This window comes from Athene noctua, chromosome 8 (genome assembly GCF_965140245.1).
Source record: "Athene noctua chromosome 8, bAthNoc1.hap1.1, whole genome shotgun sequence".
Taxonomy (NCBI): Eukaryota; Metazoa; Chordata; class Aves; order Strigiformes; family Strigidae; genus Athene; species Athene noctua.
In genome coordinates, this window is record NC_134044.1 from 11,297,995 (window position 1) to 11,411,332 (window position 113,338).

Here is a 113,338-nt window from a genome sequence, read left to right on the forward strand (position 1 = left end):
TTACAGGAGTACTTGACAATATCAATACAATAAATGGATGAAGCAACAGGAAGGAAAATCACTCTTTAATATCATATTACTTCCTACATCTACAGGGCAGAATGTGTGAAAGAGAATAAAATAAATCAGATGATCTATTTCCATGTGCAGTGACTGGATATTTAATATCTGCTATCTTTTGGGGGTTTTTATTGTAGATGTTTTAAACACTGAAAACAAAATGCATAGAGAATATTTTTACTACACAGAGGAATGACTGCAGATCAGGAATACCAGAGTGCTGAATGATTTCTCAAGTTCTACCTCTTTTTGCACTCTTATCACGTACTGAAATTGCTTGTGCTACTTACTATTTGTATTGCTGCAGATGAGATCAGAATGCAGTCCAGCACAGTTGCAGCGAGCATGAAATAAATACACAACAAGGACTATTAGTTACTGAATCCAGTTTTACTTTTCATAAACCACCTGTCTCATATGCTGTAAATAACCCCATGACTCCTGAAGAACATGAATAATAGTGGAAGGATCATGCCCTCTGAACAGAAGATCCCAGATTTTGCTGCAGTTGTTCCAAGAGAAGATGTAGAAAGAAATTCTGACTAGCAAAACGCTGTTGGAGGAATATTGACACTGGGTTAACTTGGTAACAGCGCTCAGAGCTGATAAAGAGATTTAAATGGTGCATTCTGGTGAAGGGTTCAAAAGTCAGAAGTTGTAACCCAAAATAATTGTGTATACTGGAAATTCAAACTATTTCACTCAGGGTCAGAATAATGAACTCATGGAATTAGTTGCCAAGTAAGAACATGGAAAAAAGTACTGCAGTCTAAGTGGCTTGGAGACATCTTGGCACTTTTATGGAGAGAGAAGGGATTAAAAGATACAGTGACAAAACAGAAAACTGGGGTTAAGAGAAACTTAAGGGGCGACAAGCCTGTGAGGTCAAGTGGCGTCTTCCTCTCCAGACATTTCTTTTATGTCATTCTTCCCAGAGACATTATGTCAGATTGAATAAACAATCACTAAAGCTTAGATGAGGAATGGACTTCTACTGGATTGGAACAGGGATGAAGCTGCACTATCTTTTCCTCTGCTCCATAATAAAAATAACTGCTAACAAACAAGAATAGGCTTCTTTATCTATATACAATGCCATGTATTTGAACCACTCAATCTAATATAGCACATAAAGTTTTCTCATATCACCTTCTTCCTGTAGCCTTATCTTCTCCAGTCCCATCAGAATACCACAACTGACCAGATAAAAAAATTAAACTGAAATAGCTTAATGTCAGAACACAACACAGTTGTCTAATGTACACTTCATTGGTGACACACTTCTTAAAAACCAGTAGTATTTCTATACTACCCAAAACATTTGCAGTATTAGCATGGGCACATCATATACAAATGCAGGAAGCACATGGAACTACTGTATCATTGTTTTAAGTGACAAAGCACTAATAAAGGCACTATTTTAGACATTTTTACCCTGCTGTCTTTTTAGAAGAAAATCTGTTCCCATTAATAGGTTGCATCAGATATAAAACCATTTCAGTTGGAAGCCACACATCTAGATGTGTAAAGCAAGGCACATTTTTAACTTGTCAGGTATTAAAGCATGACTGTAGTAAAAGTTCTTACTATTTGACTTCCAGAAACTGTTCCTCCAAGTAAATGAATTCTTTTACATTTCAGCTGCTTTCCTTTGCCTCTTGCATGAGTAGACACAAACTGCAACAGTTGAGGTGCATAAAGATTTCTCTAACCAGTTTTGTAGTGATCTGTCCCCAGGACATGTGGGATACTGAAATATTCTGTGACACGAGCTCACTGCATTGTGCTGTGTCCCAGTTTGTTGAGTTGGGATCTAATTTCTTGTTTGGGATCAGTGAGTACACTGATGAAACTATCTTGGAACCTGACTTTTCTCAACAGCATAAACAAAATCACATTTTCCATAGACAGGTCCACCTAGATACATACCATCATATAACCACCCAGCCATTTATTTTCCAAAAGGTGGAGGGGAATCCTTTTGATGATATGCTGTGACACACAGTTGTATCTCAACGGACTCAATAATGCTTAACTGGGTTGTTTCCAAATCTTACTTGCTGACAGACTTCCTCACAGGCAGAGGCACTGAATAGATTTTGTACCTTTCTAATGCTGAGAAAAGTCCCTGAGCATTCCTGATACATGGCAGCAGCCTGTCATGCCAGATGGACAGAGGTTCTTCAAGCAATACAGAAGCTTGAGTGGGAGCTGATTCAGATCAGGAATTAATCAAAGCAAGAGAGCATGGGGCAGGCTTGCATTCAGGCAAGGTGATTTGTCCCAAGATAAGGAAGAAAAATTTCAGTAGTTTTCTGACTTGAAGCACATCTAACTGGAGCAAGTCTTTGAACTTTTGGAGCATCACAATCACTTTACCAGAGGTTTAGTCATATTTTACAAAAGCCGTAAAAAAGATTGTGTCTTATGAACTTTGCATAGAAACCAGCTCTGTCAGCTCAGATCCTGGGATGTGGCATTAAAGAACATTCCTCTGACTCTACCCACAGAGACAGCTCTGTAACAGCAATTTCCCAAAACTCTTCAGCTTTCAGTTACCACTAAAAACTGATGTCAGAATCTTTGCAGACTGTCTTATTAAAGCAGGCAAACGTTTGTTTGGTTTTCCTCTCTCATCTTCTTAATAACATTATAGAATCGCACTTTCTTAAAACATCTCTGAGATGCCCTAGAATTTCAGCTAACCTACATTTGTTTCTATCCAGTGTCAGTCTGACACCCCCTACCTATCTCCTCTGAACCCCACAGTACTACATAAAATGCCTTCAAACTTATCTAGGTTTCATGTAATAGAGAAACTTGATATAATATTTTGGAACTGATAAAAAGATAATTTAAATTATAACTATAACCATTTACCCCATGTAAATCTTACCCCTTACAGCATAAAACCATTTTCTCAATTTTGAATTTTGTTTTGTTAAGCCTAATTTAACTTCTAATTTAATCTACAATTAATTACTTTCAACATTCTGAAATCTTAGGGCATCGAATCTCCCCCTTAACTGAAAAGAACAATTTATTATAGCTTAATATTCAATTAGAAGCTATGTATTAGTAGTATTTTGTATTCTGAGAGACAACGGTTATAAAGACAGAAACACATTTGTCAATGGATACTTCTTAAAAGAAGATGCAAGACAGAGTTCACCTGTCTAGAACTCTACAGTCCTGGATTCTAAACAAAACTGTGCAAGCTGAAGGAAACAAAGTAAGATTTTAATCTCCTCCCTCTCCTTCCACTAGTATGATTAGGTGTAGCACATGGGACACAAACCCCGCACATCCCACAGGTCATCTATCGGACAGCCGTAAGTGCAAGACGCAGGAGGCACAGCACATCGCTCCAGACTCACCTTCCACGCAGACACCTGCCCGGCACCCGGGGTGCCTGGGATCCCCTGTGCCTGGGTAACCACACGGGCAGCGTCTGCACAGGGCTCACTGCAGTGCCAGCAAACAGAAACATGGGATTTTAAAGTATTTGTTCTGATTTCACATGACGTGTTTGGTGTCTCACTGTTGCACAGGCTTGCTCCTACCCATTTTGGTCCAATATTTTGTTTTCACTGTAGAGATACGTCTTTAATGGAACAACCCTCATGAGCATTCGCCTACGTACAAGACTCAAGTGCTCAAGCAAAACAAGTTACTACCCTCTCTGAATCCTCCCATACCATTGCTATGTTAAAGTGATTTGTAACAAAGGATTTGAAACTCATTATTCAATAATGGGTGCCATTCAGATTTCAAATTCTATCTAGTTCCGTTAATTACATGTCAACGATTTTTTTTTCTTCTTTTCCAATAGAAAAATAAGGTGCTGCCACTGGCAGTCTGCCTGAAAGGTTCAAATGTCAGGGCAGTAATTTTGAATGGAATAGATTTGACTCAACCGATGCCAGAATAAAAATAGCTATTAGAGATTCCCTGACAAGTTGCTGTGACAGGGAAAAGCTTAGAACTGCTTTCACCCACCTGCCTGTATGACTTTGGCTCTGTTCTGTATGGTACAGCACAAAATGCAACACCAGAAGAATAAAAAACCTGATCTAAAATCTCTGTGGCTTCTCCTATGGCCAGGACTAGTGGTTCCTCCTTTACTTTCTCAGGTGAGGGATTGACAAGGGAGTGCCCCAGCCTTGCCTTGGCCAAGCACTGAACACAGTGCACAAAGGGACAAAGTGCGGTGAGCCACAGCCAGCAGGACATGATACTCCTGTTTCGGAAGGAAGCCCAGAAAGGGCAGTTCTGCAAGTACGAGGGAAGAACAGCAGTGTAGATACAGTCACTGCAGCAAAGCATGGGGGCTGGGACAGGGCTCAGCTCAAGCTTCCACTGAACAAGCTGTCCACTGTAAGAGCACACAACAGAGATTCAAGCTACTGACAACCTGGCCATATGTTCAATACAGAATCACAGAATCATCTAGGTTGGAAAAGACCTTGAAAATCATCTAGTCCAACCATTAACCTAACACTGACCGTTCTCAACTACACCATATCCTCAGCGCTATGTCAGCATGACTCTTAGACACCTCCACCACTGCTCTGGACAGCTCATTTCAATGCCTAACAACCCCATACTGATGATTTAATGCACCTTTTATATTTATCCTCTCTATGGCTTTTATCAGATTTTTCTTGTCCAGGTTATATAAAAATAAATTTCAAACACAAGAATGATTCTACACTGGATAGTTAACACTAATTCTGGTATGCTACTTCTGGCATGCTACTTCTGGCTATCGATAAAGGTCTGAAGATGCCACTGCTTTTATCCCTCCTGAAGGCTCAGGGACATACCAGGAAAGCAATATAACCACAAAAATAATAGACAAAAAAAAAAGAAATAAACTTTAAATGCTGAAAATACAGAGTCTAAAGAGAAGACTAAAAGTCACTGGATGTTATTTAGCCCAGAAAACTCAATATCATACAGCTTCAAGTCATATAACTTCTCCCATACACAGAAATAAGTGTCCTATGCCATTTCACTAGAACAGCATTTAAGGAGAGTACACCAGAGGAAGTATCCCCTGGGGACCAATTCCCCTCTTAAACATGTTCACCTTTTTCAGCATCTCTTTTACCTGAAAATTTATGAGGACAACATGTAATATGATCTGCCTCCAAAGAGACTACAATTTGCAACATGTTAGGTGGCTACTTCTGATGAGCAGGAGAGAAGGGGTGAGGGACCTTTCTCCCCAACTCCTCTGGTATGGTGGGCAAACAACCTCTGAAGACTTCCTAGCGTAAACCTCCGTTCAGGTACAGCAGAGAGGCTAGAATGAATAGGACCAGAGGGCCAAGGCTCTTTTGCCTCTTTGGACCTCACCTTCCCTACTGTAAAATAAGAATAGCCATCCTGACCTTCACTGTAAAGCACTTGAAGAGCTACAAATTAGAAATGGTAAACAAGAACTGGCCATCATTACTCAATGAGGATTCAAGGAAAAGGTGAAACCAGGGTTATAAAGATAAATGAGATAACTTTAAAATTCTTGGAAAAGACTTCCCCAGGAGAGAGGTATTTGAAATAAGGGGCTCTGTATTCTCTCCCTCCTCCCTCAGGGACAGCGGCATCAGGAGGTAGGAAAGATGCTGATTCCTCCTCAGACCTGCATGTCTTCACTATAGCAACTGGTAACTAAATGTTCTTGAATTAAAAACAAACCAGGACAGGTATGTCTCAATAAACACAATACAGTAATGCTGTTTGGCCATTTTATCAGCTACTTCATATTTCTTTAATACCATCAGTTATAGGCTGCCTGAGATCTTTAAATAAGCAGCTGTGAAAAGCACCACAAAAGTAAAAATAGGACATTTAAATAGTTTAAAGGTTTCCTGGGAAAAGTATCTAGCTGCATGAAATCAGCTCACATGTCCAGAACTGTCACATGTATAAAGAAGGTCCTTTAAACATTGAAAGACTGTCTTCTGCCATGTGTTTTACTGACCTTTTATGGCTGCTTTCCTCTATTTATATGTATCTGTTTTCCATCTACTATTATCGAAAATTCTTCCCCCATCAATGTTTTCAGTTCTTCTGCCATCTTTCAAGACTTTTGCTCTAGCCAAGTTGTCATGCTGACCTGGCTTCTCTGAAGGCACTGCCTGCAGCTAATTCTGTGCAGAAAAGTCACCAGCCTGGAAAAGCAGCAGGGAGGGTTCAATTAAAGGCAGTACAGAAGACATGCTTCATGTGCAACCTCCCTCCTGCTCTCCAATGACATGTCGGCCTCCTTGATCATTCCTACAGATAACAGCAAAAACAACAAATGACACAAGAGAAAACGACTTGTCAAAATAGATGATGACCTGTGCCACCAATTTCCCTGTTAAAGGGATGTTTTTGTTTCTTACTGGCACTTATTTTCCACTAGGGACATATCAAGGCTCAAAATTCTCAACCTGTTTCTGTTCTCAGGCAAGAGACTGTTCTTTCAACTTTTATTTCTATGGTGGGATACAAGATTAAACACAAAATTAATGACCAAAATCACTTTGCCACCTGAAAGGACAAAATCTGATGTTGATTATTTCCAAGATCTTTGATTTACACCTTAACCTCCAAAATATGTTTTCACTTATCTCATTTGGGTATCTTCAGGCTTTTTCAGGTTCTTTCTTTCTCTGCTTATTTTTTTCTCAGATATAACCATAACTACACAAGGAAAGCAGCATAACACTGTTCCCCTAAAGATGAAAGCCCTAGAAAAGTGGTGTGTTTAACACCTTTCAACCAATCTAAAGAGCTTGAGAAGGTGAGGAGAGAGAATTCTCTGTCAGTGCATACTGTTGCGGTATATGGAAAATCACTTAATGACTGTTGACCTTTAGACTTACTTGCTTTGGTTACAGGCTTATGCCACTGCTAACCCAACATGGCTGAATTAAATTCCAGGTAAAACAGCCAGAATCTTTCCGTATCCTTACTTGTCCCAAAGTGGACAGCCTCTACTACTTACTTGTCAATACACAGATTCCCTGTACTTGGCTCTGTACATGGAGTCTTAAGAAAGTCATTTCAGGAACAGTGTTCTAGATTTCTTAAACAAACAGTATACATTAGAATAGTTACTGCCAGGGATTAAAATAATGCCTAAGTGATTTTTTCCAGGCACTAAACAATACAGTATTTTTTTCATCCTACAGCCTTTCATGTGACACTTTTCTATAAAAATGTTTACAGGAAATAGCAAACTTTCCTTTTGTTCTTCAGGTTACATGTACCCCCATAAAATGCAAATGCTGAGTGAAGTCACTGAACTACCTGACACTTAAAAATGAACACATCTAAGTATCCTGCTCAAGATCAAATGGTGGCTCCCAAGCAGCTAAACGAGTATTTCAAACACTGGATAACTGATTTTCTTCCTGGCCTCCAACTGCCACATTGAATGGGGAGTTACACAGTTAATCTTTACAAGCAAAGACCATGGGCATTAGGGGGTCAAACAAAGGTGGTTTCCATTTGCACTTGCGCAGTGTGATGCTCAGACCTTCATCTTTGTGCAGACTTTTAAAACCTGAAATGAGCACTGGGGACTGTCACGGAGACAAAACACATCAAGGAACACACAGCCCTGCAGCACACCAGAGTCCTGTAAGACACACCAGACCTGTAAGAAAGCTGGCAACAGCTGCTGGGGAGTGCCAGCCAAAAATCCAGAATCCACTCTTGTAAGGGCTTTTCCAAAGAAATGAAAATGTTTCAGATCATCAGAGAACTTTCAGGATTCTCTCTCTCATCCCAACAATTCAATAATGATGTAAAAATGTCTACTGCATTCAGTTTTCCCTTCCTCTCATCCTCTCTCCAAAGTTATAGGAGGGGTGTTTTTCCACAAAAGTAATAACCAAAAAGCCAGAAAGTCTCAAAACCAATTTGTGAGTAATGTCTTTACCGGCAGCATGTACATAGGGACACTGAACCTCTGGCATAACAAATGTGAAGTTCCCAAAGCTGAATTCAGTAGGCACTGGCTGGTGAGGCCTACAATTTCTATGGTAGATGCTTCAATTTCCTCCTGTGCTGGGCAAAAGACAACACAAGGCCCTCCAGCTGAGTGGGAGCGACTCTTCTAAGAAAGCAGCAAAGCTTTCCTAAAAAGTAGCCTTCCTAAAAAGGAGCTATCATTTTCCTCTTTCATTCTTGGTAGAGGTGTCAGGTCTGTGCTTCTCCTCTCTCTGTCCTTCCTTGCACATGGTGCTTCTTTAAATTGAGTGATTCTATCACAGTCTTCTTTCATTAAACATCCAACCCTTCAGAATACTGACTGATTACCTGCAAGAGTAATGAACAAGAGCAACACAGCATGTGCAGTGATACTTGGCCAATGGATGGGAAGGCCACGTGTCCTCAGGCTATGTTGGCTGCCCAAGGTATGCTCTGAGAGTGCATTTTCACTCTTGGCTACACCACCAGGAGCCACAGCGCTGCAGCTCACCACTCCAGACACAGGGATACTTAAAGGGATACAACTGCTTGTGGGGAAGTGTGCATACTGGCTCTGTGACCATGATGCCAGCTAAAAACTTTGGGACAGGAACAATCTGTTGGGTCAGGAATTTCTTTGCTATCAGAAGAAATCAATCACAAAGCTACATGTTGGGTACAAAGAAGCTTCAGGCTCTCTTCACGTCTGCTCCCTCACTGCCAACTGTGGGAAGAAAAGGGGCTTCATATTTTGCCATGTTTCTTGTCATGTTTTTTTCCCCCTAAGGCCTTATCCCATTTACTATGGAAGTAAATTGGCAGTTAAGAAATGCTGGCAGTTAGAAGTCCCATTGCTGTAGGGCTGCTTTGTTTCTCAGTGTAAATAGTCAGTATATTTTACGTTTACCAGCAGAGCTGCAGTCAGCCACAAAAGCTACACTTTCAGCCTTGCAGCTGCAAGGGGAGATACCGCAGCCTGTGCAGAGATGACTTACCGGAGGGGATGCTGAGGTGCCTGCTCATGTGTCTCCCTGAGCACACCCGGGGAAAATACAGGGTTTCTCAGCAGCTAGGGCAAAGTACGGTTCTTTTGCACAACAAATCCAACTGACCAGCAGTATGAAGTATTAGACATTTCAAATTGTCAGAATTTATCCAAAGAAAATGCTGTTAATCTGAAATACCTTGTTCCAAACCTTCCTCAGGTCAAAAGCCAGTTGAGCCAAGACCTAGCCTGGATTCCTTCTTCAAAGCTGATGATCCTAAAAATTGAGATCCAAACCCAAATTTAAAAAATAACCAAAAGTAACATTTTCTGCAAACCAGAAACTCTTTTCTACCACCTTGGAATGTGTTTCACTGAATGCAGAAATGAGAATCTTGGCAAAGATATCAGAATTTTATCAGTTACTTTTTCCAGAGGAGTCCTGCAATATTTATTACCTGTATAGGATGAGCACAATGGAATTAATTCTAATGTTTTATCCAGAAGAGAGTTCACGAGAAAGTAAGAGCATGTTTTTAATGAGTAGAACCAAGAGAAATGTGATTGAGACTTGGCCAATTCAACTTTTTAAAAAGCTTATCCATTTGCATTCATTGTAAATTTCATTTCCTGACACTCAGGACATGCACCTGAGAGTCTGACCACACAATCATATTGTACTTTGAAGTAAGGGTGAGCCTGCAGTCAGACAAACAAATTGCTTCAGCTCACATCTCTCTTTCTGGCATTTTTGTCTTTCTTCAAGAAACAAGTTGGATAAAAGCAAATCTCTTGAGGGGAAAAATATGTTTCCATTTAGTGAGGGACCATCACTATAGCCATCCTCAGTCTGAGAAACGAGTAGCACTGAGGTTTAGGACAAGAAAAGGAATGCACAAACGTTAAACTAGCTGATGAGCCACATTTCTATGGGAAGGCAGGAAGAGTACCAAAAAACAACAAAAAAAATTACCTCTGTACTCCACATGAGGTATAGTGCATGGGGTTTTCAAAGAAAGCACATCTTGGGTGTACAATAGGAAAACTGTAATTCCTTTTGAAATAATTCCCAAGGAAACTGACAGCACTTGTAGAGTCGAAAGTTCCACTGGCACAAGAAGCAGCTCCATGGGTTACAGGAGAGGTTCAGAGAAGCCAGGCAGTAGAGGAAGAGACCCAGCAGAGCTGTCTGGATTCAAGAAGGCACTGTCATATACAGTCACCTGCCCTTTCAAAATCAGCCCCCATTCCCAGCTAGAAATAGGCCTCTGGGATGTGAGAGGGGAAGGTGCAGGCATAAGAGGAGGAATTACCCTCCCTGTAGCCTTTGCTAGCTTTGTGTGCAGGCACAAGCAGGCCACAGGGTCTGTGAAGCAATAAGATACATGACTAGCTGATGACATGGCAGAGCTTAAAAATAACACTGCTGATTGGAAAATGTCAGTGTCCACTATGCAGGACACACTCCTGGGGCTAAGTGCAAAAAACTTCAGAAGTTCTCAAGGGTGGGGGGTGAGGGGTGGCAGTCTAGATGTTGAAAGGTGGATAGCAACAGCTTGGGAAAACACTTTGGGAAAAAAGCAATTCCCAGGTTTATTCAGTCATCCTGAGGGTACCCTGAACCTGCCTGCTACATCAGAGCTGCAAAGGGAGAAAACAGTGAGGTCTCCAACATGTGCATTTCTACAGATAATTAGACTTATTAAAGTGTTTAACTGTACAACAAAGGAGCTCAGGAGAGCCAGAATGTTCAGGATTAAAATTGTTCCAGAACTTGCGCATGGATATGTCTGAAGGAAACGCCACTTCTACACAATCCAAATCCAAAATAAGTTGTAATAAAATAGTTTAGGAAATATCTTGTTACTTTGCATGCAGTGAATAATGGATAATTTCACAACTTCCAATGCCCATACTTAAAAGAAGCTTTTACAAACCAAATTCAATGAGTTCTACTCAAGGGACTCTCTTGCAACACTGTGGAATATGCAATATCCACAGGTATTGCAACATCTAATTGCAAAATAAAGGCTGTTTTCCTCCAAACCTCCTCATGCTCTCCTCTCAGTCAACGGTGACGATGTTACATGGGGATAGTTTTCTTTTGGGTTAGTGAGTTGAATCAGCTCAATAGTCACCTGACAGGCACCCAACACATCCAACTCAAGGGAGGTAGCAGAATTGCAAGGCCAGGAGCTAAGAAGGGGAATAAGATCTCTCCTGCCTGTACCTATTAGCACAGCTACTTCTGACACTGCAGTGCTACGCACAAACTGCTCAGCTGTCCCCTTGGTTAGAGAGAGTTCTGCAAGTCACTACTGTGCCCAGGAGCTCCAGCACGGGCAGGAAAGCAATGTTGCACTTACCAGATGCATTGTGGCCACAGTTATAAAGATCAGGGAGATGCAAAGTTGTCATGAACATACATTGGCCCAGAAAAAAACAATTGTCTGTGAGTGACAAGCTAACAAAGGGAGCTTTTAAATACACAAGCTTGGAGATTAAGCACAACAGTTCATGACCACGGACCAAATAATAGTGGATATCTTGAAACAAATGACACAATGCAAGGTTTGCTGGTACCTCTTCCCTTTCCTCCATGTTCTTAGCCAGTCTCTGTGCTCTGATGAGCTTTTCAACACACACTTCCTCTTTTTCCTCTATATACTCTAGCCAACTTCTACCAGTTCCTCCAACTTCCATGTCAGAATCACTGGGAATGAAGCATCACTATGCCTTGTTATAGAGACAAAATGCAGCACTGAAACAGTTTATGTGATAAAATGAACTTAGCCACTGGTGATCACAGGAGAAAACAGTATCATCCAGAAGAGTTCAGAGTGGGACCCAGCTGAAGGTCAAAGGGGCCTGGAGGACTCCCCCAGTCCACTGGTCAGTGATGCAGTCAGGCTGACCTGCTGGCTGACACGTGCAGATGGAGGACTCCTGTTCCCCCATGCTGTGATTCCCCTCTCCCCTGTGCCCCCTGCTCTTCGGGCCACCTGTGCAGCCCAGCCCCTTCCAGGGCAGCAGCCCTGTGAATGATCTAGTTCAGCTCACTGGCATGGCAGAAAACTTAAGTTCAGTTGTTAAGTCGCACAAACTAAGCAGACTGAGCAAGACATGGTGGTGCACCACGAGCTGATATAGGGAAAGCAGTGGGAGAACACTGTGGGGGACAGGAAGGTGGAAGGAGTAGGATTGCTCCCTCTCACCTGATAAACTGAGCAATGTCATCAAACCGTACGCGAATTCTGCTGGTGAAGCATGTACCAAGTCTCTCTTTATATCTCTGCATAATTCTGTGATTGGGCACTCAGGCACTCTCAAATAAGAGTGAGAAGAAGAGGTTACCTGATCAATCAAGTATTTCCTTCAGCTGCAGTTCTTTTTCCTACAGGAAGCCCTGACTTGTATAAGCCGCTCAAGAAGCAAACATCAAAGGACTCCTCTATCACTTAGTCAGGGTAATAGACTGTACTTGAACTCTACCCAGTGAAGTGAAACTTCTTGAGCTGAAGTTAAATTTGTTATTCCTGGCAAACTGCCCAAGAGGAAATGGATCCAGGGTAGAAGTTTGTTTGTTAGATAGCAGTGAGAGATTGACACTTTTATAATAAGCCATAAAAGCAGGGAGAATAGAAAGAGTTGCTGAAACTACTGATTGTTCTAAGATCTAATGGTCCATTGGTTACGAGACCTCCTTTTTGTAACTGGCAAATAATGGAAAGCAGAAAGTGTGAAATATCAGTAAGAAGAAGTCTGAGCAAAGATTCTACATGAGGCTCATTCAGAAGAACAGGAGGAAGAAGCACATAATCAGCCACATTAGGTCCTCTGCATACAGTAGCTGTTACTTCACAAACAGACTGGGATCAAAGATACTCCTTCACTAAAGACACAAAGTACTGACTGCCAGTTCTGTCCACACTTAGCATTTCAGATCATTCTGTGCCCATACTCTGCCCACCAGTGTAAAAAACGTGGTGTGAGGAGCTCTCAGTTATTTGATAACACACACTGCATCATACAGCTAGGATCCCACTCCAGTGTGCTGTCCTGAGGATCTTCTCGCCAATGTGCCAAGAGGTACATAAGCTTATGGACCCTCTGCCATGCTGTGGCAGACAGCTTCAGTCAAGCCAAGCTCTAGAAAGCCAACAAAAAAATATGGCTTTGAAAAACAGGCAGCAAAAATGGTTTCATCGCACCAAAATTCTTTGCTATGTTTCTCAAAACAACCAACTGCACTTAACTGACAGCCACACCTTATGCAAAAACGTCACATGAACTTTACCCAGTCATGTCCCAGGTGGAGCTCAATTAAGTTATCATCTTCTAAATAAGAAATCTGAAATTGCATTTTGACTTTTGGATTAATGAGGGTTACCTCTTTATTATATATTAATGGTAAAAATATTCCATGGTAACATGCCATTTTGGAATCTCCTTTACTGTCAATAACTTAAAAGCTGCATTAAGACAGACAGTTCAAACTAATAAACCCCCCCAACAAGAGCAAAAACTGCATTTACCAAAAATACCAAGAGACTTGATCTCTGCAGGCATTTTTTTTTAATATTTCTTTCCACTTCACTATGCCTGGAGCATAGTTTGAAGAGCTGATTTGGTATATAGATTCGAGAACAACTCCAAATATGAAGTGCTACTATGCACATTTGGTAATGACTCATCCAAAGTTTATTGCACAGATTTTGTAATGTGGAGGAATTCTAAGTATTATTATACACCATTCCTTGGTATTTTGTTCCTTTGGTGAAACATTTTATTTGTAAAGGCTTTCTCTAAAGGTTAAACAGTCCCCATGTAATCTATGAAAGAAACAGAAAAACACGCTTAGATGTGTCCCAGACCTGCCACAACTCCCAGGCTGCACGGACACTGGTAGCTCCCAGAGTACATTTGCCACCTAGTCCTTTCCTGCCACATGGACAAGGCAGACTGGGATCCAACCGTCAGACCCTCCACAGCCACAGGAAGGAGTTGTCAGCTGTTTGGGCCATGCATGCTGACTACAGACATTCCTCATCTTTCAAAAAAAGAGTAAAACACATAGAAGCATCGTATGGATCAGTCTGAGGCCATGAGCTGCCAAACTGACCCATAATGGCTCTGCCATACACCACCAGAAGAGATGTAACTTGAACACTGTCCAAATACATTTCCTGTAGTTTCTGCCTGGGCCTTGGAGAGATTGTGTATTGGGAAGGAAACATTCATCAGTAAGCATTTATTCATAATTAAGTAAATAGGCTACTGGACAAATTTAATAGCAAATAGCTAAGTAATGATTTTTATACCATAAGAAGACAAAAAAAGAAGAAAAAGGAAAGAAAAAAAAAAGAGGAAAAAGAAAAATCACCCTAAAGAGGAACAGGATAGGATGAAATAATATTTTGGCTTTCTGCACAAGAACTACAGAATAAATCATATACTGTTGATACATTGCTTTCAGATTCTCACCCAATAGCTATTATGATCAAATCTACAGCAACTCGGTATGTAAACCCAGAGGAATAGGGCTGGTGGAAACTTGTTCTTCAAAGCCAAGATAGCTGTAAACAGGTAACATCTCTACCTTTAAATTAACAGTTTTTAGCTAATTGGGCTGTCATTTTCCTAGCTGCAAATCACTAAAGCATTTGCCTTCTAAGCTCAGGGAAAAAGCCTCCAGAGACCGTGAGTCAGTGAATAAAAACTGTTTTGGGTCCCATGGCAAAGAAAGTACTTTGCACTCAAAAATAGATACATTTCTTGTGGGAAAAAACAGCTCAGCTCCTTCCTCTCCCATAGATAATAATGTAAAATGTCAGACACCTCCCAGGCTCCGTTCCCAGGAGATCAATAGCATTGCAATGACTACTGTGGTGTTTTTTTCCTTAAAGGTTAACTTGTATCTCATCACAAATTGTGACCCAACAGCCACCAAGTACAGCTCTCTGCTTATGGGAGGATGAGGTGTGGAGTGTAAGGCTGCCACTAGCGTTGAACAGATACAGCTGCAAAAAGCAGCAGGATTTGGGCACTTGGAAGACACAGAGTTGGGGCAGGAAGACAAGGCCGGGAGATGGGGAAAGGCTGGGTGCAGGGGACTGGGCAGGGCCGGCGTTCGGTGCCCAGCAGCGAGGGGCTCCAAAGCACGGGGAAGGAGCTCGCCTGCGGGGAAAACCTACCTGCATGCTTGCGTTTGCATTTACACAGCACAAAGCCCATGGGATTCATTTACTGTGTTGACAGCATGCCCCATAGGCTGTACAGAGTGACAGTGGGTTAGTGTGCTGCTGAATTTGGTTGTCTGAATCTCGGCTGAAACAGTAGAGCAGTGTGGAATGAAGCCCCTTTACTCAAAGATAATATTCAAGAGTAAAAACTATGCCACGTGTACCCTTTTAATTCAAAGGGTTTCAAGCAGTGGGCTCAGTGACTCTAGTGTAAGAGCACTTGCAACCCTTGTGCTGTCAGAGCTCTGGCAGTGCCGCTGAGCCAGAGGACCTGCGGTGCTTCTCCCTCCCTGCCTGCTGCTGCCCTCCCCGCCTGCTGCTGCCCTCCCCGCCTGCTGCTGCCCACAGCTGCCCAGGCCGGGCCAGCCCCAGCTCCACCGCAAAGCTGCGGTCCTGGCGTGGCCAAGCCGAGGGGCCGACATCATCGCAGGGCATCCTTGCAACACCACCGTGTTGTGCCACACTGTGTAAGGCCACAGCTAGTCAGGAGTCGCCACTCATCCTCAACCCTTCTCGACCCCCCTGGCACAGCATGTTACACCTGTATTAACTTTGTGCTGTGTTTGCAGACAGTGATCTCTGGGCCAGGGACAGAAGCATGGACAGATGTGAGGACACTCCCCAGAAGTTATTCTGGTCCATTGTTCTCATTTCACTGGGTAATTTCTACATCAAATACCCCCCAAAAAAAGAAAAAAATCCCAGACAGGCAGTTAAACTGAACTCTGGGCTGTGTGCTAACATGGCAGGCTCTGCAAAGCTCTTGTAGTCCCAGGGGAGTTAGGAAAAAGGGGAGGAAATATCAGAAGAGATGGCTTTGCTTACATCATTGGCACAGACACGCTTGTTTACATTTGATTGGCCTCATCTAAACTTTGCTGGAGGTTGACCATAATATTTACAAGCTAAAAGAACAATTATGTAGCAGAGAGCAGCTAAATGGAACAAAACAAAACCAGAGAGGCAGAAATCATGTCATTTGCCAAAGTCAAAAAAACCAAACTGAGCCATCAGACCACACATCTTCCCTACGCTATATAAATTTACACCGCGGCACTATTTGTGCTGCTTTACTGCAGTATAGATGTTCTTTGAGTTTATAAACACTTATGGTGCTTAGTGCTCCATGTACTGATTTGTACCATAAAAATTTATATGAAGGGATATTTCCTATGCCTCATCTGTTTGTTTACAGAGACCACCTTTAAAAGACCAATATTCTTCCCTCTGGGGCTTGTTTACACTCTGCACCTGTGTCGGTTTCTTCAGTTTGAATCTCATGGGCTGTATTTATTACATAACTGTTTTCCTTCTTTTAGACACCATTAATCATCCCTCTGCCAAGATCTTCTTCCCACACTAGGCTTTACTGTACATTCCTTGCATTTTCGTACTGTGATGTCAGTCCAGAAGTGGAACAAAGATAAGAATGGCTCAACATTTTCCTTCAAATGATCCTTTTCTACAAAGGTGTATATATAAATAAAAACCTAATACTCACCACGGAATTTGGAAAGGATCAGGTTTAGGGATTTGTGACCCTCTCATATTCCATGTCTTTACTTCCTGAAAACTAAAAAAACATATGCAAAATTATTTTGGAAAAATTACTGCAGAAATACAGAGACCAAAGCAAGTAAAATGTGGCTTTCTAATGGGTGGTAAAGCAACTAGGCAAGTATATAAATTACATCTGGAAATGTTTTGAAAATAGTTTGTCAACTATGCTTGAAAAATTACAAATTTTTTTCACACTTTTCAATGTTTGGAAAAGTGAGACTGTTGCATATATTTAACACTTTTTTGCCACTGTAAATTATTTTTTTCTGTTTTAGAATAGCAAGAAGAAAAGAACACTCGGACAATTTCCATTCATTTATGTTTCAGAGATAGGATGGACTCCAAATTTTTAATTATGATCTTTAGTTTATGAAAGAAAGAAAAACCTAATAATCTGGCAAATCACTATTCTTGGGCAAACACTCATCCTACTGTAGTTTTATCTGACTCAAGTACTCAAAGTAGGTAGATTCCAACTAAGTAAAGATCTCTGCTTTATTTTGTTCTAACATTAACATTGTAAAGAGTAAAGACTCCACATCATAGCAACGTATCAGAAGAGCAGTGCTGTAACATGTCTGGCTGTCAAATATCAGCCTATAAAAATACCTAGGCAGCTCTGGTCTTCTCTAGGAGTAAAGAGGAGAGCTGTTCAGGCAGAACAATATTTGTTTTATTGACAGATTTTACTGTTATCTGTTACCCACCAGTGGGCTCCATTTGCAGCTTTCATCATAGAGTAATTGCTTATTAGAGACATTAGCAGGTTGTTTATTTGAAAACTATTATGCTAATAAGGAGCAATCATATTAGCAAGGTGTGCACTTTACAACTTTATTTGTTTATCCTCAGGGACTAAACTTCTGAAACCCCAAACCTTTTGTTACATACTGAAAGATTTGAAAGTAGAATGTCTGAAGTTTTTTTTTACATCTGAGAAATTTGTCCAATAATAATCAGTAGTTTTATTGCTGTCATAAATAACAGGAGCTGTCTCTGACAGAAAGATATTCGTAGGATTGAAGGCCATTCTGTACAAAACCATTTACTTGCTAAGTAGCCTAGAAAAATTATGTTGCTGCCGTATTTGCATATTTTCTTATTATAAGTGTTACCATAGCTATAGTATACCAACTTTAGTATATTATTAAGCCCAAAGGAAAGGAAGAAACTAATTGTAGCATAACTTCTAAGGGTCTGGGAAAGCACCTGTTTCCCTTATCCTTTAAGCCTTAGGGAGCTTCTGACCTCGGACTCACCAATAAACTCCCTTTATCATAACCTAGATGGGATTAGTTATATTTACACATCCCAAGACGACTAACAAACCAAGAAGTGCTTACAGACATTTGCACTCTTGCAAGAAAATACATTCACCATTGGCACAGCTGAAAGTTTTGCTATGCTGTTGCTGTTTATTATTTTGCTGTGCTGGGGGTTATTTGTACTGTACACAGCATACCTGTCAGGCAAAAATTAAGAAAACAGTCTTGCAATGGGTAGTGCCCACAAGCACAGTAGAGCTGCAGTGATTCTAACCTGACTACAGGCCAAAGCAGCAACACATTATTATTATTCATACAGCAGTAGCATACAGACCCAAATTTGAGATCAGAGCCCAATATTACTAGGTGCAATGTAAATGTCTAGGTGAAGAACCTCCTGATCCAAGAAGCTTATAATCTAAAATGATGACAAAATGCCCCCAATTTATCAGAAGAAAAAGAAAGCAAGCAACAAAGAAAGAAGAGCAAGCAAACAGCAGAGCAGGGGAAGAAAAGGAAAGAACAACGTGCATGGGGAGTAACCAAACACAATTCAGCTCACCTCCTGCCTGCTGGCTCACCTCAGCAGTGACTGAGCGTAGGATGAGGCTCTGGAGTAAGCAATCACACAAGACTGTGTAAAAATGGAAACAATAGGCTGGATTTCGTTATGCAAATATATATATATTAAACACTCTAAGCATCACGGTGTATTTCCTATCTGCCTGTTTCTATGTACATGCAAACCCGCATGTGTGCTAATATATGACTCATGGTTAAGCTTAATTCAATCTTATTGCAGTATAAGTAAATCACTGAAAAAGAGGTAATAGTGCAGAGAATCAGACGTGTTGTATCAGAATGTGTCTGTGGGCTGGAGTCCAAAGCTAGCAGTCCTGGTGTATTTTGGAAACTCTTAGTCCTGAAGTTGGGTAAGAACACCTGGATAACTACCTGAACTTTCACTTCACCGACTTCACATGAAGAATGAGGGCCAGAAGCAGATGAATTCTTACAGCAGAACTAAAACTCTTCTTGCAGTAGTCTTTATAACAGTAACAGCAAAGGAAAGAGAAATATGGAAAAGGCACAATGCTTTATTCTGAAGCCTCAGCCCCTCTTCAGGAAAGAGACCTATCACTTTATATAATACTTTACAAATCAATTCTTGCTTCACAACATGTCTATTAACAGTAAAACTTGCAGATCTGGCAGTCTCCTGGTCCCAGTGCTGCTTTTGTGCCAGAGAAATCTCTCCGAGTAAAGGCTGCTTTACTTCATAGTAAGTCCAGAGAGTTCCCAGGGCTGAAAGCTCAGCGAAGTACCTGTGCGCTGGGTGTCCTTTCAGCCAGTCCCCGGCTCTCCCAGGTACTCAGAGCCCACCTTGGTTATGCTGGGGGATCCCCTTCTGTGCCAGAGGACTACCCTGCATCTGGAGTGTCAGGACAAAAGCCAGTTTTAGACAGCTGAGAGCACACAAGAGCATGCAAATGTAGTCTCATATTTTAAGAGAGAATTTCAGAAACCTCTTAAAACAGGTCTGTGCCCATTAAGGTTATCTTTAAGTCTTTACGGTAAATTGTGCGCCTGTGCATACGCTTCCTGCATGTACTTTAGTCGGACATGTGGCTCACAACACACGATCCAGCAGAACCGGGTGCAGGGCAGTCCCCTCAGTTTATCCTCCTCTGCCCCAGATTTTGCAGGCTGCTGTGTTTCCCCCTGCCAACACACAAGGGTGGCAGTCTAGGGGCGACAGCTTTCCAAACTCTTCCTCAGATACTTACATCAGCTGGCAGAAATTCTTCAGAGATGGCAAGAGGGCTAGATATTTACAAGTGGTGTTTATTCTTCTGGAATAGCATATGCAGTCAGCTGCATGTTCTCTTCATCAAAAAAGTCTTGTTATCTGAATACCCTTAAGACAGTCTGCTGTGTCTCTTGTCCCTCTTGATCATCTTGGGAAAAAAAACCAAAAACAAACCCAACACTCTGCCACTTTGTGGTGTGCTCTTACAAGCACAGTCTTGTTTGTTAGCACATAGTGGGAGTATGGGATGGCTTTGTGAAGATCTATCCGTTCCAGCAGGTTTATATTTGAAGGTGACAGTAATGAATGGGATCAGCCTGTTCCACGCTAGCAAGAGATGAGTCTCAGGCTGAGACAGGCAGTGCAGTGAGGCAGATTGTGTGCAGTTGTGCTCCAACACCACAGCTTTAAAGCCTTCTCTTGGACTCACCCTCACTCCAGGTTGTTGCTAAGGGAACTAGTATGGGGGGGGGCGGTTTTGTTTTTCCATCTATAGCCTACTGACTCTAGCTCTGGTCATAGCTTAACTTAGGAGAAGAGCTCTACTGGCTTCATGCACAAATAACTACAACGGAAAAAATATCAGTGATGCCACAGTAGACAAGAACAGATAAGCTGAGACTTTATAACATGCTCAGAAAAACCTATGCGAGGGAAGCAAAGCCAAGTTCTGGCAGCTCCAAAGACCTCACTTCGCACATCCGCCACCATCTCTTGCGACTGGGGTGCCCAGGCCCTGCTGCTTTTGCACGGGGCATGACGGGGTGGGAACACCTTCCCACCTCACGCAACAGGGCTGGGCACACTCCGCCATCACCCACAAAGGCAGCTACTCACTCCTCTGCTTCACCTCGGTGCAGCTGTTGGAAGGAAAGGCAATGTCCCACCAGAGACAGTGTTAGTCTGACTGGGAAGTTCAAGGTGTGGAAGAAGATGGGAGCATGATATATCTGAACAACTGCAACAAGCCATTGTGGCATACCTCAGAAGTTCAAAATCACCGTTTTAATTTTTGCCCAGTAAAGTAAAACTTCCACAGAATACATTGTTGAAACACCCTCTTTTTCCTCCATGGTTTCCAATTTCTTTTTTTTTCCCATTTTTGCTTGTGGGGTTTTTTTTAGGTCAGTTTTAGCGTCCATCAAGGACACTAGAAGAACGAAGAAGGTGGGGATCTTTCTAGCCATCAAACTGAACCAAGCTCTGTAGGGCAGCCCCCAACCTCTCAGCTCTGGCTTTGTGTTACTGTCCTGCCTTCCTCTAGAGCACTGACTCAGCAGCAGTGTTTGGGTTATGCTCTGGATATAGAATTCGTTCTACTCCATTTTTCTGTTCCTGCAACTCCATTAAATTTCCACTGAGTATTTGAAAATAACATAATATATGCAAATACATACATACGCACACACACACATAAAACAGAGTTCTTAAAAGAGTTCACATCCTGGGAGGAAGCCAACACTGATTTCTTTAAACTCAGAATGACTCCTGACTTATGAAGGAGTTCATGTGTTTGAGAAGCAGCAGTAGAAATTTGTCTTTCAGTGTTTCCTCTTATCACTCATCAAGGTTCTGGAGTACATTCACATCTCTGAAAGGGCCCTAAAGAAGCTTCACTGAAAAGCCTTGTTCCCATTAGCAAATCTGTGAAATTGTCTGAGAGACTGACATATGGGAATACAGATAGATGTATCGCGTTCATTGATCCTTGCTACCCAGCTTCCTGGCTGCAGTGTTTAGCTCCCATACAGCATCACTAGGTGTTAAAGCCTTGGTATTTTATCCTCTCTTTCACTTGTCACAACGCAAAATGAGTCTGTGAAGTATTAATGTTTTTAAGCAAACACATGAGCTCCCAGGACTGAAGAGGAATCTGACAAAGTTGAGACATGACAGTTTGGGTGATGGCCTGATCTACCAACTTGGTGAGCTCAGGTAGCACACACACTGCGAACTCACAGATGTGCTGCTAATTCCAAGAAAAAAAGGCTGCTGTCATAAATCACCTTGTCATAAATTCAGAAAATATTCTGAAATGACATCATCATTATATTTGGGAGATAAACTATTCAGTTTCTTCTTTATCAGAGACACAAAGAAAAAGGAAAGATAACAAAAAGAAATCTGAGAAGCCACTTATTTTTATCTGGCTGGACCTTCAGGACACCATTCATGCAATTTTTCCACAGCACCATTCCCCTTTGTGGAGACATTACACTTAGGCAGTAAAGTATCTAATTTAAGTGAGTGTCAAAAAATTGGCCACTTCCATATCTCTGAAAGACTTGAATATGGTGGAGCTAAGCCACAAACTGGCACACAGGTCAAGGATTTTTTTTTTCCAAGGTCAGAATTGCTTAGAAGGGGGCCCTGGAGACGGAACACAGATACTTAAGCTAACTAGGATTCAAGGAAATATATTCAAAATATACCTGGATGAGGCTTGGTTGATAAACTGCCAGGATAGAAATGTCCTTTGCTCTTTTCATTGAGAACAAAAGGGCAGGAATAGGGAACAAGGACATTTATATTCAGTGGGTGATAGGACACAAAAGCAGTTAGAAATGTTGGCTTCCCCTTTACTTGCTTCGACTATGGCCTTTAAATGTCAAAGGTTCAGAGAAGATAGATCCTTGTCCTGTTGTCCCAAACATCTGGGGCTCATGAGTAAGAACTCTGCATTTTGTCCTGGGCAGCAGAGTGGTTTTCAGTGATGAACACCAGATGCTCCCTGGGGCAACCTCTGGTCACCACTTCTGCTGGTACCTGCCAGAAAAGTACTGGCCCCTGCAGAAACTTCTGCGAAAAAACCCCTCTCAAAACAGTAACAGCCACAAGTGAGCATATTATAAACAGTAAAGAAACACCGAAAGGTTCTTTTCTAACCAGAAAAAGGGTGTTGTCAAGTGATTTAATTTCCCTGCTAAATTGTATAGCAAAAAATAAATGGCATGTAAAGACCACGTGACAGGGAATGACAAGAAGCGTCTCATTGAAAGCTTTCATTTGCCCTTTATCACACTGTTTTGCTTCATATTCTATAAATAGTTTGTGTGCACTGTTTTTCCTTTTGGCCTCATAACTATGAACTGGTTCCTCACTGGCTTTGCAGAGTCTGAAGAAAATCTCCAGAGAATGCTGTAAGTGTATTTGACAGAAGCTCACAAGTGGATTAATTTCAAAACAGGGCTCAGTTGGCACATTTTAAAATATGTAATAATCAGAGCTGTTTGTAATAGATTCATCTCCTTCTGCAGTAGAAATCAGGAATCAGAGTAGCTTGGTTTCTGCAATCTGATTTTACTTACAGTTAGGCTGCAATTTATTTTTAGTAACGAACTGTTTCCCTGAGACAGATTCGGCTGCTCATTAGCATTGGGAGTCTTCTCTAAAAAAAAAAATATATAGTGAAATTTCCTTTCAGCTCTGACTAGACCTATCCATTAAAACACAAACTCAGTTCTGCAGAGAGAGATACTTTACTATCCATCTTGTTACTGATGGAAAATAAAGACACTGGAAATAAACTGCCCCTCTTCCTAAATTTTTTGCTCAGTATCAACACACGGTTTCCTTTTAAAAAGGCAGGAAAATCTGTTAATCTGAGACATGTATTAAGTGCTTAAGGAAAAGAAGTGTAATTGAAAAATGAAAAACAGTAAAACACCACCTGTGTTGAATTTGTGATTTTATACCACTTAACTGCTTCATCAAAACAGCGGCTGGGGGAATCCTCTGTAGTGACTCCTCTAGGTGGGTTAATAGGCAGGTTGGGATCCAAATCATTGCCTTTACCAACTGATCTTTCCAGAGGGAGTTTAATCTGCTTTGCTTCCCATTTCACCACTAGCGCCAGCCCCCGCTGCTGCAATCGCAGCCTGTTTTTACATATTAATCAGTATATTCCAGGCCATTTTTTCTGCAACACCTGTTCAGGTAACCTCCAGGCACCCAGACTTCTAACGCTCTGATTTCCAGCATCAGAAGTGCTCTTGGGTCAGGCCAAAGGTCCCTCTAGCCTCCCTCCAGCAGGAGGAGAGCTTATAACCAGACAAGACCACGGTGCTTAATAGCTATGAATGCTTATTCTCCAGATGTGCTTAGTTGTGCTTATTAGCTCTTAAAAGTTACTCACAGCAAGCAGAAGAGATTTACTTTAGCTCACCCCTATGGGTGATGAAAAATACCTCCCCTACAGCACACTGACAAACATCAGCAGATGGTGATCCTAACATGGCTCCTAACCTCTTGAGTCATGATCCTGCAAAACACAGCTCCTTATTGTGCCTGAATTCTGGGGTAAAAGATAAACTTGCTTCTGCAGAATACTTCCTTTACTGAAGATGAACTCTACCAGCTGCTGAAAGGAGCTAATTCCAAAACTGCCAAGTGTCAGAGTTCGGATGTGCCATTTGGCAGATTTGGTGTTCTGTGGGTTTGGATTTTTTTTAATTCTTTATCTACTTTAGCTACTATTAATGAAGTGTCATGTTATAAATTTTGCTCATTTAAATTATTTTCAGGGTAGTCAACCTACTGGAGTGGATTCCAATCTATGCTTGCTTCAAGCAATAAAATGTCCTGACAGTTCAAGTGTTATACAGAATTGAAAAATTTAAAGAAAGTTATTCTTAACTTCTTCAAACTCTCGAAGGAATGAATACATTTCCATACAATTTTCCAGAGAGATAGACTTTTTCCCTAAAAACAGTGTTCATTTTGGTTATGTTCAACCACTATTTTCATACCTAACAACAAGAAATAAACCACACTTTAAAATATGAATGAAATCTTAACTGTTAATTGTCACAGTGTTACAAAAATACCACTGAAACAGGTATGAAAATTGCTTGGAGCAATTGGTAGAGCCTTTTCACGAGCCAGTGCAACAACTCCTCCCATTCATACATATTTACACATATATGACTATGTTTGATTCTGGAAATTATGTGAACTGGAAAAAGATAATTTCCTGATGTAAGAGTTGCAGCCTTCACAGATTCTTCACTGAAATCACACTAGCTGATTCAAAAATACTTAACCCCCTTCTTGTAACTAACCTTAACCCTTCAACCCTGAAAGGTTTCACAGCTAATTGCCTGAGCCAATGCACTGGCTTGAGGGAGAGGTCTGCAAATTCTAGATTTTAAAAAAACCCAGAGATTGTATCAAACATTAGTGTACTTGCCGGCAATGGCATCCTGCTTTGGATTTGCCTTATTTTGGTTGCCTTCATCTTAACTGCAATGTTATTTCAACAGGAATTTGGGTGCTTAGCTTTCCGGTGATGGTATCTGTAGTAGCACCACAAACGGCTCTGCATTCTTTGCATATTTGGTGGCATGCATCAGCCCAGTTTGGAACAAAAGCTCTTGTTTTGGACACATCACTGCAGACCGTTGCCTGATCCAAACTGTCTGCTTCCTTCTGAACTTCTAAACAGAAATGACAAGATAATTTTGTAGTTTTTAACAGATCTAGGCTCAGAAAACTTATCTGAAATTGCCTAAATATGAGCTATATTTTGCATCCAGGTTTGTTTTTTTGTTTGTTTTTTTTTTATTATTTTACATCATATTCTCCAAAAGCTTGGTACTCAAAAGACAAAGGAAATTTAGACATAAATTCTAGCTATGGGAGGATTTTACTTGCAGCAAAATCTAAGTATGTGCAGTTAATACAAGTTTAGATGTTATTTGAAGAACCACTGCAAATGCTAATTAGGAATCCACATACACAACTACTGCATACAACACTTTCATTTGCACTATCTGGATATTCAGCATGGCCTACCTGTTCACAGCTCTAGTATCTCATGCAGAGAAACAGGATCTCTTTCTTGCCATACACAAGCTGCAATGCTGGCTGCAATGGGGTAGAAGACAGGTTATCTTTCACATACTCCTTGTCAGAGACAAACGGGGAACAGAGAGGTGAAACCCATAGATGTGGTCCTGGCTATTTTCCCCAGTTGCTAGGCAGACAACTTTGGTAGGAAGACAGAGTAACAATTCTATTTTGAAAAGTAAATCAACAAATTAAATCCCTAAGTACCTCAAGTATCAAGGTAAAGCATTCCTCCTCAAGAGAAAAAAAAAAATTGAAAGAGGAATCAGATAGGGACATTGAAAGGACATCCAGTCCATCCTAGGACCCAAAGTAGGAACAATTAGCTTCATGTCCTTTCTGAGAGGTATTTCTCTACCCTGCTCTTATAAGATCATCACAGATTTCATAATCACCTGAGCAGTCTTTTCCAGTGCATTACTATACCTGCTTTGGATAGTTGGGTTTTGTTGGGTTTTTCCCCCCTCTTTGGTTTTTTTTAATGCCTTCTTTGAATTTTTGCTGTAATTTAGTTCTATTAATTCTTGTTCCATCTACTGCAGAGCTTTTACTTTCTGCAGACAACATACTGCTCTTCTTTACAGCAGCCTTTTCTGTATTTGAAAACTCTTGTAATGTTTCCTCTGGTCTTTTATTCTCTACACAATCCAAATTGTTTCAGTCCACCTTCCAGGTTTGTTTCCTAGCCATTTGATCATTCACGCTTTGGAGCCTCTCCAATCAGTCCACATCATTCTTGAATCTACCACTCATCTTGGGGTGTCCCCTTGGGACATTATTACCACATATGAAACCATGTTTTTCCAGCCAGGTTTTAAAATGATGTCTATTAAGATGAGGGTTGTGTCTTCAGTGCACAGTTAACTTGAGTTATTTGCACTTGAGTTAATATCTCCCCAGTTAGCCTCACGTCACACAGTCACAGGAACAGAAAAGTGGAAGGAATCTCAGGAAATCATCTAGCCCATATCCCACCTCTGAGGCACAATCAAGTGCCATATATCTACACTGTTTTTAAAAGACTCCAGCAGCAAAGTCATCATAGCCTCCCTGGGCAGTCTTCAGATTAGAAATTCTAAATCCCTATTTGCCTGTTCATCCTGGGATGTCTCAGGCAGTTGTGTGCCCACCTTGACACATTTTCATGATAGATAAAAGCAGCCTAATTTGCTTACAAGAATGTCATGTGGGACTGTGTCCTAGTTTGTCTTCGAAAAAAAGGTTCCACTAAATCTACTAGATGAGTAGCAACAGTACACAGTGGCACCATGATAGCTATTTATCATATTGGTAAGGACAAGAAAGACTTTTAAATTATCATCTCATGATTTATGCCATTATTCATTTTCAATACTGAATAAGCACTAGCTTTCTCTAAATTCTCCATGGCTTCCTTCCCCTCAGCTGCCCTTACATTTTCAAACATAGGTAATGCATTTGCCTTCTTGACATCATCAGAAGATTCCACCTTTCTTAAAGAGAATGGCAGATAGCTTAGCATTTGCAAATTTTTCACACTACAGGACATCATATCAAGTCTTGCTGACTTGCATATCTCTCTTATCTATCCAGTGCACCTAACCTGTTCTTTTTCAGTCCTATTTTTATTTAAATTAACTGTTTTAAGCATCTAGTCATAATTCACCTTTTCTGTGATGGTTGAAAGGAGAAAGACATCAAATAGATCATATATTCTTTGCTGATTGCTACATTAAGTAATAAACTTCTACTTTCCTCCACCTTGATTACTCAAGTATTTCCTTGCTATTCTTCCTTCCTTGGCAGCTGCAATTCAGTTTTAGCCTGAGCTTTCTGACCTTTCCCTACATGTCTGTGAAATCTGTCATATCAGTCCCCAGCAAGTAAAAATACACCTTTTCCATTTCCCCCCCCCCCAGTGTAGTAAGCCATCCTCACTGCCTGCCCTCTCTTTGGGATCATCAGCCAAGAGCAGCCACAGTGCAAAATAACCCTTGCACTGCACAGAGGGATTGGATTACTGCACAGAATAACTGCGTTAGCAGCTGACAAACTGCATTAACTCGAGCTGTAGCCTATGTGATCAGACAAGCCAGTCAGTTCAAGTAAAAAAAACATCATCCTCATCTTAAAGATTTCTGCATTTGAACAAGACTTGAGCTGGGGCAAAACTGGAGTTATGACTCAAATGTACCACATAGTCAAGACAAGCCCAGAGAGCACTACGAAGAGACAGAAATGGATACTTTCCTTCAACTCGGCTGAAAAAAAAACAAAAGCAACAGGCTGCACAGTGGAGACTAAGGCCTCACTGCCCACTCACATTTGAGCTCTAATGAGAATGAAAAGGATAAGAAAGTTCGACTCTCTGAAGATTCAGTTGCTCCCAGGGCTGCTGCTTCTCTGTGTTTACACAAGATCCTCTATCACAGAAGGTGCTTTGGAATGCTCGAGCCCACAGAAAATCTTCAACTCACCTGTTAATGAGACAAAAGGTTTCATGAAAACCTAGATGAAACACAACAAAGCATGGTAATGCGGACAGAGGGATCCCATTTATCTGTTTTACAAATGGAAAATATTGAGAAACTAATGTAAAGAGGAACAAGCTGCAAGAATCGTTCTGCAACCTTAAATAAACTATCTAACAGCATAGCAGGCGTCTTGCCGGTAGTTCTGCACTTCGCTTAGCTCCTACAAGCATACAATCCTAAAAGCTTCAGTGGAAAAGAAAATAAAATCCTGCAATCCTAAGGGAAAAGTCACAGTTTATCCCTAGAAAGCATGAAGCCGCAAATCTGAAAAGATGCCAAAGTTGACAGTTAACTGCCACATACTACTGAAGTATTTTTTTCCCCCTTTTTCTTAAACTCTTTCTTCCCATTCCCAGGCCAGACTCAAGTTTGGAAGTCAGTGAATGAATTCCAAAGTACTACAGTTTGTAGTTTCACAAACAGCTTAAAAGCAGAGGTATCAGATTTCACAGCTCTGTGAGGAGGCTGGCACGACTTCAAAGCACTTCTGAAATATCTATTACTTTATTCTGAAGAAACAATAGCCTCTAGTAGTGAAGGCTGAAACAGTCCTTCCCTTCGAAAGCTGATTTTGACACAAACAGCCTCAGCTTCAGCAAAGTAACACCAACATGTCTGAAATTTCAAGACCTTATGTCAAGCGAGAACTCACCTGTAAAATCTGAAGCAAATCAGAACGCATTTGAGATCTCAAAATTTTTAAAGAGATCTCAGGCCTGTCACAACACAAAAATGGATTGGATTCAAATTCCACATTGGCTTCAATGTGCTAGTCCTGGTGGAAAACAGGTGTTTTTTACAAGCTTTTTTAGTTACTAAAAATAGCTCTGTATTACATTATCAGAAGTATATGATCTTTAAAATTTAACTACAGTCAGGACAAAAATTAAAGAGACAAATACATCAATCCCAGAATTTATAAAGACAGGTCTCATAAAACCTTCCTATCCTGAATTATTTCAGATACAACCATCTTTAAAAGACGTAATTTTCTCCTTTCTCCTTTGATATTAAAGAAGTCAACTTTCATAGCTTCCTGCATAGATAAAACATGCAGGATTTTGTATATTTTTTGCCAATCAGTTTACAATCAAAACCTTTCACCCAATCTCAAGAATGGTTGCAAATGTCAACTCCTATAAAAGCAAGGGCATGCCAAAGAAATGGATTTTTACTAGGAATAGCAAAGTGAAATAAGAAATAGGAATATTAAAAAAGCAGATATAAATATCTCAAGAGCAGCAAAACTGACTAAGCAAATACTGTACTGAGAATACCCTTCTAAGTTCCAGGTCAATGGAAAATTTTAATTTACAACTGTATCATGTGCAACAGAGCTGCTACAATTCCAAACATGACAACTGGGTGATATATGTCATTTCCCATGTTCTTATATGTCCTAGTATTTCAGTTATTAAATGACAAGCTGAGAAACGGTAATACAGAGACAAGTGACAATAAAGCTGGTGAAAGGATAGCAAAATTTGTCAAAGTGTGATGGAAACTATGGGAAGAACAAAACATGAGCTGCATAGATGCTTGGAAAAAAAAAAAAAAAGCAAACCACAAACCACTTGAGAATTTGAACCAAGGACAAAATGAAACACTAGACACATTCATGAGGCGAGATGGCATATATTTGGATGATCCTTGATAGAAAAGCTTAAGGGAAAGGGAAAGGAAAGGGCCAGCTGAAAGCACAGCAGTCTAATGCTTCAGCATGCCCTCTCCCTCTTCCAAACTGACTGGAAAAACTCCATACAGGGGAGAAACAATCTCAGCATTGATGTTTAATTACAGCTCTCCTTGCTAAAAAACAAGGGGAAACAACCATACAGTTTCCGCAGAGTTTATCAGGAAAAAAAAACTTACCCCGATTACTTAATCCCCTTTTATCCTGTTCATCTGGTGCTTTGCATCTGCACCACTGCAGCCGAGTCCCTGGGTGACAAACCGTTCACATGGCTTTCCTGCTGACACTGTCCTCCTTGCAGCACTTGTCTCACCTGAGTGTTTCATTCACAAAAATGAAGGGAAAAAACTTTTCAACTAAATGAGCAACTGGTTTTATCAACTTGTGCTGGGTTTCTCTTGGGGTGTTGGGCAAGGTTTGGATGCTGAGGAATTGACCCTGCTCTGTCATTCCCATCCGTGACCAACACACCTCTATTAACAAACTTCAGGTAGGTTACGAAAAGTATGGAAACTGCCTCTCAGAGCCTCAGCCTTTAAGCCACTTAAAAGGTATGAGCTGTTCTTAGATGATGCTACTAAATTTGGGAATCTGACTCCAGTACTGAATGCAAAGCTGATAAGCCCAACATCCAGCCCATCTCTTCCCCCTTCCTTTCCAATAATCTTGTCATGTAACCTTTATTTTTTCCTAGCTTCAGATGCTGCAATGATGCTTCAAGCTAAACCACCCAAACACTGTAAGGTCAGAAATCAGCTGTATGTTCTGTGAGGCATCCTACAGTCACAAAATTCAAAGGCAAAATGGAAAAAGAATCTTTGATGGAAATATAGTTTGCTTTTTCTAATGAGTGCTCAAAAACAGCAATGAAGGAAACAAGTTCAAAGAAAAAAAAAAAAGGAATTATCTTAGATAACATTTAAAAAATAAGAAAAGTAGAATCTGAAAAGATAGCAGGTAATAAAGATCAGCCACAAACCACAGTACTGGCTGTAGTTTGAACTTATTTAAATTAGGTATGCTGTCTCTTCTCCAAATGTAGCGTCTATGAGCCTGTATATTGTTGAGCAAACTTTTTCCCATGAAACCATTCCCACTCCAGTTCAGAGATGGGCATTATGGTCGAGCCATGTTTCTAACAATAATGTTTGGTTTGGCAAGTTTTAGTGTGGTTATCTTGGCAAACAGATACTTTAGCCTATGCCATTTATTTGGTCCCAGTACATTCCAAATTATTTTGATGAAACTTCAAGTGTGATATGAAGGGAAAGTCATAGCTAGTAAATCACCTGGAAAGTCCCATAAAGGATAGGTCTTGATGGCCTCCCACTGCCAAAGAAACAACACTGGGTTGCTGATCTGTTACAAATTGGAAATGCTTACAATAAAAGCAGGGGTTCTTTTTATTGCAAGAAGGCAAGGAAATATATACAGCACAAAGAATAGTAATATGACCCTACAGCAATGCTCACCATAGAACAGAAGGATCATAACTCTTAAGAGCAGTCAGCACTTAAGTTCATAAAGCTATTGAGGCGGTTCTCACAGCCATTCCCCTCTCTCTCTTTTTAAAAATTGTTATTTATGTGCATGTACATGTATGTGCACAGATGCACACTTTTAAACATGTGGATTATTAACTTAAAGGCAAGAGTTCACACCAAGCAGGAGAGAGCTGTTTCTTTATCAGCACTATCTCCTTTCAACAGAACAAAACAGAAAAAGCACTGCAAATCAAAATAAAAAGAAGACAGATTTAAATCTCCAAATGATGTATGATAGCTCACGCAAACATCTTTTGTTTGCCTGGTTTGGTTTTTTTTTGGTCTGTTGCTCTTTAATGGTGCTGTAAGAATTGCAAGATTTTTCCTGAAAATACAAGGTTTTTTGCAAATAATTCACAATTTCTGGGAATGATATAAATCTCTTTTTATAGTTCTGAATACCTTAAGAAGTTAGCTTCAGAAATGCAAAAGCAGCAGCAAATGGCAATGGCTTGGTTCTCAGAAATGCGCCATAACCTCAGAGCCCAATGTAAAAGACAGCATCTGTCACTGCCTTGCACTTGCGGAAATCAGGCCAATTCTAAAAGCTGGAAATAAAAAATAAAGATAGTTTCTATGTCTGTCACATTAAAGTAATTCCTAATTACTTTATAAAAATCTCATGTTTTAAAAGCATTAAGTAGAAAATTCATAGTGCTTAGTTCTGATTTGTATTCACATAGTTCTTCCCACAAATGTTCAGATGCACCTCTCCAGCTTTTAAGCTGTCCTCAATAAGAACCACAGACATGAAATAGCTACTTTTCATCTTCCTCCAACCCAAACGCTGACTGCTCAGGAGTTAAGAATAGCAGTAGCAGCAGGCTGACAGAAAACTAGGAAAAGGAGAGCATTTGAAAATTAATGCTCAGATTCACAGTATTATCAGAATAGGCTGACTGACAGCTATAATAATCTTACATACATCTATAGGAAATTTCATTTTTTAATTTCTTTCATTGCACATAGTATTATAAATAGGAACAGGAATTAATATGCAATGACTACAGTTAAAAGTAAATATTTGGCCTCTCAATTTCACAGACATTCTTCAGATATCATCTAAATGAATAGGCAGATTTATCTGTATTCGTCTTTTACAGAATAGATATCCCTCAAATCAAACAGCAATAGAAGAGGATTATCTAATTTACTAAGCAGCCTGCTATACAAGCAAGAATCATATACTGACCTCTTTTACACTGACGGAGATCCAGGATGGCTGTCACCTACAGGAAAAGAACTCCAAACTTACCCTGGTTCAGCAGAAACTGTTGAACTGTACCCCACCTCCTAGAAACAGGTCTATTACTGAAACTGAGTTCTGGGTGAGTATTTAACACACTCTGAAACACAAATAATTCAACATTTGCTCCAACAGATATTCGTCTTTAAATACATCCCATAGAACACATGCATCACAGCTACAACATAAAGCAAACCATAACTCGAACCCCATACCAAAAACATCACTTCATGTAATTGACTAATGATTAAATGTCTACTAAATACAGATGTTAAGGCTGTTGTGGTATAAAAATAGAACTGAGGTTTCAAGGGTGATTTGTGACTTGTTACCCTGCAGTCAGTGCTGTTGGGTCTTACTACATTCATACACGCAGAGACTTTGTTAGACACAGTCACTCTCTAATGCTTTTCCCATTTCCTTATCTTCTACAGTTGCATCTATTTCCATTTTTCCTTCTTTTTATTTTCTTTTGAATAACCTTCGTGTATTTTAGGTTCTTAGAAAAACAAGAAAATAAATACAAATAATTTGCACTAACCTCTGCATAGAGAAACAACACTGCTACGGATGCTGTCTTTTCCTTCTAGCAAGTCAGTTTCTTTAAACAAGATACGCTCCACTAAAGGACTGACAAAAACCACATCTTAAAAGTAAATTAATTAGCTTCCAACAAATTAAATTTTTCCCTTCTGCATTCTTCAAGCTTTTATCTATATTTTTCTCTTTAACAATAAAATTGATTAAAGTCAAATTACATTTCTGTAGGCATTGATTTGTTAAAGCTTTTGATACAGCCATTCCGGATGCATTAGCTGATATGATAGATCCTGCCTGGGAAGCTGCCACGGACTCCAGACAGTGTTTGAAGTACGGTTATGCAATGGATCCCACAATGCCCGGGTAGTCAAATTATCCGGTCTTTACAACTGAGCTTTTTGGTAGACGGGTAATTCACATGGATCTGTGCTGGTGTCTGTATATAGAAACTGCATAACTCTTTGGACAAGGCATAGCTGAATATGTGCTCTGAAGTTACTATATACCGACCACAGAAGTGGTCACTGGGAGTAGTTCAAAATGTTTTACAAGAATGCTTTGATGCTATCCAGAGCAGTACTACTGGCCAGTAGCTAAACTATAATTATGCTAGCTGGATCTGAAAGTCAGGGTTGAGTTGCAAGAATTCCCTTCTTGGCTCACCCGTTCCGGACCTTGATCAAGGCCAATGTACTTTTGGGAAAGTTCAGTTCCAGTGAAAATGTAAGCCTACAGCTGAAAACCCCTTGGGTTCAGTTTTTGGTTTAATATCTAGGTCACGTCACTCTAGGAGCAGTGAGAGACTGTCCACGCAGGTGCAGAGGACGTGGGTATACTCTATACACGAGAAGGTACAAAGAAATGTTTACAAAAATCTAACTGTCTGCGTGTTAAAAATTAACATCAATTCATTATAAGCTTTGTCTCTGGCCTGGCTACCATCTGTGATGGGGATTTTGTTATGCAGTGAAACAAGAGCAAGATAGAGCTTTAAACACTGCCAGGAGCACACAAGCCCTATGTTTATTCCCAGCAACATATTCATAAATTATAAGACCGAAAGAAGACCACTTTGACTGTGTGGGCTGCAGGAATTTACTTAGTCATGACATGCTCCGCCTGCTCCTGCAACCACTGCAGACATTCAGAAGCTTGCAGCCGAATTCCTGTTTGCTTTAATCAGGTACGTTACCACCGTACACCTGAAGAGCAGCCCCCAACTCCACGCACCAGGGATGGGTGATTAGCAGCCCTCAGATGATTTCCCAGTGGAGCAGGGCTGGGTGCAGGCACTGCCGGGGCCAGGGCCGCAGCCCTGTTGGATCACCCTTGCAAGCATGCCGGGGAGGGCCGAGGGCAGGGCGAGAGGCAGCAGTGACCGCCAGCCGAGCCCCCAGACGACGCGACGTGGTGCACCTTGCTCCTGACGTCACTTCTGCTGAGGGGACATCAGATAAGGCCAGTCAGAGAGGATCATCTGTCCGGTGTGAGCGGGGTTAAGTTCAGCATCCAAGCTCCACTTTGATCATGCCATTTCCATGGGCAAAGATCACAATTGTGGATTTTGTTAGGCTTTTTCCAATCTTTGCTGACTGTGCTTTTTAACCCAGTGCTTCTCTGCGCAAACACGTGTCCAGGCTTGAGCCTATCAGCTAGCTTTCAGCTCCTTCAGCTTTTGCTGGTGTGAGGAGGGGTTACCTCTATTCTCTGCTCTCCAAACTGCCTCTAAAACAGGGCATCAGCTAAACAGTAATTACAATCTGGAATGTCTTTATTTGCCATGTGCCTTATGACGCTGGTTTATGGAAGCCTGTGCAGAGCATACTCCTACACCAACCTGTGTAAGGTTCCCATTATCATATAAAAAAAAAAAAAAAGCAGGGAACCACAGTTTTTTCCTCTTGCCCCCAAACAAAGAATCCTTGACATTAAACTCCCTCTTTCTTTAAGCAGCCTCATTTTAAACCTAAGTATTGAAACAAAACACAACAAAACAACACACTAATATCTTATGGTTTACTTTGTATGGTAGAGAATTATCTCTAATAATTCAGCGCCCTCTCAAAAAAACCCACGCTTTTTTTTCCTGTTTTAGGAAGTCAGGATACCTTACTGCATTTGTGTATTTCAGCTAATTCTGCCATACGTTACTGTGATTAATTTTGGCAGTGACAAAGTTGGAGAAGTAACTCAAAATCATGATCATCCAGAAGCATTGTATTTTACTGCAGCAAAATCAGCACTGCACTCCTGTTTTAACTCTCCCAAACTTCTACTTCCTGTGAAGAAGCACAGGAGGTAAAACCTGTTTCTGAAGGCACTACCTTAAGAGTTCGCACAATTTTGCTTTTGAATTATTTTTCTTCACAATAAATGAAAATGCATACAGTGTTATACTTAGAGAGATCACAGCACTGCAATAGCACCAAGTAGGCATACTAAAGGTGGAACTAGATTAGAACACTAAGGCTGTTAAATCAAAGAAAGTCAATCTAAATTTATCTTTGTCGACCTTAGGAAAAAAAAATAGAGAGACCAAGGAATGCAAATGATAGGTATGAGGAACCTGACTCTTGTTTGCTGGGCAAAGTTTGCTTCAGAAAAGAATATGCAGAAATACTGAAAACAACAAAATATGCAAAGATGACAAAAGGAGAATTTGAGCACACTGGACTTACAATTTATTTCCTCTGAGTTTCATTTCTTGTTTCCTTCTCATTACAGCTATTGAAATATTTTAGGGAAGTATTATAATATAATGACAGTTATCTATGTGAATTGTAAGCCATTCATGGCTTAACTCCGCTTTTTAAGAATTGGCCTTAACTATTTTCAGATTAAGCATGTACTTCCTGTAATTTCCCAAAATAACTGCTGGTGATCACTGGAACTAGAAGAGCTGCTGATTGCTGGAAAGTGACACTTGAAGAGTCTACACAAAGATCAAATACGAATTTATTAGAGAGCACCTATCTGAATGTCTATTACGATATGATCAATCATTGATTCTTCACTGACAAGCTTCTGGAAGTGGTTTCTACTCTGCACACACACAAAGGTAGTAAGTGGCAGAAAAAAACCCCAAGCAAACAAACAAAAAACACCCCAAAAGCCATTAAATTCTTAGAGATATTTATCACAGCTCTCCTTAAAAGATCTAATCTATTCAGCATCAATTTATATTGCTGTCATAAATGGCAAACATTCTGCTTAAATAACAACACTGTTTAGAAAATGGACTGGCAAACCCACATCACAGTTACGACAATGTTATTTGCTTAGCAAGGATATGCAATTATTTTACAAGGATGGAAGTTTCATTAAGAAACAATTCCACAGCACTGCCAGCTAGCAAGGTGTGTAACATACAGATTGTGCCAAAGAGATTCTGATCCAAAGACTTAAGTTCATTTTAGATCTCATCAAAAAGAAAGTAGCATGTTCTCTGAGCCATTTGTCTCCTAGTTTCTTGCTTTTCTGCTTCTAAAGCCAAAATAAGTTTAATAGGTTGCTTTGTCTCACACTGGAAAGTTCCGCCTTTTGACTAGTGTTGTTACCTGTGTAATCATGTTTGAAATTGTATTTATTAAATCATAGTTTAAAAAAAAAGTGAGTTCACTTTTTATTTTGGAGGTCTTATTTCAAGTGAAATCATTCCACGTATCTAATGAGGAACAAAATTACTCAACCAGGTAAAACCACCCAGTATTCCATCAGGCCATCGTTTCAGAGAGGACACAGCCTTTTAAAACCAAAATAATTCTATAATGTGGAAAAAGAGTCATTAAAATTAAAAAAAAATATTTAATGCTACAAGTCCATCTACTCACAGTAGAAATGGAGAGGCTGTAGTTTCAGAATCTACTGCCTTCAGTGGCAATTTCAAGTTAAGGATTTCACACTTTCTCCTATTCTTGGGTCATTTAAGTCCAAGTCAGTTCAGTGATACTGCTCACAGTACATTTTCAGAAAGTTTTGCTGGCATGTTGTGGTAGTGCAGTAGCAGCAGCTGTGTAGAGGGCAAGGTTCACTAATTCAACACTGTCCCCGAAGTCGGCGTACAGCAGCCAAAGAATATTCAGGTGCTAAAAGCGCTTCACAGAAAAGAGGAAAGCAAAGAAAAATAGTTTCAGGCAGGCATGAGGAGCTCACCAGTAAGGTGAAGAGATAAGGAGCTCAACAATAAGAAGGTCCCTTCTTGAAGCATCCATGGGAAGAGGAGGAAGAAGACGACTTAGCTCACTGTGACTAGAAGAGGCCTCTGTTTTGACAGGGCACAAAGTCAAAACATGAGTGGAAAAGAGTATCATATCTTCAAGGAAGCTTTGAAGATCTTAATTCATAGAGCTCCTAGCTCTCACAGTGAAACTGCCGGGAAAACAAACACCCCAAAGCACCTATATGTGTGTATAGACACATGCTTAATTTAAGGATATACTTACTTTAAGCTTCTGTATTTAGTTTACAGGCTATGTTTAGTAAAGATCACTTTAACGAATCTTCAGCAGGCACTGCACTGGTCTTCATGAATAGCAGTGGTCTCCTGAGTCAGGGTCAAGTGGAACTTCCATTAATAGATTACAAAGAAGGTTTTTTGAGAACTGCAGACCTGGCTTAAAACACTTACCTTCTGGTGAGAACACCTTGACTGTGCAACAGTTACAACAAAACCCAGGACTGGAGGGACTGCTGGCCTTAACACAGAACAAAATGTTCCAGCAACCAAGTTTTCTGACTAAGATGACATTAAAAAGAATAGAGGAAGCACTGAAGTGGATGCTGAAATCTGGAGAGATTAAGAAAGGCCGTATAGTACTGCTGTTCTGCAACAACTAAATTTATGTAGTTTCTTTACAAGAATTTCTATGTCGCCCAACGCTGCAGGAGTACTTTTTATTCTTTACTTAATCCTCCTAACAACTCAGTGAGAAAGTAAAAATAATTTTCGTTTTGTATACACAAAACTAAGACAATAATATTGAATGATTTATGTACATTCATACAATGTTTTGGAAGAGGTAAGAACAAACAGCTCACGTCTCACTGTTAGCTGTAATTTTAAAAATAACACAGCAAGCAGAAGTCTCTTGATCTTTCACATACATGTGTCATGTTCAGACCCTTCTCCTTATCTTTCACCTCAGATGACAACCCTCAGGATTAGCCACATGACTGGGAGACTGGTGGTGAGCCAACAGATTACCAGGCCACTTCACACAGAAAGCCTGACAGGGAAGAAGCCTAGACAAATTGTTTCCCAGCAGATTTAGGAAAGAGAATTTCAGCTTACCTCTTCCTGTGGGATCCCACTGAGGTGGCACGGCCGGTGTGCATGAAGGAAATGGACTGTGTGACTAAAGAAGGCTGGCAAGAGCTCCGTCAGCAGGCCGCATTATAGCAGTCACAGACAGACTGTGAAGAAGCTAAAATTAATGCAAAACATGCTACTGATAAAGGCACAGTGACAGTATGAGCTAGATTACTCTGCCATGTAGCTGAGGAAAGCCAGATGTGACAAAATGGCAGGTTGGGCAGGACAGCAATGACTTCCGAGGTACAGAAGGTAAAAGCATGCAGATTCAGCACACAGGGCCTTCAGGCTGCTCTGGAGAAAAGATAATCAAGTTCTAGTTATTGAAACTGCAGAAGTATTTAAAGATTGTGAGAGGACACCCTTTTTTCCCCAAAGTTAGTCATATCTGTATTTACAGGTCAAATAACCACATTTTGGCCCTTTATGGGCTCAATCCATGTTTCGATTGAGACTGCAACCACAGGAACTGGACACTCACCTTATTTCCATCAGTCTTTGAAAAAAAAAAAAAGCCAACAACCTGTTGTTGATTTCAGAAGATATGGTCTAAGGAAAAAAACAATGACAAGTTTACCTTGAACCCACCTCAGCTGACTGCAGAATCAGGATACATGAGAAATTTTTTTGTTGTTCCCAAATTCCTGTCTTAATCAAATTTCCAAACAACAGTTTGAAGAGAAAAAAGGTGAAATGGTAAACTGGTAAATGGTTATAATTTCTTCTTTCAATTAATGTTCAAAAAAGTGGAAACACAGAGCACTACCACTGTGGTGAGGAAACCTAACAGGGCAGTACCACTGTCCACAATAAACTGAGAAAACTCCTGACATTTCAATTTTATTGTATTTTATTGACAGCAAATAATTCATGGCATAACTGACATTTTATTCAGTCATATTAATAACTAATAATGACTTCCTAGTTCCCTCAGGAGGTTCCCCACCCCCCTACCCCCTGGCCCTACACAGCACAGCTATGCACAGCAGAGGGACTTCCAGCCTGGCTTCTAGACCAGGAAGGTTCAATCATTACTTCAAACAGCCAAACGGTGCCAGCCTTGATTTTGAAATTAAAAAATAGAAGTATAAAAGAAAGGCAGAGATTGTGACTGCTGCACACAATATACTGTAATGCCACAAAAGCCACTGGACAGTCTGACAGGAACAGCTGTAAGGCAGAGCTTTTCAAAAATTACTGGCAAAATATCAAATACATTATCGGGTATTTTTAATTTTCTATCAACTCTATAGCAGCATTGCTGTTTTTTCCTTGCAACACTCCACCGTCTACAAAACATAGTAGGCGAATACTTCAGTCAGGTCTCTTTCCTTTAAATATTCAGTGCTTCAATTTCTGTAGATAGAAGCAGGGCCTAAAAGTAGCTGAAAAAGCATAACCATTTTTTTCAAGCCATGACACAGAATAACCCCTCTTCCTGTTCTTCTGATTCAATATAGTTTATCTGCCTACAAATAACTTGATTTTATGAGATGTATTAAATTGGCTTAATCTACATAAGACATACAAGTTTTATTTTATTCTCTTACTGTACATCTCCAAATACAACTATAAAGTTTCCTAATACAGCAGAAATGGGAGTTCTGGGATCAGAGGCATATCTACCAACCACAGCTTTTCTACAGGTTGTGCAGTGTTAGGGGGATTTCCCAGCAGTTACTCTTCCATGGCCCTTGGGTAATGGAAAGTACCAATTTTCAAACCATCTACCAATTCAGATCAGGAGTTCAGAATGGCACAGAACCTTTTACAGAAAACATGCCCCCAGCGAGCTTCACGAGGCACAAGGTGTTTTGAGTTCCCCCCTCCTCAGAGACGCACTGCTCCCAGCTTTACTCTGTCTTACAGTAAGTACAGATGCAGAGTTGTTTTCTGTAACATCTGAGCCCATGGCAGGCATACACTAACATTTTATTATCTAATTACTGCTAGTCCATACATAGAATACAAAATTTCCAACCTGAAAGTATTTAGATACAGAAGTCAGACTAACACCTGCTTTCTCAAGTAGCCATTGATTAGCCCCCACCTTTTCCTCTTATATATAAACACTCTTTCAGAACATACATGGGGGAAGAAGCAAATATGACAGATCATGGTACCCATCTCAGATTCCTCACTTCATCTATTTTGAGAATAGTATCACCATAGAGGTACAAAGAGAGCTTTTCTACAAACTGAAAGTACTGAATTTTTTTTTCACTTCCACTCTTTTCCATTCTCCACCCTACAGCCTGAAGAATTTCATATGGGCATCCAATCAGTTCACAAACAACTTCTTCATAGTGTCTTCAAAGCCTCAGCTTAATAAAATTACTAATAAGCAGGTAAATAGTAGGTGAACTGGAAAAGGGTGAATACCATCACTTTACACCACTGAACTAGTCTCAAGGCTTGCAGGCTGAAAAACAAAAACGAAAACCAAAATGCCATCGGCTGCACCCAAAGATGGGTTGGAGGTCACACAAGAGATAAGGCAAAAGATCTGCCCTAACTTCATTATTTTCAGTATTGTTTCTTTAAAATAAACTATCTTAGGTGAATTAAATTGCAGAACAATCAAATATTTATTCAGATTGATCCAATTAACAGTTGACATGCTGTACTTGAGCTGCTACCAAGTACTAGCTTCAGCTAATAATTTCAAAAGCAAATGTGAAGGCTCTTCATATTGTTGCAGAGTAGAGTTATCTAACTGAAATACGGCACACACTAAGTTCATGGGACTCATTTCAGCACAAACTACTCATTTCACAGCCCTTGAGTGTAATAGAGGGCATGAATAATAGCTTCAGCTAAAAGTCAGCTGGTAGCAAGATGGACATGGATGCTTAGTTTTTAAATATCCAGAAAGTGAGGCTACAGCACTAGAATATGCTTATAAACATGGCCTGAGCCTCCTTTTTGCTTTCTGAATTTGTACATTTGCTGGGAAAAAAAACCCAAAACACTATGTGAGACATGACATTTTAAATACTAATTAAAGAGGTTAATATCAAAGACTAGAAGGGCAAAAAATTTATTTAGTTTCACAACATACATGTCAACTTGGCAAATTGAGCTTGAACACAGCAATCCTTGCAAAAACCCAAGTGTGTAAGTGTTGCTTGTGCTCTTGGAGACTACTTCAAATGGTTTTTCCAATCCCATTCATTTTTAGCCAATAGCACTAATAAATGCATTCAGTATAGTTTTTGAAAACTGAAGCTGTCCCAGTAATGGAGTAAGAAAGAAACTCAAATGATAACCATAAACTTCCACTTGAAAAAAATTCAAAGCTAAATAAACTCCTGAGCATCTGAATTTTACTAGCTAATATAGGACTGATCCCATTTGCTCATTTTCAAATCTAAAGAAATTATAATCTGTTCTGTGGCAGACAGAAGAAAAGAATTCATAAAAAGATAAAATAGTATAGTACCATATTTTTGAGGCATTTATGCTTTAATTTAAAAGGGTTCAGTTCATAATAGTCTATTTATTAAAGTTTGCAATTTATAAGAATAAAAATCTATGCAAGAAAAGAAGAGTTTCAGGTTTGGTTATGAATGCATTTCGCTTCAAAAGCCTTTTCAAAACATTTGCTAAACAGGCATGTTTAATTTTACTAGGAAAAAAACAACAATTAACATAAAAACAATGCATATTAACATCATTAACAAGCTGTTTCTCTGGCTGTACTTTACTATTAACATGAATGGAAACTCACCAGATCAGCACTATCCTTCCCCCACCATTCCCTTCTGTAATGACCATTGCCAATTCCTACATTTTTTAAAAATTTTGTATTTTATGAACAAAATTTGCTCATAGATGTATCACTGCTAAATATTTCTACTGGGATTAGATGTACTTACTAATGCCTTTTAAAGTTTAACAGTAGCTTCAAGTACCTTCAAACCTATTATTTCAGTAATTGCTGGAGCATGCAAATTATCTGAAACAATGCAAAGCACAATGGCCATAAAATACTGTTCTATCCAAGGCACTTTAACATCAACAGGGGCTAATATTTAGCAACCAAATCAACACAGTGAACATTTATGTTAATTCATTAAGCTGGAGAAGGCTGTGGGCAAAGGGGTTGGGGGTGACTCGTTTTTATGTTTTTACTTCAGAACATAGGTAAGTTTTCATTGCAATTAAGCCCCATTAAGAAAAAAAAAAAAAAAAAAACAACAACAAAGAAGAAGGATCTTAAGATAAAATGAAAATGGGTAACTTACAAATTTTGAATACTGGTCTGGTGCACGCAGTTTTCTTTTCAAAGCAAGTGCTGCCTTCTTACATATTAATGGTTCTTTGGAAAACAATGCTCATGAGTAACAGGCAAGCGACTATGGCTCAACTTGCCCTTTCCTATGTAAAGAAGCAGCAAAGCCTCATGTCTTTTACTGACTCGTATCAGTCTCTTTGGAAGGAGACCATTCTGTCAGCAAAGGCCAAGATTTCCAAAGGCAGCACCCTGGGCAGTTGCAAGTCCTTCTCAGGCTGCAGCCTCACCATGCAACAACATCCTCAAATCAGTCAGCACCACCACTCATGCAATTGTTCCCAGTGATCTGGAATGATTTAAGTATTCTTAGGCTGCAAGTCCTTTCTTAAGTGAATATTTTGATTTGACAGGGTCAAAGTGGTTATATATGTGCAATAATACCAGCAGATTTAAGGGAATGATAAGCCTCCAGCAAAAGAAGAGGTGAAAAATAGTTGTGCAGTGGTCTCTTCATCTATACTGCAAGTCAGAAGAGGACATTGCATTAACCACAGCCTAACCCCAGACCTCATGAACATCTCAGGGGAGAGAAATACATTCTTTGAGGGTTTGACAGCCTTCCTGCAGGAGAGCTGGTGCTTTGAGTGCCTGCCTTTTCCTGGTAACAAGAATCCTGTTGAATGTGCACTGGTCCATGGAGTTGCTTCACAGAAGCAGGAGGAGGGACCAACAGGGACCTGACATGGCTTCAAGTTCAATTATCACTTCAACAACGTTTTACTTGGAAATCCATCATCTCAGTATTTCTCAAAAAGAATTAAAGCTCTGCAAATGCTAGGCACAAAAGAATTTCTATCTGCAAAGAACAAGAGTGGAGCACAGAAGAGCCGCAGAAGAATTCTTCCTCATCCTTCCTCTTGCACCGATTTCCAGACAATCCCCCAGGCTGTTCTTTTTAAATTTTATGCTGAAGTCTTGCTATGGCTTCCAGTGACTTCACTTGCTGTGAACTCTTCCACTGACTGAAGTGGAAGGAATGCTATAACTTGAAGATTCTCCAGAAAACTGAAACAAGAGCTTTAGTGAAATAATCCAAGGAACCATACTCCCTACTACACCTAATTACACTTGAGTTTATTCTTAAACTATGGTGATCCACAGCCATTCTCAATTACACACAATGGAAACATCAAAGAAACTTGGTGGGACAATTTGGGATATTTGAGACATTTTACCAAGAAAACAAAAAACCCCAAAAAACACTACAGCAGATAAAACAGTATCTAGTTTATTACATATAGAAAGAGATTTCCAGAATTTACAAACACCCACATTTTCATTCCAGGGAAAGAGTCAATTTGAAAAGTTCACCCTTTTTTGTTTTCATTTTGTTTTGTGGTTTTCTGTTGGCTGTTTTTCTTTCTTTACAATATATACAATGGAAGACTTTGATTTATTTTTTCTGATTTTTTTTGTCAGTTCCTGTGCAATTGACAAATTCAAGTTGACACTTGTAAATACCATGTACAGTAATGTTTGTCTTCATTGTAGTTAATACAGACTATTATTTTACAAGGAGTACAAAATTATTTTTCTTTTGGAAAGAACTCAACTCAACATCAGGGTTATCTTACAACTGATAGTATCAGTAAATATGACTGTACAATCAAGGCCCAGGGACCAATGACTCATATTATATTATTTTCTGAATTACAATCTTAAAACAAGAATAGTACCCTACTCTATTCTTAAAAGCCTTGTTTTAAGCAGGTTTCCCACTCTGTTTACAACAGAATATAGTATACCTCAGTTCCACATCAAAAAAGATGTGCTGTAGGAAAAGTTACATTTTAATTAAAAAAGTACATGTATAAATCAAAACCTATGTTAAATATTTAATACTCTTCAACCAACATTAAGTTTTGTATGTAATAATTTACAATGATGATTTGTCATACAGGTTTTCAGCAGCAAATGAAGTTGTGTAAATGTGCTAGTAAAATACCCATTCTCACCATGACATAGTGGTGGGCACATCAGTTCATTGTGGCCAGCTAAGTCCTTATGGTAGAGGATGAAGTAAGAGAGACTCATTGTCCAGGTGTCACAGTGCTTCTGCTTGGCACAACACAGGATGTGCAGCTCAGTCAACTAACTCCTGAGGTTTGTGTAAAGTAAACAAACTGAACTGGATGCATCGTACCCATTTACAGAGGAAGAGGAGGAGGAGGAGGAGGTGAGGTCCTAGTTGTGATAGCATGAAACATTTATAGTCTTGATACCCATGAGTTAAAAGAAGGATTTGCTGAGGTTGTGTAGGTCATCATTCTGAAATTAAAAGAGAAAGAAAATTAGCATCATGGACAATTTAAAAGCTTTTCTCTAACTATCTCCCTCCCCCTCTTTTTTTTTTTCTTTAAAAGACTTATCATTCAAACTGAAATTGTTAGCACCCTGAAAAATTATGGCGTACACAGCTGAACTGTACTCAAGCATCTGAATCCCAAAAGAATTTAAAACAGATGTTGGCAGTAAAATTCAAAGCAGTCAGAAATACATTTAAAACTTGCAAGAGATTCACCTAAGCAGAAACAATTTAAGTGTCCATACTGATTAACTCTGACAAGCTCCTGTGACAAGAGAAGGAAAAACTCAAACCATTAGCCTGCTGTTGCCATTTTTACCCACCCACAAGAAGAAACATTCATTAGATATCAGGCCTCCCTGTAGTGCTTCCAGGCCACCTGCAAATGCCACAGCTTGCCTGAGAAAGACGACCAAGGAATGGAGCATTAGGGATGCAGCATTACCATTCCCTATTGACATACAAGTTACCAAAAAAACCTGTATCCAGAAAAACATGTTCAAGTCCATAAATTTTTATCTACATTCTACTTTCTATCTCTCTGAGAGAGGTCTGGGTGACTAACAATGTCCCGCAACCCTAATAATGCACAGCACAGGTTCCCTGGGAATGAATGCTCGTAGCTGCCTTTGACTCTGTCCCACCAGTTCTCATCTCTTGGCTCCAGCCTCCCTGATCTAGCACATAGCGCAACTGTCTCTGTCAACAAGTCCTCTCAATTCTGCTTTTCAGCCGGTTTTACACAGGCAGGTCATCACTACAAGGGCTCTGGTCACGAGTGGCGTAGCGCACAGTGGGGTGCTTGGGTGCTGACCTGCCTCACGTCCTGCCAGCAACCTTGTGGCAGAGAAGCTTGTGCCCCTGGGGGGGAGCAGTGTCCCCACTGGAGGAGGCAGGGCTGAGGTGGCGTGCCAGGGTGCCATGGGGGGCCTCCCCGCTGCGCCCACAGCCCTGCCAGCCACCAGTGCCATCCCCGCGCCACTGCAGACCACAGCCCCATCCTCTTCTCCTCACACTACCGTCACACGCAGCCATACCCACTGGGGACTGAGCAACGCACCAGTGAAATGAATACAATTTTTGTTTTAATGGGGGTTAGAGGACTACCATCATTTACATTTCACAAGTCTCGCCTAAAATCTGATGAAGCAAGACCTAGATTTTACATAAAAGTGTGTCTATTCCTATATTCGATATTAACTATGCTCCTGAAAAGATAAGTAAACAGTGCATTTTTCCCAGTACAAATAAAGGCTTCCCATAGACACGTTGAAGTGAAAAAACTGAAAAGACCTCCTGTCCTATATTCTTTAATTGCCCAAGAAACAGAATTTACTTTGTGTGGTCCTTCAAGTGAAAGGAAAGCCTATCCCTGTAAATGATGTGTGGTATGCTGTGAAAACTCCCTGGAGAATTATCTCACAGATCTCTTATTTACTTTCAACTTTCTTCTGTACTCACATTGCAATCTACTGGAATGTTCCTACCCAAATATCTATATACAGCTTCACATAGCTTTGCAGCTTTCAACTATGTTGGACCTAAAATTAGCCAGTAATGCCATACTTTATTAATAAAGACGAGTGACAAAGGCAAAATGGCTTCATTTAAGTGGAGGAACAAAGTGTGCGTGAGTTGCGTGCTGCATATCTGAAGCAGGTGTTTCACACCCGGCTCACCCCCAGCATGGCCAGAGAACTGTTGGGTGCCCACCAGCCATTCCCCATGGCCCACCCTGCCTTGCATGTACAGGGCAAGCAGAAGAAAAGCAAGTAACAGCTTTTTTACATTGCTACACCTTATTCTGCTAAGAGATTTTAAGTACATAAATAATAATTTGCAATATCAGGGCCATGTATTATGCCTCCTCACTTAGTATTCAGGTCATCAGAACTCAAATACAACATGTATTGAACAAAATGGCCTGTTCAATCCAATTCCTCATCAATTCAACCAATATGGCTAAGAAGTCATCGTAACAACTACTACCGGGCATTAATTCCTCGATTCAGAAGTCAGAAAAATAAAGGAAGAAAGAAAGTAACAAGTCTATTTGAAAAACAAAACACTTCTTAGAGGAATTCACTAAGAAAATAATACTGAGGAAACCCACAGTTACAGAAACCCAGATGCTCATATATTAAAGTCCTGCAAATGTGTAAAAAGAGTGAAAAAACACAGCAGGCTAAATATCCAAGAGATTGAAACCTGGGATGAAAAGCCAGAATCATGTAGACATGAACTGGTACAGGCTACATTTCATACAAATTTTAGCTGCAGGTATGACAGGATACAGGGATATGGACCAGTTTCAAACTTGTAATTACTCCTCTAGGATCTTCAGCAGTACAACATGGAAATCTATGTCACCCTTCGATAAAAATGTATCAGTAGCTTCTGTTTTCTTCTAATTTTGTAAAGGAAAAAAAATTTAGACTCTTTGATACAGACTGTCTGAAATTATTGATTGCAGTTGTGGTTTTTTTTTTTCCACATCCCCAAATCCTCTGACAAATATCTTTCCGCAAAACAAAAGTTGTGTAACTGGGAATGACAACCCATGCTACTATTACAGGACAGCAGTGTCCGTTCTGTCTGAATGCACAAAGATGCTTAGAAAACAGCTATTTCGAGAGCAAAACTGCTCCTCCAAGGTCACTGGAAATACAGTCAACCTATAAGGCCTTGGATCATGGGAATTGTTTGCATAACTTATAGTCAAAAGCCCCAGCCTTGATTTTAGCATACAAGTGCTCTTTGCTGGACTTCAAAGAACATTTCTTAAATTTTTGACAAAAACATGTGAATCTCCTCTCTCCTTAGTGAACTATTACTGTATATTTCAAGGCGGAAGTCCCTTATTCAGAACTGAAGTCATCGGCTGCATACCTCATTGTTTCTTATCAACAGCCATCAGCATTTCCTTAACAACAGATAAAAACAGTGCAGAAGACAAGTGTTTTAATAGAGAGTGCTAAGACTGCAGCAAGCTGAGGTAAGGATCATTAAAACTACTGACATCACTGTTGGCAACCAGAGAAAAGGGAAAACCTGTGTTTAATCTATTTCATATTCACCACAAGTTTCAGCTGGAGTCCCCAATAATGCAGTTTGTGGTTGACTTTATGGAAAAAATTAGTGATGCAAGAAAAATGTACTGAAACAAACAAGTATCTGTAAAAGTTACTACAAGGTACCTTTGACAAGTAGTCTCTGCTCAACATCTGTTACAACACACATGCAGATAACACTCACACACGTTCCAGCTGGCAATGCTTTCTTCTCAAATCTATTAGTCCAGGCTGGATACAACACAGCTAGCTGTAGTTCCTATCGCAACTGAAGTCCCATTCTTAAATCCAGTAACTAAAAATAAGTTGATGCTTCATTTTACTTCCATTATTGGGGAGCTGGAGAAGAAGAGTACTTAAAACCTGAACTCTCTAAGAGCAGAGTGTCTAGACAATTTAATAATATAACTTCAGGAAAGATAACAGAATTTTCATACATAAAATAGATGTGTTGTTAAAATACACTTACAGTGTAATCCTTATTCCTTCCTTACAATCTATTCTCTTTGAAAAGTAACCAAGGAAGAATAAATATATGAAAAGCAACAAAAGTGAAAACTCAAGCAATCTTCAAGCAAAAAACTTTCCAGTAGCCAATTTAAATTTCTATTTGCTCTTAAGGGACAATAACATGTCTTGTCCCTAAAGCAGCAATAGGAACGCCCTTCCAAAGGGTCATTCAAAACAAATAAAATAATGCAGAGTTGCTGCTTAAGCTTTGCAATCATTTCAGCATGTAAGTGCAACTACTTTATCACTAAGATGCCTGGGCAAAACGTGGCTCCCAGACGTCAGACCAGCTTAAGTACACCGTGAACACCTTTCCAGTGTTAGCTGGACATCTGTTTAGCAAACAACCCTACAGGTAGCAGAGCCAGGTCAATTAAAAGATGACTCCTTACTGAAGAAAATGCAAATTTTTCCAGATCTGCAGAAGGACAATAATTTCCCAACAATGCCATCAACCTTGCTAAACCAAATACATTCTCCAAAACTGTACCTAACCCCACCAGCATCTCATTTGAAACAATGAACAACAAGGACTGGTTGACGACTCCCTGTCAAAGTTACTAGTTATAAAGAAAAGATTTCAAAAGTAAATGCATTTGTTTACTTTAGGATCATATAGAGTATCTTATTCTGTGTAGATTAAACAGTGATTTACTACGTAACGACACATCTATCTAGTAAAAAATGAAAAGTTCAAGAACAAAAGCTCAAAATTAAGAGATAGCCATTATGAAAATACACCAGAGGACTCGTGCAGAATTTCACAAGTTGAGGTCTGCAGGCAGCCTGGGCACGCTTTGTCTGGGCAGGTATAACCAAGTGTCTTTAAAAATCTGACACGAGGTAAACACATTAAGTAGTCCTGAAAAGCTCATTTACAGCTCTTGTCTTGGTGACATTTGCATGAGTCATCACCTAATTATAATGAAATGGTGCACGCCTACTTGAAAGCTGAATTCATCCACGTTTTTGAGTTCACCATACGGATGGATCAGAAGTAGTGTGTTTACATTTTTCTTGGCATTACTAATGTGCACACAGATATGGGAAGTATCCCATTCGAATAAATGAAAAACATCAACCAAAATTTAAACTAGCTCAAATAACTTCTTTTCAAAGAGATGCAAATACGTTGTACAGTTTCACCGAATCACATGGACCTTGAAAGAGTAAAGGAATGCAAGAAGAAACAATGGTTGCTCTAGTATGTTAATTGCAGCCTGAGTACTAACAAAAGGAATTCAAAATAGAACTAAACAAAGTAATTACAACATTGCTATTTAACTTGACAGGCTATAATCTACATATAATAAGCCTAGATAAGCTTTTCTTCATTGTACCCCAAAATGTCTCTTTCAGCTTTCTTGTGAATGTGTTAATGGAGAATTACTGACGATTCGTTTTCACCAAGTCCTTTCTTATCATACCAGGTAACGGGATTTGGTGTTTTCATCCCCTTTTTCTTCTACATATAGATAATCATGCACTGATGGAGGAACCTAAGGACCATTAGTAAATGGTAGTGTCTTTCTCCTAAGAGTTCAGACAAAATTCACGCCTCTTCGTACTGCACTGAAAAAAGTCATCCTCACCAAAGAAGAGAAGGTTTTCCTCTTTTTCCCAGAAAGAGAAGGTGGTACACAAAACAAAAACGAAGAGATTTTTAAAATGAGATGATGAAGAACCAGGTTCTTGCATTTAAGAACCTGTTTCCTGGGATGTAAGTACAGTGGGAAAACACAAACTAAACCACACAATCTTTGGATGAGTTTCTGCCCAGCAAAGAATTCATATATTTGATTTCAACTTCACAGAGTGACAACCTGGTTTACATTCACTCAAGACAAAACTAAACCCACCACCAAGATCAGCAAGAAAGCTGCTGCAACAGAGAGGAAGCCAAGGACTGCCTGCCCCAAGCACCTAGCATAAGAGAGTGACACTACTGCAGGTCAGATTTGCCTCTTTCTACCTGGTAAAATGGAGAAAATGAGCCAGCTCTCCTCACTGGTATATAAAGACACTAGAACAAGGAATTCACCAAGTTTGTATGTAGAAAAAATATTTACGGGATCTCTTGCTCTATTACACAAAATCAGCAGCCGTTAGGGGCTTGAAAAAACTAGCGACCCTAGTACTGAATTTCATCTTTTTAATTTTGGGAAAAAAAAGTTACTGAGTTTTTGTTTTTCCTGAAGATTAAAAGAAACAAGATATGACTAAGTCTAGAAAGAAAGAGCTTAAATTCAATAGTCTGTTCTGTAAAGAAATTACAGAACTTTTCTTGCAGTGATACAGCTAAATGCTAAAGCAAAACAACTGTCCAACAGTTGCAAGTTACAAAAAACCAAGATGCATCCCGTAGATTTTTGTTTGGTTTATTTTTAGGAAATGGAAAATATGGGAAGAGTATCTCTCATTAAAAAGGGCTACATTTTAAGTGGGATTCTCCTGTTTGTTTCTTCCAGTTTTGTAAGGACTGAAGGTCTGGATCTTTCCCCCTTCCTTTATTATCCAGCTAAGTAATCAGCTAAAAGTTGAGTCCAGCTTACATGAAGAGAAATTCCCTTTGTTTCAGGACTGAAAATAATGATGTTACTATGAAGCCAGGGAATGCAGGATCTCACGAGAACAATACTCCACCTTCATCACAAATCTTCTTATAATACTTCTCTAATTCTCTTGGCAGCATCGTTTGTGTTTGATGTTCCTCAGATAACCCACTGCTGGTGGAGGGTATTCTCCCCTCCCCAGACTGCAATAATGAGAAGGGCTATCAAAACCTAAATGTATATCACCTAGTTAATAGCTTCAGTCTTCACAGGACAACATTGCTTCTGTTTTTAATACTCAAAGAAACTTGCAAATTCAACGACTGGGGCCATTCATTATTTTGGAATTTGTACTGCTCAGTTCACTGAGTTTTCAGAATCTAACTCTGAAGAATTTGACCCAGTAACCCACTCCCAGTTCAAGAAAGCAGTGGTGAAGTGCACGTTATATGGATGTATCCTTGAAAGAGAAAAACACTGCTCAGCATTTATCTTTATCAAACATACAACCACATATCAACCATATTAGTAAGAGGAATCCAGAAACACAACTTCATTATGCAATTTGTTTCTCAAAGAGTTTTCTTAGCACTTCTTTTTAAATTACTTCTATGGTAGTTTGGAATTCAATAATATAACTCACCAATGCTGGGAATCATTACAACTGCTCTGCCTATGTGGAAGCAGGAGACCTCTGTGCCTTTAGATGCAGTCACACACGCTAAGCTCGTTAGCAATTTGAACATACACAATTAAATTTGATCAAACTTGAGTGCACTGAAGATGTGCTCTTACTGTATCAACTAGATTACATCAGCAACGAAGCTGAGCAACACGTAACAGTCAGTGTAGCTACCACATAATCAGAATACATCTCAGCTGCTGAATTTTCATTTTCATTATCCTCCTGTGAATTTGTATGTCATATGCCTTTCTGGCATTGTGGTCTGGTTCTGCATTCCTGCAGCCAAATGTTGCCAACTTTCTGACCTAACTTCATACTGTTCTTTTTCTGCCAGATTCACTTTTTCCTGACAACATGTTAAAAATCCTACCTAAATAGTCTCAACTACCTTGAAACTATTCTTGTGATACATGCTAAACTGTGAAGAGTTCCACCTTAAAGCAAGGATTCATACCATTCGGCCTAGCTGGAGCCATTTTCCTCCCAGTGGATAAGTAAGGGGGAAAAGCAGAACAGACAGAAGAAAAATGACATTTAAAAGGAAGACATACAGAAGCCCCGCAGGGGGATAACCTGGCCAGCTGACCTTCCCTTTGAAATTTTGCCAGTGCAAATTAAGTAGCTAGTCTGCAGCACTTCTGGCAGCAGTGTGGGAAGGAAGTTCTGCAGTGATTTTGGATGAAACACTTCCTCAATTCCCAATAAAGGCGCATTAAATATCAAAAAAGGATAATAAGAAAGTGCTGGAAAACACATTCTCAAAAACACACCAAGAAAATAGAGGGGGAATAAGAGCAAACGACTTATCATAAAGTTGACAAAATTGTAACAAGTAGTTTGGAAAGCCAAGGTAGATGCAAAGCATCCATTATTTTGACACTATTTTCTATGTCTTAATACAAAACCTGTACCATACAGCAGGTACAACACTTGAAAACAAAGTAGAGGTAGCGTTTTAATAAAGTGAAAGGAAAAGGCCTTTGGTGAAAGACAAAAACCAACAGTAACATTTGTTACAACTTGAAGCTGGACTAACCACAGATTTAGCTTTTCACTAAGATACCATGATCAGTCTGACATCAAATGAATTATATCAACTGCTTTGACCCATTGTTTTCTCCTTTGTAGACCAAGAAGATAACAAATCTTAAAAGTCTATGACATCTGACATAAATTTGTTTCAGTAAGAATGTATTTTCATGTACATCCACATACACTGACAATTTATTTCTAGTTTCTGCTAATTTGCACTCATTTGACCTGCCCTTTTTACGTGCTCTCTCTCTCTGACATAAATCGCAAAATTTCTCTAGGTGGAATCATACGGCATTTTCCTCTTCCCAGCACTTCAAACCTGATGTTCAGAATCCTTTGACACTTAAGCTGACAACTGAAATCCAAAGCATCAGCCATGCTCAAAAGCTCTTCAACAATAAAGTGCTGTGGTTGGGGTATGCAATCTAGAGGCAGGTAGACAAGCACACAGTTAGATGCAGAAATACCTGAAATGTAATTCTGATTCACTACATAGTAATTTTACTCAAGTTACTTTGTCTCGGTCTCACATAAAGCAGATAAAACATCTACCCCACCTATTTTCTAACATGAAATTTTCTTGTGAGGAGGAGGAAGTCATGATGTCTCAAACACACACAGTCACTGTAACATCTAGGGAATTAGGTTTGTGCCTTAATCTTCCTGTATCTCAGTGTGTTGACTGTGAGATGTGAACTGCTACCTGACAGAGGAGAGTTCAGACTGTGCCAGGGGCCAGACAGCAGGGTGATAAGTGTCTTGACAGTGCCCACATGATGACAGATGCAGGGGAGCATCTGGACAAGGTGCTATAAATAAAACATCAGGCCAGACATATGTTGATGAGGCTAAAAAGAAGTTTAAAAATGCTTAATTCCATGAACACTGCCTACAGACTGAAGAAGAATACATTGTATGAGGGAAACATTAGTTCCTTACTACATGGTCTTAAACTATGAGAATACATATCCATGAGGATGAGGGCAAAAGTATCAATGCTTAAGAAAATAAATAACATTTGAGAATTTTGTGACTGTATATATTGCCAAGCATTATTCCATATGAAAACAGATGTATAAAATCAAGGAAACTCTACATGCAAATAGGATTTTTAGCTGGAAAAACAAACAAAATTGCAACATAAGAAAATAAGCCTTTACTGGTAGAGCAAAAGCTCTATCCTTCTACTCCCACTGATTTAGCAGTCAAGAAACTCTGGACTGTGATGGGATTAACCTCAAAACAATGCTGAGCACTTCAATGAGCTCTGAGGTAGTTCATGGCTAAACTATTCATTGTACCATTTAAACAGTGAAATACTTCTATATAGATTAGGTTTTCAAAACAACTGTAATTTCAATTTATTTCCAGAAACCATAGTAACAAGAAAATAACAAACATAGGGTGGTGAAAAGGCACAAAGGAAATGTAATTCTGATTCAAAACAATGGAACTATCTCAAGCTTGAAGTATATGGCCAGAGCAAGCAGCACCTGACAGGCTCTCAGGGTGGGCGGAGCCCTATTTGGATACAGCTGTGAATTAAATCCGAATTATAAAGACCAATCAGACACACCAAGTCTGCTGCTGTTTCTTTAGAGTTTCATTCAGTGAAATCCTAGAAGCCTGAATGACTGCCAATATTATATTTTAAAGTTACTAACAGCTTAAATGGACTAATCTTGACTTGTTCATTTGCCATGATTTCAAATGGGAAACTAATCAACAGTCACGTTAATTATCTGATATTATTTTAACACCAATCTAGCATTTTGAAACTCTATAATTACACAAGTGAAAGTCAAAGTAGGTAAAAGTTTTTTCTCATCTCAGAAATTGCAGTCAGACATTTTAATTCAATAATTCTTACTTCAATTCTTTTAAAAAACCATGCCAATTGGAAATTTTTCCCATAAAATGAGTTGTTCACAACAGTATCAGTAAGAATCTCACTAGATGATAGATACTGTATTATTGTGACACACAAATCTTTCATCAGTTGTCAAATCTAGTATTAATGATAAACCTTTAGAAGCTACTAGTGTAAGTCAGTTGAAAATGAAAAGCATATAGTAATACAGCTTAAAGGCTTAGCACGTACAAGGATCTGTACATGGTATCACATCTCATTAAGATGTCTTGGTTAATCAATGATTGAAAACATCCACCAAACATTAATCTTGATAAAATATATAAAAATTCAGCCTTATTACACTGTATGACCACATTATATAATCTCACAAAATGATGGGAATTTCTCTGTGCTCTCATAACCTACAACACAAATTTGTACCATTCACTACCTGATCTTCTTAAACAGGAGAGGAATTTTTAACTATCTTGAACTGCTGATAGTCTCAGTGATTACAAAAGCAATTGATGCTACATTTAAACCTCTCCCCAAAATAAATTACATTAATCATCCCTTAGTATCATCTTAATTCAAAAAGTTACTCAAAACAGGTATTACATAGGACAAAGGTCTCTTCCTGAAACACAAAGTTTAGTATTATGCTAGTTAAACACCAATAACAGTTTTGAAAATGTTTTGACAAAACAGTATCTGATACATAGTTACTGAAACTGCTAGTCTTACTGACTACAGTATTGTTTAAATTAGTGTTGATGACTGAGGATAGTTTCCTTGATATCTAAAGACAGGTAAATTTTGGGCATTTAGTAGTTCAAAATCTAAAATGTGCTAGAAGGAGAAGCAAGCAGGATTAGGAAAAAGGATGAATTTTTGCATACAGAAGTAAAGGTCCTCATCAGAAATTGCTGAGTTGGACATTCACTTGTGCTTCCTTTCACCATCAGGTCCTCTAACAACTGTGTATCCCACTACTGCTGTCTATATTATAGTTCAGCCACACCACAAAAAAAAAAAAAAAAAAAAAAAAAAAGACTAAAATACCCTGAAAAGAACTGTTCTAGGCATTTAAATATTTCCTTTTCCTTCAGAGTGACTGCTCAGTGGATCGCCCAACTGGCAGCTAAACATAAGCAAGTCAAGGGGCAAAGATGGTCATCTGCTGCAATGTAGAAATACAGTCAGCACAAAATTCAAAACAATGGGAAAGAAAAGGAGGATATGGACAGAACAAGTAACATGATCACCAAGAAGACAAAATATCTCGTGCCATACTCAAGCAACCTTAGCTTGTGCTGCTTTCTTTGGTCTGGTTTCCTGAAGAAATGGAGCTAAAGTAATTGGTAGAACAGAGAGCAGACCTTCTAAACAGGATGTAAAATGCAGTTTAACTTTGGCAAAGACATCAAGTTTCCGATTACTAAAATGCTGTACATTTTGTATAAATCCATGGTTGACTAAAGTATTCCTTTTCAGAGGCACTGTTTTAACCCACAAAGAGCAGAGAGCAGGCTGGTCAGCACCCACCATCAGCCTCCCACACCCATCTCCTCACCATCCCCAGCAGTGTCTGGAGGATACCGCAGAGGAAAAGCGGCAGAGGGTGTACTGTGGGCATGAAAGGGCCAGTTAATATATATAAGAATGAAACAGGGTCTCATTAGTTCCACTGCTCATAGATCATCTGTTTGTATAAGCAGTTTTGCTTGGAGCAGTGTTTTGTCAGTACTATTACTGTTATGTTATGCAAAGAATGTATTAAATTCTTAAATATTACATGAGATTTAATGGATTGTGTATCACGTGTGGGAGGTCAAACAAGGAGCGTAGTGTTCCAGTCCGTCTTATAGATTTAACTTAAAAAAACAGAAGCCTAACTTTATACTTAAAGGAGCAAGTGCAGATCAGACATATCCCTGAGGTGGGAGAAGGCAGCTTCAAAAGCAGAGGGAAATAATAAAATTTTAAAAAATAATTTTTAAAAAAATCAGTGATTGTGACAAGCAACAATGCAATTTTCAAGAAGGTTCTTGTCACTCTGATCTTTGTTATAAAGGTAACACAAACCACAGTAAGACTGCAACCAAGTAGCTCTGCCATGAACGATGCCAGGTTACTTCCAAGGCCAGTGCTCCACAGTAAAGAAGCTCCTACAGCATGGTCCTTTTTAAAACCTCTTTTGCTTTCAGAAGTTATCTATATGAAATTCTCCATGTATCCCTGCCTTTATCCAACATAATACTGCATTTGTTTTTTAAGTTCTTCTGTATGTTTGAAATTCCCTGCAGCTCCAGTGGTAGGGACTCTGAGTATCCTTGCTACAATAAGAACGTATGAAGAACAGCAGAAAGTATCTTGGCTTCTACTTTCCACTCATATCTTCATGCCAGACCCAAAAATACTCTAAGTCTAATTTTAGGTCCAGACCTCTCAAATGAAAGCTTTAATTAAAATAAAGCTAGTATTTTTGTTATAAAACTTTCATTTTCATGGCCTTTGGGGAAAAAAATAATGTACACAGCATGGCAACCAAAGAGATCTCAGTATATGTTATTCTGTCCATCTGTTTTCCAATAGCACCAGATTTTTCATACTATTAAAAAGTTTTTTAAAGGTATATTTCATCATTTTAAATCACACAAGGAACAAAAGAAAACAATTTGCAACTATGTTGTCATACTGAAAGTATATATATCTTGCAGTTTAGAATTTTATCAGAAGGTATCTTGCTTATCACACTTCTCTGCAACATGAGTTTTCTACTTACACTGTACAAAATGTAAAACACCACTGTCTACAAGTATTGCATAAATACAAAAAGGAGCTAATGTAGGCTATAGTAACATGAAAAAAAAAGTTCAAATGCATTACTGTAAAAACAAAAAATTCCAAAACCAGGATAGCTCCTTGCCTCAGTTAAAAACCAAAACCAAACAGACACCCACCCCAAAACTTCCATGTTGTCAGATACAATTTATGATTCCCAGTTCAAATTCTGAGGACTCTTAGAAATAAGAATCATCTTGGAAGGTCGAGAAGGGAAAAACAAAACCCACTTATTTTCTACAAAAAAAATACATCCTATATTGGTAATCACTGTTTTCTATTACCTTTTCTCCAGTCTCAATAATTGCTTATTTATCTCTCTTTGAAAACATTCCTTTCAACTTTGCAAACTCACTTCATTTCTAGTTACTACTATGCATAATGTTTAATGCATTGCTTAATTTTAATTAAGGATCATGACAATTCTAAGTCACTTTCTGCAGCATCTGTAGCCGTCTTGTTCTGCAGAAACAATATGATGAAATACACACACAGGAATCTTTTTGTTCTTAGGTTAGAGTCCTGGTATTTCAGCAAGGTAAAACAAGTTTTCAAACTTTCTTTTTCATCTGTGATTCTCTTCTAGCTAGAAGTCTAGTTATTAGGAGAAGATGCATCAGGGTCTGTGGAAGCACACACAATGGGAGCCACCGCTTTTTGAATTAATGACTGAAAGGTGTAATAAGTTCTACTGTAAATGCAACTTGGCATTTTTCAGTTACTTAAGAGTACTGGCATAGCAAAGTATGGCTTTCAAACAAATACAACACCTGAAACGTAGAGATTAGTTCCTTCCAAACTTCAAGGTCACTTCAAAATCTACAAAACATCTGAGCTGCCCAAAGTATTGATTGGAAGGGACTTCCAAGAAAAAGGAACAGCATTCTCATCTCATTGAGGATGGTTAAACTCTTTTAGAAAAAGCTTTTCAATGAATTTTGACCACAGGGTACTGGTAACAAGCATGGGAAATTCCAGCCTTAAGCACTGAAAGTTGTCAAAAATATGAGCAAATTAGATGTTCTGCTATTTTACCATTCAGTATATAGACAACACAGACATTCACATGACTTTTAAAGTGAAAATCTTCTTGTAATATACATTTTCAGAAGAAAAAGCAACTCAGCTAAAATACCCTAAATTTCTTCATAGGGCACAACATAATGATTATTTTAAAGATTAGCTCATCTTAGACAATCAGATTTTTGCTAGCACAATCTTTGCATAACTGTAAACACAGCTTTTTATTAAAAAAATCCACAAAATCCCCTCTTTTGCTACTATTTTTATTTGTCAAGTGTCTTCCAGATGGGCTTAAGAATACGTTCACACATGCTTCCATACTCTTTATTTCCTTTTCTGTGCTCAGATGCCTCCTTGCTGCTGCCATATTATTTCTCAGCTTAAACATTCAAGAGAGGAGTAAACAACCAAATTTTTCTGCACTGTTCTTTCAGTCAGAGCAATCTTATGACAACAAAAAGTAATAATATATTCAAACATATGTGAGATTTCAAAGCTGTATATTTTAAATGTTGAACCAGCCACTTCCATTATATGTTGTATATGAAATACAGAAAATATTAACCCACTTCACTAAAAGCCATGATTCACTGAAAGTGAGATCACAAAATTAGCAGAAATATAAGAACAGAGAACAGAGTTTTGGAAACATTCCACAGTTGCAATTTAGATTAGTGATTAAACCAGGAAAGAACACAGATGTCTACTGACATTTTGCTTTAAAAGGTTTAAAAACTTTCCCCTTCACTTAAGGGTTTACAAATCAGATTCAGTTACAGGAAAACAATGTGGCAATCTTCATTTACAACAACCCTAAATTTAGTAAGCAGAAGTCATTAGTACTAACAGATTTGAGCATAAAGAGAGCCAGTACCTGAGCTATGGGAAGGGCAGTCCATGAAGCACAGACTCCTCCTGCTCCCATCTTTTGTATGCCAGCTGCATTTTCTGACTTCAGTGACTGTCTTAGTGCAAGCATTTCTATAAACCAGTATCGCTTTTCTTTCTTTTATTTAGGACACCATTATGTAACTATAAACAATATGTTTATAAAATTATAATCCATATTCTGTAATATGTAAACAAGTACCCATTACTTAAGACCACAGATGAGCATAATATTAAGTAGTAATAGAAAACTGCTGCACTTTCCTTTTGCATTTGCTTATATTTCTAAAGCAGCCAGTCTTTAAAATATTCTCCATACAACTCAAAACATGCTGTGCCCGAATGAAGGACAAAACAACAGTAGATTTAAAATACTGCATTTCCTGCAACATTATGCAAATTCAACTTCAGTCTGCAGTCTGAGTAGATAGGACACTTCAGAGGGTATAGCAACCTGAAAGGTTCCTGCTGTCAAGTGGCAGGGAGAAAAAGACGCTTCACTCTACTGCATGGATTACCCATACCACCACTCAAGCAACCGTGATATTGCAGTAATTCATACCTGTGTGGTTTTATGTGAGCTAGCTCACTTTTTGCCCTCATTTGCCACAAAATAGTTTTCATCTCTCTCTCCCTCCCTCTATACAAACATAGGTACACACACACACAGACTGATATATGTACACATATACACACACAACATATCCAAGCACCCATACTTTGTTGAGATAGGTTAGCATAAAGCAAGATTTATTTCAGCTTTTCCTTCAAATATCTACAGTACATGTCATCTTCTATGGCAGTACCAACTACAGGTAAAAAGTACGTGCACAGATTTATCAATCATAGAAATAATGCACTCAAAACAGATGATCCAAAAGCTTTCAAAGTTCTCGTCACTCTTGTCCTGAAGCCGCTTACAGGCTAACCTTCTGAGAGATGGAACAGAAACACCAAATCACTTAACCAGTGAGGGACAGTCTTTGAGTGATCAACACTGCTTCAAAAGATATTAAGTACTTTGAGCTGGTTTACCTTTTGCCTTCGTCTGCCACAAAACACTGTGTTCAAATAGAATACTGTAACCTGAACTATAGAAGTATCCAAAAGCAGCTAGGTTAGGCAAGATGCTAAGTTTCCACACCAGGGGAAAACAGACATGGTTACAAACCCACAGATACAATCTTCTGTATGTCTGAAGACTCTCATAACCACACAGAAATTGCAGCTGGGATTTCAGACATTTCATAAATAGTATCAATTCACTTCTTGCAAACGTACCTGAAATCAACAGGAATCAATGATTTTCTTTCCCATGTATCCCAAAATTATCTGTAGTTGCCAAATGATATCTCAGCTATCACCTTGCGAAATAAGCCACTGCTGGCAACTGAGTTGACAACTCACTTGTAAACAATATTTCTAGTAGTTTTGTTGATTTTAATTACTTGGTATCTTTTTCATTTTAACTTAATAAGAAAATAGCTTCTATAGAGGCTCAGGTCTCCTGTGGTAAAATAACTTTTACTCTCTGTGATTTTAACCTTTATCAGAAAAAAAAAGTTAAAGCAGGCCCTGGTATACACAATACTAAAATCAAACTCTGTTAACAAGCAATATTTGGCCTTCCTATAGTTTTAAACCATTCTCTGCAGCTGGTGGTGATAATTTCTGTGAAGATCAAATAAAGTGTTAGTACCCATATATGCCAATATAAAAAAATTACAAAAAATTAATCTAGTGTCTATACACATAAAAAACCTCAATCCCCTCCATCTTACAGGGTGTAGAGACAACATGAAAACAACAGCAATTTATGAATTGGTATAACACTGGTATACTGGGAGGGAACTCATTACTTGCTTTGACTTTGAAAAGAATTTATCTGTTCTTCAGATTAAGTTACAGCAGAGAGGCCCCGCCATCCCCTCTTCACCTTCTGTGGATATGGCCCCTTTCCAGCTCGGGAAACTAACTGTACTCCCTGCTTCACAATGTGCAGCTCCTTGTGCAGCAGCTACTTTATTTTTAAACTTATCAGTTGGGTGGTGGGAAGTCAAAAATACTGGAATGGATTACTTAGTTTTTTATTATAATACCATTTGTGAAAAATACCAATTATAATTTTGAAAGGCCATTACTAAACACATTCTATTGACAGCACAGAACAACAACTCTAATAAGTGCTCAACTTGACATAATTCTTCCATCATTTTATGTATACGGGTTTTTTTTGAAAAAGCAGACACTTGGGTTCAAACCACAAGACAAGCACTAAGCCCTAGGCTACAATACCAAGTTAAACTGGGGTGCCTGTGCGCATGTGTATGCTTCGGCAGCTGGCAAACATCCGGACATATGAACCACTGCACAGCAGCTGTAGCAAATCAAATTCAGAAACCTTGCTGCACCTCCTATATGTTTTGGTATGCACTAACAATTATTTCTACACTGCAACTGAACCAAATCATATGAACAGAGTGTAACTGAGCCAAATAGCTCTTCCAAAGCAAGAATTACATTAATATTAGAAACCCTTAGCATTGGGTTTTCTAATACAGTGCATAATCATCAAATGAGGGGATTTTTTTTAAAAAAGTGAAAAGATGTTATTAGTTCTGTTTCACGTACAGCAAGATATTTATAGTAATCACATGCAATAAAGAACAAGCAAGAGTATCATACATGTCACTATTATGATGATTATGCTGCAAATTTTCTAGTTACCACAAACATGCAAACATTTGCAGGAAGAGCTCTAAGTTATACTAAGAAGCAGCAACATGAATTAGCATCACTGTGAAACAAAGCATCAAATAAGATTCACATCAGGTAAGTACCTGACACTCACCTATCTTATCTTTCCTGAGCAATGCTTTTTCCCAGCATTCTTCTCCATCCATCCATCCATCCATCCATCCATCCATCCATCCATCCATCCACTGTTTCATTATATACCTACACGCATTTGCCAATATCACTCCGTAAGTGTGCTTATAAACTGAATACAACACTTCAGAGAGATAGCTATAATTACTTCATATATCAAAGCATATGCTGGCTCTTTTGCATGTCCCTGCTCATCAGCTGGGAACCATCATTCCAGGTGTATCTTTTTTTGTAATCTTGGAAAGACTACAACTAACCTTGATAGTGCAACTGAACTGCAGGTTAATAAAAAACAGCTATTGGGGGAAAAAAAACCCAACAGAAACTTCTGACTTTCACTCTATTTTGTTTTCACATCATTCAGAGAGTATTTTGAAGAAATTCAACTTAATTTTTCTTTCCATATCACCCAAAGGCCCTAACAAGGCACTGAAAACAACTATCAATATAAAACATCACAGCCATGCAGATATTTTCATTTTTCTTAAAAAGTCAGTCAAGCAGCTATATAATTACATTGCTTTCTTCTATTATTAGAAGATACGACATGTTGGGGAAAAGACTACATCAAGTCAACATGCTGCCACAGCACAGCGTAAGGGTGTAAGTACTCCGCAGCACAGCTGTGTGTGTCTCTTTCAGCAGAGCTTCGATGAAAACCAATACCTCTAGGTTTCACTGCTGGCTGGTTATGTGAAACTAAAGTTAGAAGCCAAGCTGAGCACCATCGGGGGTGGGGGGTGTCGAGACAAGTGTGTAGCCAAGTAAGAAGATGCAGTGGGAGCCTGATCTCATTCTTACTCAAGGAAATAAAGGAAGTAAATTAAAGACTTATGCCAATAAATCTTACCCTGCAAAGCAGATTTTGAGATGACAAAAAGACAGATGCATGCTTTTAAGTAACATGAAATACAAGTGCATTTCATGGGGAGCCAGCAACCCTTCTATAACTAGTCTAAATGCCAATTATAGCAGACAATTTCAGCTAAGTATAAAAAGCCACAAATCTCACAGTTTGAGATAATTTCCAAGGAGGTGTTAAAGTTAACTCTGAAACTATACAACAAGACATCAGCCTTCTCATAAAGAATATGTTATTGCAGTACACCCAGGAAAGGACAACCATGCCCTTCAAAGCACCCCGTGATTTGTGGGAACAGAGAGTCTGAAGAGATTATGTGGATACTTCACATATTTCTCCAAGAGTAACAGAAGGTATTTTCTGCTCACAGAGCTTCAGGGATGAGAACCTGACTGTGCAAAATATCAGAGGCAAGACTTTAGCTAGTAGCTTCAGTAATCTCCGCATGTAACTGGGCTCCAGTCACTCCTAACTGCAGCAGCTGGATTAGCGAGGCTGCCATGGGAATACCCGACGTTCTGTAGGTCTGACGTTCTGCACCACCAGTAACATGCGACAGGGAGAGGACAGGTATCCAGTCTGGCTTGTAGCTTTCAGCACTTCATCTTTTTCTTAAAATAATTCCTCCATTCTAACCTCAAACGCAACAGAAAGGCTACCATCCCCACACTGGTCAGAACTCAGAATACAGTTTATATGACAGTTTATGAGATGGTTTTCTCCCTTTCTAACAGGTTCCTTCTACATTTGATACCAAGCTGCATCTTTTCCATTCATGGTAACACAGTGCAGTCTGCAGCAGCAGCTGGGGATGGCAGACCTGTCTGTCCTCTCTTTCTGGCTGGTCTGGAACTCCATCTTTTCCACTGCCTCTTCTATGCCTGTAGCTGCTCGTAGCATGCAGCTGTCCAAAAAGCCTTCCCGACATGCGATGTTACAGCCAGTTACCTCATTATTAGAGAAGAGTATTTCAGATAACTTTTGCCAACTTCTCAAAGCTAAATAACTAAGCAAAGCTTCAAATCCAGCTGCCAATGGGAATACATATATATTAGGAAGTTGGACTGGATTTCAGTTTCTGCTCTACAAATATAGTTGGAAAAAAACCCAACTTCCATAGAAACAGAGAAACTGAACAAAGTTGCTAGTTTTCTAGGCTGTGAGCTCTAGCTCTCTTCCTACAGTAGTGATGAGGTCGTAACACTATCTGTAAGCATCCATCTGCAGAAGAATAATACCTATGCTTTAAGTAGCAAGGCCACTTGAATGGATATTGAAAGCACTGAATTCACCACTGCTGGTATGCAGTTTACAGCTTTACTTAGCCACGGAGACAATCTCAGCATCTTGCACCTCTTCTCACACTGCATTTATTAAACACTCTCTCAGCATACTCAGACACGTTCAACATCAAAAGGTGTTGACACTTATCCCCGAGTACTTGTATGCAATACACAGGCTCAGGTGGGCCTCTGCACACTTCCCTGTGCTACAGAGGTGGGCTCCACGTTACCCTCGCAGGTTGGTCAGCTGTCACCAGGACCCTGCCCCGACATTTCAAGGAGTGGCAGGGCTACCAATGGACCAGCAAAGCAATCTAAGGAGCTTTATACTTGGGCATTCCATAAAAAACCCAAAGAGGTCTGAGGAAGACTTAATTCCTCCCTCCCATTCCCTCACTCTTTGCAGCTGATAATTTCTAGGTCGCAAAAAAGAGTAACAAAACAATCTACACCACCATCATCCTCCTTCCCCAAAAGTAGAGCAATAATATTGTAAGAGAGTGGGGAAAGTCAATTTCCCCAGAGTCACTCAGGCAGGAGCCTTCAAAAAGGGGACAAAAAGCAAAGGAGGTTTTCTAGATACATTTGTTTTTCACTGTTGCATGCCATGACTAGAACCAAGCCAACCAAGATCCTAACAGTTGTAAGCTCAGGTCTCCAGTGCCATTGATCACCATGTTACCAACCACTCTGTATTCTTCTAGTGCTTTTTTTTCCACCCAGCAAGAATGACCTTTAGATCACCTCATAAAAATTGTCTAATGCAAATTAAAATATTATTTTGATCATTAAATACATTTAAGAGTATTTTCATCACATTGGGTAGAAACACTAGACACTCTCAAAAATGAACAAAAAGGTACAGAGCTGGCTCAAGCAGTAAATATTAAAGACTGTTCACAGATTAGTAAATACTGACATTTTTGATTTAAGTATTTCATAATTTAATAACAAAGTATTCTCTTGGCCAAAGAAGAAAAGCTGGAGTTTTTTATTGATTGGTTGGTTCTGAAGTTATTGAGCAAGCTTTACTTTACACATATCTATTAATTATTAAAAAAAAAAAAAATCAACCCAACCCTACCTCCTTCCCCAAACAGAGGCTCTTTTTCTGTATTCTAAGAAGTGTATTGCTGAAATTTATGGGTTTTTAAGGAAAGACTTTCCCATAACTTAGGATTCATTTACACTTTGAGCTATGAGATTTTACTGCAGAGTTATGGAAAGAGAAAGAGGGGACAAGGAAGGCAGGAAGAAAGCAGGACAAGCTCTCACAGGGCTCACACTCAGTGTTCCTCCAAGACAGCTATGTCCCAGAAAGAAAAATTCAGATGGATATATCCACATAAATATTAACTATTGCTAGCATAGCCTTCTTAGTGATGGATTCTAGAGCAGCTTGACACTAGACTATGATGAAGCTCAACTGTGTCCAGGTGTAAATATAACCTAGCTCTTTTCATTAATGAAGTTTTCCTGCAGGATAAAATACACTGTAGAACATTACATTAAAAATGGGGCATTTATTTCTCTGTTGTAAGAAACTGAAGCTAAAAATAAAACAAAACCCCACCACTTTTGAAAGGAATGCCCTCACTATTTTTTCTATTTTTCTTATTATGCCATTTTTAGCATTTGTTCAAATTGCTATTTTTCAGCCTTACAGTCTCTCCACAGTTTTAAAATTATGCAAAAACTCCAAGTTGTCTTTATTAATCTGTCTTTTAAATGATTTCTACCCAAATTAATTCTAAAAATACAACAAAGAAAACCACTAACAGCACTACGCTCACTGTCTTCCAGTTACCAGTGGTTACCACCCTACAAGCCACTGCTATACTGAAGTTAACTTTGTGAAGATTTAAAAAAACCCAACATTTACTTGAAAATAGTGTAAAATACTTATGCAATGCCTTCTAGCTGTGGGTTTTACTCTTGCTCACAAGCAAGGCCCACCCACTTATTTGCATCAATATGCAGCATTGGTAACTGAGATGAGGCAGGGGATGAAGAACTTACATTTCTCAAAGCACACTGGGATATTACCAAATACCAAGGAATATGTCACGTTGATGAAGTGATAAAAATTGTGTTTGGAGTCTTGTTGCATAAACAGCAGTGTACCTGCTTACCACCACAAACTGAAGACAGCAAGGTCTAAACAGAATCTTATCACTAGCAGTTGAGCACTATCCCAAACCTCTCCTTGTAATCTGAAAGGAAAATTATGAGCATGACCCAGATGAATCACATTCCCAGATGGATTTCCCAGTATTTTTTTCCTGGCTAGAAAGAAGGAAATTTTTTCCAGCTTACTATGAAGCAACAGCCATCTCAGCTTGCAGTACCGATGAATTTTAAGCAAGTAGATCAAAAGTCTCCTTTGGAGGTGCAGTTTACTTAACATGAAAAAAAGAGAGAAGCTTCATGCCTCCCATCTAACCCTGCCATTAACGAGAAAATAATTTGGAGTGAATGACAAAAAGATCTCACTAAGCCTGAGAGATCAAGAATATAAGAAATGCCCAGCTGGATCAGTCTGATTTTGTTCATCTAATCCACAATGTAATTCCAAAAGGGCAGAAAAGGCGCTATTTAAAGAGAACCCATAAACCACATTCTGTAGTCCACTCCCCTCACACTCTACCTGCTGACCATGAACTCTCCTAACCCTGTTTTGAACCTGCCTACACAGCCTGTTTCCAAAACATCCTCTGGCTGCAAGTTGCACAAATTCTCTACCTGCTATGTAAACAAATACTTTCTTTAATCTGTCTTAAACTGATTCCCAACCAGTTTCATCAAGTGTCCTGTAATTCTGGTACTGCAGGGTTTCCATCAACAAGAGTTTTGCATCCACCTTACCCACCAACTTCATGATTTTGTAAACGTTGATCATATTGCCCCTCTCAGTCTCTCATCTTCTAAAACAAGCCTTTTAAATTACACAACTTCACACAAGACAGCAATACCATCCCCCAGGACTGAAGGCCGCCCTTCTCTGTACCCTACCTAAACTAAGGGTACTAACTGTACCTTCTTAAGATGCGGACACAAAAAATGCGCCCAGTGCTCAAAATGTGTGGGGCACACCAGTGTTTTAAATACCAACAAAATGACACCTTCTTCTTTTCCTCAGTACCTTTTTCTGATGATGCAAAAAGGCACTGCCCACGGTTTTCTGGCTTTTTTTTGGCTGCTGCTGCTCCACATTGCAGACAACGATTCTGGAGGACTGTCGATGACAACCACAAGGCCTCTTTTCCAAGTTGCAGCCCTCAGTTCCGAGTTCAGCATCACACAAGCATGGTTTAGTATAATTTTTTCCTTACTGGAAAAAACTTATGTTTAAAAACCTATGTTTACCTATGCTGACATTAGTCTACCGCGTTTCTGCCCACTTAGTTACGTGATGGCCTTCTGGAATTCCTCAGCACTGACACAGCATCGAACTACCCAAAAGTAACAGTAATACTGTTTTTCATCCGAACTGGAATCATTTTGTGGCTGGTGTAAGTTAATAAATCGGGCTGTTGGTTTGAGTGATGTCTAGAAGCCACAAGGAAGGCAACTGAGATCAATCAAGACCACTAGAACTAGTTTTATCATTGGGGAAAACTACCCAAGACAGGAGATTTATTAAGCAGGATGGAAATCAGGTGTAAAATTTAACAAAACAACAAAAAAAAACCACCCAACCCACATAGTCATGACTAATGATGGAGAACAGTACAAAACCTGCAATGGATTGTTCATAGAATTGTTGACTGCTCATGGATGTAGGTACCCGACCACTATTATGGAGGAAATTAGATCTCTTGTAACACCAGCTCTGGTGATACTCTACCATGACAGCCAGACAGCAGGGTTCCTAATGTCTTTTTGTATCTGTCAGCTATCAGTCCTCACTTTTACCTTACAGTGAAAAATGATTGTCAAGGACATCTTCAAAACTACCTTTTAAAAAGTTAATGTAAAAATCCAAGTAGCAATGGAGAAAAAAAAAAGATTCTAATTAAAAATCATACTAAAGCTTGAAGCAGGATCCTTCTGCTAAAGAATTCTGTATTTGAGCAAAACTGAATCACCACAATACCAAAAGAAATTAAACAAAACCTTGCTCAAATTAGAAGACTACAATATAAGAAAAGTCACAGCAATTGTAAACAAAGGCCATAAGAACTTCTGTGATTAAGAAAGTAAGTATTTTGGCTCAACTGCATCCTGAGCACTGTTATACCACCAGAGGAATCATAACTTATCAAGTGCAGCTTTGCCAAGGGCTGTCCCCGAAGACATAATACAGAAAATTCATGTGGTAAAAGTAGCAGATCTAAAGTTAAAAAAACATACTGGTAATTTCCACTTCTGAATATGACTGCAGTTTCCTCTCCGAAAGGAAAAAACCCAAAACAAAACAAAAAATCCCAACACCTTTATTCAGACTCAAAAGTTAATTTAAATAAACTACAGAAACTGCATTCCTTGTTTCCTCAAAGAAATCAAAGACAATTTTAAGGCTGTTCTCTTGAGCATCAGAAAAAAAAAATCCTCAAGCTTGAAAATTTGTTTCATCATATTCTGTTGATTAGACAGTGATTTTACAAGAGAAAGCTATTTTTGTATCCATACCTAGTAGACCTGGGAGTATGTTTCAGGTTTGTTGGCACAGACTGCTTTATAACAAATAAAAGTATCACATTCATTTTGTATTTTTCATCTTCAAAGTTGCTTATACATTGCATGTCACAATTAGCATATACCATACTTACTGAAAAAATGCCCTGACACCTGCCACAAAACAAAAGAACCCCACTAACTTCCAGACTCAGAGTTCAAATGAATTTCTGATTCCAACAGATTTAGGTTTGAAATCTACTTTGTCCATCTTCACCCCAATGTATATTGGGATTTTCTGAACATTTTACTCAGCAGATCAGTTTTCAGACACCCCTATTCTCTAAGAATCTTCCATTTGGGATCAGGTGATGGATAGGTACTGACTTTTTTTTTTTTTTTTTTTAAATTATGAATGCTAAGAAACCTTGTAGTGGCCCAGAACAAGTGCTTCTGGAGTACCTAGTACTAATGAGGTATCTTCTACAACTGAAAGCACTGCACTTTTGTCAGGGGTGCTGAAGCCTAGTCTGCCATTTGTCCTCTACAGTAGTTTCCATCATCTTAACTCTATTTTCCCAGTATGAATGTAAAGTAGGACATAACGAATAACAAAATAAGAAAACTTATAAAAGAAGAAAAGCTACTTTTGGTTCTCAAAGAAAAACCTTGTAAACTTTTGTGCACTGCCTCAAACAGAAGTTTTTTGTTTTGTTTTCCTACAAGTCAGGCAGTCCAAAGTAACAAAACATGCCCAGTGATGGGTATGGCAAAATCACGCTAAATATACAGAAGCCTCTGAATCTGATTAGCAATGACCACAGCAAGCCCTCCCTTCAATACCAAGGCTGTCCAGCGCAGAGTACAGAAGTTGTGAGCGTGCAGACAGCTTTGCAAAGCAATGTCACCACTCTTCTCAGCTCTACTCAATGAGGCACCTGCTGCTCTGCTGAATAAACTACTGGCATATTCTCGACACAACTGTCACCAAATAGCTGCATGATAAAAAACACTCTAGGAGAAAGAAATAAAACAAAAAAAAGGCTTCCACTCTTAAATGGAAATAAGTGACTTTTCTATTAGTAACCTACTTCCACAGAACAAGTAAGAAATCTCTTTTCAATGCTCTCCTGAATGAAAACTGAAGTGGGAGTTACATTTAAGCTTCTCTCTTCTTCCTCTGCCAGCATTAGTGGCCAGAGGGGTTTTCTGAAGGAGTGAGAGCTGCATTTCAGTTTCCCAAGCAGATGAAAAAGACAAACCAGCCTGTGGAAGGAGTGGAAGAGTTCCTAACAGGAGCAAATCATGGACTATCAAACATGAAAAGCATCAGCAAGTGTGGGGAAGAAGGAAAAAAAGGAAGGATTTGTGTAATAAGGAATTTTACAAAGTAGATTTTAGCATTGTTGCAGTGCCTACTTAAGGGAGAATAGCTTAAAGCTAAGCTGCTTGGTGCTATGCACTGCAGACTCTCAATCTCGACCACAGAATCAGCAGCTCCAAATTCCTCTGGTGAGTATCAGGAAAGAGCAATTCAGCTGCATCACTGTGTCTTCACATACTGTGCTTCTGTTTTCTGATTCTAAACAGGGAATGGTGTTTGCATCAACATTTAAATAAAAACATTTTTTAACATTATTAAAGGATACAGCTCTCTTGGGAAAAAAATCCCAAACATTCCTACCTATATAAATTTCTATCTTCCACTTTCCATACAATTTAAATAAGCTTTGCACTCAGAATAAGTCTCCATTTTTAAACAAAAGGTGCAAACAGTTCATTAAAATGAAGCCATTCTCAAACGCTGTTCCTTTCATCCTACAAATTCTTTCCTACCTTGTCCAACTCTAGATGTTCTGTGCACTTCGATCAAACAAGATATCAGAAAACCTTAGATGCAATTTCATAAACTGAAGAAAACACTAAAATTCCACTGCTAACTTCACATTACGTCTGCGGCCTTTTCCTTATAAACAGTTTAAGTCTTAAGAGACAAGTCTCTTACTTTGAAACATTAACATAGCTTCTATTTCAGTTCTTCAAGTTCTATTTTCCTTAAAACTTCTGCATGAAGAATCTATTTTCAAAACATTTTGAAACCTGTATATGCAACAACTTGTTAGCAAGTAAGTTGTCAGTATACACACATTTCCAATACTAGCACATGCTAACTCAGGTTTTGGGTTCTTTACCCTGCACATCCTGAGTCTGTTTAACTTAGTAAAGCAGAAAAAGACTATCACATTTACTTTGGCGTGTATATCTAGTCCTCCCCTAAAAAGCAATCCATCCCACATAAGCCAGAGGCAATAAATAACATCATAATCTGTTTAAGACAGGAAAAGGCTATGTGTCAAACATTTCAGATCATCTCTCTCCTCTTTCCAATTATCTCCTCTATTCATTAGATCAAATTTTTTTGGTTTCTCTAATCTGCATTTGCCACTAGAAAACATTAGATTTAAACTCCCTTTAAAAGATACAGTACTTAATAAGAGAAAATGAAGGAGCTAACAAATGAAGTTAAGATATTGCCTTAAAATTGTGCTTATAACTTTGATAATTCTTGTTTTTTACCTCTATCCACAGTGGCAATGAAAGATTCAGTCATTTTAAAGGCTCCAAAACGCTGCCCCAGGAATGTTTGAGCTAAACACAGTCCATCCTGTCCATATTCCGAGGTCACTTTTCAGTGGACAGTCAGTCTCAAATCACAGACTGAACGTCAGAATGGAAGATGTATCTACCCTCAGTTGACTAGTAGTGTTTATGTGTTTTCACTTACATCTGTTCTATCCCGTTTCAGCCAATTATGAATTTGATGCTCCCTGGACTGAGACTTTCATCTATTAAGGCATTAAGTTGTTAAGGGAGATGAGGCACATGATGATGACAGGTTAGTGCACCTAAGATGATTATCTGTTATCCTACATCTTTTATGAATTGGTCATGCTTGACACTACGAGGTAATGGACACAGTATACAGGAGTAAACTTAAAACAGTTTCACCCATGAATTTTCAGCAAGATCAAACTACGACATTCTGCCAATCCTTTAAGAGTATCTCTTAGGTAAACGATAATGGGTTTTGCTGGTACATCAGTACATCCCAGTTACCAAGCCTCAGGAAACCTATAAAACATTTAGGGAGACTGCACAGTAAGAGACATGCCAATACCTGTTGCTAAAAAGATGCTTCTGCAACTGAAACAATACAAACCCTTAGCATTACAGGTATAGCTTGGACTACACATACAAGTGGCACAGATCCTGTCATGAATTATGCTCACAAAGGTGGAGCACTTGTTTCCCACTACAGATAACCCTGTCACTTGCTCTAGTGAAATAGAAGCCGTGTGATTTGCACAAAACAAATGCAAGATTTGATGGTGTAAGAAGTGGCACTTTGTAGCATGGGATAGGAATTCTAGTACTAATTTAGAAAGAAACAGTATATATATTGCCAGTGATGATTAAAAAAAATATTGCACATGCACTTTCAAAAAGAAGGGTTAATTTAGTGCGTATGAGCACTGCGCTCACTCAAGTCTGTGCTGACTCAGGAGAATGCAATCCCCCATTTATCTATGGAACAGGTTTTCCTCCAACAGCTGATTCCTCCTACTTGCTCGAAACTCTTTCTGGCCTCTCCAGCAGCAGCAAAAACAAAGCTGTCACAGTTGTCCTGGCAGCCAGCTTTAGCATGCAATAATGTTTTTAAAAATAATAACAACTTAGAATATTAACAGCATACACCTTAATAAGCAGGCTCAGGAGCAGAAATTGGGATCCAGCTGTGCTGAGGCAGCAGCTGGATGCCGTTTGGCAGGGGGGAGCGAGCGCAGCGAGCACCAGCCAGCTCCAGCCAGGGACTGAACTTTGCCCCATTTCCTGAGCTCCCGACCGGCTTCGGGCAAGGGCCTGCAACAAAACCGCTCTCACAGGCAGCAAGGTATTTTCTTCACATTTAATGCTTCTAATTGACATGTTTCCAGCTTAGGATCCAAACAAGTGGAATAGGTAGCACCAAAGAGAGGAGTTTTGTTGTGCCTCTCAGGGATCCACCTTCATTAAACATATCCATGATGAAAAAGCAAAGTTGGACAGAAAATAAACCCCATTTAACAGCCTTCCCATGCTTCCTACGGTGTCTGTGACCCTACAGTTCTTGACTCAAGGCATTTAAAAGTGTCTAACACCACAACAATAAAATATATCTAAAAGTAAATATTTGATGATTTCTAAACTACAAAAAAGGTTGATCTAGAAATTAACTTAGAGGTGAGAACTTCATAGCTGAAGAGAAAAAGAAAGCTGCATAGAAAAACGGAGCCTCCGTTAATTCCCAGCCTTAAATTGTCCCACTCAAGTATAGCATTTAGATTCCCTGTTCATTCCTCTGAAATGGTTAATCAGACTCATACAGGCAAGGAAAGCTGACATGTACCCTCTTAGTTCCCCAGGTCACCTACTCACAAGATAGAAAATAGCCTTCTACTGCTTCTTAGAACACGCAAATATTTTTCCATCATTTACATGACCTCGTCCTTAAGGACAATTTTGAAAACAACGTTCAATGCCTTCTGACTCACAGCCAGTGGTTTCACTGGCAGCCAAACACGTGCACTCCAAAACACTCTCTACAATCTAAATTGCAAATACAGTACAAGTATATCAAGTTCCCTTTACAGTTTATGGCTTCATATGTGAGGAGAAAAAACACTTGAAAATAAACAGAATCAAAGCTATACCCTACCTTATGGAAAAGACTTCAGTTATAAAAGGACTGTGACTGTTTTGTCCAAAAAGATAGCCCAACTGTCTATTTGTGCTTCAACAAAGCTAAGCAAACAGCTTTTAGCAAGAAACAGAGGGGATCTTTTACTGGCAGTGGGTAAAAAAAGCTAGTAAAAATTCGAAGTAAAAGGAAACACAGAGGGGAGGAAAAAAAACCCCAACCTTTTTATCCCCTGAAGTACAAGATGGAATAAAAAAAATCTTCTATATCAGAACAATGGGTTTGGCATCAAAATTCGTAATCACCTTCATATCTTCTCTCTCCCTTTTGCCTTTCTGAAATTCTAAGCTAATTTCAGAGCTCTCTGAACTTCTTCCCCAAGGCAAAGACAGAAAGCAAACTTCCACTGGAAAACTACCCTGTCTCTTCTGTGTGGCAGGGCACAGCTGTGGAAGGAAAGGGTGTGCTCTCTTTGAAGTCTCACTATAGCACTTGTATCTGTTAAATATAGTTTTCACCCCCTGCATGGCTCGAGTGATTACGCTGTGCATTTCAATGCCTCTTGCTTGTCTGTATCAGTTGTCTGGCCAGTGCTTTCTCTCAGGTGCTCCAAAAGAGGAACCTCCCAAGCTATCATCCCTGAAATCACTGAAGATTTAAATATAGATGACCGTGGTCATAAAATTAAAGAGTTAGAAGCTCTTTCCCCCTCTTCAAAATGCTACAGTTCGAGGTTGTTTTTTGCGGGGAGTGACCGCGCCTGTCTCAGCTCTGCTGCACCGAGGAGGGGGATGTACAGCTCACGCAAGGCATACAGAGCACACTACACAGGCTGGACCACACTCGTGGGGAGGGAAAGACATCACCTCTTACCTCCTTTGTAACAAAATATCACTTGACATTAAAAAGGATCCAAATCTTATTAAATAATGAAAGATGTGCCTTCTAAGGAGATCATTGTCATTCTTAGAGACAGCAAGAGAGATTACAGGGCAATGAAAGCAATCACACATGCGATTCAAAGTTAAACACAGCGGAAAGGGAGGTGGCATGCGCATCATATTCCTGCTTACAACCTTTATGATGCAGGCTTAAAAGAAATCCCACTGCCAGCACTTCTGGACAAGTTTCAACAGAAACAGCTACCAAGATGGAGGAGGGGGAGAAAGTATGACAACTTGAGTTTTGTGAATAAGGTTACGCTTATTGATTTGGGGTTTACGAAGACTTTGAATCTCAGCAACGGCAGAATGTGACATATTTGGACAACACCCAGCCAGCGCTGTACAGGAACTGAAGTGATAACCAGTGATAATGATTATCTGTATTGTTTGCACTGCTACAGCAGACAGGAGTCCCAGTCATACTTGAAGGCCTCACTTTACTGGCCACTAAACAAACAAAGTAAAATGACAGTCCCTGCCCCAGCAGATCTACAGGGAAAGAAAAAAAGAGACACGTAGATACATGAGAGCACAGGGAAGTAAGAGCACAGTATTTCTCAACATGTCGTGAGCCACATGTACAATTTACCAAAGGCCACAGCCCAGCTATGTCTCATTAATTAATGAACATACAGCTGCAATTGCATAACTATTCAACATCCTTCCTACATCCACATCAGAGAACTTACATCTGAACAGTGAGGCTTTTTACCTTTAACTAGCTTAGCAGGCTAATGCGAGACACACAATATTGAGAGGGCTTGGAGTTGGGCTTGGGTGTTCTCATTCCCCTTGTTCTCTTTAAAGTGACCATCACCTAAAGCTTTAGAAATGCATCCTCACTATTTTCATGCACTAGATTAGCATTTGGATGGTCAGAAGATGAGCAATGGATTACAGTGGCATGACTTCTGTTCATTCCTCTGTGGCCAGAAGCGTTAGATGATGTGGCTATTGCTTCCAAACTCAGCTTGCTGAACCCACTGCAGAGGCCACCAATCAGGTATTCCACATTAATTTATAGGTTTCTCCTTTCTAAATGAAAATTTCATTAACAGATTTTGGTGTTTGGGACTTGCTCTTTATTTGCCATTTCCTGAAAAGATCCAGAAGGTTTTTCTTTGAAGGTCATTACTTTTTCCCTCTACCTTTCTAGTCCTGAAACATGAGAAAAAAATCTTTATTCTCCTTCTTTGAAAGAATGCATTGAGTTTTAATCATTTAATCCTTGTTACAAAAACAATTAAGCACACATATGTTCCTAACTCTCAAGTAAGTAGTAAGATGGTAAAAAGTCCAAATCAAAACACTTGCTTGTAGATCTGAGAAACAAAACCTAGAATCTGCTTTGTGGCACAAAAAAGTGTATCCCCTTCTAGTGCTTAACAACATACTGATCCATTCCCTGTAAGTCAAAGTCCTATGCTAGGCCAGATAAACTACCAGTTCATCTGTTGTTAATGATGACAGGCTTACAGAATAAGTCTCAAACTTTGTATTTGTTCTACCAGCAAACTGTTACAGAGCTTAGTGTGACTCACTTCCCAAGGAGCAAGAGACTGTACACTTCCACAAACACAAGAGAAAGACGACAGATACCCTTTCAGGTTATTCACAGAATCCAACCTGGCCTTGAACACTGCCAGGGAGGGGGCAGCCACAACTTCTCTGGACAACTTGTTCCAGGGCCTCATCACCCTCACAGTGAAGAATTTCCTCCTTATATGTAATCTGAATCTGCCCTCTTTCAGTTTAAAGGCATTACCCCTCGTCCTATCACTGCACTCCTTTATAAAAAGTCCCTCCCCATCTTTCCTGTAGCCCCTTTAAGTACTGGAAGGCTGCTAGAGGGTCTCCCCGGAGCCTTCTCTTCTCCAGGCTGAACACCCCCAACTCTCTTAGCCTGTCCTCACAAGGGAAGTGCTCCAACCCCGCCGGCTCATCATCTTCATGGCCTCCTCTGGACCTGCTCGAGCAGGTCCGTGTCCTTCTGATGTTGGTGCACTCAGAGCTGGACACAGCACTGCAGGGGGGGGCTCACAAGAGCAGAGTAGAGGGGAAGAATCCCCTCCCTCGACCTGCTGGCCACACTTCTCTTGATGCACCAGGACGGTTGGCTTTCTGGGCTGCGAGCGCACATTGCTGGCTCATAGTCCATTTTTTATCCACCAACACCCCCAAGTCCTTCTCTGCAGGGCTGCTCTCAACCTACACATTGCCCAGCCTGTATTTGTGCTTGGGATTGCCCCAACCCATGTGCAGGACCTTGCACTTGGCCTTGTTGAACTCCGTAAGGTTTGCACAGGCCCACCTCTCCAGCCTGTCCAGGTCCCTCTGGACGGCACATCCCTTCCCTCCAGCGTGTCAATCACATCACACAGCTCGTTGTCATTGGTGAACTTGCTGAGGGTGCACTCAATCCCACTGACCATGTTGCTGACAAAGATGTTAAACAGCACTGGTCGCAATACTGACTGAACTACCCTTCAAGAGAAAACAAACCAAAACAAAAACAAACCTCTCATCTCACTACATAATTCAGCACAATCACTCCCATTTCTATTATTCTTAAAAAAAAAAAAAACAAAACACAAAACTCTCCATAGCTGAAAGACAGGAAAATCACTAGAGCAATTAACACTTCTAAGCAGAAATTCAGGTTTCTAACCAGAGGTGCTCAGTGCCATTTCAATATCCCTGACCTAGCAGGTTTGAGACAGGATCACGTAAGGAGATGCATACCTCTTCTGGAGCAGGGGCTGAAAGCTGAACAGGAAGCCTGGGAGTGTCTAAAAAATTCACTAAACTAACCATAAAGGATGAAATTTGGCTGCTTAGCATCAAATGGTTTTAAACAAAAACAAAACAAAAGAACCTTTGTGCTCACTTCCAGCCACTAGACTTAGAAAGTTTCTATGATCCTAATGCAGGAAAATACTGATCCCCCTCTGCTTCATACCTTCAGTATAATGCCTCAAGGCACAGTTATCGTCCTGCCCCAATGAAATAAGCACTCTGAAAAATGAATGAAAATGTTACAAGAAGATGATCACAGTTACATATCTACTTGAAGCCAGTACAAGGCTGTCCTGCTGTTGCCTTAAGTGTTCTCACCTACTTTACATAGCCCCACCACACACAGCATCCCCTCCTTTGCCCAGGCACAAGGGACTGTGTAAGCAGCATGATGAACTGGATACGAATTAAAAATTGATTTCTCCCCTCCCCAAGCCAAGTTACTTTTAGCCTGGATTAGGCCCCTGAGGTAGCTGCCTGCTCAGCTACAGGAATGCTTGTACTCATACAAAGAAGGTAGCAGCATGGAAGCAGGAGTAAGAATACTTCTTCAAAATGACAGGCAAAAAAGTAACAGTGAAAGGATGATGTACAAGCATGCTCGAAGCCTCACGCAGGTACTTGTGTACAAGTCTCATCCATGCTCTGAACTGACAGGGCATAAACCCTCCCTTGTCCAGAGGCTGTTCAGAAAAATGTCCATAACCATGCCTGCTCCAGTAACCCTTTCTTCTTCATGGGAAAGAAGAGGTCCAAATCAGATGGCATGTTCAGCTCAGAAACCTGATTCAACACAGGAATATAAACTGTGAGCAAAAAGGGTGACGGGGGGGGGGGGGGGGGGGGGGGGGGAAATCTGGTTTAGTCAAATGCAACTTGAGCTGATGACTGAACCATGAATAGCCACTCATACCTGTGGTCCACAGAATTAAACAAAGTCACTGAATTTACCCTGGTTAAAATTATACCCAGCTATAAAAAAACCAAACCCAAACAAACAAACAAACAACAAACAAATCCTGATCTGCTACAAAATGTCTCTCTGTCTTCCCCAAAGGTCTAAATGAATCTTTATGAATCTTTCACTTTATGCCACCGTTTTCTTTTGCCTAGCCCAGTCACTATTATGCATGGTATTAAAATACTTGTATTAAAACACTAGCTTTCTTAATTCACACTTTTTGTTTCTCTGTGCAAGTCCGTACGTAGGTCAGCCTTTAATATAGTAGCATTTTTTTCTAGCTTAATCAAAGCCTTGTGTGTGAGGATACTGACACACGATAACTTAGTATTATTCGGCCAAATCAGAACACCCTATGTTCAACAAACAGCAGCATAAAACTGATTTTACAAATCTATCAGACACACACACACCCCAGAAATATTTCACGAATGATTTTAATTTCAAATCTTTGATTACCCTTTTCCTCTGGAAAACAATGCTGTTGGGCAGATTGGCTCAAACAGCACAAAGCACACAATTCCCACTCCAAGGCACACATACACTTCCGCAGGAAAGAAAGAACTGGAGAAAATAAGAGTTCAGTGGCATTCACTATCAGCTTTTAAATACTGATAAAGAACACTTAAGAAAGAGCATTTATGAACATACAGCAGCACTACAAACCCCACCTACTTCCTCTACTCGGACTATACTAGCAAGGGAAACTCCGCTCCAGTGAAGCCAATGGAGGTTTTGTTACCGATTCTTAAGTGGTAACATACCTCCGACAGTGTGCAAACACGTTCACAAAGTCATCTCTTCCTGCTGCCTTCAGGATAATGGTACAATGAACTACCTGGCTTAAAAATTTAACTGTGGTGCAGAGAAATAAAAAATTAAGCCTATTTTTCTAAGGCACTGCAAACAGATTCAAAGGCAACTGCAGACACAAGGAAGAAAACCTGGAGAGATGTGTCTCAAGCAGAAGGTGAAGCTGCTTCAAATGCCAAATGGCTGGGCTGGATGGCCCTTGGAAAGGAGGTGCCACCATACACTGTATGTGAACTGAGCTTGCACTGAACATCTGAAACAATATATTGAATGCTTTGGTCTAACTTCCCCTATTTCTGGTTTCCATACCATTGCTAACAATGAACTGACAGATGGCAACACAAAAGGGTGCGTTGTGTGACCTTCAGCTGCTGAAGCAGAATGAACTTGGGGGAATCCTGTCATTGACAAAAATACATCCACTAGAAGATACCAAATTATTTGCGCTGCCATAGCTATTTAAGGTGGAAGAAAATTACTCATCCATCTGGATCGGTGGATTTCCATAAGTCTATGAAGAGGAGGAACATAACCTGGACACAGTAAGTCAAGCTCATGCAATACAAAAGGTAAGGTTCTTTTTCCAAAGAAGTAGCTTTTAGGAAACACCCAAGATACACCTTTATATTAAAAAAAAAGGGTGAAAGCACTAAAGTTCCCTCACTTCCTTGCTCAGAAAATACTCATTGTTTGCAAGAGCCACTAAATTAACTTCAGCTGTAGAGAAAATGAGTCATTAAACAAAACAATCAAAAATTTCACTAGAGAGAGGGGGAGGAGGTAAGGAGGAACTTTAACCTTCCCCCTCTCCTGCCAAATAAATGACATAGTAGTTTGAAAAAACAAACAGAATGCGGTAACACTTCTTAATAAATAACGCTTGAAACAGAAAGCTACAGAAAATTAAGGCAAAGGAAAAAAATGTCAAGCTAGAGATGACTGTAGTACCACTTGGAGCATTTTAATCCTCCAACTGTACTCAAATGCATCTGGAAATGTTGCATGGAGCAGCAGAAAGGCAGGGCTATCTATCTTCAAGAGGCTACTTCCTAGCATATATAATGTTACAAGTTCAACAAATAGTTAAAAGCAAGTTTTGTTTTTACAATCACACATCTGCAGGACAACACACATTCAGTTTTGTAACACACAACAGAGGACAACATGCAAAAGATTTTTTAATAAAAGAACAAAAATTTTCTTCCACAGACTCATCTGAGTTGCTATGGGATCACTAGGAAACGTTTCAGGGAAACCCATGTTTCCTTCTATCAGCATCAGTTACTTATTGACTCCTCCTATAATCACTAAATTTGAATGAGAACTGGGGACAGAAAGGTGGGAACTTTGCCTGTTTCTCCTATGACATCTTGAGTAACTATATCAGAAGGTCTGAAAGACAGCTGTCTGAAGCCATTATATGTATTTTTCATTTTCACCTGAAAATATTTCCCACATACATATGACCTTATCAAAACTAGAAAGGCTAATTTGACAGTGTGGATTTTGGGTTTGGTGGTAAAGGTTTGTTTGAGGAGATGACTAACTTAGACAACTAAACTAGTATGAATACTAAAGCAGCAGGTGCAGGTTTGCCAGTAAAATATGCTTTTTCTCAGATACTGCTTAGTGTTTTTTACCTGAACCAAAACAAGCCATAATGAAGAAGTATTTTTTTCAACAGCATAAACACACCTAGACTGTATTCACACTTAAAAGTAGTACCTCCAAGGGTGACTGAAGTAGCAAACCCATTTTGATAAAACCTCTGTGAAGGCTTCTGGGGCTGAGGGACTGGTGGCACAGCTGGTGCTGGCAAACCAGCGGCTGGTCAGGATCATACCTCACTAAAGGCACAGTCTCACAGCAACTGTGCAGGCAACCAATATCAAACAGTTTTTTTGCAGTTGGCAAAAAGAGAACTCAGACCAGAAGCATCAGTAGTGTAGGCCAAGACAACTGTGGTTTCAATGAGAGTATAAAGCACTAATCACACAAGGTGTTCTACTTGAAGTTTTAAATAACCCAAGTCCAGATTGGGGGAAAAAAGTTTAAATGCTGTCTGAAAGAATATTGCACATGAGGTTTCACAGTTGGTTTTAACCAAACTAGAGGCAAGCTGCTGCCTTGAGAAATGGTCCAGCACTCCCTCCTGAATCCATTTCCAAGTGCTCCCCTGTACCATCACCCGTGAGCAACCACAGGTGACAAAACCAACTCTCCAGAGGAGTATGTGATCAAAGAGACAGCAACAACAGGGTCGCCTTCAATTACTTCAAGCTGATGGCAAAGCTGCGCCCTGCATTCTGCTTATGAAATGGAACCCATACTTATCACAGCTCTTTCTGGCCTTAAATCTGTCACATGTACCTGCGTGAACTGAGCCTAAAGACTCAGAACAGAGAAAGACCCAACAGTGGAGAAGTTGTTAAGTATGACTACAGGATATGCAAATAAAGCCAGAGACATGAAAACAGATTCCAGATAGTGATTTGTATCATTCTTGACTTCACAAAAACAAAACAAAAACCTTCAAAAAATTACAGTGAAGATCAGTACAAAGTTACTGTAAGAGTGTATCAGGTAAAAACACAAACAGGTTGCAAAGCTCTAGAAACAGTAGGAGTCCTATAACACAAAGGCTATCAAGCATTCTGTATTCCTGTTTATTCTAAGCATATAGCAGTCCTGCTAATAGTCTTTTGCTTTTACCTGTTCCTTCAACCTAAATGCAAATGCTGAAATGTGACCCAAATTCATAATGCACAATTAACATCACAGAAGTTATTTGATAAAGGAATAAAAGCCGATGAGCTACTCTAACAAACATAGAAGTAAACAAGCTTGAATCAAGACAGATCAAACATCTCACTAATCTTTGAGAGAAGGATTTTTGGAAAAGATGAAATACCCAAGGTAGGAGATAAATTAGACATTGAATTACAGATCATTTTGTAGCACTTTAGAACTAACTCATTACTATAGCTAATTAAAATTAATGGGGACTTGCTATTAATTCAAACAGAACAGTGTAGTAACAGCTTACAGGAAAAAAAAAAAGAAAAAAGTTAAAGGAACATATTCTAAAATGAGGCATGTTGCCCTAGTCCTGTAGACTTCAAGTAGGTACAGCCGCTTACATGAACTGAGGATTCCTCCCCTTCTCAGCCAAACTGAGAAATACACTTTGTAGCACACTCATACACAAGAAGGATCACCATTCAAACCTTCCTCCAAAATACATCTACACAAATGTTACCAACATCTTATACAATTTTTTCCCTCTAACAATTCTTGGCACATCACTGCTTTCCACTACAGCAATCCTACAATGTTATCAGCGTAACTTCATTCATGCCTATGTTTAAAATTTTATAACAGCCTATCAAACTAAGAGATTATGAATCATTCAACCCAATTACACCAACTGAAGTCTGAGCTTCACAGAATTATTCCAATTTCTCCCTCTGCTCACTCAGCCCCTTACCTCCCTCTTCCTCCTCAACGTTGCCTTCTCTAACCTTACAGAAGACCCATTAACTGGCCAGTCAATTTACACAATCCGCCTGTCACTCTTACCCTTCAATACATTTAACCACCATTTCTCTGTACTTGTGGTTTTGTCCTCTCCTCTCATCCACCCAACCTCCTACCATTTCAGGTATTGTCTGCTGCTCCTCTGCTGGATCAGACCAGGTCCTTTAAGCAGGTCTTTTCTGTGCCTACGCTTTATTTCTGCATGATCACATCCGTTCAAATATATTTAATTATCATGTATATACTGACACTTGGCTTCACGGTGGATTAGTTCAAATTGAAGTGATTAAAATAATCAAATTTAGATTAGCAAATGAGGAAATTTATCTTTTTATGTTCTTAATGGTCATTCTCAAAGAGCAATAACCACTAAATCATGCTGATCTGCAATATAACCTTTAATTTAGCATTTGGTATAGTCTCTAGTTAGACAATATCGTTAGAGTGTATTTATGCAGATTTTTGACATAAAATTAATGACCAATACAGGTCACTATTTACTAGCTGGTTAAATTTCATATTTATGACTTTTCAAGCTGCATTTGAATGAAAATCAGGATGAAACTGTAAAATAGTATGCTCTGTATTTAGTTATCAGTTGACTAAAACCAATATATTTTGAACACAAAAGGAAGTTGCTTAACAAAATAAACTTTGCATTTAAAGACAACTTTTTTTTTTTTTTCAAAGCCTCCTCTTTATTTAGTAGGTGAAATTGAGTGGACTTGGCTACTACAGACTTCAAAATTTCAGATTTAGTAGATTTCATGAGGGGTTTGTTAACTAAAAAAACTTTAGAAAGGAAATCTGTTTTCCTATCTTTTCAGTTTCAGTTGATCTCACGCAACTTTGAATAAACTACTTGTGTAATTAGCCTAGTCACATATTAAAATGAAAATAAATTTCTCTGGGTATCTACTGAAGTAGCTGTTGTTCTCAAAAATGAGCTTTTAGCACTTCAAACCCCGATTCTGGATACTTCAGCAATCACATTCATTACAGCAATGGTTTTATTTCCTCTAAACACTCTCAACACATTGATTTAAAGGTCTGTCTTAATTTAGGTAGTATTAGTAAATTACAGCATATTTGGTCCTGAATACAGGTTTCTTTTTGGGAAAGCATTACAAAAATTACTTCAACCTGAACGACCCCACTTTCTCAACCTCAGCTTGCCTTCTCAAGGGATATGCTACCATCACCTCAGGGTCAAAACAGAATTTAAAAGAAATGTAAATATTTGCTCTCTTCTTGGGAAAGTACTACATAGAGGAGAAAAGAGGGGATGTGCATATGGGGAATTGCATCAGTATAATTAGAGTTTTATCAAGCTGGTAAATGTCTGTGTAGGCAATCCCTTCACTCTAAAGGGTATTTCCTCATTAAAAATATGCACCCCATTTTCCAGAGTCTTCCTACTGAAGAAACATCTCACTACCACCGCCCAATTAGATCAAATTGGGTGGCTGGCTGTTTTTGTTGTGTGCATGATAATACAAAGACTCTCCAAGTTCCTGCTCAACAAAGGCTTGTGCGAAACAGGCTTTGAAGACACAATAACATTCCTCTTGCGAGTTTCAAGCCCGGAGGCTAAAAGCGCCAAGTAACTATTCATTCTTCCATCTTGAGACACATTCCTAACCTAGTTCAAAGGCCTGAAAAAACATGCCCTAGCTACATGCCTGCACACCTTCAGAAGGGCTTTTCCCTTCCATCAGAGCTTGCTCAGGAAAGAAGTTTCATACATAAAAAAAACCATTGTATTTGAGTTTTGTTTCATTTTTAAGAACCTTTAAAATGCTTATTCAAAACTGAATTGAAATTGATCAGCTCTGTCAATCCATTTAAGGATAAAGTTTCACCATTTACATGTTGAAACTACAACGATCATACGCAGTGCACCGATGCCAGCAGATACCAGTGCTTTAACTTCGGCTCCCAAGAACCCGCCGTGGGAGGAAGGGGTGCACACAGCAGTTGTAAAAGCAAGAGAGATGATTTGGAGCCTTTTGGTTTCCATTGCTGCTCTTCTATTTGCCTCTGTTTTCATCTCAAACTGGTAAGATAGATGTAAATCACACATGGCTATCCACCCATATCAAGATATCCAAGGAATTCAAGAACATTCCACATCATGTTCACCACGATGAAAAAGTCAACAAATTACAAGATTATTTCCAAAATATTGATACTAGAACAAATATTAACTTTCAACGGGAAAAATATTTTCAGTTTTCAACCTACAGCTTCCTAAACAAACTAAATTCCCCTTTATAGATTTTATTTTCCTGTTTCTCAGAAATCTGAATGCCATTATGTGCAAAATGAGGAAATATAAACAGTTACTAAATAATATGCCAGCCTAACTATAGTTGCCATTTACTTGTATGGAACAAGCACAGAGAAACAGTGGAAGCATGCAGATGAGAGTGAAGGCAGCTGAGGTGAGACCACCCTTTTCAGTAAAGATGTTTAAATCTGCCCAAACATCTTGCAGGACCACACCCTCGATGTGCCAGCCAGCCTGCTTTTTGAGATTCCTGCATGACATACAGTAGATAGCAAGTTTCGTTTGTAATGGTTTCCAGTACACCCAAGCTTCAGAAATGCTGAGGTTTCCTTACCTGTATTTCATGTATGTGATCAAGCAATTAACTATTTAGTACTCATGTACTTCCCTTTGAAAAAGGGCAACAAATATTTATTGTTCTGCAGTTTAGTTGCCACTAGTTAAAAAAAGTAATATATATATATAAATAAACAAAATCAACTATGTTCTGCAATACAGAAAATCAAAAGTGGACCGAGGGCTAAAAATACCACAACAAATCATGAAAGGGTGGTATACTGTGCCTGTGCTGTGGAAGCAAAGAAGTCAAAAAGAGAAATGGGGTAAATGTAGCAGGTTAAAGGGATGCAATTTTCTTCACTTCTAACAAATCAGTTCCTACCTGACCAAAATATATTTTTGTGTTCCTAAAGATTTCAATTAGTCCATTCATTTTCACCAGATGAAAACAGTTCAGCTTGAATTCACCATCAATGCAAAAAGGTGAGTATTGCTCATTCTTCACTTCATGCAGCCATCATACAGATCTTTGTTCTCACCAAAATACCTTACTGACATCTATGAGTCATTTCAAATCCTCTGGGCAAGTCAAGCTGTCCTACCTCTTTCAAGGACTGTGCAGCTGGGCTACCTGCAGTTGGTTACTTCCATGAAATAAAACTGTACTATGAAAGGAAAATCCTCATGGATATATTCCAAAGTGGAAAAAAATGTAAGAGAACATTGTCTCAGCCTCAACTGATTAAACAACTTGTTAGTTTATTTCCTCATTATTCTATAATATTCTGCTCCATAAATTATACATTTTACTGTTGTGAAGTAACAAGTAATTCAGAATTTGTGATCACGAATTACAGGAGTGGAATCAGTAATTATGACAGCATGAACTTTTCTGAGGAAATGAAAATTAAACCCATCTTTCAGAGACTGTTCAGCCAACATCTCATCATTTGCCTACGGAGCCTGGAAGAATCAGAAATGGAACAACAGCCATCATTTCAGCAGAAGTGCCCAAACTTTATTTCTCTCGATATCACCATTAGAGAACAAGTACCATGAAAAAGCACACTGTACCATGCCAGGGAAGGCAGGAGACTTTACCAGTCCGACAACATGGTAGGTGCAGGTGCAGAAGATGATATTCTGTTGCACCTGTATCTTCTTCAGGAAAGAGAAGACTATTTTTGGTTTTTCCTTTTTTAGTATCAGTATGAAGGCTCTTGTATACCGCATGCATCACTGCTGACACAGTCTCCTGAACACCTTGTCAATCCCTTGCATAGGAATCATGGAACTAAACTAGGAAGATACTGGAAGACCACAGTCTTCTTGCTCTAGTGATTTTCAAGGTATTTCAGCAGAATGACTAAACATTACTTATGCTTGGGCACTAGCACATACAGAGGGTTTTCGAGCTCCCAGTCTGTCTCAGAAGCCGAGAGATGTCCCCTGTTGCTTGTTCCCTGTTCTCCAGGGGGTTAAAATTTCCTTTAACATAGAAATCTTCTCTTCAAAATGAAGGCCAGCTATGCTGAAGATGAATTACCATCCAGTGTTTTAATCTGAAAGATTCCCTCATTGATACATATCAGCTGTCACTCTAGATCTTTTGTATCTCTCGTACATCATGCAGGGCACGGGAAGCTCAAGTCGGGACTGAAGCAAGTCACAGCCAGCACAGTCAGACACAGTGTTCGAGCTCCCCACCTCCCTTCCAATCCTCTGCTGTCATTTACAAACTGAGGAACAGCAGCAAGACCGCAGCTGAGATAACCCGTAAGAGGAGCAACGAACTCAATCTTCTACCTCCCATCTACACTTTCTGAGGTTCTTTTACTCTCTTGACCAAGATAGATGTTTTCCCCACAACTCTGGGCACAGCGTTTAAACATGGATGTTACTAATGACATACAAATATCCAGTATCTTGTGAGGAGAATGAAGGCAGGGTTTGGCTTGGGTTTGTTGTTTTTTTTTTTTTAATTCTACAATTCAGTGAAGTAAGGACAGAAGGAACTCATACAATCGCTTAGTCTCCTCCACATGCTTGAGCTTTTTACTCCTTCAGGGAACGGTGCCATTGAAGGTAAGCTCCTGTGCACAGCCTAGTTATGTATTTTATTGACTGGCAAAGCCAGCTTACGGAGTTCCTGCCCCATAGTTATGTCTTAACAAATATTTGTGCACCACACTGAACGCCAGACTGCTGAAACTGGGTAAGAACCAAGTCTGATAGGTAATTCACATTTTTTTTATTCACACAGATTCTGTATTTCAAAGAAAGCTTGTCCAATGCTTAGGCACCCTAGTGGGTCACAAATATCCAGACTACACAGATTGGGTGGGGGAAGGGCAGGAGCGAAGAAGAAACACAGTCAGTTAAAGTTGTAGATGTTCCCAGACTACACCTTCCTGCATTTTATAACATGTATCATCAGACAGTTCAAATGTACAAGTACACTTCAACAGCTCTACTAGCTGTAAAGCGTACAACGTAATTCCATTCTTCCTGAAGCATATCTTACTTGAAAATTTAACAGGTCATTTGTTCCCCAGCTTCCAATAAAATGGAATCTTACAACAGTTGCCAACACGTACACAGGTAAATCTTCTGTGATACACCACAGGAACAACACATTTCACCTTACAGCTCAGGTGGCTGACACCAGGTCTTCTAACTAGACTCCCAAATTACTACAAGCAGTTGAACACACACAAACTTTCATTGTCTCACCTACCTGATCAAAAACTACTCTGAAGAAAATACACTTTGCAATTACCCAAGGTTAAATCTCTAATAATAGTCTTCAGAGAACATGACCTAGATATGTCAAACATGATCAGAGAGATATATATCAAGAAATCTTTTAGTTAGTTGAGAGTGCCAGGCTTATTTAAATCTCCTTTATCTGTTCACACCTTGGCTTTTGTTATATTCTCCATCATTTCTGTAAGCAGAGAGTAAAGATGTTAAACTTGAGAATCTTTTTTTTTTTTAAGTTACCAACATCTCTCCTTTACTACCTCTACCTCATGTATTCAAAATAATAATCATCACAACAACCATTTATCAAAACCACAGAGTGATGTAAAAATAGAATAATGCTATTCACTTTTATGAATAGGTACTCTTAACATATCAGATGATGTACAGATAACCAAAAGCCAGTTTTTAGCATTCTGACAAATAGAGAATTCGGATGCATTTGCTAACATTATTTGTGTTGCAGTTCTTCCCACAAAACGAAAAACACAGGATCTGCTGTAACAAGTCACAATAATTCTGCCATTTGAAATTTTCTTTTACAAGATATTCTTTAAATTAAGAAATTTTAGGGAATCTATGCTTAGTAATTCATAAGAAAAATTATGAAACTAATGAACCTCATTTTTAATCAACTTATGTGTCCAAGTAATAGAGTGTAAAAAAAAAAAAATACTGCGGTTAAAAAATCCTGTATGAATATAGTTCTCCTTTCATTATATGTATTTTAAAAAACAAGGGGTTTTAATGTTAAAATTCACTCATTCCGATTTATCTTGTACTTAGTTCAGATACCTATCTGTAGTTTACTGCTGTGGTTGTTGTAGAGATGTTACAAGACAAAGAATTTTGGCAAAAACAGCCAGAGGCAAATTCTGCTTACCTTACTATGCACATTAGCCTGTTAAGGTCAGCAGAATATCCACATAATATTAAAAAATATATAAATCTAATCACAAGTATGGAACACACACACTTTCTAAACAAAATGTCTATGCCAGTAATAAAGATCAAAAGAAAAACACAGAAGTAAAAACTCCTTCAGAAAACTGCAGTACCATGCGAAATGACTGCCTCCAGAATAAACTCTGTATATATCCAGGCTCTCCAAATTTCTCTACACTCATGCTCAAACTTTCACATACCACCATCCCAATCCCCTTCAGATCATGAACACCTTGCAATTCTCTCCACCCACATCATCATACCACAGTTTCTCTGTGTACCCAAAGTAATTTCTCTCTCCCATTCCCATCTCCCTCCCACACCAGTGTCTACAACTATTCCCCAACCTGTACCTCTGATTTCCCATTATCTTACATCAGCATCCCATAGTCTCTCTTCTAGCCATAGCACAGGTCCCATGAACAGCATTTCCCCCTTTTTCCTTCTATCTCTTAAGGGTACTGTACTTTGTAAGTCTGTTGATCGAACACAATAATTAGTTTTCAATGAAACTTGACACAGGGGTTAAATCTAGTATCAAATTAGTTTTGGAAAATAATATCTATTTCTCTTAAATATCACTGGACACCAAAATAGATTTTTTTAAAGCTTACGTTCACTAGTGGTTTTATTTACATAATAATCAGTACTGAACAGATACACTTTCAGAGCTGGGAAAAAACACCCCACTTCCTTCACAAACAAGCTATCATACAGTTAGTGCAACTTGTTCAAAAGAATATTCAGCCTTCAGTACTTGCACTAGTGTATTTATAAGGTCATGAAAACTGGGTAGTCCTAATGAGTAGCAAAATTTCAGTTACTATAAAGCATTTCTGAAACAATGCAACATACTGAAGATACTGGTCAAGTAACATTCCCAATTCACAGCTGCCTGCTGCATTTTATTTAAGAGTTTGTAATTCTCCATTTACAAGTGTTATCTAAGGAAACATACCATCTCTCCACAGTTGCTAGATAAAAATGAGCATCATCCTTGCCCGGCAATGTCCTGTTTCATTTGCAAATTTAAATCACATTCAGAAGTGAATTCACTTCTTCACTTCTTCACATGAAGTGAAGAAATTCAGAGTTTAAACATTGACTAAACATGAAAGTTATGTGCTAAAAGGCCATATAGTACTTCATAATTGACTGAATTGGTTTACAAATCATAGAGTTCCAATTTTTAAACTGGTAAAACAAAAGATAAGTCACACAAGAAACTCGTCATGAAAATCAAGGTGGGGGTGGGGAAATAATCAATACTACAATTTAACATAGCTAGATTAAAGGAATTTACTCACTGTCTAAATTACAAAAAAAGATACAACGAACCTTCAAAAAATCTAAAAACATTAGTTATAAGCTTGTGGTCTTGTTAAAGAGGAGAACTGCAAATACGCGAGTATGTGGAGACACAGAATCAATTCTGGCAAATAATTAGGTATGGGGAAAAATTGGTGTGTGCATACAGTAAGAAATGCACTGTTTTGTCTACAGTATTACCCATAAAACATAGAAAACCTTCATAACTTACTGGTATTTACCTTGGTACTGACCCAAAACTACAGAAACTTCTGTTATTTCAGTTTGGGAAACAACCTTCCCAAAACAACTTTTTATTTAATTTAATTGTACACATCTTTTTTTGGCATTTGCTGTGTTTCTGTTGTTCCACCTGAAGATTTTAACTTGAGGAAACAAAACCAGCTATTGAAAACTATTAAAGAAATAAAATAGAAAGCAAGCAATGTCCCAACAAAAAACCCCAGGTATATTGTACAACAATTACATGAGTAATTTTCTGTTTACCATCATGTGTTTACCCTCATGAGACCCAAACAAATCTTTAGCTCTTCCCTTAGTAGTGCTTTGCTTTAACTGGAACCAGACAAAAGGCATAACAACTGTATAAATGCCACTGTAATGTATTCCCATTGTACTGTATTCCGTTGCCTTACATCACCAAAAAACCCAAACCACCCATGCACTGGGTAAAATAGGCATCATTAAAACTGCGGGTGAGCCAAGTTACCACTTGCTCACACTACACATATTCCATTCAGTGTTATTAGCGCTCACTTTCACGAGTTCTCAGACTCATCAACAAAATGGAAATGAGGCAAGGGAATAATGGCTTTGCTTTGAAGATTCCGAGATCAAAGCCACATACCTGGATTCATGCTAGTATCCTACTACAGCCTTTCCTGTTTCTCCGGAGCCAACGTCTAATGGTTTCCTTTTTGGAATATTTTTTGCCTATATACTCAGAACACAAGCTATCAGTGGTTCATCTTCAAAACCCCTGCACATTCTAGGAGCCTTCTCTTCTCACAGCAATCCCAAAAGCAGGATCCACAACATCTGCTCATCCGTTGTACTGAGTTTGTGCGGTGAGGTTTTGGTAGTGGGGGGACTAAAGAGCTGGCTTCTGTGAGAAGCTGCTGGCAGCCTCCCCCATGTCCCACAGAGGCAATGCCAGCCGGCTCCAGGACGGACCCGCCGCTGGCCCAGGCCGAGCCCGTCAGCCACGGCGGTAGCGCCTCTGGGATAATGTATTTAAGGAGAGAAAAAACCCACTGAGCAATTGCAGCCAGGAGAGAGGAGTCGGCACATGGAGAGAACCAGCTCTGCAGAGCCCCAGGTCAGTGCAGGAGGAGGGCAGGAGGCGCTCCAGGCCCGGGGCAGAGGTTCCCCTGCAGCCCGTGGGGCAGCCCGTGGGGAGGCAGCTGTGCCCCGCACCCAGGGGGGTCCGCGGGGGAGCAGAGACCCACCTGCAGCCCGGGGGGGACCCCACGCCAGAGCAGGGGGTGCCCGGAGGAGGCTGCGACCCTGTGGGAAGCCCGCGCTGGAGCAGGCTCCTGGCAGGGCCCCTGGCCCCGCGGAGAGAGGAGCCCGCGCTGGAGCAGGTTCCCTGGCAGGACTTGTGACCCCGGGGGGACCCTCGCTGGAGCAGCCTGTGCCTGAGGGGCTGCAGCCTGGGGGGGGACCCACGCTGCAGCAGTTTGTGAAGAACTGCAGCCCATGGGAAGGACTCACATTGGAGAAGTTTGTGGGGGACTGTCTCCTGTGGGAGGGACCGCACACTGGAACAGGACACGGGCGTGAGGAGTTCTCCCCCTGAGGAGGAAGGAGCAGCTGAGACAACATGTGATGAGCTGACCACAACCCCCATTCCCTGTCCCCCTGTGTCACTAAGGGGGGAGGAGGCAGGAGAAAGTCGGGAGTGAAGTTAAGCCTGGGAAGAAGGGAGGGGTGCGGGGAAGGTGTTTTTAAAGATTTGGTTTTATTTCTCATTATTCTGCTCTGATTTGATTGGTAATCTAAACTAATTTCCCCAGGTTGAGTCTGTTTTGCCTATGACAGTAATTGGTGAGTGATCTCTCCCTGTCCTTACCTCAACCCATGAGCCTTTCATTATATTTTCTCTCCCCTGTCCAGCTGAGGAATGACAGAGCAGCTTTAGTGGGCACCTGGTGTCCAGCCAAGGTCAACCCACCACATCTGTGCATGCAAAACTCTGAGCAGGAAGAAAATACGTTAGAGCAACACTGGTCTCCCCTCTCCCTAGTTCTTGCCTCACTTTCTCCATGTCATAGGCTGGTGTTTCCCAGCATGATTTGGCCACTGCAGCAGTGTCGCCTTCCAACTACAGCACAGGAGTCCACTCATCAGAGGATCCAAGCACTGGAGAGTCACTGGCTAGGCTAGGCACACACAACAGTACCCAATTCTCTGAAGGAGAGGTAAGTGTTTGGGCAGGGGAGCATGCAAGACTGCATTGAAACCGCTCCACTTTTAACAGGATGAGAGAGCTAGAAAGGTGAGGGCAGGGCCAGCTGCTAAGAAACAGCCAAGAATATATGACAGGGAAGGCAATGGGATTGGAGAGGAATGCTGTGGGTGCAAGAGAAACATTTTTAAATTAAATTTGCAAAACAACATGATTATTTCAGCCAATATCTTTAATGTTAGGAGAAGTAAGTACACTTGAAAGAGGTTAAAAATACCTCAGAATGTTACACCTGAGCAACTTGGAGGCAGCTGGCAGGGAGGACAGGGGAGCAAGGAAGGGGCGAGGAGTTAGCTAGCTTGTAGCAAAGCAACAACCATCATTTTACCCATCAGGAGATGAATGGCCAACATTTGGGGTCCTTGTCTTTCAGTCTAGAACAACAGAAGATTCCAGAATGGATAAAACAAGAGTTATCCAGATAGTTTTTTGGCCGTTGGGGTGGGGTGGACAGCTGTTTTATGAAAAAAATAAAAACCAGAAAAGCCCATGCAGTCCCTTTGCCACTTCTGAGATTAAAAGTGTAAATAATAACCCACAAAAAAGATCGAGAGCAAAGAAAGGGTACTTAACGCAGCCTTTCCCATCCCTTGTTCTGATAACTGCAGTTTCACCTTCCCCTTCCCAGGTCCAGATGTTCTCTCCTCTCCGCCATACCTGCAAACATACCACGTAGCTTTTCTTTCCTCTTTCACATTGCTCAGACACCAACAGGAGAAACAACAACCGCAGCTGGCCCGCTCTCAGCCAGAGCCTGAACAGCCTCACCTGCCAGGAGGTGCACGGGGGGAAGCTGGCTGAGGCCGAGGCAGCACAGCCCGCTCACCTGCTCCTTGGAAAGGGCATGCAAAGCTTTGGGGAACTGGGGCACCCTCACTGCACATGGAGTTTTCAGGAGAACAGTTTAGCCGAAGGTGCTCAAGAACTTTTTCAGGCGTGTGCAAACAGACTGTTTGCAGGCCTGTAAATCACTCACCTCCAGGCAGATTTTCTCAAGAATGGCATAAGGTAGAACCTACATGGGGCCAAATCCCCTGCCAAACCTCAGTTCCACCTCCAAAGCAAAAAGGAGTATGAGGATGTGTCAAAAAACAGCTGTAAAAGTGGCTTAACACAGACAAAACATTGCTGGGTTTTTTTCCTTAACACACTCAACAACAGATGAGCTAGTCGGGCTGAATTTTGCAAAGAAAGTTTAAGTTGATGGTAACAAATCTAGCCTGGGAATTAAGAGACCAAAGGGTTAATGTCTGAGAAAGCTACAAGCAACTAACACAGCTTTATAGTGGGAAGAGAAAGGGAACAGCCATGGCTACAAACTCCCTATATAATTATAGCCTGTCTCTTCCCCTGCCTCCCAGAAGCTGTGCTTGCTCAGTCCAATCCTAATTTTGGGAAGTAAGAACCAACTTCAAACAGCAATTACTCTGTTGGACAATACCTTTCACAATGCTGCTCTGAAAAACATCTGCATTTTTTCAGCATGTTCTTATATCAGGTCTTCCACATCCTGATCCTCCATTGAACAGCATAATCACAGCAGGTATCTACCTACCACAATGACGGAGAACATTACCACAGCTTTTATGTTAAAGATGACACACAGAATCAGTTAAATAAGTTGTCTACAGCAAAACTAAACAGTACATTTGGAAAAAATCTGTGTAAGTAGTTATGGCATCGCTCCCTCCCAGACCTACATTCACGTACTCTTGCACGTTTATTATTTATCCACATGCTGACAGAGGATTTTCTCTCACACTTGCTCTCCCAGGTTTAGCACACAACAGGGGGAAAAAAAAGGGATTCTCCTAGCAATGGGACTTATATAGCACAACATGCCGCATCCTCTGACAAAAATCGCCTCCTGACGGGTTTGTAACACCAACACTGCCCTAGGCAGATACGGCTTCCCAGGGTAACTGAGAGGCATCTCGAAGACAGTCTAGACAGGCTCTCGAAAGCACATCCCAGAACAGAGAAAGGGTGTGGCAGTGTAAGCCTGGTCACAGACAACCTATTGTGACAGCCAGAACGCTCCTGTCAGATAGCCATGAAAATAATAGTTTCCTACCAGTCACCATTTGAACCAGACCAGCACTATCTGCACCGATCTTACATCTTCCCTCAAACTTTGAAATTAACCTGGTATTCCTAGGTCATGTAAGACTAACACCTAATACTGCAATGCTCTAATGGGCAATAACAGCAAGAGGAGAGACTGTTTTGCTTTTTTTTCAGGTTATAAGGATGGAAAACGTATAAAAATGGTGAACACATGATCCCAGGCATTGTACCAAGACCAGCCCTCAGTGTTCCCTTGAGCCTAGTGAACAAGCAATACAAATAGTAAGTTTATTACACTTACGATGTAAACAGTGGTATGATATTCATCCCCTAATATCACTGCACATATTCATAATAACTACTTTAACTACAGTGATTGCTGCTGCTCAAGTATGTAAAAAACTGCTAAAATGGAGTCACAACAAGATTACCTGGGTAGCTACCTACTGGTGCCTATCTGCACCAAAACAGTCTCCACCTTTCATGAAAGGGCTCACAGGTGCACTGTACTTCATGAGCTCTAAACAAGATATATTTGTTATGTGCTGCATGAAGTTCCCACATAGCAGAAACATCACGTTGCTTGCAGCAATGCTCTTGCTCACTTTACACGGCTGTAATCAACGTGCAACAGCCTGGCAGAAGTTTTTCCCAAATGAAAAATTAAAAGCTTCGAGGAAAAATAGAACACATCAGTCAATGCCAAAGACACAGTTCATATGGCCAGTTTCTTACGCAGTCTGTAACACTGTTGTGAGCATGGGACAGCCACGCTTGGTATCAGCTGAAAGACAAGTGACAGATACAGCGCTCTGAAGGCTTTGAAGTCTGATTTCAAATTCAAAGCCCCTTCCAAACAAAACTGAATTAACACTCATCACAGCCCTGTGAGGTAGATGCCGTTCGCCGTGTTTTGCACGTGGGAAAGCAAGAGCTGGCATGGCTGACTGCCTCACCCCTGGCCACTGGAGTCATTACTGACCAAACCAGGATTACAACGGGAGTTTCCTGTTCCCAACCCTATGCTACAGCTAACTCACTACCCCACCCCCCCACCCCCCCCGCACACACTTCTGAAGCGCACCTAATTCTTAAGAAATGAAGAAATACAACGACAGGGCAAGCACGAATCGTACCCCCGCCTGAGCGGGGGCACCCAAAGCGCGCTCTGGCAGCCGCCCGCGGCCGGGACACCCGCAGGGCCGCTGCGCTCCTGCCGGGGTACCGGCGCCGCTGGAACGCGCGGCAAATATTAAGGGCAACAGGCGCAACCAACCCGCCCCAACGCGGCGCAGCCGCCGCCGCCCGCCCCGCCGGCAGCGCTGACGACGAGCGGCCCCGGGCCGCCGCCGTGCCCCCGGGCCCTCTCCCCTCGCAGAGACGCCCCGGCCCCGGCTCACCTTCCCCGGCCGGCGCCCGGCTCCTACATCTCCTCCCGCTTCTGGAAGCTGATGCTGGCGTACGCGCTCAGGTCGTCGCCGGCGGGGCCGCTCCCGCGAGGCTGGCCCGGGGGCTTCGGCGGCGGCGGCGGCTGCCGCCCCCCCGGCAGCGCGGCGCCCTCGGCGGGGGGGCGGAGGTGGTGGTGGCGGCGGTGGCTGAAGTCCTTCACCAAGTCCAAGTCGATGTAGTTGAGCCCGTTCTCCAGGGCGGGCGCGGCCCCCGGCTCCCGGCGGGCGCTGGCGGCGCCGGCCGCCTCCCCCGCGGCGGGCCGCAGCCAGACGTTCTCGAAGGAGGCCGAGCTGTGGCGCTTCACCTCCTCGGCGCCCCCCGCGCCGCCGCAGGGGAAGGGCGCCCCGAGCCCCCCGCCGCCGCCCGCCGCTCCGCGGGCAGCGCTCGGCGTGGACGAGAAGGTCTCGGAGCTGTGCCGCCGCCGGCCGCCCTGCGGGTCGGCGCGGATCACCTTGGCGCTCTGGTTGCGGCCAGGGCTGAGGCTGACGCGGGTGAAGGCGCTGCCCGCGCCGGGGCCCCCGAGCAGCGAGGAGGAGCGCGGCGGCGCTGCCGACAGCTCGGCCGGCGGCCGCGGCAGCTCCGGGGAAGCCGCCGCCGTCATGGTCGCCGCCGGCGGGGGCTTCTCGGCGGCGGAGCGGCCCGCCCGCCCGTCGGCGTAGCTGAGCAGGAGGGCGGGCGAGCAGGGGGAAGGGCTGTCGGCGCAGTCCGAGCAGGAGCCCCCGGCGGCGGCGGCGCCCCCCAGCTGCATCGTCACGTAGTCCCGGCCGCCGGGGGCCGCGCCTCGGCCGGGCCGCGCCGCGGGGGCCGCCCGCGCGTTGCCGAAGCCGGCGGGGCAGGGGGTCCGGGGCGGCCCCGGCTCCATGTTCATGTACTCCTCGGCGGCCTCGCTGCCCGGCGGCGGCAAGCCCAGCCCCAGGGCGGCCGCGGGGAAGGCCGGCTTCTCGCCGGCGATGAACTCGATGTTGACGTACTCGCCGGGGCTCTTGGGCTCCGGGGGCAGGAGGAGCGGGGGCTGCTCCCGGGCCCGCGGCAGGGTGCTGGCCTTGGGGCCGCCCAGCGACAGCCGCGTGGGTCGCGCCAGGCGGCCTTTGGTCTGCACGGCCGTGTCCACCTTGCGCGGGGGCTGCGCTTGGGGCGCGGGGCCGCCCTCGGGGCCGCCGCCGCCGCCCAGGCTGTCGCTGCTGGTGGACGAGGATGAGTCCTCGGCGGCGTAGAGGAGGCGGCCGGGGCCGAGAGCGATGCGGGGCTGGGGGCTGCCCTCCTCGCCCGCCGGCGCCGCCGCCCCGCCGCCCCGCCGGTGCACGTGCTTGAAGGAGCGCGGCAGCGAGAAGTAGGAGTAGATGGGTTTATGGTGGGCCGCGGTAGCGGCCTCCTCTACGCCCGGCTGCCCCGTGCCCCCAAAGTAGCAGTCAGGTGGGGTGCTGGTGGTGGAGCCGCTGGCTGGGGACATGTTGATGTAGTCGCTGCCGCCGCAGGGGAGCTTCCCCTCGTTGCTCTCCACCGAGAGTTTCGGGTGGTGGCCAGCACCATTTGTCCAGATCTTGCCGTAGCCCGCGGAGCCACTGTCGGGGGAGTAGCTGCCGCTGGGGGACATCATCATGTAGCCGTTGGAGTCCACCGTGGCTGGAGGGTGGCGGCCCCCCCTGCCAGGGTTGATGATCTGCTGTGGGGCCGACACGCTCTTAGGGCTCATGGGCATGTAGTCACCACCCTTGGGGGGCACCCCGCCACTGGGCACAGGGGCTACACCCGGTGACATGGGCATGTAGCCGTCATCCGTGTGCGGGGCAGAGCTGGTCCGATGATGGCCACTGTCCAGGTGGTGCATCTCCAGACACTCCTCCGGGTAGGAGTGAGTGGGCACAAAGGCTGAGTGCCGGTAGGAGGGCAGCCGGCTGCTGCCACAGGGGTAAGAAGGCAGCATCTCCGTGTACTCCTCAATGGAGGCCACTGAAGTCTGCGAGGGTGTCTTCTGGTGGGAGATGGTGGGCGAAGTGCCTGCAGAGTGAGTCCGCTTCCGGAATGCCTTCTCCAGGTCTGCAACCTCCTCGCTACCGCCTCGAGGACAGCACGGTGTACTAGGGTAGCGAGGTTGCTGCTGCAGGTGGCACGTGCGTGGGATGAAGTGGCCGTTGGGGGCTGCCAGGCTGCAGCAAGAGGAGGCGGTCTTCCCCCCCATGCAGATGTAGTTGAGCTCTTCATCGCCCCGAGCTGGTGGGGTATGTCCCAATGAATCCGGGGTCACACTGCGAAAAGAGCTGCGAAAGTCACACGGGCTGGAACCATACTCATCAGAAGAAATAAATCCACCATCGCTAGGGGAGCCAGAAACCGAAGCACTAGACCTTCGTGGAAACAGGCAGTCCGAGGTGGAGCCGTGGCCACTAGTGCTGCTAGATGACAGGCTGACCGGACTGGTGGCTGAAGGAGAGCAGCGTGAGGAAGGCATTGGGATGGACCGGCTGTGGTTGAGTGGAGGATGGAGCCTGGAGTTGCCGCGGTGTCTGTGTGAATGGGTCCGGTTGGCACTGGGACTAACCGGGCTACCATCCACAGAGGCAGGCCTTGACATCGTGCCTTCGCCATCACTCGATGCTCGAACCCGGAAAGAGCTGGGTTTGCCACCCGTGCCTCCACCCCCACCACCGGCAGGAGAGGTGGCTGTGACACTCTCGGTCCTGGACCGGCGGCTGAGCCCCACTTGGCTGGGTGGAGGGTTGTTGACGTGGTGCCTGCTGCGAAGAGGCACAGAGATGGGGTTGGAACAGTTTGAGGAGGACTGGCTCTTGCTTCGGGGCCGGAATTCCTCGCTCATGGCTCGCATGGCCTCCAGGATGGTTTCATGCATGTTCTGTGCCACCACCGAATCATCCACCTGCATCCAGAACTCACCAGGCCCAGTCACAGCCGAGCGCCCCACCTCAATGAAGAAGAAGTTCTCGGAGTGACCGCAGCGGCGGATATTGAGCAGCTGCAGCACCACAGCAGCCGCATCTGAATTCAGCTTCACAAAGCTGATGGTCTTGTTAGTCAGGCACAGGCGGTAGATGCCGATCAGGTTCTTTGTCTGGCCTAGGCCCTTAGGCTTCAGAATTACTTGCCAAACTTCCTTGAAAGCTGGGCCAGGGGCTACCTCACCATAGCCGTCCTCACCTGCTTCCCCTAGTCCCGCGTTGCTGCCTCCAAAGGTGACATCGCTGTGGTGGTGGTGGTGATGGTGATGGAGGTGGTGGTGGCCCTTGGCCCTGTTGTGCAACTGCAGCAGCGCTTGGTACCAGCTCTCCTGTTCAGGCTCGCTGTCAGCTGCAATGGCGAAGTGCTCGTCCTTGGTGTAGAGGGCCACCAGGTGCTTGTTCTTGGAGTCAGCCCGTTTGTTGATGTTGAAGCAGCTTTCTAGTGGGATGGAGCGCTTGGGGGCCCCTGACTTGTGTCTCCATTTCTTCTCATTCTCGTAATACTCCAGCCGGGCGGGTCCAGACTCGCTGGCTGCCCTCAGCACGAAAAAGCGTTTATGCATGCTCTTGGGTTTGCGCAAGTAACCCACCTTTCTGACATCTGAGAAGAAGCCCTCGTTATTATCCGTGGGGCTAGCCATGATGAGAGGCAGTGGAGCTGTTACTGCAGCTAGCAGTCCGCAAGCCCCCAAAACAGCCAAGCCAGCTGGAAAAGACAACCACCTAAACCAAAATTCATGCAACAACAATTAAAAAAAAAAAAAAAAAAAAAGGCAAAAGAGCTCAGGATCCTCTTGTGAGAACGGGACGGGGGAGGGACAGAAGCAGGGTGAGAGCAGCTGTTCAGTGGCAGAGGCAGCTTCCAGCACCAAATCAGAGTTTGCGTTGCTGTTTATGCCCAAATCGCCCTTAGAGGGGTAAGCGCGTCCTTAAAAAGTCCAGTCTCGATCAGTCCAGACGAAAGTCTCGTCCCAAGAGCAGTCGCCGGGAAAGAGAAACGCATCTTCCCTCGCAGGGGTCGGGCTCCGCCGGGGCCGGGAGCGGGGCGGGTGTCCCCTTCCTCCGCTCCCTGCACCCCTTCCCCGTCTCAAGTTTGCCTCCGCGAGTAGGGATTTCTGTTGCAGATTAAATATCCTCTGGGGGGCGGAGATTGTTTTGCAAAGTCCGGGGTTTGCACCCAAAAATACACGCTGCTTCCCCCCCACTCTCCCCTCCCAAAAAGAAGAGAAAACCGAAAAAGAAAGCCGCCCACAACACAACCCCCCCCCGTCCCCAAATATCAGCGCCGAGGCTGCTGCTGCTGCTTCTCCCGCTCGTGCGTGCGGAGGAGGCTGGCGACCCCATTCAGTCCCATCTCGTTAGGCAGAGAAAGTGCCATTTCCACACACGGCGCAGCCCGGCAGCGGCGGGAGGGGAGGCAGCCCCAGTGCCGAAGGAACATCCTCTCTTCCTCCTCCTCTTCATTCCAGTCGGCAGCGCCTCAGCGGCCGGCGGGGCGGCCCCCTCCCGTGCCCCAGGCCGGCGGGGGAGCGGGCACCGCCGCGGCGACTCCCTCGCCGCCGGCTTCTTCACGGAGTTTCCCGGCGCCCCGCACCGAAACAGGCGGCGGGGGCCGCGCTCGGCAGTCCAGCCCCCTCCGCCCGCCGCCGCCGCGGCTCAGGCTCGCTCCGAGGAGAACAACACGTGACGGCGCCAGTGCGTGGACCATCCCCGGAGCCGCCGCCGCCGCCGCCAGGCTCCCGGCCAGCCCAGCGCCGCGGCCCCGCGGCCCGCCCCGGCGCTCCCCGCCCTCCCTCCCTGCCCTCATTCAGCGCGGCCGCGGGGGCCGCCACCGCCGGGCCCGGCCCCGCACCGCCCGCCGGGGGCCGCGCCTCCATTGGTGCCTCCGCCTGTCCGTCACGGCGGCGGCGGGGGGCGGCGCCCGGCCGGGCTGAGGCGCGGCGCGTAGTAAGGAGGCGTAGACGCCATTCAGCGGCGTGTTATTTATAACCGCCGCCGGCGGCCTCTGCAGTGTGGCGGCTTGTGCCGCGGCGGGCCCGGCGAGGCGGAGACCCTCCGCCCGCCCGCCTTCCCGCAGCCCGTGTTGCCGGCCCCGCACGGCGGAGCAGGCCCCAGCGGGGAGCCGGCCCCAGCGGGGAGCCGCCGCCGCCCTCAACGGCCGCCCCTCAGGGCGAGGCTGCCGCGCGCTCGCCGCCGTGAGGGAGCCGGGGAGCCGCGGCCGCCGCCCGTGGCGGGGAGGGGGGTGTCCCGTCCCGCCGCCCGAGGCCAGCGGGGCTTGGCGGGCGGCGGCAGGCCGCTGCCCCCCCCCCCCCCCCCGCGGCTGGGGCCTGTCCCGCTCCTCGGGAGGGGAGCCGCTTCCGGCTGATACGTGGCCCGAAGCGGCGCGGCCCCCGCGCTGCCCGGGCCGGCGCTCCCCGAATAAAGACCCGGCGAGGCCGGGGCGTCTGGCGCTGTCCCCGCGGCCTGCGGCAGGGCGGGCCCGGAAAGGCCCCCGGAAGAATTCATCGCGCGTAGTGTCAGGCAGTTAACCGTATTTCCCCGGATCATGGTATACTAAAGTAAACTGAATATTCAAGACGATCTGCTGTTTACACGGCTGAGATGTGCAGTCCGCATAACTTTTATCTCTTACGTAGCAAAAAAGTGTTGCAAGCCAAGTCTAAAAAATATATTGCTCAATGCTGCCATCTCCAGGACAGTTCAAAACTATCTCCGTTGATTTCTTGGGCATTCAGGAGAGAGGACCCGCTCCTGCTTTTTACCTCCTGGGTTTTTGTTGGGTTTTCCTCACCGCTCCCCCCTCTCTCCCGTTCCTCTTGCCTCCGCCCACCCCATGCCGTGAGGTGGATCTTTGCCCCGGCCGTTACTGGCTCTGCCCTGCCCGAACAGGCGGTGCCACCCCGGTGAGAGGTGAAAGTGTGATAGCAAAGCTCATACCTGCTCTTAAGGTTGAAACGCAATACAGAATGATAGTCTTGTTTGGATTTATGGAGGTCCACACATGGAAAAAATCAGAATAATCATGGAATCCTAGAATGGTTTGTGTTGGAAGGGACCTTAAAGATCCTCTTGTTCCAACCCCTGCCACGGGCAGGGACACCTTCCTTGCTCACAGCCCCATCCAACCTGGCCTTGACCACTGCCAGGGAGGGGGCAGCCGCAGCTGCTCTGGGCAACCTGTGCCAGGGCCTCACCACCCTCACAGGGAAAAACTTCTTCCTTATCTCTCATCTAAATCTACCCTCTTGCAGTTTAAAACCACTACCCCTTGTCCTATCGTTATGTGTTTGTGAAAAGTCCCTCTCTGGCTTTCTTGTAGGCCCCCTTAAGTTAAAGGCTTTTCTAATGAATCTGCATTACAAAATGTGTTGTCAGGGTGATCATGGTTGTACAACTGGGACAAGAAGTTAGCTGGTCAAAAGGTGAAAAATTCTCCTGAACCAGTTGCAGAAAAACACAGGGAAGCCAGAGAGGACAACAGGCAGCACTGCAAGCCACCTTCTCACCCTAGAGATAACACCCTAACACATAGCCTTGTTTAAAGGTGTTTACCAAACACTGGATGACAGTTTGTAATGTAGGAGCAGAGTCTAGCTGGTAAAACACCAGGAATGAGAGGACAGATAATAATCCACACTGTAACAGTAACCTATATCATCACCTCATTCTTTCCTCCACTTCACACTGTAGTTCCTTGTGACAAAACCAAATATTTGAAAATAAATCCATTATGTGTATCTTGAGATAAAGTTTACTACAAACCACACATACTTCCATCTTCAACAAGTAGAATGACAGGAAATTGCTCCCCCAGCCCATGCCATGGAGCAGCACGACAGAATTAGAGCTTCAAGGCATATTAACATCAGTTATTGTGACTGTCATTAATGACAAGGTCCATCAACATACACACGTTGCCCTGTACATGCTAAAAAGGCAGTGAGTCCTGTGGCAAGAAATATCTCCTAAACCTTCTCTCCCTGTCCCTTCACAAGCATGGGAATGCATATTTGTGCACAGAATGTATGTAACACACTTTTGTAATTAAATGTTTTGCCCATACTAGGTAAGATTATTAATATTAAATAACTTATTTGTTATGCCCCATTCTTTCCTTTGGCAAGTGATACACTGATATGCACATGTAAGAGGAATGATCTCTTGATGGAGAATAATAACCACCTGATTTGCATCGTGTTGCACAAGGGAACATGGATTTGTGGGTAGGAGACAGTCCTAGAATCACAGTATCTCAAGTTGGAAGAGACTCATATGGATCATTGAGTCCAACTTTCTGCTCCTCACAGGGCTACCTAGAACTAAACCATATGACTAAGAGCATCGTCTAGACACTCCTTGAACTCTTGACAGGCTTGGTGTCATAACCGCTTCCCCGGGGAGCCTGTTCCAGTGACCGACCACCCTCTCAGTGAAGAATCCTCTCCTAATGTCCAGTGTGAACTTCCCCTGACGCAACTTCATTCCATTCATACCATGTCCTGTCCACAGTATGGGGACAGACAGTGTATTTAAATGTGCTCCATTCACCTTGGGAACATTCTCTTCAATTAGAACTGATTTTGCAGATAGTGACATTTGGTTATTCTTATCTGGTTTTCAAGGGGATTCAGTAAATGTCCCAGAAGAGTTTTCAAACTTTATATACAGATTCATGTCCTTCATCCAGCAGAAGTAACAGGTGAAAACTAATACTTGAAGCATATTTTGAAAAGTCTTTTTTTAAAAGATAGTTTGCATCACACCAGACCACATCTTGGAATTGTTTTCTTGCTCTTTGAGTGCCAAAGCACTTCTCTATAAGGTACACAACTGTGCACACCAGCACACCAAAGAGAAGAATGTGCTCTTGCGTTTCCAATTTAAATACTCCTCCTGCTTTGACAGTGAGCTATTGAGAATTCAGGCTATGCAATTAATCACAAAAGGGGTTCACATACTAGAATATCCTGGCAGAAAACCAAGATGTTTCATTCTCTGTATAAATACCCATAGCTATCATACTACATCACTGTCTCTCTGTACAAGAAATTCAGGTTCAGTAAACATGAATGAAATGAAGGATGCTATTTTAGTATCCATGTCCAAACCCTAAATTCCATACAACCAAGTTTCTGCAGTACCCTCCATCTCCATGTTCAGACCACACACCTCAGAATATATTGGAACTAACCGTATTTTGGAGACAATATAATTATTTCATATAGAGAAGGGAAAGAAGTATAATGAACAGATAAGGATCAAAGTTCCTGGTTTTTATCTGCCTTAGTAAGTGGTTGAAGATTAATTTAGCACAGGGTAATCCTATGAAGCATAAGGTGCTTTAAACAATTAGTTTCTATTGTGTCACTACTGAACCTGGCAGAGAGATAGGTAAGGGTCATGAGATAATCAAAACTTGTGTTTTGGTAATGCTGCACTGGTGGAATGGCATCTCAGGAAGGCCACTAAGTATCCAAAAGTAATTAAAGATGCAGTGCTGCTCTAAATTACAACAAAGACTAGTTTTCTCATGAAGCCAAGCCACCTTTACCTGTTCACACAGAGACTCTCAGCTAGCTGGGAAAAAAAAAAAAAGAGGGTTTGGATAAATTATATTTCTAGCTTCTTGTGGCTTTTTTTTAACATTTAAATGAAAAATGGAGCGAAAGTAGGAGTTCAGACTAAACATGCACCTTTAATGCAGACCCTTAATGACATCTCCAATGGCAGCCCACTCCTATTGCACCCAGACAAGGTGAGCAGGGCAAGCCAGTGACAGAAACCAGAATCACAGAATAGCTGAGGTTGTGAGGAAACTGGAGATTGTCTAATCCACCCCCTGCCCCCATTTTAAGCAGGGTAAAGCACAGCAAGCTGCTCAGGTCCTTCTCCAGTTGGGTTTTTAATATCTCCATAAGTAGAGATCCCACAGCCTCTCCGGGCACTCTCACATCAAGAAAATTTTTTCTTACATTTAAATAGAATTCCCCGTATTTCATTTTGTGCCCATTGCCTTTCATTCTGACACTGGGCACCATGGTGAAGAGCTGGGCTCTCTGTCCCTCCCATCACATCGACAAAGTTATGTTCTGGCCCTTGTTCCAAGGTTGATTTGATTGCATATTTTATTTGTTTAAGCTCATTTGTAGTATTTACTTTTCTACATTCAACAGCAAGGATGAAACTTGCATAACTCCTCCTTCAAAAATAGCGTGGTTGACTCTAAACTAGTTAAATCATTACTTAAGTAAACAAGCTGTTTAATTTCTCTGTTAAAGGAATGGTAGTAATATCATTACTATGTTGGAAATGCAAAACAACAGATCTTACATCCCTGACTTCTACTGTCATCTGAGGCAAATCTAGAACACATATGGAATGACTAATCAGACTCTTCAAATGTATTACATTATGAACAGTAAGCATATCTGATTGTTAGCAGCTGTATTCCACTATTACAGTAACAAGAACTAGAAAAGTCTAAGTCATCATTTCCATACTTATTAGGGTTGTTTCTATAGTGTATTACCTAGTTCATGTGTAAAACAGTTTTACTTATATCAGCATTTAGACAGAGCACATACATTAATTATATGAAATATTTAAGTTCTAGTGGTCAATTAACCAGCTTTCATCTTAAAAACCACACTATTAATTCATACAGATCATTTTTTTTTTTTATTTTTCTACCTCCCTATGTACCTTCGTATGTCTCTGTTTAAAGAAGCCAGAAAAGATAAAATATCATTCCTATGCTTTCCATGAGGGAATATGGATATCCCACTGAAGTATCACTAAACTAACAGGAAGCTAAGCATTACTTTCAGATAATTCCCAGACTACGCTGATCAACCTTCAGCTCTGCATCTATTATCTTTAGATTTCCATCTTGTAATACATTCAGAAAAGGTTTTGATGCTTCACAGACTTTTTTTTTTTTTTTTGGCTTTAATCTGTTTCCTTCACCACACACAAAATTGCCTGGAGCATGACTTTCAGAAGGGAAGTTACAGAATCTTTTATCCAATTTATAATAATTTTTGTCTCTGCTTGGCTTAAAGCAATAGTCTCAAGCAGTTTTTGACTGAGTAAGGGAGTTTCATAAGTCCATGGGGTTTTGTTTTGGTTTTTACTGCTGTGACAAAGTCCACAGAGGTATGAAAATGAAAGCCAAATAGAAGGTTTTGCCCATGGTTACTTGGTGATAGCAGCATATCTTGGTCTTGCTGAGTCAGCTTTATTTAATCTTCTAGGTGTCACAGTGTTTAACCATCAATAGCAGCTAAAGCAGACGGTAATGTGTATGTTATTGCCAGCAGCATTATTTAGAAATTACAGACAAAAAGAAGAAAAGGTGTTGATCCCTACAGGATCCCACGGGTGAGAGCACCTTCTGAGGCAAGAATCAGCTACATGTCCTGCTTGCTCTGCTGGAGAGGAGTGAATGAAGCCAGGCTATGCTCACCCATCTGCTCCTACTACATGCCACTGAGGTGGGTTAACTGTACTTTGCTGTCCACTGTGTCAGAAACTGCACAGAAAGCGTTCAGCATCAAGTCAGAGATCCTCCCTTTGGCCATAAGGAAGCTACCTGTGACCAGCTGTCTTTGCTGCTAGTCCTTGCACTGCAGTCTGGTTTTAGGGCTGATTACTTCCAAGCAGGATGTACTGCTGGTGTTTGATCATTACCAATTTCTCAGTTGTGTTAAATCAGGAATGAGGGACTGAAAATGGAATAACAGAACAAAATAGTAAGCAATGTTTTCCAGAGAAAAAGAAGTATTACTGTGTTTTTCAAAGAGTTTAGCAGTTGAGCTTATCTAAAGACCTAGCTTATGTCTAGTGATGTGAACAAATTTAGTGATTCTTATCAACCCAGGAAGGCATGGACTCATTTCACAGGCTCCAGCTGTGATTCAGGGTCCTTGAGCTTTCACTTGTGTGATAGGATCAAGCTTAATCATGGCCTGCTGATCATAAATGGAACATACTTTATTGGCCTCTGCTCTTTCAAAGAATTACTAAAGGTTCAAAGAGTTGCAGAAAAGCGTCATTACACTATTGACGCTGGGCAATAAAATGGTAAGTGTAAATGCATGCAAGAAAAAGCAATTCTGATTCTACATATTCAGTTACAGGCCAGGTTAATTACAGCTACTTTGGAAGAAGCTGTTGTAATTGTAAGAGGTAGCTGTATGAAAACATCAGCTCGATACTCTTATGCAGTCAAAAAGCAAATAGAACATTAGGAATTATCATGTAAAGGATAGAAAACAGAGAACAATTCTTTTAGATGTATAATCTATTGTGCACCTTGTCCTTGCCTACTCTAGGAAAAAAAATTACTTTCTGGTCTTGAAAACAGTATTAAAGAGTTGTAAAGAGATAAGAGTAGATGATCAGAGATAGTCTACTAGCTCAGTTTGAGCTAAGATTTTTCAGGCTGGAAAAAGAGTGCCTGAGATAAGGGATGTGACAGAGAGAGAAATATCATTATTGGCATGGAAAAGGTAAAAAAAGGATTGATTGTTTCAATACAAAATATAAAGGACATGGACTAAAACTAGAAGATTCAAATCAAATACAAAATTACTTCTTTAGACAATGTCAATCAAGCTGTGAAATCTTTGCCACAGGATGCTGTGACTTGAAAAATCAGTGGACAAATACCTCAGGAAAGTCTGTCCATGCAATACACAGACACTCCAGCCAGCTCTGGAACTGCACATGGTCCAGATCTGCAGAAGCTGGGAGTGTGTTCTGGGTAAGTGCCACTATTTATAGGTCTTACTCCTCTGCACACCTCTGTTGTTAAATAGCAGCCTAGATGGACCTTGGTATGATGCAGAGCACACATCATTATGCTTTTAAGATTAATTTCATGTGATCCTTTAAGAGTTCTTTGATAACTCTTCACACATTCCATGCTTGAATCCACAGCCTAGGCTGTGCACAGCCTCCTATAGTATGACAGAGTTTTGTAAGAACTGTTGTTATTTTTGAGCTGTAATTTGACTCAATTTGCATTAACAAAATTGCACCATCAGTTGAAAGGGACTGCAGAACTAAATTTTGGACTCAGTTTAATGAAAATTCATATTCATGGTGCAGAATGGGGATTAGTAATCTAAGTGCATTCAAATTTTAAAGTTCTTACTACTCAAATGCTTCAGGTTCTTCTTGGCCAGGAAGCAAAAGCTACTAACATTCACTTCCTAGCCAGCAAGAATCAAAGAAAGTCCATCCCGAAAACTTCATTATTTGAAAATAATGTAGATTGCATGTAATGTGTTTTGAGATCACACTGGCAATACTGCACCATTAGTTTTCACTGGACAACTTCTGGAACTTACATTCTAATAAATCTCTACTATCCCTCTTGTATATACTGCCTATTGATTTTTTTTGTTGTTATGAGAGATGGTCAGTGGACTCCAACTTTTAGAAGGTTTTGCCAGACTAAAGAAGTGTTGAGATTTCAAAGCACAAGCTCAACGGATGTATCTCAATAATCCTCTGGACACAACATGGCATAGTGTTAAGAGAGGTAGCATCAAGTCCAGACCCTGAGTAGTCTCCAGAGTTAGAGCATAACAAATGATGAAGCAGTGCAGATGAGGACATCCCATTCCATCTTTCAATGAGTTACTGCATCGTACTGTTTTAATATACCAAAGAAAAAGACAAAATTTAGTTTCCTTCATCCAGAGAAATCCATATGCACATTTGTAAAATAAAGCTTTCCACATTTAAGAAACACACACAGTTGTAAACAGCGATATTAATCCTACATTATTTAAAGAGGAACATTTAGGAACCTGCCAAATATCCTTTTAAGTTACTGCAGTAAAAAATCCACTGACTTTAAAAAGAGCTATTGGACAGGGAATGATTCAAAGTACAAATTAAATGACTTGCTTAGAATCCCATACTTCTCCTAAACCATACTATCTCAGCAGTTTCTGGGATGAAACCCAGAAAATATCCATGTGCTAGTGTGTGATGCAAGCAGCACTGATATAGTAATTTCACTATTTATACATTGGTTTTCATTACACTTTTAATGCAAAAAGCCTTCGCATATCAGAATCAATACTACAGAAAACATAATCATGATGCCTTCCATAGCAAATGGCCTTTCTAGGATTGTCTGAACTGGACTCATCTTGGAATCACCTTAACTGCATGTAGTTGTTACCAGTCTTCATCTGTTACCTCTTCCTATTTGCAGATTTCTGCTAAAAATTTTAACCATTACCCCCATAAGGAAACTTTACATCAGTGTCCTGGTTCAGCTGGGATAGGGTTAAAAGAGAGAGGGGTAAGGGATCTCCAGCCGGGTTATTCATACCATGCTGAGGTCAGGTCCAGGCATGGGAGTGCGGGAACTTTTTCCTTTGTGGCTTTGGTATGTGGAGCAAGCAAGCGAGCTGTCTGTAACCATTGCAGTATTTCTCTGTATATCTTCTGTCTTGTTTACTGTTATTATTACTGTTTATTGCTGTTATCATTGCTACTGTTGTTCAGATTGTTTATCACACTGTTGTATTAGATTTCTTCTTATTTTACCCCAGGGTTTGTGCCTCACTGCCAGCCCGACCGGCTGAGGGTGGGGGAGGGACAACGGCAGCATGGTCTCCAGTCCCAGCAGGGCTTAAACCAACACAATCAGGGACCAAGAAGTTGTCATCCAAAGACTGTTTTTCCCTTAATTTCTAGATGCACCTGTAGCTGATTCAAGTGCAGGTGATTAACTGCAGTTTTTCAGGCAGCCCTCTTTAAATATAAAAATATGGCATAAACACACTTATGCATGTTAATTACTATGCTTTATGTTTTAGTTTGCCCCAGTTGTGTAAAGTTTTTATCTGCATTTAGGGAGGATTTGCAGGGTGGATGGGGGGCGTGTATCAAGCACTAAAAAATATTTACTGCCATATGCCCACTGATGAGTAAGTATGCCTGCAAATTCATACATTTTATCATGCAAAGGCAGGCACTGGAAGAGTTTAAATCCCATTTTGACATTATTCAATTTTCTTCATACTTTCAGGACTCAAAATTTTCATGACTGATGTCATACAAAAAGCAAATTTAGGAAATCTTAGACAAAATCCCATCAATTGTTTTGAGGTCTGTCTGCATGAAAAATAACCCAAACTACATTTTCCTTTTTTTACCACTATTCAAATGTTTCTCTAGCCTACTCTGAATAGTCTAGTCAAAATCCATTAATTTCTCTCAACTCCTACTTCTACTTAGTGCAGGTCTGCTGTATAAAATAAAAGACACCACATACATTTAAAATGTTACCACAGTAATTACCACTTACATGATACATGCCAAATTAGAACAGTCATTTTTAGGGACATCACTGAAGAAACTGGTTTCAGCCTAATGGAAGTTAATAAGTGCTTTTCACTTGGAACATTGTTACTATTATTGCTTAAATAAGGTCAAATTTAATTAATAGGTCACAAGCAAGCATGTTTTCAAAAATGCCTGCTGATCCTGGTTCCTGCAAATATTTTATAGACTCAGCTGAAGGTGCAGAGAGAACCACTGCAGGTGGTCCTCCAGAAGGACTGAGGACCACAGATGACATCCACCAATCTTGTGCAAACACTAGGAGTATGCTGAACACCTGAAGTGGCACCAGTCCTTCAGGTGCTTGGAAATACTGATTTCTCAGATTAGAAATACTGACCTGATTCAAGAGCATAAAATAGCTAATTGCATGTGAAGTAATGGGGTTTGGGGTTCTGAGGTTCAGGAATGCCAAACAATATGGATTATGTTTCCAGAAACTCACACATCAATGGGACTCCCATCAATGGAAACTACTGTTTGATGAAGGATTTAGTAGTGGTAATAGCAACTTTTTTTTTAAGATACCAATGAGCAAGAAAATCCAATGAAGAAATGTTAAGTTCATCTGCCTTCTTAAAGCATTGTCTCTCTATTTACATTTTAGAATGTCAAGTCTTTTAGAACTGTGCAAGAAAATCAGACACTGGTCCCAGAAAGCCAGCAGTTTTGCCCTGTAAGCTAAAATTTCTATGATTTTTTTTTCAATTATTGTAGACTTGTACATACATTAAATTACTGAAATACTCAAGAGTTGGTTTATTATGTGTCTGAGATCTACCAGGTTCAAAAAAGACTAATAGAATAAGAGGATTGAAGATTAAAACCAAAACCTATATCTGAAGTGGTCTGAATTAGAGATGATTTTAGGACTATCATAAAAAAGGTCCAATTTGTATCTTTTGAGCAAAGCAGGCAACTTGAATGTATGCAACTAGAAGCTGCTTACCAAACTGGTACGTAATTTTATTCCTAAATAAATCTGTCAGACAGTACTGTTCCATAATTTGTTTCTAGCAAGTACTTTGAAGAATTGCTATTTAACAGATACTGGAACTTCATTCCAAATATTGTCTTTTGAGATTTTTGGGAGCTTAATAGTAGAGGAATAGATCCTTCTTTCTGAATATCAGAAACAAGAAGATAGGAAACATCCTGTCATCCAAGTACAGTGTTGATCTAGCCACAAAACAGTTGAGCTCATTTTTTAATATTTTTTTTGTATATCAGTTCAAACTCCATTTCATTAGTAAACTGAGGAGATCCAAATTACTGTTAATTCCAGAGCCAAGATAAACTCTTTCTGTTTACAGTGAAAATATTCCAGCAGAAAGGAAAGTGTAGTATATATAGAAGGAAAAGGAAGTACTAATTTATGCACCCATGTTTATCTGGAAAAGCTGTACTAGTTGAATTAAGGAAAATCTCATTCAGTAGACTGAGACAGAAACCATTAACTGTGAGGCAAATATTACAAATCAAACATTCACCTAAGAGTTTGATTTTTTTTTTTAATCCTGGTAGCTCTTTTAGAAGATGTATACCATGTCACATCCAATTCACAGAGCCTCTGAAGTTACACAATTAGGATAAAGGGGCTCTGCTGTATCTGTACGGGAGTTCTCAGGCTCTTCCATTCTCTCCTGTTTCTCAGCCAGGATCTGTACTCACCCTAAGACCTGCATCTTAAACCTTACAGCTACAATTATAAATAAATTCTGACTAGCTGCTATTATTGTCAGCAGCAATTGCTTTTCTCAAAATTTAAGCCGTTACCTAAACTAAGTGGCATCTGGTCTCCTTAGTGTGTGTGCTAAAATTAGAAAAACACTACTTGCTGCCCTAACACTGTACTCAGCATGACGTAGGTAATAGAAGTAAAGCAGGATTTCCACCTCTTTCACAGACTGCTCCTATAAATTTAAATAAAAAAATTGAGCTGACATCCATTTTCTTAAAACAAAATAACATTTTTTGTTAACTGGACATCAAAAGCCAGATCTTTAAAGAAAGCCATGTACCTAATTCTCAATAATTTCAAAGAGAACAAAGTTTGTGACAAGTAAGATGGCCCATGAAAATTCTAATAAGTAATTTGTAATGCTGATGCTAATAATGAAAATAAGTAAATTTCTTATTTCTTTTGCTATGCATTCACATACAACCCCCACACAAGTATTAAATAGCAGTGTTGATACATACAACAAGTTACATACATGAATACAACTTATTACTCTAGAGTTATTGCTATCAGGTGATTTTCTACTGCTGAAAATTATTTTCCGTCTATTTGGCTTGCACAGTACTACAGCAGCTTCAACCATTTAACAGTCTCTGCTGAC

The 113,338-nt window shown here is 41.1% G+C and overlaps 1 protein-coding gene across 1 annotated transcript; it reads right to left on the reverse strand.

Annotated features, from left to right (window-relative positions):
• Positions 1–43,970: 43,970 nt before the first annotated feature.
• Positions 43,971–101,393, reverse strand: IRS1 (insulin receptor substrate 1). Its single transcript, XM_074912116.1, has 2 exons — positions 96,627–101,393; positions 43,971–45,149 (listed from the first exon to the last, which is right to left on the reverse strand). Exon 1 carries the CDS (start codon positions 100,268–100,270, stop codon positions 96,650–96,652), a length of 3,621 nt encoding a protein of 1,206 aa, XP_074768217.1. The 5' UTR covers positions 100,271–101,393; the 3' UTR covers positions 43,971–45,149; positions 96,627–96,649.
• Positions 101,394–113,338: the final 11,945 nt, after the last annotated feature.

Bases quoted from the DNA above. Each gene is read 5' to 3' on its own strand.
- IRS1 (XM_074912116.1), bottom strand. From the start codon at position 100,270: ATGGCTAGCCCCACGGATAATAACGAGGGCTTCTTCTCAGATGTCAGA.